General features: G+C 38.5%; 13 protein-coding genes and 1 long non-coding RNA gene across 19 annotated transcripts; 6 read left to right on the forward strand and 8 right to left on the reverse strand.

Annotated features, from left to right (window-relative positions):
• Window positions 1–534: 534 nt before the first annotated feature.
• On the reverse strand, window positions 535–4,807 carry psma2a (proteasome 20S subunit alpha 2a). The gene is made up of 8 exons (XM_044358379.1): window positions 4,702–4,807; window positions 4,082–4,158; window positions 3,208–3,340; window positions 2,639–2,761; window positions 2,451–2,532; window positions 2,204–2,277; window positions 1,647–1,704; window positions 535–1,540 (listed from the first exon to the last, which is right to left on the reverse strand). The coding sequence occupies exons 1-8, from the start codon at window positions 4,740–4,742 to the stop codon at window positions 1,424–1,426; spliced, it is 705 nt and encodes a 234-aa protein (XP_044214314.1). The 5' UTR covers window positions 4,743–4,807; the 3' UTR covers window positions 535–1,423.
• A 1,051-nt stretch (window positions 4,808–5,858) lies between these two features.
• mrpl32 (mitochondrial ribosomal protein L32) lies at window positions 5,859–8,142 on the forward strand. The gene is made up of 3 exons (XM_044359035.1): window positions 5,859–6,064; window positions 6,308–6,510; window positions 7,396–8,142. The coding sequence occupies exons 1-3, from the start codon at window positions 5,962–5,964 to the stop codon at window positions 7,645–7,647; spliced, it is 558 nt and encodes a 185-aa protein (XP_044214970.1). The 5' UTR covers window positions 5,859–5,961; the 3' UTR covers window positions 7,648–8,142.
• A 2,209-nt stretch (window positions 8,143–10,351) lies between these two features.
• On the forward strand, window positions 10,352–11,453 carry zmp:0000000930. Its single transcript, XM_044358315.1, has 2 exons — window positions 10,352–10,694; window positions 10,921–11,453. The coding sequence occupies exons 1-2, from the start codon at window positions 10,561–10,563 to the stop codon at window positions 11,261–11,263; spliced, it is 477 nt and encodes a 158-aa protein (XP_044214250.1). The 5' UTR covers window positions 10,352–10,560; the 3' UTR covers window positions 11,264–11,453.
• Window positions 11,454–12,092: 639 nt separating this feature from the next.
• Window positions 12,093–16,142, reverse strand: ccdc127a (coiled-coil domain containing 127a). Its single transcript, XM_044358314.1, has 4 exons — window positions 15,972–16,142; window positions 15,231–15,368; window positions 13,865–14,109; window positions 12,093–13,746 (listed from the first exon to the last, which is right to left on the reverse strand). Exons 2-4 carry the CDS (start codon window positions 15,358–15,360, stop codon window positions 13,300–13,302), a joined length of 822 nt encoding a protein of 273 aa, XP_044214249.1. The 5' UTR covers window positions 15,361–15,368; window positions 15,972–16,142; the 3' UTR covers window positions 12,093–13,299.
• Window positions 16,143–16,275: 133 nt separating this feature from the next.
• On the forward strand, window positions 16,276–26,442 carry sdha (succinate dehydrogenase complex, subunit A, flavoprotein (Fp)). Its single transcript, XM_044358313.1, has 15 exons — window positions 16,276–16,381; window positions 17,240–17,323; window positions 17,597–17,758; window positions 17,957–18,100; window positions 18,717–18,881; window positions 19,018–19,166; window positions 19,321–19,445; window positions 21,105–21,273; window positions 21,455–21,650; window positions 21,765–21,936; window positions 24,176–24,294; window positions 24,457–24,568; window positions 24,704–24,834; window positions 25,093–25,206; window positions 25,335–26,442. The coding sequence occupies exons 1-15, from the start codon at window positions 16,319–16,321 to the stop codon at window positions 25,419–25,421; spliced, it is 1,992 nt and encodes a 663-aa protein (XP_044214248.1). The 5' UTR covers window positions 16,276–16,318; the 3' UTR covers window positions 25,422–26,442.
• Window positions 26,443–28,811: 2,369 nt separating this feature from the next.
• Window positions 28,812–48,353, reverse strand: LOC122987638 (proline-rich transmembrane protein 1-like). 3 transcript variants are annotated; one of them, XM_044359624.1, is made up of 4 exons: window positions 48,250–48,353; window positions 47,979–48,147; window positions 46,874–47,101; window positions 28,812–30,080 (listed from the first exon to the last, which is right to left on the reverse strand). In XM_044359624.1, exons 2-4 carry the CDS (start codon window positions 48,123–48,125, stop codon window positions 29,928–29,930), a joined length of 528 nt encoding a protein of 175 aa, XP_044215559.1. In that variant the 5' UTR covers window positions 48,126–48,147; window positions 48,250–48,353; the 3' UTR covers window positions 28,812–29,927. The 3 variants fall into 3 exon arrangements, with proteins under 3 accessions (XP_044215559.1, XP_044215560.1, XP_044215558.1); XM_044359625.1 differs by having other exon boundaries at window positions 47,979–48,152; window positions 48,250–48,344; XM_044359623.1 differs by having other exon boundaries at window positions 47,979–48,330.
• Window positions 48,354–49,630: 1,277 nt separating this feature from the next.
• LOC122987350 lies at window positions 49,631–54,829 on the forward strand. Its single transcript, XR_006404482.1, has 3 exons — window positions 49,631–50,391; window positions 52,705–53,116; window positions 53,190–54,829. It is a non-coding gene; the product is annotated as an uncharacterized LOC122987350 (long non-coding RNA).
• An 834-nt stretch (window positions 54,830–55,663) lies between these two features.
• Window positions 55,664–69,098, reverse strand: LOC122987349 (phospholemman-like). Its single transcript, XM_044359182.1, has 8 exons — window positions 68,969–69,098; window positions 60,981–61,036; window positions 60,083–60,115; window positions 59,748–59,771; window positions 59,363–59,437; window positions 59,199–59,235; window positions 58,944–58,987; window positions 55,664–56,452 (listed from the first exon to the last, which is right to left on the reverse strand). The coding sequence occupies exons 2-8, from the start codon at window positions 61,012–61,014 to the stop codon at window positions 56,433–56,435; spliced, it is 267 nt and encodes an 88-aa protein (XP_044215117.1). The 5' UTR covers window positions 61,015–61,036; window positions 68,969–69,098; the 3' UTR covers window positions 55,664–56,432.
• A 9,094-nt stretch (window positions 69,099–78,192) lies between these two features.
• LOC122987871 lies at window positions 78,193–83,373 on the reverse strand. The gene is made up of 6 exons (XM_044359910.1): window positions 83,244–83,373; window positions 82,415–82,562; window positions 81,434–81,669; window positions 80,243–80,390; window positions 79,429–79,551; window positions 78,193–79,247 (listed from the first exon to the last, which is right to left on the reverse strand). The coding sequence occupies exons 2-6, from the start codon at window positions 82,512–82,514 to the stop codon at window positions 79,186–79,188; spliced, it is 669 nt and encodes a 222-aa protein (XP_044215845.1). The 5' UTR covers window positions 82,515–82,562; window positions 83,244–83,373; the 3' UTR covers window positions 78,193–79,185.
• Window positions 83,374–85,251: 1,878 nt separating this feature from the next.
• LOC122987682 (B-cell receptor CD22-like) lies at window positions 85,252–90,440 on the forward strand. Of its 2 annotated transcripts, XM_044359687.1 has the most exons (8): window positions 85,252–85,481; window positions 86,405–86,746; window positions 86,852–87,073; window positions 87,750–88,037; window positions 88,176–88,463; window positions 89,586–89,667; window positions 89,782–89,815; window positions 89,904–90,440. In XM_044359687.1, exons 1-8 carry the CDS (start codon window positions 85,439–85,441, stop codon window positions 89,985–89,987), a joined length of 1,383 nt encoding a protein of 460 aa, XP_044215622.1. In that variant the 5' UTR covers window positions 85,252–85,438; the 3' UTR covers window positions 89,988–90,440. The 2 variants fall into 2 exon arrangements, with proteins under 2 accessions (XP_044215622.1, XP_044215623.1); XM_044359688.1 differs by lacking the exon at window positions 88,176–88,463.
• Window positions 90,441–91,051: 611 nt separating this feature from the next.
• On the reverse strand, window positions 91,052–99,232 carry LOC122987685 (B-cell receptor CD22-like). Of its 2 annotated transcripts, XM_044359690.1 has the most exons (9): window positions 99,150–99,232; window positions 98,637–98,852; window positions 97,923–98,047; window positions 97,588–97,685; window positions 97,261–97,463; window positions 94,457–94,720; window positions 93,754–94,062; window positions 93,184–93,286; window positions 91,052–92,466 (listed from the first exon to the last, which is right to left on the reverse strand). In XM_044359690.1, the coding sequence occupies exons 2-9, from the start codon at window positions 98,689–98,691 to the stop codon at window positions 92,403–92,405; spliced, it is 1,221 nt and encodes a 406-aa protein (XP_044215625.1). In that variant the 5' UTR covers window positions 98,692–98,852; window positions 99,150–99,232; the 3' UTR covers window positions 91,052–92,402. The 2 variants fall into 2 exon arrangements, with proteins under 2 accessions (XP_044215625.1, XP_044215626.1); XM_044359691.1 differs by lacking the exon at window positions 99,150–99,232 and having other exon boundaries at window positions 98,637–98,959.
• A 43-nt stretch (window positions 99,233–99,275) lies between these two features.
• On the forward strand, window positions 99,276–116,730 carry hpn (hepsin). The gene is made up of 13 exons (XM_044359689.1): window positions 99,276–99,667; window positions 100,979–101,123; window positions 109,343–109,450; window positions 109,660–109,701; window positions 110,095–110,224; window positions 110,307–110,426; window positions 110,623–110,663; window positions 112,794–112,959; window positions 113,276–113,466; window positions 114,618–114,713; window positions 114,995–115,137; window positions 115,428–115,592; window positions 116,044–116,730. The coding sequence occupies exons 2-13, from the start codon at window positions 101,087–101,089 to the stop codon at window positions 116,086–116,088; spliced, it is 1,284 nt and encodes a 427-aa protein (XP_044215624.1). The 5' UTR covers window positions 99,276–99,667; window positions 100,979–101,086; the 3' UTR covers window positions 116,089–116,730.
• Window positions 116,731–117,775: 1,045 nt separating this feature from the next.
• On the reverse strand, window positions 117,776–123,528 carry LOC122987681 (B-cell receptor CD22-like). The gene is made up of 11 exons (XM_044359686.1): window positions 123,372–123,528; window positions 123,193–123,248; window positions 122,643–122,963; window positions 122,298–122,540; window positions 121,358–121,636; window positions 120,265–120,549; window positions 119,934–120,012; window positions 119,312–119,342; window positions 118,807–118,965; window positions 118,595–118,701; window positions 117,776–118,229 (listed from the first exon to the last, which is right to left on the reverse strand). Exons 2-11 carry the CDS (start codon window positions 123,233–123,235, stop codon window positions 118,169–118,171), a joined length of 1,608 nt encoding a protein of 535 aa, XP_044215621.1. The 5' UTR covers window positions 123,236–123,248; window positions 123,372–123,528; the 3' UTR covers window positions 117,776–118,168.
• A 1,776-nt stretch (window positions 123,529–125,304) lies between these two features.
• On the reverse strand, window positions 125,305–138,105 carry si:dkey-33i11.1 (sialoadhesin). 2 transcript variants are annotated; one of them, XM_044359376.1, is made up of 19 exons: window positions 137,954–138,105; window positions 137,784–137,849; window positions 136,799–136,897; window positions 136,106–136,217; window positions 135,874–136,019; window positions 135,626–135,746; window positions 135,374–135,510; window positions 134,664–134,786; window positions 132,839–132,985; window positions 131,723–131,828; window positions 131,332–131,495; window positions 130,990–131,139; window positions 130,688–130,819; window positions 128,403–128,484; window positions 128,164–128,212; window positions 127,818–127,904; window positions 127,570–127,703; window positions 126,940–127,064; window positions 125,305–126,420 (listed from the first exon to the last, which is right to left on the reverse strand). In XM_044359376.1, exons 2-18 carry the CDS (start codon window positions 137,830–137,832, stop codon window positions 126,962–126,964), a joined length of 1,941 nt encoding a protein of 646 aa, XP_044215311.1. In that variant the 5' UTR covers window positions 137,833–137,849; window positions 137,954–138,105; the 3' UTR covers window positions 125,305–126,420; window positions 126,940–126,961. The 2 variants fall into 2 exon arrangements, with proteins under 2 accessions (XP_044215311.1, XP_044215310.1); XM_044359375.1 differs by having other exon boundaries at window positions 137,784–138,105.
• Between the last annotated feature and the right edge of the window lie 3,067 nt (window positions 138,106–141,172).

Below are 141,172 nucleotides of genomic sequence, written 5' to 3' on the forward strand. Positions count from 1 at the left end.
ATCCAAATTCTTAAGAAAAAAGCCAAACTTTTCAGACTGTCCATATCAAACAATACATTTTTTCAGTATCTGAATGTACAAACAAAAACGCTGTTTAAACCTATAACCACTTTAGTCCTTACAAGGTATTTACCATTTTATTTTATTTTATTTTATTACAACTACAATTAATCCCCCTTACAATATTGCGATTGTAGACTCAAGTTGTGTAAAGAAAGTGCTATAAAATTGTTTCAATAAAGCGGTCTAAAAAAAATAGACCCGTTGGCTAAATTATAAATGTAGCATAATCATATTAGTATTATTTTCATAGTTGCAGAGATGCACCAGATGTGGATGGTCAGTGCTGTTGTGATTATTTGCTGTCTTAGTACTTTTTTATTATTCATAACATGGGCGTAGGGATACATGTAAAATTCGGAAAGGTGTCCCGGTTGATGTACACAGACCATGACGTAGCCGCTGACAGCATGTTGACATGTTACATGTTTTAACGGTACAATGGCTTTAAATTTAAGACTCACACACACAACATGAACTCACTGTCTTTTATTTGAATAACTGACAGATACCAGAAGAGAAAATACAAACTCTAGAATTGTTTCTAGCCTGAAAAAAAAGTACATTTTGTAAAACTGCTGTACAGGCAACCAGATTCCTTAAGTAAAATCTCAAGCTTTCTACTGGATCCTCCCTTCTTGCTGCTTTTGTTTATCCCCCTTTCTAGTGTGTTTGAAGAGTGCTGATGAAGTGCAGTCAGGAGCTTTGAGGGGAAACAAGTTCAGTATGAACAAATCACCCACATAAGGATCTGTCTGGCCTGACTAGTTATTTCAATTTTTTGGCCCTTTGTCACACTCAGCAATGGTTACAAGTGATCAGATTTTAATAAATGCATAAAGCAGTGCTTGTTTTGTAGAAAAATTGCATTGCTGCTGGAACATTAATGAGAAATAAGAAAATTGAAGGATTCAGTGGAAGACTTGAGATTTCACTCATCAGAGCCCACATTCCTTCTCATACGCACAGTAGCCAACTGCCACATTTCACAGTACGAATACACGTTTTTGACAAAGCCAATTCGTTATGTGACAACTTATCACTGATGGGAGTCAAGTGAATGCATTTGTGAGTGGCAGCCAAGTTAGTTGCACACACACAAAGGCTGTCACCTTCAGTAAATATGCACCAGTCTGTCTAATCCTGCTAGCTCACATTAATAATCCTGGTTATAGTGAAGTTATGCGCATACTCCATGTTCTCAGGGCAGAAACTTTGCAGACATAACACAATAATGTCAAACTCTTTATGAATGATTCTGTGGTATATTAAAAAAGATGTGTCATGCAACTGTTGGCTACTGCGCTGTCATGTCTCCGTCTTGAAATGTGGCCAGAGAGACCCGTCACCAGGCAGGGGGTGTTCACGCAATCGCTGCCAGGTAGTCTTTCACCTCGGCTGGGGTGAGTCTTTTGAAGCCGGCTTCGTTGCAGATCCCCACCTCAATGTTCTCCTCTGTCATCTGACCCTCGAAACTCTCCTGAAACACAAAGATCGGAGAGTGTCAATGACTGATAAAAGGAGAGACATTGCTACACTGAAGAAAGACTTTAATGCTTCAGGTATTGTTATAACAAACAATATACCTTCAGAGTCAAGATGGCTGTGTGGATGGCATCTTCCAATTCCAGATCGTTGTTATACCTGGAGAATGAAAATAAAGTGGTCATCTACCAATTTTAAAAAGTTTCACCGTACTCTTCAGGTTTATTTGTAGCACAAACTGGGGCTTCAATTGTATCTGCGCTGACATCATACTGTTTATAATTTTCTTTTGTTGTTTTGCAGTTTAGTAACCAGTGACACAAACGATTTCTATTCCTTCAGATTTTGCTCAAAAAGGCATGACAATGCTAAAAAATGCCTCAAACTGAACCACAAGTTTAAATGGATTATATCTCTAAATTGTACCACAATAAACTGTCTTTTTACACCTGTATTTATCAACTTTGATCATTGAGTCATAGTAAACACACAGAGCCCTTGCTCTGTGAGATGAATATAACTGAACTGTAATATATATACACAATGTACAGCAACTACCGAGCTCAGCCCATCAAAATTCACATATATACACATTTACTGCACACATCATTTTATTCTATTCATTACAAAGAAAATGCCTTTTACTGTAAACATGTACCTTTTTTCAAGGAATGTTTTTCCATTTACGTAGTTCTTTCCCATGGCTGTGGCTTTCCATGCAAAATAAGCACCCTGCCAGTCAGAAACAGAAGACAAAAAGTCAGGAACAAGTTATGCTTCAGGCATATACAGTATTATCAAGAGTATAGTCTTTACATTGAATTACCGCAAACTGAGAATATGACTGGAATATGTGTCAGATTCAGATATGACATGCAAATATGAAAATGAACAACAGAACATACAGAGGGGTCTGACTGGAACAAGTAGGGGTGGTCTTCATCCCATCCAGCTATCAGCAACGACACCCCGAATGGACGCACTCCACTGGAGGAGAAAACAACACAGCTCAAATCAATAAACTGCTAGCTGAATACATCTGGTGATATGTCTATAAGCAGCGTGCATTTAATTGTCTTTTTTATATACCCACCCAGACTGTGTGTACTCCTGCATTACAGAGGCCACTCTCTGGACGAGCTGGCCTGTGGGGATTGGCTCCTGGTAAACCAGGAAGTACTGCTGTGCCAACTTCCGAGCTCGTCGGACCAAAACCCTGCAAGGAAAGACCTCGTTAATTTTTCTGTGTATGTGAGGATCAGTGGTCATACAAAACACATTAATACTGTGTGTGCACATTGAGACGGCCAAAGCTTAGCTGCAACACTGAAAGGAAAAATACCACCCGAGGGAAAACACTTTACACCAAAGTATGTGTTTTCCCATATTAATGTTTTTTTTTCAGCAGGTGACTGAAGCCATTGACTATCTGGAAGGCAGGTAATCAATCTAAAAACTTTATAGAACGCTTTGGAAAATGGTTGACAGTAATGTAGAATACATGACATTTCTTGAGAGTTTAAAACCTTCCAGTATAGCCATGCAAACAGGCTGGTGAGGATTAGAATATTGTTGCATCAAGCGGCCGCAGAACAAAACACAGCCCATTTTCACCAACTGCTACTGACACTCTGATTCTTTCAAACCACAAAGAATCCCCACCTGTAGTCTGGCCCCATGCCGCTGTACACCATGCCTATGTGTTTAGTGATGGGCTCCACTTTATGAACGCTCTGCTCATCATACAGAATGGACTTCTGTTTCTTCTCTGTCGCCAGGACCACTCCATTAGAAGCTGAAAATCAAAGAGAGCATCACAGTTAGTGTCTTTACAGGTCAACCATAACAATTAGTGCTGCACCAGCATCTATTAGCTCAACCCAATGATTAGACTTTTCTGCAGGTGGAAAGATAGAACTTATATTACTTTTATGCACTTTATTAAATTTACCTAACCAATTTTAGTTCTATTTTTGTAAAGGTTAAACTCTCCAAACTGTAATCTCAAACCAGCTTCATCTAGGCTTTGTCGACCATGGCATTTACAGATGCTGGTGAGTACTTAAGTTACTGCACCGAGGTCTATTAGCTCAACCCACTGATTTTACTTTTATGCAGTCAGAAAAGCAAAACTTGTATTACTTTTATATAGTTTATCAAAAAAAAATGTTTAGCTCTCTTTTTGTTCAGGTTAGACTCTCCAAGCTGTGCACCCCTGCCACATTTAACCTACAGTCAAATGTCCTCTGCATTTGACATTTTGCACATTCACGTCAAAAAAAATTATTCTGAAGGGAGCAATAATATACCAGTAACAGCTCTACATCCAATTTGAGTCTGTTTAAACACACCCAATAATAATAACGACTGTTACTTTGTATTACACATCTTGTAGCATCTTTTGATAACAACCAGACTTCAAATTCCTGTAGTTTAGTGTCCCACTTAGTTGAAGCTTTTCTTGACTATGGTGCAATAACCCTCAAAGAAAGGCTCATGGCCCACTTTTGGTCCAAACATTTCGGTGACTCCATACCTTTGATGCCGACTGAAGGTGCTCCAGCTGCTACCGCTGCCAGGGCATATTCAATCTGGACCAGTTTACCTGAAGGGCTGCAGATACAAAAACAAGATGCTGCATTATTATTATGCTGCGAGGCGGAGGAGAAATACACGAACACAAAAAGCTGAAATAACAACTACTGCAGTTGCAAAGCCAGACTGATAGTGTAACAACAATTGACGACGAAACTGAAAGCAAAAGCTAAAACAACTGACTCATCTGAGCTAGCTAACTTTCGCTCGTCTCGAGAGATTTTGCAAGTAAAGCTGACCTGTTTCGGTCTGTTCAACAACTCGCTCACAAATACAATCATTAATCACGTTTTCTTTATCATGGATAACAGCAACAAATGGTTACTTGACTGTTTCATTTGAAAACATGTTAGCCAGCGTGCTAACAGTTCACGTTAACGTTAGCCGATTCATTACCCGGCAATGACAGTGCATCGACTACAACGGCTCCAAAAACCTTATTTTCTCACTAAAATAGAAAACCGTGCGTTCATTTTATCAAGCCGTTGTCAAACAACAACCAATATAGCCAGCAAACGTGGATGCCTTTTTCAATTTTATGGCTTTTTTGACAAAGTTTACCTAAATGTGGTGAGGGAGAAACTGTAGCCTCGTTCCGCCATCTTCTTCTTCTTCTTCTGCTCTGTGTTGATTAGCGGCTCGCGAATCGATTTCAAACTGAACACCGCCGCCCATAAACCTGCATGTGAACTGCATCCTGGTGTCACCAGGCTACGTTATAAACCCGATAATATTATTTAAATTTAATTCATATTCATATATATATATTAATTAATTCATTAATTCATTAATTCATTCATAGATAGATAGATAGATAGATAGATAGATAGATAGATAGATAGATAGATAGATAGATAGATAGGTGACCTGTCAGTTCAAAACACTAATCAACTAATCAACTGCTTTTAATGTGTGACTAATGTTGTGTTAAGTGCTACCCTACGGCCAGAGACTGAAATAAACCAATAAAAGGTTAAACCATTCCGTCTGATTTATCATTTCTGTGTCTTAAAATAAAATGACACATATTCAAGGTAATTTTGCTAATAAATAATTATAATCTGGATTAAGGAAAGACTCTGTTAATGATTATTATTCAGCATAATCAATACACCAGTATGTTAGACAATGACAGTAATGCTGTGGTACAATGAAAGAGATAAAAGAGATATTATAAATTGCTGCGCTCTTTTTATGTGTCTACTATCAATTTTGAAATGAAAAAAATAGAACAAGTTTTTTTTTCTAAAGGTTCACATTTGTTCTTTGTCTACTAACACATTCTTAAAAACTATATTAACATCCTACACACAATTTAAGATAGAAATTAATATATCCCAGTTGAATTTCACAGCACAATCAAGCAAGATCTTAAAAACATATGGGTGATAATATAGTTATAGTTTATATAAGTTATAGACAGTTCTACATTCATAAATAGTTCTATAGTTATTGACAGTTATAGTCATAGACAATTTGTATAGTTATAGATAGTTGTATGGCTATAAATAGTTTCTATAGAACTATAGAAACTGTGTATAACTTTATAGGCAGTTTCTATAGTTCAGAGCAAGCCTATCTATAGAAAAATAACTTGGTTTGTTTTGGAGAATTGACTTGAGACGTGTGAGTATGACACTAAAGTGCAGTTGGAGATATTGACCACTAGATGGGAATAAAATGCTCAAATCCGTCTTGTCCTGCAACAATTAAACAGACGAAGAACTGCAGTTTCTTGTCGGTGTTTAATGACGTATTGTATCCCGATGACCGTGAGCTGTTTGACATGTTAGAAGGAGCGAAAACGTGCTGACAACAAAAATGATGAATTTATCGGCGTTAGTGCACAGCCTCAGATGCTCTTTGATCCACATTGAAAGCAGACTGCTGCAGGCGGCGGGACTAACATTAGACAGACAGCTGGGTGAGTAGACTGTCTGGAGCTTAGGGTTAGTTAGCTACTGCTAACCATGCTATCAGGACACACACACATATCTACGTTTACTTTCACCAAAGTTTTAACTCTCAGTACCTGTTATCAGCAGCTTTATCTTCTCCTATTCGTCTTTCTATATTTGCCTCCTATGTTCCGGTCACGCTGGACTTGGTGAGTTGTTTTTCACCGGAGTGGTGATAAAAGGTAACAGTGTTTCTCTGCTGTGTGCAGCTCCAGCGCTGGCAGTGAACGGCCCCAGTCTGCTGCCTCAGCTTCAGCCTGAGGTCGAGGAGGAGCTGGAGGAGCAGCAGAGTCTGGAGCAGCCTCCTGGCATCCTGGACGGTATCCTGTGGATGGCAGTACCTAAGAAGAGACGCACCATAGAGGTTAACCGAACCAGGAGGAGAGCTGACGCCAAACTCCTAACAGTCAAGGTACACTGAATAGAAACACTCCTGGATCCTCTTAAATGGGAATTTCACATCAAAACACAGCTATAAGAATGTTTGTCTTACTTAGACTTCCTCTCTATCTGTACTGATAGGTTGGAAGTGATTTGCAAATATTTGGAGAGGTCAGCTGTATGTCAACTCACTTCATAGACCTTATTTTATTTCATGTTTGTATGCGAGGGGACAAGTATATAACATGAATTAAAGCCACATACCACAGCATTTATAGCCCAAGTTAGTTTGCAATGCCTGTCCTTAGATGGGGACGTGACAGTAAAATACATATGAAACTGCACAAGACTCAACATACATTTACATACATTAAAGCACAAACCTCAATAACAGAGTACACACAAAGCAGCACAAAACACAAAGATACCATAAAAGTTTCATAAAACAGCAAGCACCAGATCACTTGTGAGTACATGACTGATCCCTCCCTCGCTGTGTATATTGCCTGTATATCTCAGCACACAAGGAAAGAATTGCTAACAACAAACCTCTGAGAATTGCCAATGAAATTGTGCATGCAATTCAATATAGTCAATGATATTTTTTTAGTGTAAAACCCCTCAATAAGACATCATTATCTCACCATGTTAAGTTTCAATACGACCTTCTGTACTAAACCAGTCACTATGTGCTAATATAACACTTGCTGACTCGTGTAGAGACGTGTGTTTATCATGAGGTGCAAAATGTGTAAATGTTAACATCTTTAGTAGAGGGTGTCTGATATTAGCTCGTCACATATATGTGAGTGTTTGTGCATATATTGGCCAAAGATATGTTTTAGGTAATACAGCAACAGTGTCTCCGTGACATTATTTGACCCACAGTCTGCATCCTCTGTCTCTTCTCTCTCAGAATAACATTGAGCCGTGTCCAGAGTGTGGCCATCTGAAGCAGAAACACATCCTGTGTGGCTTCTGTTACGCTAAGGTGTGCAGGGAGACTTCTCTGATTCGCCAGCAGATTAAAGCAATGGAAGGCGGTCCACTGAGGGCGCCGGCTACAGAGACTGTCGTCCTGTACGAAGGCGAGACACCTAGTCAGCAGGACAAAGACAAGAGGATAGTGGAGAGATCCAGGAAGCGGCCTGCCTGGTTCAGCCAGTGATGCTGAGTTATTACAGCTGTACGTAGATGCGTACCTTCAGTTTGATGCAGGTCTGGTCAGATACACACAGATTCTCTATGTGATATACTCAGCAGCATATTCTGCCTGATCTGTTGTTCAGTAAATATGAGATGTTGATCCATCAGTTGTTTTTTCTACAAACAAAATCCATAAAGTGATCTGTTTTTTCATGTTAGATCAGCACTGATACCGGGAGCCTTGATAAATGAATATCAGACATAAACACAGTTATGGAAGGAAACACTGCTGCAGGTCAGGACAGCTTGACTTATCTCTGAATATCCTGAACTATATCATTAATGTGCGGGTAAAAAAAATCCTCAAAAAACAACATATTAGTTTTTTTTTTTTTGGTCATTGTTTCCACTGATTCTTACTGAATGCAAAGAATGTCAGATTTTCAACAGAAAGAAATGTACTGTATCTTATTTTATGTTTGACAATAAATCTATTATTTGAAAATGAAAAATCATATTTATCGACTTTGTTCATCTTTTTTTAAAGGGACCTTCCTGTTACACTTGTTAAATAATTCATTTTTTATACACATTTCTTTAACTTCTGAGGCAGACTACTGCTTATAATTTATGACACAGTTAAAAAAAAAAAGCTTTTCCATCACAGGAACTTAACAACGTGGAGCTCAGCACTCTAAACATATTGGAACTTGAAGGGCTAGTGCAGGTGGCTGGATCTGCGTTGCTTTTCCCTTGTATTTTACAAACCAGGAAGGATCGGATGTCTAAGTTAGACACTGCAAATTGAAATTTCTATCAAGAGACATATAGGACGATGATAATGAGAAAAACACAGTCAGTAAAACAATACAATAAAATAAAGTAAAAGAGTTCTAAATGTGTTCAAAAATGTCATTATAATGGTTGCGCATATGCTGTTTTTGTTTTGAGGAAATTTTAGAGAGTCATAAAATCATAAAGGAAAACAGAGAAAAAAGGTAATCTTTTCAACATCTGTGAATAAAAACTGTTCCCATTATAACCATGACAATAACATCAGTTTTGGGGTCTTTGCATTTAAAATATGTTATAACATTTTAAATATGAAGTTGAAATGTGTGTAATTTGGCTTAAATATTACAGTTGAGTTGAAGTTTTTCATGAGTGATTAATTTTCTTCACTACAAAAAGTAGAGTTAATATCAATATCAGCAAAACATGAAACAACAACGTTTGTGAGGCCTAATAAAAGCAAATGTAATGTTTTTATGACGTGCCTGCAGTCTTCATGGCATCTCAAGCATCCATTTAATACTTTTATTGACCGTCCAGTCCAATGATCTAAAAGGGTCTTATTTTACGTGGCTGAAGGACATTTGCTATTAAAAATCATGGCCTACAGGAGGATTAAGAGTTTTTTAGCATCTTCAAAATCACAAATGTATTTGTGTAAACATTAATATAAATATTAGTATCAATAAAACTGGAATGGAATAGCCGCTTCATTAAACATGATTGGATGCTTGTTGTGAGAGTACGATCATGGTGCCACGACAATATTTATTGGGCAGGATTCAGAGCCAAGTTGAAGTCATGTAATATTGGCTCTTGTATTGCTGGAACAGGCTGCTTTTGCTGGGGTGAATCCAACATACCTTCCACTGCCTCAGTCACACCATCGTACACCCTCTGATTCAGTTTCACCCTCACAGTTCGATGAAACCGGATGTTGCCAACATGCCTGTGACACGTCAGAGTTATCGGGGTGTCAAGTGATACTAATCTTTTTCTTTTTATTCTAATCTTTCTTCAACTGTCATATATATTCTCAGTGTAAATCCAGCAAAGTTTGTGACTTGCCTCCCAAACTTCCTTCACATGTATCCATCATAGCTGAAATTGAAACATAATGGAAATACATGTCTAGAACTGAAGACTTTGATTGTGAGCTCTGACTGTCCATCCCTTTGTTCCTCCACATCAGCACAGAGGTGCACTAAAACTACATGTTATACAGTTGTAAGCAGTGGTGAAGGTGGCAGAGGAATTCTCTTAATATCCATTTATAATCCAATGTGTGAACCCTGGCTCCAAACATTCCACATTGTCTCCAAGAAATCTGATTTGTTGAGCTTGAAAGGGGCCACTTTTAAAGTAAAATATAGTCACAAACACTACTGTTGCAGTCTAAAACATGGTTTTGCCCAAGGAGCTGATGTGGCTTTAGATTAATGAGTTGTATCATTGCTGTCAGTCAGTGATCTAATTGCCTTCAGCTGTTTCCTTCCTGTGATATGTGCTCAACGTGAGAGACATCTGAGGAGTGGAAGGATAATTTCTCTGACCTGATGGGATGAGCCTCTCATTAAACAGATTAGTCATTTCATATTTCCGTCAACACATACATGCTTTTATAGTCTGAATATAAACACACAGGTGCACTATTATAAAAGGACTCTGGGGTGGTTACAATCGTAATAATGCACTTCCCTTTAATCTCCAAGCTCACCTCACAACACAAAGGGGTTCAACAGATAAAATTGACGAGGATTCAGATTCATCTTCATCTGGTGGGCTCGTTTCCTGGAAAGAACTCAAGCCTGCAATGTTTTTCAAATGAAAACCAAACCTCCAGGATGCCTGATGTGGAGACATTCAGTGCATTCACCACGATGTGATGCAGAAGAGTAAAAATAGAAACAAGGCCCGATATTTAAGAAGCTTCCCAACACATGCAAATCTCAGGCTACTTGATACACACATTCAAAGACACAATATTTTCGTATAGCTTGTTGTTTTCAGTATCTTTCCCTTGAGTTTGATGCATTACTCGAGCGTGTAGGTCACAGGTGAGAGAAGTTTGTCTTAGCATCCGAACACACGCCTAACGTAACCTTTCTACACACACATACACACTCACACACAAAGACACAACATGCACTGTGTGAGCAGAGGGGGTTGCTACCTTGTGAACTCCTACTGTGATCTTCAGGAGGAAAACGAGTGGAAGAAAGAGAGCTACCAAGCATGTTGGCTGAGCCTGGTGCTTGAAACAAGACCACAATACAGGTATGTTGTTCTCATTTGAAATCTATTGTATTTTCTACTGTAAATACTTTGCATCAATATATTATATTTTGACTTAGGGTTGAAACTTTCAGACCTGATTCTAATCATAATAAGCTATTTGAAAGATTTTATGAGATATATGAAGATCACAACACCTAAACTCTAAATTTAGTGTAAAAGAGACTGGATCAAAAATCGTTTATCTGCTGTATGTTCTGTGTTCCAGGCTGACACTATCAGAGACAGACAACCTTCGCAAAGAGAGTTACAAACAGGAACAGGTGGTCCACTTCATGGTTGAGAGGAGTCCCAGCCAGATACTGAGGCTGGGCAGCAACATCAGAGCCACAACAGAGTACCAACTACCCAAAACCAGTTTTGAGAGCTTGCGACAACAAGGAAAGGGCCCCGTTATATTCGGGAAGAGGAATGACAGAGTGCATGTGGATAAAGTGAGAGTGACTGGCGTAACTCAGAACCTCACCAAGCCAGTCAGAATGAACTTCAGACCTTCGAGTCTGATGTCATCGCCAAGGGAAACCTCTCATCGGGTGCAGAGGAGAGAGTGAGGCAAGGAACTGGAAGTGTTTTAAAACTGCAGTTTGGAAAATGTAATGACACAGCATTTGGTCTTGTGGTTTACATATTTGAAAATTACAATGTCCTTATTAAGTCACTTACCTTTTACACAAAAATCCTAAGAATCTTCTGGATATCTTACCTTTTAAATAACTTGGTATTTTTAGACTGAAGAGACTTAAATTATTATTAAAAAATAGTGTTGACAAATGTTAGGAGAGCTTCACTGGAAATTCTTTAACATTAAACTACCAAGTAATTACATTACAAAATTGTTGAATATTATTGAAAAGACTTAAAAACACTATAATATGTCTTAAGTGTATTGCATTGTAGATATGAACACATTCTGGCACTGACACTTTAAGATTGTTGTAAACTATGTTCCAGGAGGAAATGATTTTGTCGTTGTCAATCATTTCCACACCTCACAAAGCTTCAAGAAACAATGTCTCAACTTAATTTTTCCTAGTTTTACATGGCAGTTTAGCTAAATAGTAAAATTGTCCTGTTAAGAGAAAATACAACAAATGACTTGATGCACATGTGCTGTGTTACAGTTGAGACTATAGATGAGTGTTATGTTATCCTGTTGCATACTGTTTTTTTAAGTGTATTCATTATGAGATTCCACATAGCTGTTTTCAGTAGAGAAAACTGGATACCAGTGGATACCAGTGGCAGCAACCTCATGTGGTAAGACAACAACATTGTAAAGGGATCGTCAGTGAGCATATACACTAATATTAAATAAATATAAATATCACATGTAGCAGTACTTTCGAGACTCTGGAGGAGAAAATACCAACAGCCCAGAAATTAAGTTCTTGAACCAGAATTTATTAGGAGGATTGAGTGGATTAGAGTGGTTAGTGTGAGTTTATGGCATTATATCCAGCACATATTCACCAAGATATAGTCACAACAAAAACATTAACAGTGCAGAGAGGCTTGATAACCTTGTAAAATGCATCAGGCTCGAAGGTCTTGTTGCGAGCTCTCCTTTCATTAACAGTGTGAACTGTGCTGTTTGACTATTTTTGTTGCAGTAATGTGATAAGATGTTGCAGCAGTGAGCACAACTTTGTGCTCTTTTCCCTTATTCAGATTCACATGCAGCAGATTCCAGTTTCCCTGATAGTTACACATACTAGAAATGTAAAACCAGTGATGAGAGACAGACACACATTTCATTTTTGGTTACACATTAGACTGTAAAGAGAGACGTCACAGATGCAGGAAACACAAAGTTATGGACAGAGGTGTAGATAGGTTCCACTGTTATCATCAAAAATATCCCCAGCAATAATTCATAAACATATTCATGCCAACTACATTCCACAGAAATCAAAGACATAAATGACTTTTCCATCAAAACAGAGAGAAAAATATTCCTGATAATGTTTTCAATTAATGGTTGTTTTTCTTTAACGCTGTATTTTTCATTTGAGTGTTGTAAATTATAGAATTGTGGTTATTCTAAACGCAGCAAGAGATGTGTATGAACACATCACAGTGGGGACATTTATTGGGAGCGTTCAATTCATATCTGAGATAAAGAAACTAAAATTAGCACAGGTCCAGACACACAGTCATCTAACACTAATTCATGGCACTCAGAATGTGAGTTAAATTGACACAAATGTTCCAACGAAAAAATTCAAGGGTTTAAATGGATTTTTTTTTTTTTTTATTAAACATCAATTGTGTATCCAATATGGATATCACCTGAGTGATGCCAGTGCATTTTTTATCACATATTCATTTAAAGCTAATGAGTCTTAATTGGGTCTAAACCTGAAAAAATCTCCCCTCTTTGCAAAACTTTGAGATCAGGGATGGAACTTTTAGCCTTTGAACATAATGTTGTTCAGATTATCTCTTGTGTGTTTACATAACATACCTATAATGTAGCATATAAAGATAATGCACAGACTGAAAAAGAAACATGCATTTTCCATTCCTGATCCACACAGTTTCAACATTCTTCAAAGTCAAATGAAAAAACACCTCTCTTCATCTTTTGTCATTCTCTGGGAGACTGGGTTATCCCTCCTAGAACGGCTTCCTCAGCTCTCTTGTGTTTCTGCACGGTGACCTGCAGCTGCCAGTACTTGAGGTACACCCACATGAGACTTCCATTCTTCCTCTTGTCCATGTTTAGCAGGTCCGCACAATGCCTATCTCTCTTAAAAATGTCCTTTAGATCTGACTCTAGATCTAGTTCTGCCCCGATTGGTTCTTTGACGACCTTAAGCAGTATGTTCTTCTCCATCTCCAGCCGCTGATCTCGAGGTTGGATGAGGGAGCAGAAGGCATTCTGTCGCTCCACAAGCTGATCTTCTAGCTCCCTCAGAGTGGCGGTGGCTCGCCGGTACCAGTTGTTCTCTCGTTCCAGAGCGCGATGCAGCACAGCCCCCGCAGCTCCGGACTTCACCAGCCTTTGCTTCTCTTCCTCCAAAGTCTCACGCTCCTTGTAAGAGAGAAGACAGAGTTTAGGTTTATGGAGGAGAGGCTACAGACTAGAAGGGGAACCTGCACAGTAGCACAAATGGAGGGCCAATCAAAGTGGGAGCAAGAGAAAACTTTACCCTTTGTAACTGTTTCCGTTCTTCCATCAGCTGCTGGCTCTGTGAGATCAGGGCCTGCTTGTAGCCTTTTACCCTCTGTCTCTCTTTCTCCAGCTCCAGCTCCAGTTTAGCAGCTGCCCTGTGTCTCTCTGTCAGAGTCTCCCGGTACCGCGCCTCCATCTCACTTTTTATTGTGGTCACATCTTTGTCGTACTGGGCTTTGACCCTCTGGATCTCCCTCTGAGACTCCCTGGTCCAGATCCAACCTGAAGGGGCAATGAATGATAAGACAGGAGAGGGGAGATATTTAAAGCTGGAGAGCAGGACTTTTGTCGCCCCCTTCTGGCAGTGAGAGTAAGGGGGGGGGGCACTCAGCTGTGATTGCCTGACAAAGGCATGCAGCACGCTCTCATGCATACCCTGAATAACAGGCACACAGAGAGGGCACGTGAAAACAGATATGTTTTGACAGTCCACTGGGATTTGTCCCAAAGCAGTATGCCGGATAGCCAGTACACCACTGACCGTAACCTACTGTTGTTTACATGACAATGGCAGCACCTAAAAATAAAAAGAGAGGCAGAAGTCTCAAATCTTGTGTGTTTACTCTGGTCTCAATCAGTGGATGAGATGGTAAACTTTTCGTGATGTTACATTTTCCCCTTGGTTTGGTTTCTTTTCAAAATTCAAGCGAACCAAAATGCATCAATAAAAGCCACGTGAGAATGTTCACTTCACTCATTGGTTAGATGTGTTTGGGGCAGAAGTGAGGTAAGATAAGATCTGTTTTTTAAAGGATTATTTATCGGATATTTTTTGCCTTTAGTTGATAGTTCAGAAATGTAGAGACGCTAAACTTGGTGCATTTGTACTCACTCAGTTAAAACTACTTTTTAGTCTGCAATTAATTAAGTTCTGACTGACAAATCATCCAATTAAGCTAAGTGAGAGCATAGTTAAATTGACAGATATTTTAAAAAAAACCTTTAAAAATGTTGAAATATTTATTATTGTTAGCCATATTGCACTACAGGTGTTATTTAATCCTTGTTCATCAGGAATGTGTTATTTCAGATGTTGGAACATTTCTACCCATCTCATTTGGCATTTGGCATGAACAGAGACAGACAGTGAAGAAGTACATTGTATGGATATACTAGACTGCTGATTCCCCAGCGAGAAAGATACTAGTATTGCAAATTAAAATAAAAACACCATCACAGAGGTAAAGTGTGAAATTGAATCTCACACAAACTCAGTCTGCTTTGCACATAATAACTACTCATTAACTGTACATTTAATAACCAAACGTTGAAACTGTTATTCCCCTCTGTCTGTTACCTCATCCTCAAACACATTTCCAGACACACCTCCTTGTGTAACTTACGAAATGCAGCCAATCCCAGCATAGGGACCAGCAGGGCATAGTTCCATTGGTTCCCATCACCAGCCCCCGCGCCCCTTCCTCTGGGGTCTGGTTGAATGTTCCACCTGGGGGGGTCATTCAAGTTGTTCATGGGGGCTGCTGTCTCACACATACAGACACACACAGACACACACATGGGAGAGCAAAAACATTAGTGACAACTGACTCCCTTAAATGCACATTTTGGTAATTGAAGTTGCAGTGTCTTTTCATTCATTCTCACACTGCTGCGGTAGTTACCACCAGGGGTTTATTAGCAGAAGTTACTGTGTGTGGCTTCGTTATAAACACAACCACGTGATTGTGAACTTAATGGCGAAGTCTCTTGTTTTCAATACACAAAGAAAGCGCAGGTATCCATTTCAAAGTCACTAACAAGCTATTTGAAAAGAAAAACATTCAAGTGTCTGGGCAGTATGTGTGGGATTTAGACAAAGTGTTGCGAATAAATAGTACACGTGCAAGCTATTTAACAATATATCTTTTTTGCATTTATCAAATCACTGACGTGACTTGAAGGTTTGACAGCCCAGCTAATCACAGAGCAACCTATGAGCTAACATGCTAGCTGACGTTTGAGCTTGCTGGCTAGTGCTCGCTAGAGTATTTCATATAAACATAACACGGGGTATAACAGCTTCTTGAGTCCGACTACAAGTCATGTGTATGTGTGTCTATAAGAAATATGGTGCTGTATCTCACCTTGAATGAAAAGTCTAGGTCACTTATACATTTGTTCCTGCTTACCCCAAGATTATACAATTTTACGTGTTGGTAGTCCATCTTGCCCGAGCGAGGGTGTCTAATGGGAATTCACTTATACATTAGACTCATTTGTTGTTAAATTTAGCATCTGTGCGTGTATGCTTGATTTTAAGGTGAATAAATAAGTAGACTATTCTGTTGAAAACACGTTAATAAATGTTTTCAAAGCTTTGCCATTACATGTAACATATATGACACCCCCGTTTCCGGAAGGTGGTTCGGTCCAGTGCAACAGAATATCTGACCCTCCGCCGTGTCTCAGAAACGGTCCTTCAACTGACAACATGGCGAGTGTTCAGGCTGCCTCCCGACTCCTCTCTAAGAGGATATTTTCCAGGACGAAAGCAGTGAGTACGAACAATTGAATCGGAGATCTATTGTATGTGTCTATATGCTCGATCCATACGTGCTTATTGTCTGTTTTAACACAGAGAAGACACATCCCTACTGCACTCTCCCTAGCTTTCGTAACCGTCAGATTCTGACTTGCGTAACGATAACCTATGTTATGTAGCTTCAATGTGACACTGTGAGAAAACGGTACTTTTTGAATAGAATAAACCGTCATATGTAGCTATACCATTTCTATTTGTCTCACATTATACACAGATACTAATGTTTTCAGTAAACTGTCGTTTTAAGTGAGATATTTCAGCGTGTGCACACAAGTTACTTCAGTTGTCCTTGTGGGAAACAGTCTTATTGTTAGCTGCTGTGTGTTAGCAGTAAGTTATGTTAGAGGATGCAATACGAATGTATTTAAAGTCAACTATGGGCTGAAGTACTTTCATTATGATGCCACAGATGATTAAAAATGGTTAAATAATGCTATTAAAATATTTTTTGGGTTATGAACGCTTTATTATGGACTGTTATGGAAATGCATTTAGGCATATAAAGTAAAACTGCCTTCAATATGTGAATAAATATAGCAGTATTTAATGCTTATATAGTATGTTTTCTGTAAGCAGGCATCAATATATTTTATATGATTCTGATTATTATAATATAATTATATATTTATATATGCTACTAAGTGTATTGCTGCAAAACCAAGTTTCGTTGTGTTAACATACATGACAATGAAGTATCTATCTATCTAACTATCTATCTTTACATTTTATGTCAGCTACTTGAATAATGGTGAAGCTTTTGTTTGATTTCCCTTCTGATTTAAAATAAAAAAATGCTTTCTTTTTTGCCAGGTCTCTGCTGTTGCAGTTCAAGGTTCGAGGAACTTCCACTTCTCCATCTATGGCAAGAAGAAAAGTGCCAAAATATCAGATGATGTGAGTTAGGTTTGCAGTTTCACTTAGATCAGTGTTGAATAGGGTGATTATTATGTACATAGGTAGTAATGTGAGTCTGTATGCACTGGTTTTGCTCACTGAAGCATCTGGTGTCAATATGATAGTTACTGACTTAAATAATAGACAATTATGGTCAGGAACTATGCATACTCAGAGTGCTCCCTGACTATAGTGAGTGATTCAGTTCCCACTATGTGCAAACTGCTCATAATCAGAAGTTTAACAGTAGCTTGTTTTCCTCGTTCTCTTCAGATCTCTACTCAGTACCCAGTTGTTGATCATGAGTTTGATGCTGTGGTGGTCGGAGCTGGAGGAGCGGGACTCAGGGCTGCCTTTGGCCTGTCGGAGGCTGGCTTCAACACTGCCTGTGTCACCAAGCTCTTCCCCACCAGGTCTCACACTGTCGCTGCACAGGTATGACAACACATTCTAGATGTTTCTTGATGTTTTTTCTGCAGATTTACATCAATCTCAAATCCAGCATTCAAAAGCCTGGGATTTTACAAACACTCAATACAGATTTGTCATGCAAGTCAAAGCTCTCAAGTAAACATAAATTGCAGTAATGCTCTTCAGTTTTATTGAATTGATGAATATTAATGTGGTTCACAGGGTGGGATCAATGCAGCCCTGGGGAACATGGAGGAGGACGACTGGAGGTGGCATTTCTATGACACAGTGAAGGGATCTGATTGGCTGGGAGACCAGGATGCTATCCACTACATGACAGAACAGGCTCCCGCAGCTGTAGTGGAGGTAAGATCTTATGCACATACACATCCTGTGGTGTGTAGATGGCGATTCCTAGCTGTTTGTCACTAAAAATAATCCAGAGAACATAAGACACAGCTAAAAAACATACAAATAACAAAAACTATAAAGACTATAATCTCTATCGGCATAAATCAACACTGTTTTTAACTAGTCAGCCAATTGCAATAACATGCAAACTAGTGTGTATTCATGAAGTTTTACTTACACTCAAATTTATAAAAATGGAAACTAATTGAAAATCTGATATTAAGATGCATTGGTGACTGAAAATTTTAATACATTTGAAAAACATGGTTAAAAGGGGATGCTGTATAATAATAAACAAGGTAAAATGTTAAAATAAAGTATCAATATAAACATAAGTTTCCCAAAGGCCAACAATGGACTTCCATGCTCCTTCAGTCTTTGTGTTAGAGAGGATTGGCAGGTGGTTAGGTTAGGTTTTTGTTTTTTTTTAGTTGATTTTCTCAAAAATATTCTTTTGAGCGAATAAAGTTTTCTTTTTGAGACACACCATTGAAAAGGCCCATCCTATATAATATTACAAGACACAAAAAACAACAGTTCACAAACTCCTGCTTCTGTTTCTCTTTGCCAGCTGGAGAACTTCGGCATGCCGTTCAGCCGCACTGAGGATGGGAAGATCTACCAGAGAGCCTTTGGAGGTCAGAGTCTTAAGTATGGAAAAGGAGGCCAGGCTCACCGTTGCTGCTGTGTAGCAGACAGGACTGGACACTCACTACTGCATACACTTTATGGACGGGTAAGTTCACAAACTTTTCTCCCTCCCGTCTGCATTAAGAATGTAATCTTTCTGTGGGGTACAGTTTAACCGCGTGGCGCCATAAACCTACACTGTGTGTTACATGTATCGGTCTGCCCTTCTGTTTTCTGTTCAGTCGCTGCGATATGACACTAGTTACTTTGTGGAGTACTTTGCCCTGGATCTCCTGATGGAAGATGGCGAGTGTAAAGGAGTGATTGCTCTCTGCATGGAGGACGGATCTATTCACCGCTTCAGAGCCCAGAACACTGTCATCGCTACTGGGTAGGCAACACTCACTGTTTGCAAAAACAGAAAACATAAATACTCAGTCTTAATTTAAAGTTCTACCTAGTTAACTACCATAGCTTGACTGTTCATATGAGGGACAAACTATCTTCAGCTGTGCATTTGTAACCAAAAATGTCTTTGTTTCCAGGGGTTACGGACGAGCCTATTTCAGCTGCACCTCTGCTCACACTAGTACTGGAGATGGAAATGCAATGGTGACCAGAGCTGGCCTGCCCTGCCAGGATTTGGAGTTTGTACAGTTCCATCCCACTGGTGAGGAAGAGACACATATTAACTTATTAAACCATAGTCATAAAATAGTTCTACTACTAAAGTGTTAAAGCAGAAGAGAGTCACTTGAAAGCTCGACAGCAGCTACGTATATGCTTGAAAGACATGTCTATTGTAGTCTGTTAATTTATTACTCAGCCATAATTGGTGTGATAAGACACTCATAAATTGTGCAATCTCTCCTTCATTCTCAGTCTATTTGTTCTTATGTCTAATGTTCACTGGAATTCCCCTTTGTATTTTAAATTTATCACAAAAAAATTAAGGGTTAAGATATTGAGAGATGTAAGTACTAATTATCTGTAATGTTAAACTTAGACAACTTGCTGCTTAAGTGTCTAACCTTTTTAGGATTGTGCTGCTCATTGAGGGAGAGATAATGAAAAAAGATTATTTAAGAACATTTAATTAATTTCCTTTTGTCCCATTTACTATAGGGGGCAGTAATGCATCTGGTTTATTTACACTCAAAAGACTTAAAAGTTAGCAAACGTGTTTTGTCAAACACATATTTCAGCTCCCTATTTCTGTAACACTGTTTACCCAATCGATAAAATTCATACATTTGTAGTTCCAGATCTTTAAAGGTTAGCAGGTTTGTGAGTCTTCAGGGTGTTTACATTGAGCTCCGGTAACAGACCTCACTTACATAAAGACAAGTGGTCATCTTTATTTTTGTTCCTGCTGGATATTTGACACCAGACTCTTTAGTTGGGTAAGTAGCAGCCCAGTGATGTGAACCTATGGGAGTTCACTAAAGACTGAGGTCAATGAGTTGGAGTACAGATTTTCCTCTCCCTTTTTTACACGATGCATCAACTTTGCAATTTAAGTGTCTGCTTGCATAAATGCAGAACATCTTAATATAAACTATTGAACTATTTCAGCGACCCATAAAAGCCTTTGAGCGTGTCAGAGTAATTATAGACTTTCTCATTGACCAGCTGAGAAGACGGACTGCTTTGTGTCAGCTCACAACACGGAAAATAACATCTGGCCAATGAGAGCAGTAAACCGTATAAAATAATCTTTTTAAGTGTTGAACATAATAGAACAATATAAAACAAAAGCTTACAAAGGCTGATGGCTGTGTGTAACACATTATTCTGGTACTAGAGAGGAGGAGTTTTTGGAGTAAAATTACAGTGTAAATAGACTTATTGCTGCTCAGTTAATAAAGCACCATATCATTTTTTAATTGATACAGTATTGTGTCAGAACACCAAAGCTCTGAGGATTTTATGTTCACAACGTTAACTGTATGCTTCATTTATGGGAATGTTAACATCTACTACATTAATCATTCTTTGACATCATAGGAATCCTATAAAGTACTGTAATTGCAGTAACTGCTATTTGATAGTTTACTACTAGTTGATTTGTACCAGAGCAGTTTAGATGTCAAGTGTAAGTTACCATAGTAACCCAGGAAGGGTTGAGGAAGGATGTACCCCACTTAAAATGTAGTTATTATTGTGAGGATTAAGCTCAAAGTTATCTTACTAAAACACAAGTATTCATATCTATCTGGTGTCACTGTGTGCTGTATTTGCATTCATAAATAATAAACTGTGAACTGTATCTCTTGCATTCAGCAAAATGCGAGTAGGACAAACCTTTTTAACTCGTGAATCCTTACAGGGATCTACGGAGCTGGCTGCCTGATCACAGAGGGTTGCCGTGGTGAGGGAGGGATCCTGATCAACAGTGAGGGAGAGAGATTCATGGAGCGCTATGCACCCAACGCTAAGGACCTGGCCTCCAGAGACGTGGTGTCCCGCTCCATGACCATAGAGATTAGAGAGGGCAGGTACGTACAAAGTGTGTGTGTGTGTGTGTGTGTGTGAGAGGTGTAACTGGGTGCATCCAGAAGTGTAATCATTCTCACACTTAATTTATCACTCTCTTTTTATGCCTTTGGTCTGGAAAAGACTACAGAGTAAGGTTTTGCTGTTGCTTATCGGTATTCTGTCTTGTCTTTATTCCTTCAGGGGTGTTGGTCCAGAGAAGGACCACGTGTACCTGCAGCTCCACCACCTGCCTCCTCAGCAGCTGGCCACAAGGCTGCCTGGTATCTCAGAGACAGCTATGATCTTTGCTGGAGTCGATGTAACTAAAGAGCCCATCCCTGTCCTGCCCACTGTCCATTATAACATGGGTGGAGTACCCACAAACTTCAAGGGGCAGGTAGGTCATTTGTGCACACATGTTCCCTCCTCACTCACTAGTACTTAATTGTGAACATTCCTCTAGCAAAATGTCATGTGTTTAATCAACACACTTTTTCATTATTCCCATCAGGTGATCACTCACACCAATGGACAGGACAAGGTGGTTCCTGGACTGTACGCCTGCGGTGAGGCAGCCTGTGCCAGCGTTCACGGTGCTAACCGGCTTGGCGCCAACTCCCTGCTGGACCTGGTAGTCTTTGGCAGAGCTTGCGCCCTCACCATTGCCGAGGAGCACAAACCTGGTGAGGACCTCTGTGCATGAGTTGTTTAAGAATGCAGATGTTCTGTGTAGCAAGTATTCCTACAATGGGAAATTAACAATAAGCACTTGTCAAGTTAATAGGGGCACCACCTCCATATCCTCCAATCAGAAATGCAATTAAGGGTCAAGAGCATCAGCTCTGAGACAGAAGCATGGTAAACGGTTTTCCTACTGTTTCTGTGGTGATGAAGGCTTGATGATGGGATGGGCAAACTTCCCAGAAAGCGTTGAGCAAGGCGAAGCAGACTCACTCTGATCCTCGTATTACCAGAGTGACAGCTAGATGAGAGCCGTTGCAGTAGGTTCAGTGAAACAGTTTCTCAGGAGGATGAATCCAATCTCAGACTAGGATTCTTCCAACCCTATCTTTCTACTAGGGGTGGAGCTGAATCTGAATACAGTATTGGGAAAAGCACAAATAGAGGGTATTTACAAATATTTATTTTGTACAAATGTATTAAAAATTATTTGTTTTTGGAAGGAAAAAAACATGTCAAATAACAATGTGCAGGTCGGGACTTGTAGCGTTGCGAGGTTACCTCACTGTCTCAGTCTCTCTCCTCTGCTCCGCTCTGTCTGTCTCTGTGTCATGGATGTATAAATAGCTGCAGGTCTGTGTGGCAGAGCTGAGCTTTGGCTGAGTGCTCAGCGCAGTCGTCCGTGGTCTGGGAGATTGGGGTTCGAGACCTAGTGTGGGAACACTACTTTACAGAATAGTTTATTGGAGAACACTTATTTTAACACTTCAATATGCTAAAATTAGAAGTGTAATAAAAACAAAAACAGGATTGTTACGTCTGTTTCCACTTCTGTTTGAATACAAATAATTTTGCTGCTTCAACAAATACAAACACTGGGTTCTCTGCTCATCACCACTTTCTATATAGAGTTTCGCTCTGGTAATGGCCATCAACAATAGCATATTTCATATCATTTCATTATAAATTTTATTTAATTTAGTTTAGACAGAAAGAGGTTAAGAAGCGTGTGCTCAATTGTGAAAAATAATTAATATGTGAGGTGAAAGCAGCAAGTTCCCCAAATGAGCCAAATACACTCTGACAAACAAACTTCCAAACTAACTGTCAGGAGGGAAACAACAAATAAGTAAAATAACATCACTAAATCTCCATCTGGAAGCAGGTACAACAACAGACAGGAGTCCTGGTTTGAACTAATATCACAGAAAGGGGGCAGGAATCGAGAATACTGTAGTTCCCCCCCTGCCCCAGCATGCACTGCGCAGGCTGACCTGCAGTGATGACACTTTATATTTTTTTCATATCTGTGACATATTCTATAGATACAGATATTGAATATACACGCTTTCAAACTGGATATTCACTCGTTCTGTCATCAATGTAACATCCTGAAAGCAATGGGGAAACACTTTGAAATTTCAATACTGATGAACCAAATAAACAGAATGAAATCATAACCTTCTTTTCTCATCTGTAGTTAAGACTATGTGACAGTGGAACACATCTAAGGTCTGCATAATATCCTGGCACTCAAACCATAGCTAAAAACTTAGGTGGCCGACCAATTTTGAAACTTCATCACTCGCTCACTCGCAGATAACTGCGGTTATAGGGCTGGTCCATGGCTGGTCCAGCCAAAAGGAGAGGAGGCGAGGGAGTGACTCACAGGAATGTGGCTTCTCCTAATATTTATGACTTAAGAGATAATGAGCCAGCAGAAGAAGGGAGGATCGTTCATTAACGTTGGTGCAGTCTGTATCTGAAAAGAAAAACAGTCATTAATTCTAACTGTCCATTTCCACCGGTGGCTGGTGGAGGAAGGCGCAGGCTGGGTTTTTTTTCTGTTCCAGGTCTACCCTGGTGTTTATATGCCTTGAGGTCAGAGGTCATTGTTTGTGTTTGTGTGTGTGTGTGATCCTGTATCCACACAGACAGACTGTTAGGCCAAGAGAGATCATAATGTTTCTTAAAGAATTCAACTTTTCCTGTTCCTGTTTCCTGTTCCTGAGTTCATTCACCTACATCTGTTTACTTTGCATTTGACAGAAATGTCTGCATTAAGTTATGTAGATGTAGAGGAAAAAAAACACTCTTCTGTTTTTAATATCAAATAAGACGACTACTCTGTCAGAATCTTAATACTCTTAAGGTTTCCCTACTTTCTTCTGTGACATCAGTGCTCCAGTATACATTGTCTGATTGGCCTAATGTGACATTGTTGTTGTGACTTCTCTTCAGGAGAGAAACTGTCCCCTCTGAAGTCCAGTGCAGGAGAGGAGTCTGTGGCCAACCTGGATAAGCTGAGGTTTGCCAACGGAAGCCTGCGAACCTCTGAGATCAGGCTCAACATGCAGAAGGTACACACACAGATGAGATCTGTTTAAAAACAAAGAAACAAAAAAAGCCCCTCACATTGTGTGCAGTAAAATGTATTGATTGTAATGGGGTGGTTCCTTCAGCAAGTCCCTCAGAAATGTATGTAAACAAACACACCGTATATCACCCGTCTCTCCATCCAGAACATGCAGTCCCACGCTGCAGTGTTCCGTACCGGCGCAGTTCTGAAGGAGGGATGCGAGAGGATGGACGCCATTTACCAGACCTTGGATGACATCAAGACCTTCGACAGAGGTACTGCACCACTTTGCGAGCCAGTTTCTCTCAGTTTCGACTTCTGCCTCTCTAGTAGCATTCTGTGACGTGCTGTATGTTAGTAAGCTTTATAGATTAACATGAAGTCTCTCTTTCTCTCTCCTCCTCCTTCAGGCATTGTGTGGAACACAGACCTGGTGGAAACTTTGGAGCTGCAGAATCTGATGCTGAACGCTGTCCAAACTATCCACGCAGCTGAGCAGAGAAAGGAGAGCAGAGGAGCCCACGCCAGAGAGGACTTTAAGGTCTGAGTTACCATACTTTTACATTTCATATGTGTTTGGTACTACACTATTCTTTTTTCCTGTTTTTTCATCATTCTGTCAATGCCTGTGTTTTGTTTTTATGTTCTGTTTTTCTGTACCCGACTTATATCACCCCTCTTTTCATCTTTTCTTTTCTAAACAGACTTTGTATTCCTCTTTTATATCTGTGGACATGTATAACTGCTCACACTTGATTTCGGCCTGTCTCTCCTCTGACGTGATATAATTATATTCCAGGACCGTATCGATGAGTATGACTACTCTAAGCCCATTCAAGGTCAGGAGAAGAAGCCCTTCGAACAGCACTGGAGGAAGCACACTTTGTCCTACGTTGACCCCAAGACTGGAAAGGTACACTCCCCTTTCAGTTTGTCACAACGCTTAAAGCAGGATAAGCTGCTCTAGTGAACAGTGATAACTTTAAATGTCAGTGTTGTCAGTAATGTCTGACGTATCTTTTTGCTTTTGTCCAATCACAGGTGACTTTGGAGTACCGTCCTGTTATTGACAGCTCTCTGGACGAGCAGGACTGTGCCCACGTCCCTCCTGCCATCCGGTCTTACTAAGAGGCTCTCCTCTCCTTTCCTCTCCTCTCCTCTCCTCTCCTCTCTTCTCTTCTCCTCTCCAATTGTATCCATTTAGAATAGTTAAATACAAAACTATCTAGTCTTCAACTTCAAGCCCTTCGTGTCACCTTCCTGCTCCTTTCCTTCATGTGTGTTTTTTGCCTTGATTTAATCTGTTTCGCAGCAGATGGTTCTTGAGCTGGTTTTGTATATATCATAAGGCACTCAAGATGCGTGGGTGACTGAGTAATTTGAAGCATCAAAGTGAAGAAGAGGGGGGAAAAAAATGTGTGCACCACCTGAGCTTGGCTTTGTCGTGATGAGACCATAATCTCATTTCCTAGTTTTGCATTGCTTTGAATGTGTCTCCTTTGGCTTTCTGAAGGGAAGAGATAGCGGAAATTATTGTAATTTGAAATGCACACGTTACCATCAAGCCACAGAGGGATGTTTTAGGACTGTAAATATTGCATAAATGTACAATAAACATGGTGAATTATACTGTATGTACTTGTTAAAGTATGAGGTAGTTTTTTCTCACTCACTATGGCCTTGGATAGTATAAACTTCTTGTGATATGTGTGTGGTCCAAAGCCATTATAAAGACTGAATCAAGCTTAAGCTCTATAGTTCTTCACTCTTTAACTGTTAACAAAATGAAGCAGCTTGAGGTTATTCAGCCATGTGAAGCTGTCTGAGTGGTTGAAACAATGGCTTCTTTATAACGTCTAGGTGTTGCTGTAGCTTTAACGGAACACTTGAGGATGAATTCCAGTGTGGGTCAGTGAAGCACTCAAAGCTATTAGATTTATTGGGGCTTTTTAGGTTGCTGATAAAAGTCTTTCCAGAAATGATGAATTATTCCGAGCACCAACATCAGTGCCGGCTCTAAGTGCTTCAAGAGCAGCTGCGATACGAGTGGTTTCCATTAAAACAAAGCCGTGTGTGATGTGGAATTGATGGGAAATCGCCACAGGCTGGAATTTACCACGTGTTCGGCAACTCCGGAAATGACAAACTATGACTAACAAAAGACTTAGGCCTACTTGGTGTTGTCACTTGAAGTATTTAACATATTCAAATGCCATGCTTCTTGTACCGAATCGCTTAAAGGGTTAATTTATTTTGCCTGAGATCAATTTCTTTTGGTTTTGCCATTTGTACTTATTTTCATATGTTCAATAAAGTGTAGACTATGCATAGAAGCAAAAGCTGTTGTTTTTTCTTTGTTTAACTAACAGGCTGTAGACACAATGAAAACTAAATATTTGAGTGCAGTGAAAGTGCTACAATTATTATTATTTTTTGTTTTTGTTTTAAGGCTGCAGTCTAGTAGAATTGCAACTTTCATTGTGTGTAAAACTATTTATTTACCACTAGGTGGCAGCAGAAGTACAGTGATGACCCAGAGGTGCCTCAGCAGTATAATAATTGTGTGGCTGTACAGTATGTACTAAGCCATAACTGTCCTGCTGCTCACTTGTACTAGTTGCTGTTGACCACACAGCAATGTCACAGTTTTACTACTTGTGACAGAGAGCAGTAATGTGGGGGTTGGTGCAGTTCTAGTATGGAGTCACAGCCATGCTCTGAACTGTTTTACTATATTGGAAATTTGGCGGAGGAAGTCAATAATTACTAAACAAACACTGAAGTAACCTGATCCCATTTCATATCCTGAACAGCTGTACAAGCCAAATCCCAGAAAGGTCAGAGCTAGCAGGGATGGTGGCAGTTGGCAGTGGCACCCTCCCTTTTAGCACCAATGAAAACGGTTGTTGGGGGGGGGGGGGGGGGATAAAGGAAAAAACAATACTCAGCTTACCTTTATGCCACTCCCTGTGTTGAATCTATTATCTACCTGTATCAGATAGTTTCTGTAACATGCTCAACATATTTCTTTTTGTAAACTTCTGATCCTTATGTGGAAACTTTTGCTTGCTTGGCACCTGGTTAGTCCGGTTCGGGCGAGGCTGATAAATAATTATGTCTATTTGCTATCACATGGTTGGATTAAATCCAAGAAACTCATTACTCATACTTACAGCTACCATGGTTTGATATTGACATTTTGCAATAGTAAGTTTTACTGTCATTTTTATTCTTCCATTCTTAATCCAATGGCCATAAATGTGTCAACCCAGTGCAACCATAACACCTTGTTGTAAACAGTGTATTATCTGACACGGGTTCGTCTCTGGACCATTTAAGGTTAAAAAAAATTTATTAAAAAAGTTATTAATGGCTCCAGGGCAAACCACTGCAGACAAATGAATTAAAATCATGTCCACAGCAGAGAACATATCATGACATTTATAGCCTTTATTTGCAATGCTTGTTCCCCACATAGGCTTTAGAAAATAAATACAGTGTAATAAAAACACACAGGCAGTTATATGAACACAACATAAATAGAAATCACTGAAGTAAATTTACCATTAAACTAGATAAAATACAAAGGAAAGCCACCTGATTACCCATGACTACACCTGCTTCTGCTTGAAAACCTGTCATTAAAATCAACAACAAAAACATACAACCAGCAGTTAATAAGGGGATAATGTGTAACAGGGATAAATGAGGCATCAGTTTGGGTCAATGTGGTCAGTGTTGTAGTGGGTGACTATTGCGATGGATGATGTGGCTTCAGGGAAGCATGCAGAGAATGAAGAGGAAACACTGTGGAGGACTGGGACGTATTATATAAAAGAACAGAAAAAAAAAAGAGGTAGAGATGCCAGTTTTTTGTCTTCCAAAATCACGCAGGACAACCAACCGAGAACCAAACAAAGTAGGCAAGAAGACCTGAGCAGTATGTGTGTCAGTGATCAAATTACATGTCAGCCTTTATATAGTGAAAACCCAGAGGAGAGACAGATACAATAGGAATGGAATGCATGCCAGATAGAGGGGCAGGTTTGAAATAACAAAATGATAAGAAGGAGGAGCAAAAGATGTCCTGGGGTAGGAGGAGAAAAAAGGATGTAAAAGAGAAGGAGAAGGGATGGAGCGGCATGAAGAGGAAGTGAGAGTGGGGCTGGGAGAGCACGGGACTGAGACAAAATATTTATTGAAATAGACCTGGGACAGTCACAGTAACTCCTAATGACTCCTGAAGAGTTCCTGTTCCTGTTAAAACCACAGTGAGGTTTTAACAGGATGTTGGAAAATCAGTGACGTAACAACATGTTATGAAAGTGAAGTGAAATCCTGATACACTCGCAGGTCCTGTGGTCTTCAGAATATTGCACATCAGCAGTTGTTGCTACACTGCTTGTAACCAACCTTTGTTCTCATGTATCAGGACAAACCTTGTTAGGCCCTGAGCTGGCACTGGTCTGATGAAAGTCATATCAAAATACCAAACAGCACAAGTGGTTTTTCATTTAATATACTTTGATTTTATTTATAAAGAAATTTGGTATACAGTAAAATCTTCCTTTTTCAGCTTTGGTAAAGTAAAGAACATACAGACATTGCATGACAAACAACACCCAGGCTAGTGATACATGACACGCTACAGCTCTCAAAATTCCTGAGCTCGAGCCACTGATTGAGCAACTGGCTGCCATATTGGCTCCACTGCTGATTTTATGAGAAGCTGTGCATTCCTGTTCTGCTGGAATAAAGAAGAGGACTTTGGTGCTCAGCTACAACTCAGAGATGATAAGTGTGCACTCTCAGGTCAGATACACTTTGATGGCAAATGGGCTCACTTTTGGTTTTTAACTTGTTTAGCACAAACTTCACAAAGCCACATCTCTTTTTCTGCGAGTATCTTTGTAGTAACATATTAGTTTTTTTTATGTAATTCAATGTTAGAGTACTTTTAAGAGGGTTAGCTGGTGTTAGTGCATATTTACAGCCAACAAATCTGTTGAAAGGGCAGCAATATTTTGCCCATGCTACAAGCAGATAAATCTCTTCTGGTTGCAGAACTGAATAAAACTTTGTATGGATAATCATTTTCTATGTTAACATGAAAAGTTGAATAATACTTTGAAATTTTTAACAACACTTGTAGTCTGCGTGAGTAGTACAACAAGAATGAACAGAGGTTGAACAATGGATAACTTTTAAGGCATCAAAATTATTTATAAAAATTGTGTTAATTTTCAGATGTGTGATTACAAACAATGCTGATGAATATATGAATCTTTGGGAAAGTGGTAACTCTCTACAGTGTTGAAGAGTAATGGATTTACATGTAATGAGCTTCTGTCTCTTTACAATAAATGGCTACTGAACTCTATCAGTTGTTGATAGAGTTGTTGATCCACCTACATTACTGAATTTGAGTAATCTGTTGTACAGGTGGTCAACAGCTAAAATGACCTAATTCACCTAATGAAATATCAGTAACTTTTCTAAAGGTCGGGTGACTACAGGGTTACAAATTTCCAATAAAAACCATCTTGATGACCAATAATGTTCCTAATTTGGTCTGATATCTGATGTGGAATGAAAACGATGGACTAAGAATACAGGAAACATGTCGAAACAGATTTAGTTAATCAAAGACACAACAACCACCATGTAGATGATGATGAGGATGATGCCACCGATGCCGAGTCCCAGGGCCACGTGGTTCAGCGTTTTGGCCGTCCTGCTGCTCCGCTCTGCCCCCATCTGGTCCCCCATGTGGTTGGCTTCCCGTGCCTGAAATCACATTTTTAATATTAAAACTATTTATCTTTGAAGTTATCTTTTTTAATCTGATGTTAGAATGCTGTACTGAATCGGTGATAACCTGAAAATGTGCACCACATTATCAAACTTACAGTAAAACATGTGATCCAATATAAAAAATATTGATTATAGCAGCTTTAAATATAATTAGGTCGATGTTTATTCTTATCCTGAATTATCCTGTTTTTTTTAGTAAAATTTGTAACATTTGAGTAGGAGTGTTCATTACCAGTATGTTATTATTGGCACATGACAGAGAAACGTATGATAACGTAACAGTGACTTGATTTTCAAGTTTTACTACAGCTGCCCAGAAATGATAGTTGGCTTCAGTTAGTACTTTCCACCAATGACCTCATCACAGTGTCATGCTTGTGCAGTTCTTTATCAACAGAAACAGAAATAAATGTCAATGAGAACACCTGGATCACCTGTATCAGAAAAATACTGGCTTACAGAGAGCGAGTGTGAGGGTGAACTACCACTACCAAACTGTGGCTGTTATATGCAATCCTGTTGTTAACAACTGAAGAAGAACTGCAAGTAATCAGTGCTGGTTAGATGTTCCTGTGGGTGAATCTGTCAGATTTACAAAGCAGGTTTTAATTCCACTATTTAAATACCCTTTAGTGTGTACATGGTGGAAAAAAAGAAAGATTAAATACAGGTGTTCTTTAGATAAACATGAAACATTTGATGACAGAGAGTGTATCTCAATGCTGAGAAGAATTTTCTCATAAGATAAGGCGGAAAATGATAAAGGTAGTTACACTCGTCATTGAATTTTATTGAAACATAATACGCTGTCTGAGTCGAGCAGCAGGCCTGTAGTCTATTTTGAGAGAATACTCGGTACCCTGCGCCTTTAACAAGAGTCCAGCCCACAGACTTAATTAAATCAAACTCCCATACCCCTATTACATCTCTGTGTGTATCTCATTGTGTATTGAGTGCATGTATACGACTGAATGTGTGTATGTGTGTGTGTGTGTGTGTGTTTTGTAGGTGTCGTGAGAAGGCTCTGTCTGCTGTAGTGAGGCTGCTCATGATTACCAGCAGCTGTCTGGCTCGCGTTCAGCCACGGTTGTGTAGCGCTCCAAACACTGAGGCGCTGTCCTCATGGCCATGCATGATTTATACAATACAGAAAAACACTGTAACCCACTGCTGCACCTTCAAATCTGACTAGTAGAAATTTGACTGTAGGTGTTTTGACCTGCACTCACTAAGTTGCGATATCACATATTAAAAGTTAACTGTTTGATGTATAAGCAAGACTCACAAACACAATTGCTCATTTTCTTTTTTTTTTTCTTCTTATTCTTACTTTTTTCACTTCAGAAATATGAACACTCAAGCAACTAAAATATGTCACAAGGTGACTGGATAACATCCTCACAACATGCTCTGTTCTCATCCATCTTAAATACACGGTTGCTTTCAGTACATCAAAAATCTTGACATAATTTGTGCTGTTTCAATGTGATTAGACAGCTCAGTCATTTCAATTTGTGAAAACAAGAAAGATTCGTTTGACTAGTTGTTGTTGTTGTAGTTCTTTGAGCTTTTGAAACAAGGACTGATAATATGTAAGTTTTACTGGAGCTTTTTTAAGATTAGGTTATTAATTGTAACATATGTAACTACATGTTATTAAAGGTACCTAAAGATGAAAAAATATGTTTTATATATGTGGTCAATGCCTTGATTTTACCCCAGTAAATCACTCCTAATAACTATAATTACAGATAATACAACATCAATCATATTCATAATAATTTAGTAACAACAACTTCTTAAGTAGATTAATTAGATGCAATTTCCCTAAATTTTCCCCCCCATTTTTATATTGTTTCAGTCTCATAATATTTAGTCAGTGATGGAGTTTTTCACCAATGGCATTACAGCTGTAAACAATGCTGTTAATGTTGTTAAAATGGAAATTTGTTTTTAAGGCAAGTTATCATTAGGATCATGATCATGTTACAATTCGATGCAGAAAAACATATCCACAATTAAAAGCCACAAAGACAAGTTCATCAGTGGTCTCTGACCCTCCCCCAGTGCTCACAGGTCAGCTGCTGCCCAGCAGCTGGAACTGGTATTCAGCACCTCATTAAAGGTCTTTTCAACAGTGCCAGTGCTCGTGGTAAATGACAGTCAAACCATCATGTGTGTTGTACATCATTGCTGCGTACAGAATGAATTAACAGTATACAATGGGATTGTGGAAATCCCCCAAACTGTCCTGATAAACTGTCTACACTTAAAACTCTTATTAGTTTCACATTCCTACATTTCACAATGAATGTATGACTAGAATTACACAAGAAGGCAGGGACATTTCTGTGGGCAACTATTAAACTTTTACTGTCATTTAACTATATTTTAACATAGAATAATAAAAAAACACATGTGAAACAATCTCTGGTGAGTGTCTTTAGACACTTACAACTATAATTGTTTCATAGTTGAATTTCAGATGGTAAAAATATCTTAAACAAGTGCCGACACATGGTACAAATAGTAGTTTAGTTTGGTGATCTGTCTTTTTGTGATTTGTAAATTGTTTTAACATTAACAGTGTATTTATGCAGAAAAAAAAACTTCATGAAGGGCTGTCAATTAATATGGCCTTTACGTGCAGAGAAAACGACCCTTTGAGCTAAAGAATCCTTTGAAAACTTATTTGTTTTAGAAATATATTCATATAAAATGTTAGAAAGGTACAAATCACAACATGTTATTCAAATTACAAATATTACATCCATATTATAGAGAAAACAAAGCAGAGGACACACAACCAACTGAAATAGTTCACACCTGCTGTGAATCCTATAAGCGGTGCACACCGTCTTCAATCAGAGGCTCTTCTCAATAAGTGAAAGTGAGTTTACAACCATCGATAAACCCATCTGTACCGTCAGTCCCACTCAGTGATCTCTCTATTTCTCACACATATGAGTGCGTATGTGTGGTCTTTATTTTCTCTACTACAACAAACCAGCTGATACTTGATATCAGTCAGCAACACCCAGCACAGCTCTGCTGGGTGGTTCAACACATTTTTTTTTTCAGTAAATACACTAATGTGTGATAATGCGTCACACATGTTTATTGTCGATGAAATTCAATGCATGATGGCAGATCACAGAATTATCACAATGTCTGTAAGCTCAAAATTTCACTCCTTTTTATTTATATAGTCCAAAGTCATTCTTGTAAGAATAATGCATTTTCTGACATGTCTCAATGTAAAAGTTTTACACTACAATATGTGGGAATGAAGTGGTGCTGTTTTATACAATAAAAAGTGAAGTCTCGGCTCGGGTGAATTTAAAAGCTTCTTCAGAATTGTTGCTTTAATGCATCTTCATATCCTGCTGACCAATTTATCCTTAAATTAAATTACACAGACTCATACACCGGTGCTTAAATTATATTTGAAGCTTTCGCCAATTGGCTCAGTTCCCTGCTGTTGCCCGATTGGCTGCCTGTCTTGTTTGTCCTCTGCTGCAGTATTGTCTGCCTGCACTATCTGTGTGAGTGGGCCTGTCTAGTTGTCAGTGGGTCTGTCTGTGGCTCTTCTTCCTCCGCATTAGAGCAGTCTGAGTCATTGTGAAGAACAATGATGAGGAAAAAGCAGGGGCTGATACATGTGAGAAAGTACCGGGGAGCAGAACTAGATACAGCTGATGAAAGAGAGGAAGGAACAGATATTAAAAGCCTGCAGGGCCTTTCTCACACACTCAGGCACAATGAGACAGAGTCATGATAGCTGTTGAGGTAAAAAAAAAAAAAAAAAAAAGTTTTTGCCTGTGCCACTCTGTCATTCCTCCCAAACATTCAGTATCACTTTGACCCTTTGGTGGAACATTTCTCCACACCTCCCCCACCACTAACCTTCACTCCCACAGTTTAACTCTCCTGAGCTTTCGTCTGATTGGCTGATGGCAAGGTCAACAGGGGAAATGCATTCCACTCTGTGACACTGCTCTCTGCACCGCTGTTTAACACATATGTACTTGTTTCCATACTAAACACAGCTACATACAGATGCAGGAACACAGGTTCTGTGTCCTGCAGCTACTTTTTAGGTAAGCAGAGCTCATGTGCCTGCTGATGCTTGTACAGGTTAAGCAGGCGTAGCCTTGAAGCCACAGGCTATTTCAGAGATGCCTGCCTTCTCAAAGTGAGCTCTGTGTGATTTTCAGCTTCAAAGGTCCACTGGGTAGGTCTTAAAAAAATACCCCACCCATCTGGGATTTATTATAGTCTGGCTTTCTGGTGTGAGACCCACAAGAAGGCACAAGCCTTTGCCTGGTGCTTACCCTGAGAAAAGAAAAGCTACATGTTGTTATCGGCATGGATGAGAGACTAGGCATATGTAAACAGTGGTGCCATGAGAGGCCAGGTGTCATTAATTTATAACTAGGATGAGTTGATAACTCTTATCTTAAAGCTGCACTAATCAATATGTTTTTTTATTAACAATGGATTCACTTGCAGTGACAAACCCTTAATTTAATTAAATTGAATTATCATCCAACTCTACAGTTCCCCTCACCTCTGTGGAGCTTTTTAACGTCCTTCAGCTCATTGTCTTGTTTTTAAATCAGCTGTACGTTATCTACCCAGCAACCAACAACAGACAGTCAAAGTTAGCAACTAGCTGGGGAACAGAGTGCTACATTTAGCAGTTAAAAGAGCTGCCAAAACAGAGTTAAAAGGAGATTGAACAGTCCAATATTAGGTCCACATCTCCAAATGGATGCTAATGCTGTTGTATGTTGGCTGGATGTGTACATAGGAAACTGTTTGCTAACACGTTAGCTATACAATCTAGGGCTGTACCCGACTCAGAATTTATCAGATTTGGCTGTTCAATATGAAGATTTGACTTTTCGTTCCTTTTTTTTCTCCATGTATTTCTATTTAAATCAAGCTCTCATAGCCTATTTTATAATTTCACTTTGAACGTTTAAAACAATGTGTAAATCAATAAACAGTTTAAAATAAATTTATGGCATTGCTCGCTATGAAATAACTGATCTTTTCTTCAACAGAATACTTCTTTATTTCTCTTTTAACATAAAAACTAATAAATAAATCTAAACAAGAATAAAATAACAAATGAAATTATTTAAAGAACCAGTGTGTAGGATTTAGTGGCATCTAGTGGTGAGGTTGCAGATTGCAACCAACTGAATACCCTTCCCCTCCCCTTCTAAGCGTGTAGGAGAACCTATGGTGGCCGTAAAACTCGCAAAAAATGTGAAAGGCCCTCTCTAGAGTCACTGTTTGGTTTGTCCGTTCTGGGCTACTGTAGAAACATGGCGGCGCAACATGATGGGCTCCATGGAAGAGGATCTGCTCTCTATGTAGATATGAAGAGCTCATTCTAAGGTAACAGAAACACAAATATTCTTATTTTTAGGTGATTATACACTAATTAAAACATTAGTATTATATTACATTTCAGCCAAGTCTGTTCCGCTAGATGCCACTAAATCCTGCACACTGCACCTTTAAGACTGGAGCTATTTTTAGATGAAAATATTAACAGTAGGCCTGAAAATTTTAAATAAATTCACAGCACTGTCTGCTTTGAAATAAATTCTTGTCTTCAACAGCATAGGTTTATTAGGTTACTGTATTTCTCTTTAAACATCAAATAAATAAATCTTAAGTACAAATGAATACATAAACAAATTAAACACTTGCATTTTAAGATGTGAATGTGGGGGGAAAAAAGAATCGAATTGAAGAATCTCAGTGGACTGAGGGGTCACCGACAGTTAATGCAAGTTTAAAAAACAAGAATGTAAATTGCTGGTAAATTCTAGTCTGACATCTGCTGCTGCCAAAACATGTTTTTTCAATTCTAATAAATCAGTGATTCAATCAATTATTTAAGATAAGCTGATGATTTTCAGTTGTTGAACACGGTTTCTGGCTATAAAAGTTAACAATAAAAAGAAATGAAGAGTTGTTTTCACATCTGTAGTATCTCAACACAGTGACCTCAAAGTTAAACACTTCCAGTTAAGACCTATGATTATGGCTCTTACAGTAAATGTTGAGTGATAGTCACTGGCAGTGGTTCAGGTTACATAACTTGCACGGTTAAAAGTCAATCTGAAGCTACATTTGGAAATTACAGTTTGTAGGAGTTTTTCCCAAGCGAAATGCTCATATGAAGAGCTGCAGGTGCTTATTTCTCAAACCTCCAACACACATAATGAAGGAAATGAATCCGGTTGCAGCCATATATTGAGTCAGGGAAAACCCCATTAAACAAATATTTACATTAACTGTGGTCACAGCTATGTGTTTAGTGCATATTTCACAATGCCTTCCACTGTAACACAGAATACATATGTTTACATTTGAAAAACATACTGGATGAACGGTAAATATTATTTGTCTGCAACTGAAACAGTTAGCCTTTGTAACATTTTACCTTAAGCTTGCTATGTTGTTGTATTGTATTTCAGTTTACACTTGCAGCACTCAGTGACCCTCACAGTCATCTTGACTGGCAAGCCACAGGTGTTTGCCTTCCTGTTGTTCTCAGCTCAGTGGTTTAACACATAAACCTCCAGTTAGAGGTTTATGTGTGTTAACCTCATGCTTAGCTGTAAAACCAAGTGATCTGCAAGCACTTCTTATGAGCAGATCACAAATGGTGTCAGCATCAGTTGTTGGAAATGACTGTTGCTTGCAAGTTGACTACAAATGAACTTCTCACATGTTCATTCATGAGTCACAAGAACACCGTTTATTGTGAGTAGTGTGTTAAGGAAGAGGAAATGGTCTCAGCATGCATGTTGCAAATATATTGAAATGACCCCATGTGCTGTAGCGAATTTATAGTTGCCCTTTGGATTACAATGTGGTGTTCCTGAATCATTTACAGAGTTTGAATGTGAGATGCATGCTTTATCAGACATTTTATTCTCAGAAATTAATTTGTCAATGTTACTGGAACAACGTCAGCCCCGAGCCTATAAACAGTGAGCATATTTTAAATGGAGGTAATATTTTGGGCAGTAGTAGCATAATCCTGCACTTGTTGATAATGAATGACATTACTGTTGCAGATGAGGGGCTCTCCAGAAGGACAGGAAGTATCAATCATGGCTTCAAACTGTAAGGGCCCCTGCCAGTTGTTTGGATGTTCATCCACTGTCAGTAAGAGCTAAGCTGTGAGGAAAAGATGATGGGAAACAAAGGACTGTTTGATGTCACAGAAGTGAGCAGTGGTTTGGCACAAGAGACGCAGAGCGCTGCTGTCTCATCCTGACAAAAGCGTTGCTTGTTTGGACACCCCAGCCGCTGCTAAGTCCGACATTCCAACTCTCCAAATCTCGTCCTGAAGAAAATTACCCTTATTTCCTTGACATTATCAAAGTCTTTAATAAGTGGAACACATTAGTGCAATTCATTCTTGTTCCATTGTCAAAATTTTGTTTTTCTCCACAGAAATGTGAACATGAAATCAACAGTCAATTTCCAAAAAGACTTGTCTAAGTGTTCACTTTCCTCTCTTGGCCATTGTGCTTGAAATGCCAGATAGAGAATGTTAAGTGAGACAGAGCCCAGCACCTAGTCCTATATCTCTCCACCGCTCCCCCTCTGCTTCTCTGTTATTTTCACTCTATCTTGTTTCCGTCTCTGCCTTCTGTTCAATTTGCCCTTGCGGCCATACTGTCAAGATGACGCAACAGCACACATCCAAAAGCTTTTTCCCTCCACATGTCCACTCCTTCTTCCCTCCCAATCTCCCTTTCTGGCTTGTCGCTCTCTTTCATTTCTTCTCCTCTCTTCTTTCCCCTGTATCTCCTCCTGGTTCATCCAGCTCCCTCATTGTGTAGCCACAATGGAGACACAATGGGCCTCATGCATGAATGTTTTCTTATTTTTCTCTTGTATTTGTTCTTGCACAAAGCAATAAGAGGAAAGAAAATCCTACATGGGATTAAACAAACTCTCTTAACTGCCTGAACTTGTTGTAAATCGCTTGTCTCAGCCTGATGAACGTCACCTGTTCATAAGGAGGTGTACATTTGTGAGATGTGATCATTAGCATAATCCATGCCCCTAAAATTGCCATATAAGGCTCCGTGTTCCTCTCCGTGTGTGGGCGAGTTTCATTCACAAAAAAGTTCCCAAAGAGTAAAAACGCTGCGTAGCTTCAAGTCCTGCTTGACCTTGCGCACATAACAAATTTAGGAGTGACAGTAGGACACCTGACACAATCGGAAAATATGAATCCAGACAACATGTCATCAGAGTAGCTCCACACTGTGACAGAAATAAAGAGTGAATGCTTTGACATGAAGTTAGATGCTAAAAAAATCTTTCTAAAGCACATCAGTCTGTGATGGGAGGCGGTCATGCGACAGTCACAGCGATATTAGAGGAGAGTATTATAGTCTACAAGTGATGTTACACTGTCAGCTGCAACATAACATGACAATGGACAGAGACCTACAGAGAGACATAGAGAGAAGTTTCCAACAACTGCTTAAATGTAGAAGTTGCTCTGCCAAAATATGGCCATAAAAATCATAGAATCTAAAAAACCTTTCAGTAAATTGGCAGCCACGATGATGAAAATATGGTAAACAGAATATAAATTCGGCATTGAGTTTGTTTTACTTATAAATGACATTTTCTGTTAATTTCGGTATCATATTTAAACTCCAAATTAATTCAGATTAGGGCATTATGATTGTAAATCAAACAAGTGTTTCTCCCATGTGAAATAAGGCAGAGATGATCTATTCATGACTTGTATGACAGGTCTGTACCGCTTATAAATTTTGTTCATACTTAAGAGAAAATTCTTCGTACGAGAAAATCGATGAATGCCACAAATGTTCTTGAATCACTCGTATGTGCATTTTAAGAACGAATCGGTTTATATGAGTGCTTCCTGCATGAGGCCCAGTGAATCATCCGCACCCAGCTATCTATACAACATAATTTTCTAGAAGACAGGAGGAGTTTCCTCTTCTACCTTCTGTTCCTTTCAAGGGAAGTCAAGATAGGGTCTTCATACTGCCAGACTAATTATATCCTCATGACCATGTGATCACTATTCAGACATTTCACTGGAATTGTTCAGCAAGACAGAACAGTCAGTGTTTGTGACGAGAGCTGCAGTGAAGAGAGAAATGTGAATATTACATACTGTAGTCAAGCACTGTTTTCCTGATTAACAACAAGCCCTGTAAAACAAATGTGTTTAGCAATTCCATTCAAATACACTGTTAATATTTTGCAGGAAGGAAGGAAGTAGATTATTTATTATCTGATAACAGAACACAATGGAGAAGTGAGTTTCATCTTTCCTGTCAGTTTGTCACTGCCATCCTTTGTAGGACACTTTCAGATCCTCTCTGTTCTTCTGTAACACTCATTTGGTCACGCACCTTGCACTCTTATATGAACAGCGTAAATCTCAGCGATGTGAATCCCCAAATCACCAGTTTTAGATAATCAATGATGCTATTATAGAAAAGACAGAAAACTCTAAATCAACCTCAGACTTAATGCTGTGTTGCTGTTTCTTGCAGGGAACTTCTAACATTCAGGTTGCAGCAGGTTGGTGGTTTTTTTTTTGCTCTTTACAGTGTTGTCTCACACTTCTTAGCTTGGCCCATATGCGTGTTTGAGTGGGGGTTGGCTCATTCACATTAGGAAATGTGACTGGGTGGCTTGTCTGTGTGCCAGATACATTAATGAGACAGAGGACATGGTGGAAAGACAGACAGAGATCTACAGAGGGGGCATAACAAAGCAAGACAGAGACAGATTTCAACATAAAACACAACAGAAACATGAAGTTTAGTGTCTAAAGTGGGTTGTAACATTGTTGACAGATGACTTCAACATTTCAGCACACTGGCTTTGGACTGCTGATTGCAGTCAGTGTGTATCGAAGAGAATATAAGATTCTCCCTTTTCCCAGGAAAAAAATTGGAAAAATTCCCATGAACGTGTGAATTTTAGCATGTGCATGATTGTGCACTTTTGTGTTCACATACTGACGACTATCGCATGTATATCATCATCACTACCGTGCAACTGTTGCAGTTAAATCCTTAAGTCCTACCTTGAAATGCTGTTATAATGGTAATAAGACAGGATCAACTTTTCAGCTGCAGCTGTGTCTTCCAGTTACTTTTCAAGCTAAAATGGCAACTTAAAGTTTGGCTGTGGGGCAAAATACTTCCTAGAATAATTATGAATGAAGCAAAGCATAAAATTTGTAAAAGGAAACTACGTAGGTGGTTCAACAAGTGGCTTATTCAACATGTAGGCCTTAATCCAGCATTGAGTGCACACATCAAGGTAGGGTACTTTTTTACTTTTTATTCTACTGTCACATAATCTAAAAAAATATGTTAAAATATGAGAGAATAACATTGGAAAATTCAAATAGATGACTGTTTTATGATTAATTTACTGCATTTACTTCATTTTCATATATAATTTTAAAATCATGATGAAAACGTCAACCCTGACATTGAGGTGGTCGATGTTTCAACACCATTGTTGAAAAATAAGCCCTTTTATATTGTCAGACATACAGTAGAGTATATGTTTCCATGACAACTACTATGATAATCTAAAGCTTTATTGACTCCTAACTTATCTTACAGCTCTTACCGTCTCCCTGCAGCCGCTATCTCCTCAGTGCTGAGATAAACACAATTTTTCAGTGTTAGTCTTATCTACTGAAACCTGGTCAGTGGAGTGTTAACACATCATGGAAAGTGCAATCTGTGCAATCAGCTGTGTACATAACAGCAAAGTTACATTATGTACACAGCTTTGACTTTTTGTTGTTTCTGTTCATGTCCCCAACTGCCAACTGCAAATCTAATTTATTTATCTCTATGACTTCTGCACTGTACATTGAATGAGTGAAACCATATGAAAGCAACAATTTTGAAATGTGATACAAATGTACTGCCAACATACTAATGGTCATCTTGTTAGCGCTGTGTTCAACATACAGTACATCTATTCTTCAGCTTCAAAGCGATGTGAACTAAGGAGGAACCAATTTATTCCAATATTTCACCGTCCTTTTCAATGAGTTTCCAAAATACCTCAGAGAAGGTGACTCCAGGACACATTTGAAAGTCTTCTGCTTCTCATTCATGCAGCTACAATCCCACAAAGAAATGAGGTTGTTTTTTGAGAAATAATAATTAGATCTGGGAAACTTTTCCATGTGCTTTAGTTTGCTGTTCCAATGAGGGTGGACACTGCAACGATCTTTGTCCTTTCATAAATTTTGAGTGTCATCATAAAATCTGAAGCAGGGAAAGTAACCGATGATAAAGGTGTGATTTATCACATGGACTATTTAGGAAAAGCAAGACGATGAGATGGTTTAGAGCAGGAGACAAATAAACAGGTCAGTCTGGGTAAGTTACTGCACAGAGACGTGCAGTAGCATGTAATAACTGGGACATGATTTTTGCTAAATTCAAAAGCTTGTGATCCACTTTAGTCTAGCAGGATGTGACTACAGGTTGAGTAACTGTTTATGAAGAAAAAAAACTAGCAAGATCAGGAAGAGAAGGGTATCCAGATTGTAAGTAAATACAACAACAAATCCAGTCATACTGGGGTTTTCCATGAGGCTTAACTCAAAGCTGAAAGTACACCAACAATTATGGCACATGCTTGATCTTGCCACGACTTCGTTTTATGCCCCAAAGGGTTAAACATCAGATTATTTTGTGAAAGTCCCACACTGAGCTCCAAAGGGACCTGATGACAACACCTGCGGATGATGTGATATTCATGGACCAGTGATTTGTGAGGAGAGTGAGAACATATTTTAATCCAGCACAGATGAGGTGCATGTTTTTTTTTAATGAAGAAAAGAGAAGTGCTTTTTTTTTTATCAAGGCCGCTCACAACTGTGCCTGTATTCAATGTTTTTCAGTGTAACCACATGATCATCAAAACCCCCTTTTTCATGCAAATGTAAAATATTGTCTAAACACAACAACTTTGCTGAAACAAAAGTCTAAAACTGTCATAAACATTTACAGGAACTACTGATTAAAGAACAAATAAATAAGATTACAAATCTGAAGCCCTACGTCTACTGGAATCTGTAGTCTTTATTTGAGAGGGATTTCATATATATGTCTCTCAGTTTTCTGCTGCCAGCCCAATACAATAGAGGCGAATGGAATTTAGTGTGTTGTGCTAACAGCGATGAAATACTATATTTTGAAAGTTAAACAGCAACAGAAGTTCCTGCCTCTGTTAGTTTGGATAATCCAAAGAAAATATCATATGTGCCATCTCTTTTGTAGAAAGTGCTTCCAATCTACCTATCCAGCCCTAGATTAGACTTTTCCACATATGCAGTATTTTATACTGTGTGCAATGGACAAAAGGGCAGTTTGATAACAGGGTCATATACACATAAGCACATCATCACTGTTCTATAGAAACACTGTGAGGACATGATTCACTGAAACATAATCTTCTAATGAGTAATTTCAAACCTTTGTAACAAATTCTTCTCAAAATGGTAACTCAAACTAGAATGGACAGAGTTAATACACATGTTGCTGAAATCAGCTAGATCTTTCCAGTAATCATGGTATCTCCTCCGTCCATCCAGGATTAATGTCCAAAAATGTGTTGAAAAATGTGTTTTGAAATCATATAAATAAGGCTGTCCTTATGACTTCAGATCTTGCCTTTGAATCACAAAATTCAGACTATGTCTCTAGTGTCTGTACAAGTGATCCAGTGATTGTTGTCTGTACATCCACAATGACAGTGCAAACAGGAACTGACTTTCTATGGCACAGGTTGTTCACCAATATGCAAACAAATCTGACTAACAATAACTGGAATCATTCAATTTTGGTTTATTACAGATATATCGATTTTTGTGTATAATTGGCCAGTTAGAATATAAAAAAGTCTAGAAATGCTAAACATCTTACCTAAGGTGGACGTAGTTTAAACACTGGCCCAGCAGTATAAACAAAGTGCAGTTTGTTGACACCAACTTATATAACTTTCTACGTGCTGAAGTTCATGTTTTTCAGTCACACATTGTTACCATTTTGTAGACGCAAAGTTGCTCCATGCAGTTACAATTTCTGGAAAAGGGCAGAAAAGACTATAATTCTTATATAATTTACTTTTTAATAAATTTAATCAGCTGAAGGGTGCTTACAGTGTAGATGTACCAACAGTTCAACAATAACAACGTAGCTGCAGCATTGTATAACATATTTATGTGGATTTATATGCACAATTATGCACAAATCATCTAGAATTTTCCTTTGGATGCAGTAGTACAGCCATGAAAAAGGGGTGCACTTGTCACTTTTTCGCATAGAAGTATTGTCTTTCTCAGTCCTGCAGTTTTGAGTATCATACTGTGCTGTTCTGATCTGTTCATTACTCTAAAAGCTTTGGAAGCAGAGGCCAAATAAGCTTGCAGGCTAAGTGATTGCTCCAAACTCTAAAGATGCAGAAAGGCACCAGTCAAATGATCCACTGGCCATGAATTAAGAATAGATGTCTTCTAATGGATTCTGTTGTGTACATATTAACCAAGGCCTGTTCAATAAAGACCTGGAGAAGACTGTGCTCTAATATACTGTAGGAAGTATGATCAGAAAACAAAGGCACAGAACAAACAGCTGTGTGAACAGTACGACTGTGGGACTCATTTCTGTGTGTCGCTTTCATAAGTCAAAGTAAATACTGGATGCTGAATGTGGACATTAACAAGCCTAACATTAACATCTGTTGCTATAGAGGCTATGCAACACTACATTGTGTTACCAACACACCCCTGATACACACACACACACACACACACACACACACACACACACACACACACACACACACAAACACAGACTAAACACAGTACATATGTATGTAGAGTGTATAAATGAGCATACAGGCTTCCAGGAAAATGTCATCTGACCTTGTTTCAAATTCAAAACAACATTAAATCATTACCGGTATTGTTTCTTCCAGTGTACCAGACATTAGCTATTTAAATATTCATCACTCCTCATGTGAGGAAACATGGCAAACCACATGAGAAAATTACCATATCAAGGCAATTTCATGGCACCTTTAAACTTAAAAAAAAAAGTCAACTTTCCATGCATAAGACACACCAAGACTCTTGGTAAATCTTGGTGGTACTTAAATGTTAAAAGGCCAAAAATATTTGGGCTTTAACTAGTTTTAGAAATGTGTAGGAAGTCACAAAACAGTTTTAAAGCCGACTGCATGGAAACCATCAACTACCTTCTCCAAAAAAAGTGTGTACTCTCCTTACGCCATACCACTGCTATGACTCACAGGTTAAAAACAAACTCATTAACTCTTTGAATGACCTCAAAGGCCAAAAACACATGACCACATATTAATTAACAAATCAATCTAAACTGAGGCAATGTATATTTTAACTACTTTGTCAGAAGTACAGGATCTACACTCCAGGTTATACTGATAAGTATACATAAATATAAATGACTGGTAAGGACCCTCTGAGCTGCTACAACATTCAGGAACACAGAGCCTCTTCACCATTTTCTGTTGACATTATCTTCCCTGTTCTGTCTGTCTCTCTCTCTCTCCTCTCTATGCTCCCATCCTCACAGACCTTGGCCCCTCCCAGCAACCTCAATCACTTCCCCAAACTTGGCTCTTGCACAACACATCACATGCACCCACCCTCACATAATCAAATTCTGCTGTTGCCTAAAAGGATGGATGTATGATAAGAGCTGGATACTTGACCAAAAATGGCGTCCATTCAGTCCAATAAGAACCGCTCAGCTGGTGCATTCCCCTCAATATGTTTCTAGCTTCCAGGTTTGCTTCCATGTCGTGCGGCCCACTGAATATGCGCAGTAATGTTTATCCTGCTGGCCCCGCCCACAAGTTCCCACTCGGCCCATAGACTTTACATTGTGATGACGTCACAGATTTTTTAAATCATTTTCTCGGCTGGAGTAAAGTTTTACAAATTTAAAACCTAAACAGATCAAAAATTCATAATAGAAAGTCATATTTAATCTTGTTTGCAGTTCAAGGTGTCCTGTCAACAGTTTTACAGACGTCTCTTTTACAATAGTGGTTTATGGGGAAAATGCTTTTTGGGCCACAGGAGGATTTCTTGCTGCAATACCGCAAGTGACCACTGGGAAAAAATGGCTGAAAGGCTGAGCGGCAGCACCCTATCAAGCTCTTATAATACATCCATGACTCAAAGTGGCAACCTCCATGACTGAAAAATGAAGCCAACACCAAAAACTGCAGTTCCTCGAACAGCCACTTGAGGCTGGCTCCAAAAGCGAGTCAATTCTCATAGACATTGCAATTTACAGCAGAAATAAACATGTTTACAGCCTGGTGCAAAAAAACTGTTTTGGTCCCTATAGCTAATTTCCCCTTTCATGACAACTGTACAGGGGGTGAATTTTTATATAACTCACCTGTTTAAATTTTATTAATGCTTAAAGTTATCCATAATTAAGGGCGTAGCCGCTTTGAGTGACAGGTGGGTGCCATCACAGGCAAGTCACCACAGTGACAACGTTGGTTAAATAACGTAACCATGGTGTAACCCCAGATTCACAGAGCATAGGCGTACCTGTAGCCGTTGCTATCTCAGTGTCTTTTCAGTTCATGAAAGTTAATAATAACATTTTGGTCGCCTGAAAAGGTCTAGTTCAGCATTTGGTTGAACTAAAAGACTCTAAGGAGTCGGATGTTTCGTTTTTCCACTAAGTTCATTTTGTTTTAATGGTTTTAAGCATGTTTTTCACTAGCTAAAATTAGCATTAGCATTATCACAGTTAACCATAGACTGTAAATGCACTCTGCTAACCAAGCCAACAGCTGGCATTAGGGTCATCTCCACCCTCTCATCTAAATATGGCCACTTCTGGCTCCAAAATCCAAGATAGTGACGGTCAAAATGAAAACTCAAGGCTTCAAGATGGGAGTCCACAAACCAATGGGTGATGTCACAGTGGCTACGTGCATTATTTTTTACAGTCTATAGTTGCCTCTTTTAATTATTTACAAATTAGTCTCATCATAGTTGAGCTCATTTCAAAAGCCAGAATAACAATGTACATATTTACTTTTGACTAGATCCTGAATCTTTAATAAGTGTTTACAAAAAGTAGAGTTTTCATTTTTCTCATCATCTGGTTTGCAGCTATAACACACTAGACAACAGTCATGGCAGAAGCCTCATCATTTGCTTATTCTGTATCTATCATTAGTCACTTATGACTACAGTATTGCATCCAGAATTATTAGGCATCTCTCCACCTCTGCAGTAACAGCTATTTTTCATGTCTTTCAATTTGAAAAATGACCTGACTTTTTGGATCAATGCTTATTTTTATTTGTAAGAGCTATTTATGTTATTATTTATGACAAGGTTGCTTTATTTTGATTTAGAAAATAATAAAAATCAATAAAAAAAAATTGTGATGCAGTCTATTTAGTTAAGTGTGATTGTTTTTTGTTTTTTTTACTAATCTATGAAATGTGTCCCGTGCAGCTGTAGTGATATAAAAATATAACACTGAGACTCTGTATTGGCACATGTTCAGGATTCAGTGATTTGCATCAGGTTTGGGGAAATTCTGTTCTGTGTAACCATGGCTGTGCACCAGGCCGTGAAGAATATACTATAAATACTAATAAATCTGACTCACGGAAATGGAATAGATGAGGGCAGCAATTCCAAGTGGCAGGCAGCAGCACAGCATGGTGAAGATGGAGTAGCACATGTAGTCATTGACAGGGTTAGCCAGCGGGCCTCGAGTCACGTACATTGTGGGCTGGACAGCGACGGTGGCCTGCTGTCCTGGGTACTGCTGACCCATGGGATACTGCTGTTGTCCATATCCTGCACCTCCATATTGTGGTGGGGATCCATAGCCCTGCAGGCCACACACACACACACACACACACACACACACACACACACACACACACACACACACACACAGTACTTCTCATTTAGAGGAAAACGAAACTTTCACCTGAAATTGGAAGTGAAATCTGAATCTGATTCCAGCTGAACAGAAATTTGGCCACAAATCCTGCTGATGAAATAATCAGATGTGGCAACTGTGAAACTGAATCGAACAGATTTTGGGCATTTAATGTTACAGCACTAATGTAACTGTTGTTCATTTAACCACCAAGGTACAAACAAAGGTTCTTGAGTTGCTGTGAATATTATTTTTGCTGGTATTTTCATTAACATTGAAAGACTAAAATAAAACAAAAAGTAGTGTACTAAAATTACATTTTAAGAAACCTTCCAAAACTAACATATTGCTGTGCTTTAAATATTATTACTGTGCAGTAAATATCATGATAATGGGCAGAAGAGAAAAATAGGGTTCTTAAAATGTTCTACAAACATAGTAGATTCAAATTGTTTAAAGCAGTGGTTCTCAGACTTTTTCATGTCATGTTTTTCATGTTTTCCTAAACTGTCCCACGGTTCCCATCGGATAAGATTCCTGCTTGTAGATGTTTTATTACAGAAAAGTATGAACCCCATGACCAAAATAGTCGTATATCCTATCATTGTGTTATTTATGGATGGAATTATAGCGAAAATAATGTTTCCCCTTTTTTGCCTGGGACCTCTTGGAACCCTCTCAAGAACCGAATTCCTGGGTGTCCGCGGACCCCACTTTGAAAACCACTGGTTTAAATAATTCTTTATTTCTGGCAAAGAGGAACTAATGTAATTAATCAATTAATGTAATTAATTAATTACATTAATTAATTAGAGTGGCTTACCTGCACCTGAGGCGGGTACCCCAGGCCGGGCTGAGGGTACCCGGTCTGCGGGTTGTCCTGGTAGGGCGGAGGGGGCGTCTGGCACATTGACGCCTTCTCGTCAGCCCATCCCGCCGGAGGAGCGCTCGCAGACTTGCCGGGGTCCATCCTGCAACAGTTTGCTCTCTATCTGTGCTTTCAGAAGAAAGAAAAATCGGCCCCCCTTTATTTCTTTCTTTCTCTCTCTCTCTCTCTGTCTCTCTCTCTTTTTTTTTTTAAATGTATTTCCTACCTTTCTGTTTTATGGTAAATTTCCAATACCGTCCTCTGTGTAGTATGTCCACTTGCACAAGGTGAACTGTCTCAATGCGGAGGCTATAACTTTTTTTTTGTCTCATTAGACAAGACAGGCATTTTAAAAAAAACACTTCCTGTCATGAGTTTCAAATGAAAAGCACTGTCGCACATGAGCCTGAGTTTCTGACTGGACTAATCAGCTGATTACAGATTGTATTGGGAGAAATTATTAATAACGGAGCATTGATTATATTTTGGCTAAATGTAACTATCACAGTTATTATTAAGAACATAATATACCAAATAATTTAAGTGTACAGTGTCTGTACACCGGCTGCCAGTTCAGTGATTTTAAGATCCTACTTATTACATTTCAAGCTCTTCATGGTACCAGATTACATCTCAGAGCTACTCTCCTCTTATCAGCCTGCACGCAGTTTGAGGTCCTCTGGCTGTGCCTAATGCAAGGCTGAGGACTAAAAGCAGAGTTTTTCTGTCAGCATCACTATTATAGAGCCAGAACAGAATCTCAGACTTGCAAATTCAGTATCTTCTTTAAAGTCGCTTTTGAAGACTCATTTTATCGTAAGGCTTTCTTATATTGTATATTTATTTATTATATTTATTATATTATATATTATATATATTTATTAAATATAGTCATTTGTTTTAATGATATATATGTGTTAGTGTGTGTGTATATATATATATATATATATATATATATATATATATATATATATATATACACTCTCCCCCCCTCTCTCTCTCCATATATAAATATATATATATATGGAGAGAGATTTTATTGTAAGGCTTTCTTATATTGTATATTTACTGATTTATTAAATATAGTCATTTGTTTTAATGATATATATGTGTTAGTGTGTGTGTATGTATGTATGTATGTATGTATGTATGTGTGTGTGTGTGTGTATATACACACACACACACACACACACACACACACACACATATATATACACGTACTATATATATATATATATATATATATATATATATATATATTATATTATATTATATTATATTATATTATATTATATTATATTATATTATATTATTATTATTTGTTTACCCTTGTAGGCAAATAGTTTGAGATGAGGTGTCACAAAGGCTGAAAGTCATGCATGCTGTATGTAAATTTACTATTGGGTTGGGAAATGTTTTACGTCACTTGGCTTTTACAGGACTCTGGACATTGTCCACACTATGACTGCTCTGTTCCAAGATTATTCCCATTACACAGGCCCTGTGCATGGGAACATACTGTATATGGGAACATGCTGTATGTGCGTTATGAGATTTCTTGTAAGGATATACCCCTTGAGAATAAACTAATTTAAAGGAGGTTCATGAAACACAGCAACAGACACTGGAGGATATAAAAATAAATATTAAATAAAAGCTCTTCTTCATCCTCAACCTCCCATTCAACTCTTCCCACACATACAATTTCACCAAAAACACCTAATAACTGTGAAATCTACAGAAAAGAAAAAAGTAAATCCAAACACATTTATGAGTAAACATGAATACTAAATATTTTTGGCTTTTATTTTTTAACGCGAATACATTTAACTCCCGGTGCTATTCTGGCTGTTGAATGCTAGCTTGACTCTGCCTTCTCATTACCATAAGCAATAAATCAAGAGGGAGGGGCCATGGGAGGCGAGGTTGGGCCTCTCGGAACATTTACTCGGACTACCATTTACTGCATTATATAAATAAATAACAACACAATCCTATTTATGCGTGTGGTTTAGAGTGACTCTTACATTCAACATTCATTTACAATCAGTCATTTCATACTCTTTTCTGCACACATCATGTTTTGCATTTGCTGCCTCTCTCTTTTCTCTCTTTCATACAGGGCACGAGGATTCACTGCATGGTTTGATGAGTGTGAAGATGTGAATCATGTGCTATATGGCCTTCACAGTGACCAAAATCTCAAGCCAGTTGAAGTCCTATGTGAGATTTTTAGGGCATCATGTTAGACAGCATTCTTCATCACCAATAGATCAACTCTTTGGGAAGAATGGGCTCCATCGCTCCAGAAGAGGTCAGAAACTTTCAATGGCAAGGAGCATCGAAGCTGTTCTGGAGATTCAAGGAGGTCCGGTACTCTTTTTCGTCTTTACCACCCATATGTTGTATACATAGATGCGATAAAACAGACACAGATATATAAGTGTCCACTAGATGGAGAGATAGCCTTTCTATAAAATGAAAATGGCTCTCAAGAAATGACTACACAAGAAATCTAACAGGAGACAGGTCTGTAAAGCTCAAACTAAAATCCCCTACACACCTTGCCTTATTCGACCTCCTCTTTCAGTACCGTCTGGGCGTGTACAGACATCTCCCTGCCTGTTAAACTGACGGACTGTGTGGCAAATAAACAAAACACCGCCAATTAAAACAGCTCAGTAAAACGGACTGGTATATTTTGTCGTGGTTGAATTTGAATGGTAAATACATTGTTCATTCTCTGCAAACACTGGAAAACTGTCAAAAGATGAATTTGTTTGGCCTCTGAATAGGTCTCTTACCCTGGCCTGTCTAAAGGCAATGGTTTATAACATGTTTATAATTTTGCCCCTCGTTTTATTTATCTCCTCTTATCTCAGCAACACTCGTCCTCAGAAAGGAGTGTCACGGCAGCATCTACACTACTTGCTGCATTAATCCACATACAGTCACACGGTTCAGTTGACGTTATGTCAAAGTCATACACCAGCAAGGTTGAATTAATTACAGTTGAATAAAAAAGAGGATTAGGACAGCACACCTAATAAACTGATTGAATTGCCACTCGGACGTTTCGGGCAAGATGCCCTTCCTCAGTGTGTATGATGGCAATCAACATAATCCATAACAGGTGGACATAGATATAGACGTCCATTACTGATACAACAGGTACATCCCGGCAGAGGGAGCTACACGTATGAGTCATCATAATACACGGAATAAATTCAATTCAATTCAATTCAATTTAATTCAAATAAAAAACGACTTATGTCCAATGCATAAATAGAAACCAAATCTCATGCATGTGGCACATCATAGAAAATTATATACAGATTAAAAAAAAAAAAAAATCAGGCAAATAAACTAAACATATAAGATGAAATAAAATAAAATAAAATAAACAAGATCCCTCAATCATATAGCAGATTCTTTACCTAATTGAATTAATTACAGTCAATCTAATGGAGTTTGGTAACATCGTGTAATCCCCACCATAACTGTGGCCAGGTATCAGCTTTTAACTGAAAACACCTGTGTGGAAAAGGTACCATGTGGAGTTTTCTTGAAAACAACCAAATGTTATGTTTATATTGAGTGTTGCTCAAAAATATGTAGAAATAATTTCCTTCCTAATGAATAATTTGCAAAGCTCATTTTAAAAGCTCAAGGAGCAAACCATCGTAAAGCTTATTTCAATTGTGGTTTCTTGAAAGGACCACAATAAAAATAAGCTTTTAGCTTAAGAGAAAGACAGCAAAGAGAAAGAGAAATGACTGGAAGTGGGGTTGTTGCTGGCACCTTAGATCCTTAGGCCACCAGGGTGACCCAGACCTCCATATTTTGACCTTCTATGGTTTTCATATTGTATAATCAACACTCTGTTCAGGATTTCTTTTTCACAGAACATATAAAAAATCTAGTTGAAGCTGTCTGATGTTTCCTCACCTCTGGTTTTGTCACAAAGCAGCACACTGAGGAGTCATGAAGTCTGCAGAAACTAAACACATTGATATGCAAGATGGCAGTCAGTGACTCATGATTTGTAACTCTTACAAAGACTCTTAACAGGATGTCGTGACCAACATATCAATAGCAATAACAAGTTTTTTCAACCCAACATGAACTGAATACTGATCAGTGATACCTTCATTCAATGAGCACATGGTGTGTGCAATGAAAAATATACTGTAATGTAAAACCATAAAATTCCTAAAGAAACGTGGATACATCAAAAGTTTTATTTCACATGAAGTTTCTCTGTGCCTCAAAAGGCTCATTTGTTACCTTTTCTGTCCATTTATTCGGAGTCAGGTTCATAAATCCTCTGATATCAGCTCATATCAGCATCAGTGTATATGTCGACTATGTCGAAGTAACAAGAAATTATTAGTACAGAAATGCCAAAGATATATTTGAGATTATTCAGAAATGGCGTTGCTGTAACACAGTTTGTCCACCAGAGAACAAATCTTATTTTTCAACTGTAAAATGGTGGCTTACAAACACATTTAATTAAAGTATAAAATAATTGCTATAGGTCAATATATCATCATCAGATTTTTGGATCTTAATATCAGTACCAAAAAACCCAGTATCATTTGGGCTCCTTGATTTCATGTTATATATGGCTGTTTCAAGCATCTGATTCCACCCTTCCTCTTTTTGGCTTGACTGGCAGAATCTGGTTCTGGGTGAGGTGCTGGCTGCTCAGCTGGTTCATCCTGGTTGATGGTTAAACACTTCTGGATGGCAGTGATGGCGGGAAGTCCATCAGCAGGAGTAACAGGATGAGGTGGAGGAGAACCACAGCAGAGTCTGGTTCTTTGTTGGGTTCTTGGTTCATAGTCTTGTCCTCCAGGACTGAAGGAGCTTAAGCTGGAGGCATCAGAGGAGGTGGGAGGAGCTGAGTGTCTTGGTCAGTCTGAGGCTGAAACAGCACACAGATCTCTCCCACTGTGACATCAGTGATCGTGTTCAGCACCTCTGCTGCAAAGCAGTTCAGCCTCTTCACCAGGACGTTGTCAGTGTAACTCTGTCTAACCTTCTCCTGGATAGACAGGACCACGACGTCTCTGATGGAGCGTGAGAAGGTGACCTGATGCAGCATGGTGTACAGACACCCGGTTCAGAACAGCCTGAGTAACTCCAACATTTTTTTTACAGAGCTGCTGCGACGGCATGTCGAAGGACGTGTTTGACGGAGGCAACCAGAAGCCCTGCAGGACTTTAGTAAACACCTCCATCACCACCTCCTGTGGACCGAGCAGTTTGGAGATGGGGACCTTGGCACATAATTAACCTGCCATACGCAGTCTGCTTTGTGCACTGTGTAGATGGAAACTCAGAAATGACAAAAACAATGCAGAGGGAGAGCAGGAATTTGGAGTCATTAGGGCCGCCCTAACAGGTTAGTCTGGCCATGCTGCTGTTTTGTCCACCTTGACTTGGGAGGTGAATGCTGAGAGACTTCCTGTAGTTTCACGTCTTATTTCAACAGGCTAAAGTAATACATACAATAAGTTGATAATGTCCTTTAAGTACCGTAGGTAAATATTAAACATCCACTCTATTTAATAGTCCAGTTGATTCCATCTAAAAGCCCACAAGGACATATGTTTGCATTGACACTTCAAAGTGAAAAAAAAAATGTATAAAACCAAACAGAAGGTGGCAGTGTTGGAAAGGCTAAAGCATATGTAGTGGATAACCTGTAATAGTGAAAAGCTGTCTGCCTCTCCCCCTCATTGTTTTTCCCTACTCTATCTGTAAAGCATCCAAACAGTCACATTATAGTGGAAGTCTGAAAGCTGGACTATATGAAACGGGTCCCTGAATGATGAGCTAAGAGAGTCTTTTAATTAACATGTATGAAAAGGCTGATCATGTTTTTTTTTTTTACAGTCTACAGACTTAAAAAGACACACAAAACAATTTATAAAGTGTGACAGCATTTATCTTAGTTTATTTATGAGTCATTTTTGACATACAAATCATTTTGTGGTTTGCACTGTCTTCAAAGTCAGCACATCTGAAGTTCCTCAAGCCTTCATAATAACCCATTTATAATCAGTTTTTCCTTCACATGACAATGACTATATATTATTAGATAGATTAGATATTTTATGGATGTAACTGTAGTTGGAGCACTCATAGAAATAAAATTAGGCAAGAAAGTTCTGAAGCAATGTTGCCAAAGTAGCTATATCGTTATTACAGCGGTGGCCTCAACTGCAATCTCACCTCTCAGTTCTTCTTTCTGACCATTCAGCAATATTTTGTGGCCTTCAGTTTCAGTTTATCCTGACCAAAGCTACCAAATGGTGATTCAATTCAACCTTACTGACTAACACAGGGTTTGCTAGTTCACTGAGACCCGAACTACAACAACTTGTAAACATCAATAGAGGTGACTGTGATAATCCTCAAATGTGAATATGGGAGACGACTAACTGCTTCATCAGTGTTTTTTGTATTTCTCTCTCAACGTTTGCTAAAGCTAAAAACAAACAACTTGTTCATCTTCAATGTAAAATTCAGTCAGTCAAGACTTTACAGAAGCAACGCTTTTCGAATGAACAAGCAGCCCAGGATATCTAAGGATATAAGCTTAATTTCTTGAAAACACTTAAAGTAGTGAGTAGTGAACAGCACTCAAAGACCTGCAGTCATGGACAATAGTGTACTTGTGACCCACTCTACTTCTGTTTAACTGTACTCCCTTTTTTAAGGTCATTTTATGTTTATGTACCTGTTTGTGCTGCCTGTTGATTGTTTGTTATAAAAACTTGTTCCCCTTGATCAATGAATAATATTGAGAATATGGACACAAACCTTTTTAAGTGAAGGTTGACACAGCCTCTTTTAAGCCTATCTTTGTCTTTTTTTCCCTTAAAAGTAAAGTACAGTTTTGAGGTACTTGTACTTTATGTGAGAAGCCTTTATCAATATTGATCACAATTCAGATGTAGTGTTTTGTTTTGTGGACTTCAGTCCATTTTTCTGCAATTCTACCAACAGTTAACATGATAATGTAAATGATAAAGATGCTAATAACACAGTACTCACCTCTTCCTTGTTGTCTCTTAAGCAAGGCAAAAGGCTAATGCAAGCCTACTACCTGCCTAATCCATCCAGAGCTGAATCCTGCATTATTTATATCCATCTTTACTAACTCTTCTTCTGTGGGCATATTGCCGCAGATCAGTGGATGAAACGACCGGCAGGAATTTGTATTAACTGTGCACATGTGTGTCCTCCATTGCGTTTAGAAGACCCACTCATTAAAGAAATACTACTCCACAGTGCTACAGGAGGACAAAAACTCTACACAGTACCTTTAACTGTGTTAACAGGGCCACAATTTCTGATTTTCTTAACATCAATATCTTTCTGTTTTTGTCTCATTTTGTTTTTGCAAATCCAATTTACAGCATACTGTGGTGGTGTTCAGATGTTGATAACTGCAGAGGGATGAATAAGTACTATCCCACTTATACTGCAGTGACTGGATAGTAGTCTGGAATATTGAATACAACTTTGAATTGAATACTACTATTAGTACTGCACTCATTCATTAGGGAAACATACACACATGCACATTACACACACACACACACACATATTTTTAAAGAAAGGTCCATTGTTCATAGTTGTTTTAATAGTTCTTTTATAGAAACATGACAGACTCGTTCTGTATCTCTGACCTGTGCAATCCACTACATTCCTCCATAAAGCTAAACATGAGAATTAAAAGATTATCATGAATTATCAACACCGCTCTAAATATATGACTATTTGTATTTGATGTATCTGACATGAAAGCAGGGACAGTGGATTAGGTTGGTCACAATAAAAGCAACTAATATCTACATCAATGTTTATCTTACACATACAATACAGACAACAGAAGTAGTGTGAGACATTGACACCACCTACAATATGTGGACACTTAAGGAATTTTTTTGGTAATAGGTTTGTGTTACAGTTGTTTGAAGTCGCCTTCAGTTCAATCAAAATCTAGGAACACAAATACAATTCAACAATGAATGACAAAACATTTCATTTCTGTTACAGTGGGATTTCTCAAAAGTTGAAGAACTGTTTCAACTTCTAAACAACAAAAAGGTTCAATTGATTGAAATGAAAGTGACAAAAATTGTGTGTACAAGTGTGTGTATGTCCGAGTGTGTGTGTGTAGAGGAGCAGGCCGCAGATCAGTAGCTCAATCATCAGGCAGAAAACATCACAACTCACAACAGGTACACAGCAAACTACTTCCTGTTGCTTTCTGTAACGATAAAACAAAAGCCTCTCGTTGGGTGTTACAAATCGACGTGCGGCTGCCCTCTTCTGCCCCTGTGATCTGTCGGTTGCAGGTTCGGGAAGTCATTGTGTTCTGGGTGACGTCTAGCAATCACAAGCGCGACCTGTGGACAAACACACAGACAGTGAGCTTCTAAATTCAAATGGTTAATTTGAATTTGTGATGAGTAACATGATACCATACAAAAAGCATCATGTGACAGTCCTGAAACTGGAGATGAGTGAAGCCTCTATTGAAGTATTTATTACATTTTTTATACTGGTCTTTCACTGAGATATTATAACCTGGAATTCACAGTCATCAAACTCCTAAAACCCTGAGAAATGAGGTAAATACTGTGTGTTAGAATCTCTGCATGCAAGGTTTTCCTTATGCGAGTGAGATGGAGAAGAAACACACTGCCACTCATGCTCAGATAATGAGCAGTGGAAAGACAGAGTGAGTGAGTGCAGTAAATCCCTGTAGGCCCCTGCTGAGTTGGTTATATACTGTAAACACACACACACACACACACACACACACACACACACACACACACACACACACACACACACACACACACACTGTGTTTTTCCATATGGGCCACTAATGTATTTTTATCTACACCAGGGCTGCTAAAATCTAACTAGCTTGTAGCTTGCTTTTCCAGCAGCATCTGACATCATCTGTGTCATCAGAGGTTTCCTCAGCTTGAGACTTTCATAACAGAAAGTTTGTGTTATAATCTGGGGGTGAAAGAAGTGGGTGTCTGAGCTCATCCATGTTAGCTGTTTTACTGTAGTACATACAGTAGCTATAGGTCCTCCATCATGCATCTACAAGTTCCTGGAGCAGAAACAACACAGCCCTCTAGTGGTTGACTTTTCTGCGTTTTTAATCACTTGAACCTCAAAAATCTGAAAAAAACGGTCTTCCCCATGATACAAGACAAACACTTTATGGTAGATCATATCACACATATATTCAGTCTGCTTGTTTCAGTATGTCATTTCAGCTGTATCATGCTTATTTTGTGTGTAAATATGATCAAGCGGCTGCGTCACTGTATAAAAAAGGAGTATGGTTGCCTCACACCGCCCTTCTTCTCCCTTCATCTTTCTCTGTATGCCAGACACCCTCAGTGCCACCACCTGTTGAACAGCGCGGTCCATGGCATTTCAGCCCAGCACTGTGTGTGCTGTCCATACTGTGTTAGTGTGTGTGTGACATGAGGCTGTTTACAGTGAAACAGATGGACAGAGTAAATATAACTTTAGACCTTGGCAGAAGGTCAAGTGTGTGATGAAATCTTGAATGTTTCAGAGGGAAAGAAGCTACATATGTCGACATACATATATGTACAACAGTTTGATGTAGAAGAAACTAAAGTCTCTGGTCAAGTCTCCGTTATCTTACTAGAAAGCATTTCTTCTGGGCTCGGGAAGCAGAGACTGTAATCAGTTTTAATGCTCATTAGTCCACACTTAATTATTTATTGATAAAACTGATTTTATTTCCAGATCATTTTGTAATAATATCTCAGAGCTAACATCACTGTAACCAAATGAGATTGCAGGGAATTACTGTCTTATTACACAAAGGGTTGGATGTCTGTATAAAGCGTGAATATTCACTGTGAATGCTAAGCATTCTGTATGTTACATTTGAGTGTACGCTCTGCTTCCTGCGTCCAGAATAAAAGCTTTCTAGTAAGACAATGGAGACTTGACCAGAGGGTTTCATTTCTTCTACATCAAGTACATATGTAGTTTTTTTTGTTTGGAAAGCAAAGAAATTACAGTAAAAGTGGGAATACCAGTATGAATTACTCATCAGTTTCACACTGATGAGTAATTAATATTCATTCAGCTGTTCTGGTCGTCAACACAGTCTTGGCTGTTGAGGGTGGATTTAAAGGCCCCATTAAATGAAAAATACTTTTCCCCTGTTTTAATTCTGTGTCACTGTGTTAATTGTTAATTTACCTCTTGTTATATACCAAATATATGTCAAAAAATCAGTGTCAAGTGTTTGTTTTTATATCAAAATCCCTGTCTTTTCTCTTCCTGTATGATGACTCATCTTGAACTCAGGGGCATTTACAAAAATGAATCTACTAAAATATGACTTTGGGCAAGTAGCTTGCCACACCGGTCATATATAACCTCACTTCATCGTTTGTGGGTCGTTGCAGCTAACAGAACGATGAGGAGAGAGATAGGAAGAGATGCATGTTTGGATATCAGTGGGCAAAATCTTTGTTTTCATTTATAGAACTATGTGGCTGACGTCTAATAAATTCATCTCTCCTTCGTCCTCCTCCTGATCTAACAGCAGGTGAGGGAGATGTGCATGGAGCAAACAGTCCTCTGTAGCTCTGTTTCTCTCTGCAGCTCTGTATCACGCTAAACTCAAAGCTTTTAGGGGTCCAATCAAATGTAAAGGATTTGATTGAAATCCCTCTTGTAACTACACCGCTCAAATATTCCATTTCAATGGACAATACGTCACAGTACAGAAGCTAAAGATGCTCTAATTTCCGTTTCTCACACCCATGACAGTTAATAGGGGTTATGCTATAAATAGGTGTTTGCTGGTAGGTGAATATACACTACCTTGGTCATTGAGCATCTGCTGAGCATTGCTTCCTGTCCTCCTTCTGCAAAGAGAAGAGAAGAGAGTAGAGAGTAAGAGAAGAGAAAGCAGTAGACTTCTATGATTTCTATCTACAGTGACTTTGTTAACTAAAGCTTTGCCATCTTTGGAACTTGGTAAGCTTGTAATAAGTTCAACTTTTACAATATAATATTAAAAAATGTTTCTCTGCAACTACACAAAAGTGTTACATGTTTAACTGTATGGAGGATCACCTCTTGTCCTGGTTGAACTTGCACCTGCAGTGGCCACCTGGAGCAAGAGAAAAGAAGCATGGACTCTCTTTATGACATCTGAATGCATTTGAACATTGTTGGAGACTGTTTATGACAGGATTATGGATGTGTTGATATAGGTGTGTGCGTAATTTGCATCTTACTGAACAGGATGGTGATGCCAATGAGACAGAGGACAGCAGCTAGAATCAGGCCTCCAACACGCAGTCTGTGGTAGTCTGCACAAACAGATCATGGTTTCCATTAGAGAATTAACAAAAAAACAAGTTTAATATAAAAAAGTCAAGTCAATGTCACCACAGTCAAGAAACATATGAGCAAATTACCCAGTAATACATGATAAAAAACAAGATAAGAAGCAGTAAACAATTATCACACAATACAGATCTACATGTAAAAGATGATGTGTATATTTTATTCTTGTAAACTTAACAGCCATGAAATGTCAAGTACTGTCGATGATTATCTTCCTACTTCCCTTAATTTATAAATAATAATGATAATAATTAGGTAAAAACAATGAATTACCAAAGGTAAATGGGTCATCTTCAGCTGCAGGAACAGAAATGAAATAGGTCAGTTAAAAGCTGGTATGAACCGCAGATAAATGCAGAGTAACATCTACATATCAAACAATGACATAATAAAGTCAACAGTACAAAGTGAGAGAAGCACACACAATGGCCTAGTTTGATTTTCTCACTAATGATTGACATGCCTGACCATCAGGTCACTACGTTTCAACTTAAAACAAACATTACTCTCAATTATATGATAAAAAATTTTCAATGAAATCTAATCAAAACCTTAAAACTCAAACTGATTGATTGGAAGGAATTTGTGAAAGTGAGAAGTGTCCTTACAGTTCTGCCCTTCTGCAAATACCAGGGAGACAACTGCAGAAAGAGAGACAAACATTACACACATACACACACACACACGCAGTGAAACATAGCTTGATGTGTCTCATTTAGTAATTTAGGCTTCATGAAGGTTGGATAGAAAATGAAAGTATAGAGAATGTACAAATAGTATAGATTCACACGGTCTAAACGCTGTCAAAATAAAAAAATAATAATTTTAATTAACATTAACTTCATATTGTAGTAGCTTCTGATACTTATATCTTACTGGTACTTTTGAGAAAAGACAGGTGCCATGTCTGATATGAAGAACGGTCATATAAAACTGTGAGTGTCAGTGAATAAAGTACCTCTTAAAAACCTCTTCAATCTTTGCTGTGTTTATTGGAAAACCAGATCTGTTTAAAAGTGTTACATAAACCTCTGTCTGTTTCATCTTACTTCCTCCTCATCCCCTTGTCTTTTTTTTTTTTTTACAAGACCTGAAGCTAGCCCTCACCTTTTCAACACTGTTACTGTAGAGACACTTCACCTAAAGGGGAATTTACTTTCCTAACAACAGTATATCACTATGGGACACATAATCACATCAGACAGTTTAGAGTTTAGAGAGCAGGGACAACCACTCATCCACCCTTCTGCCTTTTCTCTCCTGTCTGACATGTTATTTAGTGTCACAAAAATGTAAATGGTTGAGCAATATGCTGATGGAAGACAAGACTTCAAGCAGAATTTCCTCAGTAAGTGGGAAGTGGAGGGGGGTGGGGTGGGGAGTGGATAGGTCATGAGAACTTAATCACGAAACATAACGACAGTGTTCGAGTGATGACAAACTGAATGACTAAATAGAAACTTGTGACAAAATTTAATGAAATTAGATTCAGTGGGTTTTACTCACGTGTCATCAACACCAAAGCACAGATCTTTGACATCTTCAAGCTTGAGGCTGTTTACCTGAGGAGATAACAGACAGTGATATCAACTACAAAATCATCAAGAGTTAAGACGGTAATTAGACTGATGTGCACTAATTATTTTTCACTGCATACTTAGTTGCCATAGCCACATTCAATAATTAAGATAAAACCTGTGTAACCTAAATATCTGCAGCTTTATGTTTGACTTATGCATGCATGCAGAATGAAAACATTAACTAACTGTGCTGCGTTGACTGGCCATTTGAAGAAGGCTCTAGTTGTGTTAACATGGAGTAAATGACATTATCTCCAGTCCCAATGGTACAAATAATCAAATTTTAAATCTGTGTGTATGTGAGCGCATTTTAGAAAGAAATTATGGTTCTCCAAACTGGCTCGTACAGGCCGACAGAGTCAACAGAGACCTGAAGCAACATTTAGCCTTTCTGTGTTTTCTGAGGGGCACTAAAAAGACTTCAGCACACAAAGACATACTCATCACTCCTACTGAGCACGCATCCGTTCTCTCTGAAGCACACAGACAAAGAGAGAAATCTGATTGAACTAAGATGGGAACAAAGTGGTCTCTCTCGCTCTCATTCGAACTCAGATGCACAGAAACTCGATCTGATCTTGATGGGTACAAAGTGCTGAGTAATGCATTACACTGCTGCCATGTAAAAGCCTTGTAATGTCTACCGCAGGCCAATTACATTAAAAATAATTTATGTACATCCCCATATACATGTAGTCACCTGCTGCAACCGTCAAGATTTATTTATTTTTATTTGCTTTGACTTGCTAACAAATAAAATCCATGAAAATATTATTAACACGGGCTCTCCCTTCCAGAGCTATTCTTGTCTGTAATGTCATTTTAATCTTATTTCTAGAGTACATTAGTGTATCGATGGTGAGCTTTGTGTTTCTTTTTGATGTGCTTTACCTTGTTGGAGATATTTTTATTTTCCAATTCCTGCTAATTATTAAGAACTGAAAAAGCTCTCTTATCTTAAAGAGTTCTCTCCTGACACTGAGAGCAGATTTACAATAATCACACTCATATCCTTAATGAACAAGTACATTTCCAGACAACCACAATTACATCCCACGCTTTGTCCGAGCTGTTCTGTGTCTAAAGTGTATTAACTGCCATGTTGAAGCAGCAGCAGCAGCAGAGGCAACATGCGTACTATGAGGAGACACACCTTCTATAACACAGCAGTGATTTTCCACTTACTTACACCGCTCAGAGCGCTCCACAGTGAAGAGCAAACACACCCAAGACCGTTTCAAACTGGCATTTATGCGCAGTCACATGTGAGCAAAAACACAACACATGCAGGCATGAAAATGCCCCATTTTGGATGACATCACATTCAAGTTGGGTTGACTGACTGTTTATCTGAGAGGTGATCTGAACATACCCTGCCCTGGACGCCTGCAGTATGGGAGTATCTAGGCAAATTAGTTTGCCTATTACAATTCTTCCTGAAGCTACAGCTTAGCCTGTGCTGTAGTATGATGTGTCAGCTCTCTCTGTTTTCTCAAACCTGCACTTTATGGCAACTTTTGGGAAACTGAAAACATTTTCTCCTCTTTTATCTCAACTTTTCTCCTGTTTGAGAAGAAGGGCAATAGTAATCAAAGGCTACATAAGTGAAAATATTGCTGTAGATTAAGCTGTAAAAATGTAACAATCTAATGCTGTAATGATGAAAGACAGTCTTTAAAGATGTTACAGTAAAGATTCAGCTTCTAGAGTTCAGTACCAGCTAACATTTTGTGTGTGAAAGGAATCTGATGGTGACCTTTGAGATTCAGGGATCACAATAAAGGAGGATGTAAGAAAATGTGTCTGCCTCCTCTGCTGCTGGTATTTGGAGTTTGGCAGAAAGGGAGAAAGAGAAGAGCAGGACGAGTGCTTCTCTCTCAGTGCCTCTCCACAGCAACCCAAGGCGAGGAAGGGGGAATGTAGAGGATGGGAAACAGGCCAACAACCACTAGAGGAGCATTTACCTCAGGAGAGAGGCACACAAAGAGTAGAGAGGATAGAGGAGAGGAAGAGGACAGAAACAGGAGCGAGGACAGGGACAGAGAAATGAAGACAAAGAGGGCAAACTAGAAAGGTGAGTGGAGGAGAGACAGAGAAGAGAGAGAAGAGTGAAGGGGGTGAGGAACAGAGAGCAGGAGAGTATAAGAGAGGTGGCGCCCCTCTGCTTTTATTTGAAGATCAGTTTCTAAAGCAAATATTAGTGTAAGGCGGAGTCAGGAGGTGAGTGCTGGAGGTGTGTATTCAAATCATTGTAAAAAGGACAAAGGCAAAGCACTGGTGGATAAGTACAGTTAAGTGTAAAGCTGAGTGGCCATAAAACATATATATATATATATCAACATATATTCCTCAGTACAGAAGAGAAAAGGAGCACTTTCACTCAGAAGCTCCACAACACAATAGTGCTGAAAAAAAAAAATTGTAGAAATGAATCAACATACATATGCTAACTCGAGCTTCTTTTATATATTAGGATTCAATTTAATATTTTTTGGTTTTGGAATATGGCATGGACAAAACTAGGACAGATTAATCATTTAACCAATAAAATACGATCTATAATCAAAAGAATGATAAATTGCAACCCTACAACACAATATTCAGTTCAGATCTGATTTTATTTGACCTCTATGTAGTTACAAGTTCAAGCTTTATATAGCTTTTACAAAGAAAACAAGAATCATCTTCAGTTGCACCACAAAGTTTGAGAGAACCGACACCAAAGGCTCTGTTATAAATATAAAAAAAGAACCTCTGAAGAGCCATATTTTGTTAAGGGTATTTTCTTGTCCCCTGGATACAAACTCCCTGTAGAGACACTTCTCCAGCTCCGCCTGGTCCAGGGATAAAGACTTTTCTGTCTGGCTCTGTCACGCTACTCGGCCTGTCTCCGACTGTCCCTTGTTTTTTTTTTTGTTTTGTTTTGTTTTTTGTTTCAGACTGTTTTTCCATATTCTTTGTCTCTTGCTCTTGTCTCTACACTCTCTGCTTTATTCCTTCATTTAGCGTCTTCTTTCTTTCTATATCTGATACTCCTTTCTACTTATCTGAAAAGCTTGAAGAATCGCCTGTTTGTTTGAACCCACTGTTTCACGCTGCTCTTCTGCTTTTGTCAGGCTTGTCTCCTCTCCAGTTCTCTCCAGCCTATCCTGCCATTACTTCCCTTTTCTACCACACGTCTACATGTCCTTGCTCCTTCACCCTTCCCTTCTCCTCTCCTTTTGTTAAGTCTTTTCCACTCATTTATCCCTTCCTTTGTACACTCCATGAAGCACAGTTCTAGGCTCTCTGCCCATCTCACGCTCATACACCATCATCTCCACTCTTCCACTCCTATACTCCACTAGTGAGGTTACAATCGCAGCTCTTAAATATACTTAAAGGACGGGTCCGTTTTTTTGTTGTTGAGGTTTTTATATCATTCTATAGCTTCCCTGTAGTGTAACACATGTATTCAAATCTGAAAATTCAAGTTTTGGTCAAAGTAGGTATGTTTTAGCATCAAAATGCTATTTTCCCATGTGCTTCTAAAAACATTTTCTCATGTGACTTGACGTAGGTTTCTGTTCAAACAGAAACACCCACTCAGCCGTTAGTCCTCTCGGGTGTCTGCTCTGCTGCTGGAGCAGCAGTGAACAGCAGTAGAAAAGCCTGGAGGAGAACGCAGATGGACTCGTCCTTTAATGACCCACCAACAACTACTATTACAAACAAACACATTGTCCAGTTTCCTGTGTGACTCAAATAAACCAGTTTCTTGTGTGCATGTAAACATACTGAAACTTTGGGCAAAAAACCCACCACACCACCCTCATTGCTTGGCTAGATATCACCAGAGGTGTGTGAGAAAATATGTGGAAAGCTTGTGGAGTATCCAAAGCAGAAAAGGTTTTTATATTTTTTAGAGATTATATTCTCTAAAAAAAAGCCTCTGGCCCAAAGTGGCCAACCAATATCACAATTCTTCCACTAGCAGAGAAAAAATCACTGTAGATGGTGACAATGTAAGTGGACAAAAAATGTTTCAATTGATCTGCAATCCTGAATGTGAAACTGCTTCTCTCAGTCACTTCAACCAACAAACACACACACACACACACACACAGGGTCACACAAAGAGTCCAGACATACCGAGAAAGAGTACCAGTTGGCTTTAAATGTGAGACAAGTATTTACTCCTATGTGTCTAAGTTAGGTGACAACACACACTGACATATCTACACGCACATACACACACAAACCCACACACTCAGTACCTTTGAACCACTGACATTTGTCATTTTAACTTGTTGCAGTAGGAAGTAAAGCATCCTACTACAACATCTGACTGTCACATGTCCGTCTATTCTTTAAATCCTGTTTAGTGACATATGAATCTGTAATATGAGGTATACATGTATATCAACAGCATGCACTATTCATCAAGTACTGTGCATCAATACATACATGTATATGTACTTACTGTACATCATAATGCTACTTTATCCCCCAAAACCTCCCAATAACTAGATTTTAGCTTTCTCTGTTTTGTGTGCATATGACAGTGTGCATTATGGGACGTGGTGTGCACAACATGTATCTGTGACTTGCCCTGTTTCTATTTTTCCAACACACCCCACAGCCACCCACTTGAAAGCTGGACACCGGTGTGTGTATGTGTGTGTGTGTGTGTGTGTGTGTGTGTGTGTTCCTGTACTGCACTACAAAGACAGCTGCCTATTCTCAGTGGCATGTTTTATTCTTAAATTAGCAGCCCTGGATTCCAGCGTTCAGCACATCCTTTATGAGACACACATGCGTGCACACAGGAAAGTCTGTGATGAAGAATGTGCTTTTACCTCAGCTGAGTCTGAGACACAGTTGAACTTATAACTTGTTCCTCCCTTCATTTCACCAGTCCACTCAGAAATGTGTCATATTACGACAAATGTGCGTGATGTTTCCGTATAATTGCGTGCCTGGAAATGTGATTGATGAAACACATGACCTCAGATGTACTCCTGAATTATTAAAAAAGCCGACTTCTTTGCCTCTGTGGCTGCCAAATGGCTGGGTGATAACAGCTAACAGCTTCTGACAAAAGAGTTTCAACTGATGCAGCTAAAGTGTTGAATTCATTAACAGTAAAAGTAAAAATAAGGAAGAGAGGCAGGAAGGAGGAAGCATGAGGCGGGGGGTGGGGGGGCAGCTCGGTGATGAAGAAAAGGAAAGAAAGCACAAACAAGATATCAACTTAGGAAATAAGAGTGACAAAGAGAAACAGAAGGAAGAATTCAAGCCTGAGGGAAAGAAAGAATAAGGCAGGAGGAGGAGGGAGTATATGGTTGGGAAAGAGAGGGAATGAGGAGGGACACAAAAAGACAGACGGAGAGTAAGAGGGAGTGGAGCATACTGGAGCCATGAGTCACACATGGTAACCACAAGGCTAGCAATAAGCAGCTAGCAACAGCCTTCATGTTCTTCACTCCGCAGTCACACAATATTCAGCAGAGTGAATGATGAAGTAGAGTTATCTCACCTTTCTTCAATAAATCTCTACTAATGTCGCACTAATGGACAAGTAACAGCTCTAACACAATTTGTAAAAGACATCTTTAGTATTATTACAGTTATAATATTGACATGAGCCGGTTAACGAATTACAAATGACCAGCTGTGTCTCTGCTGAGCTTCGTGGTCACACAGGGAATGCACTGAAGGTGAAGGTCACAGTCACAATATCGATGTCTACTTGTTGAGGTTTCTAAATTTGTGCTTGTGAGCCACCAAAGTGGTGCGAGGAAAGGTGAGGAGAAAGTGTGTCTCACCTCTTTCTCTCTGTCCCTTTCTCCTCTCAACGTCTCTCCACTGTTTCTCCTCACTCACTCTTGTTTTCTTTTTTTTTTTTTTCCAGATCTGTGGTCATGTGAGGAGAGGTGAGAACAGAGAGCTAAGTCTGTCTCACCTGAGAAAGGAAAGATAACTCTGTCTGTCGCCACCGTCGTTCACCCTCTCTCCATCTCTGCCTCTCACCCTGTAAACTCTGTCTGCCTCTTTTTTCTCTCTCTGAAAAATGGTGGTCACATGAGTGGAGTTAAGAAGGATTTAAATCAGTCAAAGGCAAAATAGATAGTTCACATCTAGACAGTTGTGGGTTGGATGTGTGACTGTATTGTTCTTTCTCTGTGCGAAGTCAGTCAGTGATGCTCTGCAGATGCAGAATAGATAGCATCTCCTTACCGCTACAACATGTGGCCTTGAACCCTACAGGGCTATTTTGTCATTTAAAAATAACTAAAATGAAAATATATCTCGCCCAGGAGTCAGCTCACAATGCAGGGAAACACGTCAGTCATTGCTGAAACAAATTCCCAGTATGTTCAAGCAATACAATATCCAGAAATACATTTGGCTATTTGAGGATCAATTCTGACCTCTTGATGTAACTCAAAACTGAAGTCAAATCTGGTCGTCACCAAGAAAACATGCTTTTATTTGTGTGTTTAGGGCAGAAATGTTAGAAATCCATATTTGTGCCAACAAACTTATATCAAGCACCTGCTCAGGTTCCTGTATTTATACATTATTAACAGATTGATAATGTTAATAAAGCCAGCAATAAATACTTGTTAACAGTTCAAGTATTTATATCCTTTTCTAATCAGTCAGTTGCTGAAGGCATTTTGCCAAATGTGATACGTTAATGTGCTTGAATAAATATCATAGAACTCATGTAGAAATCTCCCTTTCATTAGTGCTGAGACAATTAAATTGATTCATGATTGATAGATAACAATGTGATAAATTTTGATTAATTGTTTAAGTGCAACAACTTGCAAACTCTTGCAGGTTGCAACTCCTCAAATCTGAATTACTTCTTTCCAGTTATTATAAATTCAATATCTTTCAGTGGTTTGATTGTTGAAATCAGAAGATTGAAAACATTTTATTATGTAGATAATCAACTCATTAATCCAACAAATAATGAATATCCCACAGTCCTCACTTCCATACAGTTCTCTATTATACGGCAGAATTTGACAGCTCCTGTATCTGTCCTTGTCTGAATGTGTCCTTGGGCCACATAGTAGCAAACTGTTATCACCACTGCCCTTATCAGCTGGCCTTTTCTCTCTCTCTCTCTCTCTCTCTCTCACACACACACACATACACACATACACACACACAAGCAAGCAGCATGTCATCATTAAAGCCTCGCAGCAGGAGATATTCACTGGTTGAAATAAACTGAGTGAGATAAAGTTAACTGGTGAGTTTGGATGTTTCTGCCCGTGACGTGTCGCCTCGGTTATCTAATTAAAAAGTATTTAAGAAGCGTGATATCAAACGCATGTATAACGGCAACGTCATCCGGATTTATTGAGTCAGTTTTCCTCTTATCTGGATCAAATGTACAAACAGACACAGTGAAACCTTTTTGTCAGTCAGTGTACTTTAAGGTTTAAGTCTATTGTGTACTTTTTAAAATTCAGTCGACATGAACAGCGTGACTAAAGCGCGTGGCCCGTAGGCGCGTGCTGGCCGGTGGGTAAAGAAATGTTAGCAAACAACATTATAAGCTTTCATGTCTTAAATTGTACCTTTAAAAAAAATCAATAATATACTTCTCTCTCGAAAATTTAACGTTTATAGGCTTAATTTGCGCCTTTTTGAGTTTCTAAGCAACTGAATGAACCAGATAATAAATAATGAATAAAAGATTTAACAGTTTTCCTTCGCAAGCATAAGGCACGAGCTCGTTTTATCTTTAAAAGATCTTAACGTCAGCTAAACTGTACTTCATGCCTAAAAAGATGCGCACGAGCATATAATGAAAACTTAAACCTCATAACAAAATTTCTAAACTGAAGAAAAACACTTGTTGAGGAAACAGTCTTCTGTGAAATATAAGTCATCTCTTTGTCCAACACTTACCTCTCACACGTTATGTTCAGTAGCGGCAAAAATGAGGAACTTTCTCCCAGGCAGCCAACACCCTTCACTGCTGAGACTCGCAACAGGTTGGCTTGGTTTAAGAAAAAGGGGGCTGAGTTTAAAATGCTGGACTTTAGACGGTAAGTCCTGACCCGGGATCGGTTTCTGCTCTCTATCTGTCAGCTGAAGAGCTGATGAATGGAGCCGAGCGGGGCGTGGAGGCTGATCCAGGACCAGGACTGAGAGCCGGGAGGAGGAGGAGTGCTGCTTTAATCTTTGCTTGTCGAGAACGAAAATGCGGGAAGTTGTTCTATTGAGCTGATAAACTCCACGCGGGGATATTTGCTATTGCAAGCTATCATAATATTAGCCTGAAAACACAATGATATAATAATACAACACATATATTGATGGTAACTGAAACTCTAACTGGCTTTTTTAGTCAAGGAAACTAGTCATTTTGGGTAATTGAGTAAAAAAAATAAATAAATAAAAAGAGGATGGTTTTAAATAGTGAAATTTATTTTGAATTTGATGTGCACACCAATGGTTTCTAACATTGTTTTTTTTTCTAATTGTGCCAATATTGAAATGGTTGTCCACAGGTATAATCTAATTCTACAATTTATTATGCAGTAAAACATCCAATAAACAGCAGGCGATAATGACAAAACATCACATCGTGTTCCAATTGAAGCACCTTTTCAGTAGTAAATATATGCAATATTATTGTGGTGATGACAAAACTGAGCAGCAGATGTCAGACAGACCGAATACGTGCAGTTCCATATGTGTTTACAGGGATAAACATCTTTGTGAATATAAATCACAGATCTTGGTTTAACAAGAAAAACATAAAGGGGGCTTGATTTACTTTCTCTCAGGCATGACACGTCCATCTAGGGAGCTGCTTTAGTATTTCAGCAGCATTTAAGTTTTTTTTTTTTTTTCAAATGAATGGTGTTTCTTTGCACGGGTCTGTACAGGTACAATCATCTGATCATAAACCCCCCCCCTACCAACCCAGTCTCTCCACCCCTTGCCTGTCTGCTCTTCTTCCTGGCTGAAACCGGTTTGTCATGAACGCTATCAGATTTCACTGTTGTCATCTTCCACTTTTCTACAGGGGAAGGTCGGGGAGGAGGGCAGGGTGGCAGGAAGGGAGACCGAGAAAGAGAGATAGACAATGAGAGGGAGCGAGTCACATGTTCAAATTTAGATTATTCACATATTCTGGATTGTGCGGAGGTCAAAAGGAAAAAAAAATCTTACCTGCCCTTCCCGGAGCACTTGTTATCTGTAAAGGAAAACCAGGATGTGTTACACACTTCACTACACAACCAAGTCTTCATTACTTCTCTGGTTATTGTACTGACATACAGTATCTCTGTGATTTTCTCTGTGATAAAGACATTATCCACACAAAAATGTTTACTTATGATCGTGTGGTCAACAAGGTGTGTCGTCATGTGTTTTTTTTCCCGACAGGTTTACCACACTGGCATATTTCTATGTGTGGTTGTAGCACTTACAGAGTAAAACACTGAGTCCTCCAGCCACCAACAAGCAGGCGCAGATCAGACCTCCGATTCGTAGCCTTTCATAGTCTGTTAGATAATAATGTCAGAGGTTAAAGAGATCCCAGTGCACTTTAGAAACTAACATTTCAACTCCAAAGCAAATGGAAGTATCAACAAACATTTGATTCATGCTTTATCTAAAAAAAACTGCACAACAGATAGTTTTGCAATAATCACATTTACAGTGGCTGCTTTTGTCATCTGGCATGTGAAATTTGCAAATCAACAACAATCCAACTGAATATGTAATATTCTGCACTAATCTCACTATTATCCATACAAATAACTGAGATGATAGAATGGTGTATTGTAGATTAGGAGATAAAAGTGTCTGTACTTACTGTAAACAAAGGGATCTGCAGACCAAACACAAGAGCAAAAGGAGAAATAAGAAAGGGGAAAAGAAAAATTAGGGACAATCTTCCAAAAATCACAACAAGGTGGCAAATTCAACACATTAGCCCATGTTTCTGGGTTACATTGGGTCTGTTTAAAGCATCTATTTTGGGATGAGACAAACAAACATGAGACACTGAGACCTTTGCTGACCCTGTGCTACATAAGGCAAACTATTATTTAAGATGGTGGATTTATCAGGCCTTTGTTACAGACACACAAAGAAGTTGATGTGCCAAGTTTCTACACAAACCAGTTTCTCAAGAAACTCAACAGTCTCAGCACACGATTAGGCGAAAGCAGAGTTCTTTGGCCTTACTTGCTTCCGTTTCCATGAAAAGGGTGAACAGCACTGGAAGAAAGATGATTGAAATGTTAATTTTGTTGAATGGGGGTTGTCTCAAATACACACAGTCAGTTCTTGCCAGGCTACAGTATGTGTCACTACATAGTCAGCATTTTTTAAGATGATACAAAAGATGGTTCATTTTTCTTTTGAAAACAAGTTTGTTTTATGCTCTTGGATATTTGTGCGTGGTCATGGAAAGTTTTTTGCACAAGTGGACTGTTGCATGCTTGTAAAAAAGAGTGAGAACATTTTGCTATATTTTGCAGGTACAGTTAAAGAGTTTAGAAGTACGTGTGATGGTTATGCATGGCAGTAATGTAAACTCAGTCTACCTTTATGTGTCATTATCTTATATATTAGAAATTCACCTTACATATACAAGGCTTACATGAAACAATATCTCTATCAGGAGCCAATAGGTGAAATAAAAGTGGGAAAAAATGTGGGAAAATGTACACATATATGTTCCCTAAATTTGAAATATTTTAAACAGTTTAAATTGTATTAGTGGTCGGTGGTATACTGTTTTGTTAATATTGTCATATTTTGTAACTAACAACTAAGAGAAAAGAGGATGATCAATGACCTTGAGACCAAAGTTATGAAAATATTTTACTGGTCCTTGAAGTAGATGATTAAAAAAAGAAAAAAAAGAAAAAAGAACTTTGTTTTTTTGAAACTTTGTTTCTACAAGACACTGATGATGAAATGATGTATGAATCTCTTTTTATTTACCTGCCATCACAGCCACAAGGTTGAGATGTCCCATCTTCAACACAGCTAAGAGACACAAAGACAGACAAATATCAAGAAAGAAAACATGAGTGTGAGAGAGAAAAGAACGAGTAAGAGAGACTTTTTTCCCCCCATGACTTTTCCCTTATTTCTCATACACACATTCACACACACAACACTTCTCCGTCTCCTTAGGAGGAATGTCCTTGTGGTGTGAGAGGTCAGTGTCTCGTCAGCAGGGATGCATTCAGCGTGTTTGGAGAGTAAACAGCGGATCATTTTTTGTCCAGGGGTGAAACTCAGCAGGTCACCAGACAACTTTCCTTCAACCTCTCAAACTGCCTTCATCACTTTGGGCTAAACACTGTCATGTGCTTTACAGTAATTACAGATATTTTCTAAGCCCACAGTTTTCTTTCTTCCTCAATGACTGGTAACATCCATATGGAAAGAAAACAAGTTCCATATAAATGCATTATAAAATAGGCATTTTTTTGATACTGAGATGGAATAGTCATAAAATGTTACAATACAATACAATAAATTTATGTACCAAATGTACTAAAGCTTTATTTACCAATCTCATTGTTTTTATATGATCATTATAATATTAGTTGACTTATTCTATTGCCCTCTACATGTACAATAGCAAACGTCATTAGCAAAAATATGCTTTTTCAAGCATTTAGAATATAATGTATCTCTATGAGAGAAGTGCTTTTTAGCAACCTCCCTGTCACCTCTAACTGACCTTGGACACTCCCAACATGGAGTGGGAAATTTACAGCATTTTGAAAATATAGTGCCTGTCCTCAAACTATTAGCCCTGCCTATTATTTAACCCATGCATAGCAGACACATAGTAAAATTACCAATATTTGTCTGAGAATCAGATTAAATGCTGGTTTGATGCATTCTTTTCTGCATATATCTACTGTATGTTCTGCATTTAACGTCTTGCAGATATATTCAGTGTGCGCCAGCTTTTCAAGAAATGGACGTTAAATAAAAACAAAGATAATAAAGAGACTTCTTTTCATGTATTTATTTTGTCACTTATCTTCCATCATGGCCTCTGTCAGAGGGTTACTGCAGCTATCAGTTAGTGTGACATTAGTCAAGGTCAAACAGGCCTTTGTCTTTCAAATCCCATGTCTTAAAACGCCTCCCACTTCTCACATGACAGAACAGCAACAGACAGAATAGATGTTCTGCCTTTTAGATACAAGTGATTTACAAAATGATCACCGCCGTGCTAGACTTATTAAATGTTTTAAATCATCATCCAACAAAAGTTTGAATTAAAAGATAGCAAAACTATGCTTTTGTTTAGAAATTAGAACATGCAGCATTATTGGGCCTGTCTTACATCAACCAAATGCTACAATTTATACATGACCGATACAAATGGAGTAAAAATGTACAAGATGTGCGAGATTCCTTAATCATCTGCAAGTCTTCAACTTTAATTCATCATCACAAGCATATTTTCTATTCAATTTGTCTCTCCAAATCAAGCAAAGCATTTTAAAAGCGAATCCTTTTAGTAAATTCCTCAGATGATCACACACATTTCTACCCGTCCTTGATAAAACATTCTGGCCTCACACTAAAACCTTCCACATTATTAACAAGAAACAAGAATCACAAGCCTGACATCCAATTTATGTCACAAAAAAAGCTGAACTTGACCCCGACTCCCATCCTGCTTTGCTCCATCATACCTGTGCTTACCTGAGCTGACGGGTTCAAGAAGAAGAAGAGTGTATGTGAATGTTCTGAGACACTGCCCGGTTGAAAGTGTGTCTTTTCTATTTTACCTGAACAAGTAGCACCTGCTCCTCCTCTTTGTTTGGGGTATAAACCTTTGGGTGTGCACCTGTCCAGTGTGAATGTGACATAGATGCAGGGGTGACTCTTTTATGCACGTAGAGTATCGGGAACTGCTGGCAGTGTTATTCCATAAACATCAGCGTGTGTGTGTGTGTGTGTGTGCAATAGCGTGAAAGCCCTTCAATACTGTGAACTGCTGTAAAGATGAAACATTTTACATACATTTAAACATTACTACACACTTAATCTCACAGTCAGACACAGGTTCTTCTTTTATAATATTTAATCTGTTTTGCTGTGATTGAACAGCAAATAAACACTAAAATAGCTAATAGTGATAGTCAATGAAGCCGTTACACTGTGTTTAAACAACATATCAAAATAGCAAAATCAGAGTCATGTATTGTCTTTGTTGCTCTGTTGTTACTCTCTGCAAGGCCAAAGGGGATATCGGTCATGAAAAATATGCAGAAGAGGAAAAACTAAGAAATGATAAGATGAAATTTTGAAGGTTAAAAGTCCTGAAGTGGCCAAAACTACACAGCTACAAGAAAATTAACTCCCTCATTTGTTGTTTTTGGTCATTTTCAAAGTGTATTTTTTTAAATGTGAGAAAGTGTGTGCTGTATGGTAGATTATTTTCCTCCTTTTCGTCTTTTTTCTTTCTCTTGCTCTCTACTGATTTCATTTTTCTCCGTCTGTTCTCTGCGGGTCTGTCAGGTATCCAGGTGTCCCCCAGCGCTCCTGTCTCCCTAGAATAGATTGCACTGTGTTGGTCTGATGGTTGACAGACATTTTCCTTTAACTACACAAGGGCAGGAGGGTGACTTTTTACTGATGCTTACTTATCAGGATTCATTCAAACTCACAACTTTACATGAGAGGGGCTGTTTCAGAATTGTGCTCACGCTCACGTCAACTAAATTTAATCACCACGTAGCTTTGTTTGCAGACTGTACGGTAAGTAAAGGCGAGGTTCCATACATCCCATATGTAGATTTGTTGACCCAATGCAATGCAAATGTACAGAAATATGAGTGCATGTGTGTGTCACAGTGATGATCTGTGACTATTTATACATTTTCCTGTTAAACTCTGACAAAGCTGAGGCATGTATCAGCCTCTCAACATACTGTGAGGCCAGAGGAGATAGAGAATGGCAGAGACAAAGAGACATAGTTCAAGGTATGTGTGGTGGTGGTGGCGGTGGTGGGTGTGAAAGTGATAATACAATGATTTGACAGCAGACAGAGTGGTAATTGGTGACGAAAAAGAGACGAGAGAAGATATGATGGCTGTAGATTTACAGTGGCTTAGTCACAGCCCTTAAAGTTTTCCATATTATTCTACATTAAGGGCTTATTTTAAGAGATTACTTAATGGATTTTTATGACTATGTTCGGAGGTTTTCTCAAATGTATTAACACCTACATGCATAAATACTTTAAACTGATTTTGAATCCATTTTAGATTAAGTCTAAAACACACAATGTGGACAGTGAAGGGCCCTGTAGCCACAGGAGTTGTTTATGTGTGTTTAAATAAAGGTCAGTTTGTTCCATGTCAGTGGCATGTCACCGATATTATGATGTAAAACCATCTGATTAAAACCTTTCCTCAGCAGCACATCATCTAATCTCTGCTACTGATCAATCATATTAATGACAACTTTATTGTGCACAGTACATCATATACATCATGTTTATGAAGTTAGCCTGGGTTTATATTGTTCATTTTTGTGACAATTTTCACATCAAGAGCCACACCTGCTGAAAGCTCACTCTAAACCTGGTGTGTACTTTAAAAAACTTGAAACTGCTAAATTTATGCCAGCTGTACTCTAATCAAATTAAAATAACAGCTGTTAGAGATGTGAAAGATGTGAAAGTTCAACAATCAAAAGTGACACAAAAGCTACTGTAAAATACGATTAAACAATTCCAGCTTTATATAAAAAAAATCAAAGATCACATTTTTGCAACAAGGTGACAAAAGCCTTTAACATGCTTCTTTTGGATTCTTTGATAGTTTTCAGGTGAAGTGTGAACTCCAGAACTAAATGAACACAATAGCAACCCTGTCACCTGCATGTTCTGCAAGATCATGAGTAACTGTACTTAACAGGCTGAACAACACAAAAATAGAGGTTAGTTTTAAGGCAGTTGTGAAACCTATCATCTGTTCTACCATTTACCAGACTCAATATTTGTTAAAACTTGTAATTCTTTAACTTTAATTGTAATACTTTAACCTCTGTTTCCTCAGGTATTGATAGGTGTCACAAGTTAAACTGATTCTTTGTCAGTTAAAGGTCATCTTGAGAAAACACTCTGAACAATGTAGGTTATCGGTGGACACACACACACACACACACACACACACACACACACGCACACACACGTTCACATTTTTCAACACATCCTCTGTTATGGTGGTATGGTGGAGGATGTTTGTCCATAAACAGCAGAACTAAAGGCCTAAGAACAGTTTAGCTTACATAGTGGGTGAAATCCAGTGAGGCAGCCGATAAGAGAGCTTCAACAAGATCTGGAAATATCTTACAGAAGGATGTGAAACAGACAGGAATTTTTACTGCAATACCTGCCTGCTTGCTAGGTCATTTCTAAGCTATGAAATTAAGGATCAAAGGAGAGAAGATGGGACCTGGCTGACCGCTAAATACACCACATTCTCATCTGATCTCTTGTCATTCACACAACAAGTCTAGCCCAACATACCAACATATGCCCGTCAGTATTAGACTTTCTAATCAGTTGTACAGAATCTGAAGAAACCAGACACCAGAATATGACAGAAATCTATCACAGAGTGAACCGAGGTGTTGCTGAGCAGCTGTGTCAACAATTGCTCCATACTACCTCTGTTGTATCAACTAATAGACAAGGGAGAATTCTCTCCTGCTGATTGGACTGTGTGTGTGTGTGCATGTGCGTGTGTGTGTGTGTGTGTGTGTATGTGTATCTCTTGTTGGCTGTCCGTGCTGCTCACAACAGGTGTCACAACACACAGTCAGTGAAATGAAGACCACAATGGAAGGAAGTCAAATACCAGTTGTTTAGTGCTTAATTAATTGAAACTATCTCAGTCTCTGTAAAGTAGAGATAACAATATGGTAACAATAACATTAAAACAGTAGGTTGAAGTGTATGTTACACTGAAAAATGGACAAATTAGCAAGGCTTTTGATTGGAAATGGTATGTGTTAGATCATTTTGAAACAATGACTAATGTTTAAAAAAGTAATTTACTCCCTCTTATATGTGAATTATATATGCTGGAGTACTTGCAGTTGCTAATAACTTAACTCCATTCGCTGTTGTTACTTTGTGTCATATTCCATAAGTAATACAACATACATACAGAAGGATAAAGGACAGCGACACAAAAAAACTATGGAGGTCTTGGCCCTGACACAAGCAGACGTGGAAGGTGCTTACCATCGGAGGGAAACAAGAGACATACCAATGTTGTGATCAGGTGGTCACAAGTGCACCACAGCTCCACATGTGTCTCTTTACTCTGGTAGCCACTCTGTGCTTTTCACATGCTCGTGCACATTACAGTAATTGCAACCAGTCTTCATACCAAGTCACAATGGAAAATAACCATTTTGTGACCCTGTGCAGAAACAGCGTCAGTGCAAATCATCATGCAGCAGTGTAATGTTGATAATAATGTGGAGGACTCTCATAAAGATGAGGAGGAAACAGAAATAAACAACCAAATGCTTAATTAAAGCATAATTATGTTCATATTTGAAATGCCAACTGCCAGATAACAAATTGTCAGACAGCAGTCGTATGCTGCTGGGCTGGTAAAAAGGAAGGGCAGCTACTGTAGAGTGGGAATGTTTCCAAGTCTGTATACTAAAACAATTTCTTCTTTAACCAATCTTTTGTTGTCAAGGGGACTGCAAATCTAAATTGTGTGCATGGTGTGTAGAAAATTCTGCATTTGCCTACATGTAGACACAATATCTGTCAGTGCAGGTATACTGTACAGTGAAGGGTCATATTGGGATTAACTTGCTGAGTTTTCATGGGCCTAAACTCAACAAAAACATGCAAAACATTGGAAGTAGTTACAGTATGACTGCATGATATTCTGATGATGGCATACATTGCACCTTTCCCTCTGGTGTAACGTCCAATCATCTAAGATTCCTCAGTCTGTTTCCGAACAGCACACCCAAAGTAAGATTCAGGCACATGAGAGGTGTAAGTGAATCCTTTTTAAGAGCACTAAGGTCATCTTTTCACGTCATTTAACTTTTATTTAATCATAGACCACAAACTTAGAGCAAGCTCTGATTTCTGGTGTACCTCACATATTGTACAGGGTCAACTGACAGCAAGAAAGTGAGAACAAACAAGAAATGAGAGCATATTACAGTAATGCAATTATAAAATACCCAGAGAAATTAAAAGGCAGAATGAAGATAAACAATAAACATCAACAACAGCAGAAAAACACAAAATTATCCCTGAGATTATCTTTGTTAACTTTTGAACAATTTTAATTAGCCTTTATGCAAAGACAGTGACTGATTAACCACAAAAGCATTAGGACATTATTTTTTAACATTGCAAATATATAAAAACACTGATGAGAAGATTAACACATCTAATTTACTTCATTGACTAAATCCCAAATAAAGGAATAGCGATTTCAACATGTTCTGATGGAAAAAGAGATTGATTTTTTTTTTTTAACTTGTTTGTTATTTACATTTCTAGAGTGACTATACCAGCTTGTTATAAGTTGGGTGAGTGCTGCCCTCAAGTGGATAAATTTGGAACTGCAGCTGACAATTGTATCTCCAAATCCTTGCTCTTCAAAACTAAATACAGTCTGACTGCTGCTTCCTACACACATGTTGAATTGTTTTTAGCCATCACAGAACGGGAAATTAACATATGACTTTAGTATGTAAAGTCAGTGCATATTGACTTGCACTAACCTTCCAGAAGTGGGAAAAGGAAATCATATTTTGTACATTGTTTGAAGTGCTCAGTGCTATAGCATGCACTGTTAGGGTGTGAATAATGTACCCAAGGTCCAAATTATTGAGGCCAGAACAAAGAACTGAAGCTATAAGGGATCAGACTGGATCTGGCCTCAAGATATTTCAGACATCATCTCCAGACCTGGATTCAATCCAGCTTTCACCTCACTTAGATTGATCAAAGGATTAAAAATAGAAATAGTGGGTTCCTGTTTCTATCCTCTGCTGGTCTGATGGCTAATGGAGTCCAGTTCTGGTTATGTAACAAAATAACATCTTCATTATCTCTTCCTTGGCTTCAAGTTTCCTTTTCGTCCTTTGTTACTATTGTAGTCATATCATCTTCTGTTTCTTTTCCCCCTGTAGGCACAAAGACATCACATTTTACTTGATTTTCAATCTACTGTCAGTCTCTTCACTTGGATTTACATTTTTTTACACCAGAATACGCGTTCTTTAATTCTACAGTATGGTTCCTGAAAGTTAATTCACTGGCTACATCTCAGGGTGTGAAGGTATTTGAATTTAAGCCACTACTTACTGAAGCATCTCTGGAGGGTGTCAGATCTCAGCAGCATGGTGTACAATAAACCAAACACCAACAGGATGCCAAAGAAGGCCCCAATGGTGCAGCCAATGAGAATGGCATAGCTGGTGCCGTTATCTACAAGTGAAGAAAACATGATGCAGGTTAGGGTTAGTTAGAAAAAAGGGAACACTGATCAAATTTAAATTACAGAAATATAGCAAAAAGAAAACACTGGGAAAACTTTTAAAAAACCAACTAAAATCTGTGAAATATATTTGTACAAAGGAGCATTTAGCACAGAAATTTTGGTAGAGAATGACTAATTGGAGTTTATACCAAATCTAATCCAAGTCAGAAACTATAACTTCCTCTCTGAGACCACTGCTGCGTATTAACCTGTGATTATGAGTTGCTTTTAATTACAGGATTTTCCTTGATTAGTCAGAAGCATAAGTCAGAAGTGTCTGCATGACTGAAAGCTTTAAGACAGACTACCAACGAGCATGTAGATAAAACAATTAAAGGAATGCAGATTGTTTAAAAATGTATTTTTCCTGTAAACAAAATACTGAAGAAATAATAATTGAATTGATGCTCAGATGATGAATGAATTAAACTGGACACTTGAGTCAGAGAGAAAGTGGTGGTATGTGGTGTTTCCTCTGTGTGATAATAGTGATTATTATGTTTTTCAGCTGAGGACAATGATAAGCAGTCTACACTTAAGCTTCAATTCCCCTGGTTTTGTGCATTTAAGGTTCATTAGAAATCCAACAAAGAGATTAGCAAGTATTATTTAATATGAATGACATAGAAGAGTATTCACCATAAACATGTAGGACGGCAGTAGATGCATCAGGATTGTTTAACTGCTGACATACAACTCTTGTGCCATTGTCAGAAAAAGAGGTTCCCTTGAGGGTCCACACAGCCAATGACTGTTCTTCCTTCATATCGCAACTTCCATAGAGAGCCTGAGGAGAGAGACAGAGAAGGGAATGAAGAGAGGAAGAAGAAAGGACGTGGGCAAAAGAATAAGAGATTAAAAAGAAAATAAATATGGAAAATGGAAAAACGAACAGTGTTTCACAGGAAGACATTAAATGTGATTAAATGAGGGGTGGAGCGTCACTGCAGCAGCCGCTGGAATAAAAGGTGGTCAAAGTGCCACTGAAGGCATTAACATCCAGTTGAACAACAGGTTCACAATGTGCAAATGTATGATAATGATCTAAATACTTAATACTTATACTTAACTAAATTATAATTTAACTTCAAGTTATAATCCATAAGACTTCAGTTTGGGTTGATATGGCAGCACCTGGTAGCATGGGCCAGTGTGTTTGAATATTTCTATTCAAAATGACCAATGGGTAGCAAACATACTGAATTTCTGCATCTTGTGAAATGCATGTGTGCAGTCTTTTATCTTGTATATTCAGTACATGTATGCAATGTTTCTGTGGATCCCTTATGTGCTATTTGAATCCTGTGCGATAAAGCTGGATCTCGCCACTAACAATGAAAACTACCAGTAACAAAATGCCAATAGATTCAATGGCTATTAAAAATGGCTGGAAAAATACATTAAATTATCAACAATACTAACATCACAAATGAGGTTTAATGTAAATAAAAACCTTAAGGGATATTTTGTTACTGCTGCACTGGTCCTACAGTGATACCTTGTTTATCTTGAAAAGCTTAATCCCAGCTAGGCCTTCTTGGACTCACTGTTTCTTCTTCTCCTTGAACGAAACCACAAACCAAGTTAGATTCCCAAAATGTGGTTCAACTATGCTGTAGTTGTTGTTGGCTCTTGTGTAATGCGATTCAGGATAGTCCAATATTTGACTCTTATGTGCAGGCTTAACTTGGCAGAAAATGTTAAATAATGTTAATCATTTCTGACATTTTCATATTACCTCCTCAGCTTTGTGTCTGTGTGTGTGAGTTACTGAGCAGGAGAGGAGGGTAAAGTAAGAGTAAATACAGAAGCAGGCAGTCACCACCTCACCTGGGGGATATCCTCCATGTGGCCATGAGGGCAGGTGAGGCTGTAGTTGCCATGACTCCCGTAGAAGGTGAATGTGAGGTTTGGAGATGCTTTAGGAACTCCACAGCGAAACACGGCAGGTTCTCCCACAGCCACAGTGATGTCAGCTGGGCGTGTGCGGTAACTGAGAGCTGCAGGGTTTACTGCTGAAGTGGTGGTGGAACTGACAGGAGGGATGGCATTGGTGGCATTTTGAGCTGGAAGAGGGATTAAGTGTGATTTAGTGTTTCAACACTGAACAAATTTACAGATAATTAAAGCATAGTTATTACTGTAAAAAACATCACTTTCAAATGGTTAAAAATTGAGCTTATTATAAAAGAAAAATGTCAACAAAAGTCTGTTTTATAGGTCAGATTCATTACCCCTCATATACACACATACTAAATGTGGTGGAGTTTGTGCTAAAAAAATGCTTTTTAACCCTTTACATTGTTTACTCAGAGTATTATTGAGTTCTTGTTATTATATGCAAAAAAATATTCATCCATCCTTGTTGTGTGCTGGCAATCAGACACTAAATGTCACCAGAGACTTTAGCATCTAATATGTGACCTCAAGCAAAGTCCCTCCACTGCCCTCATAAACAATGGAATATTCTAATAACTGGAAAACTGGGTTTACTTGGTGCATTTCTGTGGGAAGGTGGAAAGATTTATAAGAGGAACGAGGAAGTGCAATACAAAAATTCTCCATTGACTGAAGTTGCACCGAAAGTCTTCCAAAGGAAAAAACATTGACCCCGGCTGGGGTGAGAGCTTCCTGTATGCTGCAGTGTTCAGTTTTGTTTTTTAATCATTTCCTGCTATGACTTCTTTATTCATTCATAGCCACATACAGATATTTTCATTTTGGAGATGTGTTGTTTGTAATGTGAGCATGCACTGGAAACTTTAAGCACAACATATATAAATCTTATATTATGAAATCATGGTTAGTTACCTGAGGAGGGTGTGGTGATTTGGAGAAGAGCCAGCAGCAACAAGCAGATATGAGAAACCTTCACCTTCTTCCTCAGGTTTCCTTTCTTCCTCTTCTCCATTTTTTCTCTCTTCTGTGTATCTCTTATTCCATAAGTTTTCTTTATAATCTGTTCAGGTTTGGACAAAATAACTTTTCATACAACAATATAGGATTACAACACATATAGGTTATGACTCTCTATGTCATATGTGCTCTTGTTTCAGTTTGAAGCACACAGAATGTAAGTTGTTGATGAGCAACTACTGTATAAGACAAACATAGCGCTGTCAAAGTAGCATTCACACTAACATGTTTTTTAGATACAGATAAAAAGCTACTTCATACGAAAAAATTGCTACTATTTTAGGTTATACCCAACTGTGCAGAAAAAAGGCCTATATTTCATCACATTGTCAGCTGGGTGGGAATATTTGGTCTGAGTAATATATCAGACATGTTTCCAAAAAGATGTTATTAACTATTTTTCTGAGAATGCCTCTACACTTTTAACTTTCTGATTCAAACCTTTAGTGTTATGAGCTATGAATCCTGAATAATGTTCACTTTTACTGATTGTTACATTTCAAACTCGTTGGATCCAACAGCCATGTTACCGAGAGACACGAAGCACAACAATCTTGTATTTTCTCCCTCTATATGAAACAGCTTTTTATATGTTTTTGGTCCAATAATCATTCATCTTACTAATGTTACAATGCCATTTACACAGTCAACATGCTCCTGAGAAAAATGCAAAAAATAAAGAAAAAAGAACAACTAACTTGAAATGTAAAAAAAAGACACAAACCACAAAATGAACTGGGCAGGTCTGCAGGCAGCTTCCTTATTTGTGATGATTGTGCTCCTTTTAAAATAAGCTTTATGGTAGTCTTACATACATCTGGACTGTCAATGTCTCCACACACATTCTGACTCTCTCTATAGCTCTCGATCTGCCTCACCTCATCCTCCCTCTCTAACCAGGTGAGGAGTTAAAAACAAAAAGACACCTGAGGGAACCCGGACATCTTCCAGATTTACAAGACAGATTTCTGTAAATGAGAAACAAACAGGTTGAGCAGGCCCGGCCGGCCAGAACCAATAATAGCCACTAGGGGAATGTCAGCTTATCATGCAACACTTTTCTGTTGCCCCATTTACTTTCAAAGACACACACACACACACACACACACACACACACACACACACACACACACACACACACACACACACACACACACACACACACACACACACACTGTTATCCCTCCCTCACTTAGGCTTGCTTCTTTATGAAGGACAAGCAGGTTGGCCTGTGGCCATCGCAGTGGAAACTACTTCTGCCATCACTCCTTCAACACATACTTGCACTTGTTCTTATTTTGATGATGCCTGATGCAATAGATTGCATTATGTCGTTAGTGGTTAGATATCAAGGAAGATTACATTCAGTAACAGTTGAAAGTTTTAAGAAACCACAAACTGAGTACAAAAACCTAAGATTAAATATTACAAATGCTATATTACAGGGTGTGAAAGTGTTGGACTATTTGTTGGCTGGGAGCAATCACTTTCTAGAGTTTCACTTTGGCCTCACACTTTGTTTTTAATGGATTAAAAAAATGAGATAACATATTAATTAGTGCACTTTAGAGGTGGCAGGAAAGGCCATGTTTGGGCAGAGCCAGGCTAGCTGTTTCCCCCTGTTTCCAGTTTGTATGCTAAGCTAAGCTACGCCTTGTATTGAATGGATAGACACTGAGAGTTGTTTCTTCTCATCTAACTATCAGCAAGAAAACAAATAAGTGTCACATTTCCTTCCTTGGCCCTGTTTGTTTTTGTTCTTTTTCCTTTGCCCATTCTACCTCTGTCCCTGCCTTCAGCCCCACACTCTCCTCCCTCGGTTTTGCCATTCTCCACCTGTCCACCAGATGAACTTGGTCTTTCTTGTCCTTTCTTGGATTTCAATTATTAAAGCCCCTTTTTCGTACCCACACCCTTAACAAATAAGTATATTTTCCAAAAAGTCAAACTGTTCCTTTAAAGCTACTTTGAGTGCCAGGTAGACTGACTTAGTAAAGCAAAGACTTACACACAAGTCTGCAGGATGTTGAACGTTATCTTTTTACCTTTCATTTTGATGGAGGAAGAAGAAAGGTCAAGAAAACTGAGAAAAAAAGCAATGATGCATTGCGAAAAGTGCAGAGTTGATGAATAGATTAAGTGTTGACCGCAAGTTCCCAGTTTCACAACATTTTTTTCTTCTCCTTTTTTTTTTTTAACAGCAAAGATACAAAACAAAAAATAAATACAGCTCTTATCCTGTGTGTCTGAGTTAATCCTGCATCTGAGTTTCTTGGTATGGGCCTAGCTATGCCAAATATGTCAATTTATCTCTTTTTTCCCTCTTATAAAACACATGTTCGATGACTCTGGCTTGCTGTAGTACATAAATGTATCCAATCAAATGTGATTTGTGGAGAGCAGCAGACCGTAATATAGAAAAACTCTTAACTTTTTACAGCTTTGTGTCAGATCTATGTGGATATCACTTGTAATAAACATTCTTTTCATTTGAAGAGGGGCATGGTTCTGGTCTAATTTATTCATTTTGCTGCCATACTCCACCTCCTGGTCCAAAAAAAAATTGCCTTCAAGAATTTACAAAGCAGTGAGTCAGCAATGTGCTCCTGGATACTTAGCGTGTACTGCATCACCTGTCATGTGTTGTGTAGTGACTTGTTTCCCCTCATATCACAAGTACTTTGCATATCTGTGTGCGTGTGCTTTTTTCTAAAACTTTCCAACTCTCTGAGTGCCTGACTTTGCTGAGAAGAAGCCGGGAAGCGGTGGGGGCACCCTCACACTTCTGCTTTTCAGTTCTTCAGTTACTTTATAAGTAATGTGTCTATAGTTTTACACTAATCTCAGTGCTCTGCTGTCTGTAGACTGAATAGTAATGAGCTGTGTCCGGTGTCATCATCTTATAGGTTGATTTTAATAATGATGGAAAGTTGGATTCTGATTAGTCTGCTTGTAATTCCAGGTAAGGAAAGACATTTTTTCTTAATAATGTTACTTTAATGAAACTATGTGTGGATGAATGTGCAGGGTGGTTTGGTTAGCCGGCAAGCTGCCCCGGATATAGAGTTTCAGTACTGTGCAGTGTAGTTTCTGTGTTTACTTTCATTCTGACTCAGAAGCAAACTTTTGGAGCCAATCATGTAAAAATCATATTTATCTGGAAAGATGTAAGGCTCAGCAGTCTTTGTAACAGAGCTGGAGAGGGCAAAATTAGGAAGATACATCGAGCCACAATGGCCACATTTATGGGAAATACATGAGGTTGAAATAAACTGCAATTTTCCTTCAAGTCTTCAAGTGTAGTGAAGTCAGGACATTTGGATACAGCCTCTGAATGGAGGAGCTCGTTGTGACCTGCAGGCAGCACTCAGGATTGAAAACTCCTTTGTTTCAGCAATTTTTAAAAAAATCATATTTTGATGTAGAGGTGGGAATGTCCAATAATGATATATTCTAAATCTAAAGAAAATAAAGTTGGGTAGGCCTTTAAGGGAATAATGGTCAGATGTCTTTTTTGTTAAAGCTGCAAATACAAAATTATCTAACTGTTACAAAGTGGCTCTAATTAAAATTTTAAATTAACAATGGATCACATGACTTCTTGTATGTGATAGTGAGGATTACCCTAGTCTATGGAGCATTTTAGCATCTTTCAGCTTATTGTTTTGGTTTTATGGCTTGCAACTTTATCATTTTGCTCACCCCCACTGCTCTCATATACTTTTAGACCTCCCCTCTCCAACTTCTGAAAACAAACATTTGGCCTCTAATTATTTTAAATCACATCCTAAAGTTATTGCTGTTTATTTCAATATCCTGGAAGAAGTTTTTTTTTTAAAGTCTGCATGTAAATCAATAAAACTAATAAAACACATCTGTCTGCAGGAACTGTAAGTGCTTGGTCAGTGACTTTTGAAACCCGAACTTCATGTGTTTTGAAAGGATCATCAGTGGAGTTCAGGTGCTCATACAACTACACAGTTGGGGAAACTGTTAGAAAGACTGTGTGGTCCAAGGGGGGATTCAAAAATGGCACATGGAAACGGACTGAGCTCTCAAACCTTACTTCATATGAAGGTCGTGTTCAATATCTTGGTGACCAGCTGCATGACTGTAGCCTGGCAATTCATGACCTGCAGGATAATGACACTGGATATTACTACTTCAGGTTTGATACGGACACATATGGATGGCGAAGTAGGAAATCAGTCTATCTGTCTGTCACAGGTAAAATTCTCCCACATTGAGTGTTACTCTGCTGAATTCAAATTTGGGTATTTTCAGCTGTTCTGAATATTATACTCTTTGTTTCTTGAACTGATTGATGCCCAGAGCTGAGTGCCAGAGTGATCCCAAACACTGTGAGAGCCGGAGACAATGTGATTCTTGAATGTGGGACATCCTGCCAACTTCCCACCACAGTCTGGTTCAAAGATGGACATCCAGTAGCCAAACCAGAGTTCCAGGCCCAGGCAGAGGACTCTGGGAAATATTCATGTGCTGTCAAAGGACAGGAGTCTGTGCAATCAGACCCTGTGGCTCTGGATGTTCAGAGTAAGTAGAGTAAATAAGTTGACTATGAACAATGAATTTTGCAAGCTGTACTTAAAAATGATACTTTAATGGTTGCATTTGGATTTGGAGTTTGATTGAAACTCATTTTCTTACTGAGGCTTAAAAATGAGATAAAGTAAAAACAAAGTATATTTTTGACTTGCTTTGGCTGAAATGGTCGGATCATCAATGTACTACTTTCAGTAAGTATGAAAGTAAGTATGAAATCTTGTACAATCCTAATAATCGTTTGATGCCACTGATCTACAGGTGGCTCTAATGTGCAGTGTAACGCAGCACTACACTAGAGAACGCAGAAAGAAGAAGACTGTAAGCTAGAAAACATGGAAGTAAACAATGCAGGACTTAAAATACTTTAAAAAATAGTTTTGCAAATGTTTTATGAAGAAGGAAATTAATTCAATACCTTTGTTAGATCACACAATGAGTTTTGATGAATAACTGTTGTTTGGTTACAAAACTCTACAGGGCACCTTTAAAGTTTATTCCAGGGCCCTGTGACATCACTGTTGGGTGTTACAAGTTCAAGAGATTTGAAACAACCAAACAAATTTCAACCAAAAAGGGTTTTGGCAGATGTTAAGTTACTTGTGCAAAAAATGCAGACCATAAGTGACTTTATATTAACTGTACTGGTGTCATGTTTTTTATACAGGTCCTCCATTGAATGTTTCTGTTGAGGTGAGTCATTCTGGACAGGTGGCACTAGGCAGCAGTGTGAATCTGACATGCAGCAGTGCATCTAACCCAGCAGCAGACAGCTACACCTGGTACAAGAGGACAGATTCTTCCAGCTCGCAGCTGCTCCAGGTGGGCACAGGACAGGTGCTTTCTCTTCCCTCTTTGGAGGCGTCCCAAACTGGACTCTATCTCTGCCAGGTCAGGAACCGCCTGGGGAAGAACAACTCAACTGAAGTGCTGCTGACACTGCACTCATCAAACAGTAAGTATGCAGGCTGCGAGATTATTGATACACAAAGCAGTTATGATCTATTCAGGTATTGTATTTATTAATTATTACTAACCTACCCACAAGATAATAATTAATATTAACTGTACTGGTGTCGTGTTTTTTATACAGGTCCTCCATTGAATGTTTCTGTTGAGGTGAGTCATTCTGGACAGGTGTCACTAGGCAGCAGTGTGAATCTGACATGCAGCAGTGCATCTAACCCAGCAGCAGACAGCTACACCTGGTACAAGAGGACAGATTCTTCCAGCTCGCAGCTGTTCCAGGTGGGCACAGGACAGGTGCTTTCTCTTCCCTCTTTGGAGGCGTCCCAAACTGGACTCTATCTCTGCCAGGTCAGGAACCGCCTGGGGAAGAACAACTCAACTGAAGTGCTGCTGACACTGCACTCATCAAACAGTAAGTATGCAGGCTGCGAGATTATTGATACACAAAGCACTTATGATCTATTCAAGTATTGTATTTATTAATTATTATTAACCTACCCACAAGATAATAATTAATCCAACATAATTTTCATTATTTTTTTAAAATAAGGGTCACACAATACTTGACCCTGATTGGTTGATTATTCTTTCTCACTTAACCCTCCTATTGTGTTCAGGTCAAATTTGACCCATTTTCAAGTTTCGATGTGTGAAACATTTAATTCTTTTTGATCAAAACAAGGCTTCATTTTATCCTCTGCGATGGCCTACTGAATACAATAAAATACATTTTGATCATTTTTATTGTTTCTTTAATGCCTATAAGAAAAAAGTTATGTCTGTTGTGTTATGGGTCAAATTTGACCCAGTAGTAATTATGGGTTGTTTATACAGAGAAATACATAGTAAATGTTGCCAAACCATCATGAATAACAAAAATTACAACAAATCAAAAATAATAATGATGAAATCCTATAAAAATAGATAGATATATAAAAACTAGTGGTACGCAGCAAATATGGATCCCACGCACACACACCCCACTCTTTCCTATTTGCCTTTCTGTTCATCATAAGCAATAAAATAGATCAATTGTTCCCATTTTAAACTAAAAACAATTTGTGCATTGTAAGTTAAATGTGGTCTAAGGTACATAAAATATCAAAGTAAGTATATATATATTTAGTTATGGATGAATAATTTTTTTCAGTGCTTGTTAATGAATTCAATCACGGGTCAAATTTGACCCGCGAACACTAAAGGTGTAAACCCTTTTTGAAACACATTAGGAGGGTTAAGGTAAAGTTGCTAAGCAGAAGTTTTCCAATGGGGTTTGCAAGTTCAAACATTGAAAACTAGCTAGATTGGAAGGATTTTTATAATGTTAAGTTAAAATTAAAATTTTATTCATCACATATGTAACCATGCAGTCCAATAGTCTCTGTTGAAATGGACTGATTCTATAAAATAGGACTAAATGTTTATGATGTCTTCAATATTTCTAACCATATATGTTTGTTAAAAGAGGAAAATTTGAAATTCTGTTGTGGGTCTGAAGTTTATTTTCTCACACTTTTTCTCTCTCTACTAATAGTTCACCATCTCATCCTCCCTGTTGGTATTGGAGTCTTATCTGTTATTGTGCTGTTGCTTCCACTGGTCATTGTATGGGCTTGGTAAGTTGGTTATATACAGATTCACTTTATATCAGTTAATCATGGTTAATTTTATTATGAGTGTCATGAATGTTGATGAGTTCAGTGAACAATCTTGTCTTATTTCATGTAAAGGAGGCGTAAAAGTAAGTCTGCTGTGGACAAAGAGGTGAGGAGGACGACCCAGGCCTGTTTAAATTACCTCATTACAGTTTATTTAATTACAAAATGTCTCATATTGTGTCTTTACGTTTCAGGACGACAGCCCCGATTATGAAAACATCAGCAACATCTTGGTGGGTCAAAAAAACAAGGCTACACAGAAAGAAATGCCTGTTTAAAGAAACCAGAGACGCATGATGACATTTCATGATTACACTATGACTTGGTACATTGGCACGGGAATGTCTTTGATTTGTATTTATGTTGGAGGCTGGAGTTACAGTTGAACAACAAGTTTGCCTGCTTGAGAAATGTAGCTACACTTCTCCCTCACTCCTCCACCTGACAATGTAAATGCACAGTCCTTCTCAAGGCTCTCTGTAATGCTGAAGACAGAAGGATTAGGGACGGTATTATGTTATCAAGAGAACTGTAGCCTATGGCTGTTTTCTATTTCATCAGTCAAACACAGTTTTTCAAGTGTTACTGAGTTAAGCTTGTTTTGGGTATTGCCCCATTTGCTATTGCTGTAGCAATGGTCATAGTAGTAGTTACATAGTAGTAATAATGATATTATTATCATCAGTAATAGCTGTGCTTGAGTGAATATGCTTTGTATATTTAAGTCTAGATGCTTTTTTCAGAAAGGACCTTTACATGCATATTTTAAGCCAATATTTAATATTCATGCTCATATGATATACTGCTGCTGTGACCAGCCTCATTATGGTCAAAACAGGATATGCTGCCCCCTTGAGTTTAAAATACACATGTACATTTTCTTTTGGTAAACTTGTAATATTGTAATATTCAGTCTACCAACTTATTAATATTATTAATTTTTTTTAAACCTTAATGTTACCCATGTTTTTGAAGTTAAGATTTTGCTTTTATATTGTTTTCTGAATTACTGAACAGTATTTTAACTGTAACAGAAAAAGCAGAGTTTATAGTTTTCACTTCACACAATTAACTGGTGAAAAAAGATCAACATGTGCCTCATACAGATAGAGATGCCAGAATTTAGAATCATGTAATAGGAGTTAATAAACCAGTGATCACTATTCAATAATAGTATTATGTACCAGTAGTAACACCCGTTAACACATCTCACACCTGGCTGCTTAAAATGTTTTGCTGTGCAATAAACTCTTTACTTTGTTTCAAAGGAAAGTTTTCTTTTTAAAAGTTAAGTGTTGGAAAAATGGGACTGGAAAGAACAAAAAGCTTTTCATTCACTCTGAGATATTACACATTTTGTAATATACATATATACTGTACAGAAAATGTGAAGCTCTGTATATATGATGGAAGATGACATAAGTGACATTACAATATATGCACCATTGCTTTCATTAAAAACATTAGTTAAATGTTCAAAATGTAAATACAACTGATCACAGCAGCTTGAACTGATGTACACAGATGTGAAACTGCCTCTTTAAACAGCTGGGAAATATAGCACTGTACTTCCTCTGTTGCTTAATTATCATTTAAAAATAGAATATGTTTCCACAGTTATTCACACTTTAAACCATCAGACAAATGCAAAACTCTAAAAATAGACTCTCAAGATGAAAAGTCGATACCCAAGTACATTTTGTAAATGTGTGTCCTGTTGTTAAAGAGTCACTGTCCTCCTGGTTTTCATCCTCCTCCGGTTCTCCTCAGGGCTCTGGTCAGTATCTGTTGGTGCCTTATCATGCTGAAGAGTTTACTGAAAACCACACAAACGTGACCTAGTCCTGACTGCCTAACGCATTTAATTAGATCATTATGACTGTATTTTCCATCATTTTCATGCTCATCATCATCAGCACCACCAACAGGCTTCCAGTTACAGCTTCTTCAGTGTTCTGGACATTGTAGTACTTGGTGCACTCTGTGCCACAGTATGTTATTGGAAACAGTAAAAGTATCAGTTCTAACTATAACTGTGGATGTGGTTTTGAAATGTGATGAACTTTAGACGTTGTATTCAAATTCACATCTGTTACTGCAACCAACTAGAGCATAAAGAAAAACAGGTATACAAGTGGTAACAAAAGAAGTGTCTATTCTCTCAGTCATAATAAATATTTTTTTCTTGAAGATTGCTTGGTTAATACCTGGCAGTAGCATTTAGCTCATCCTACAGCACAATTGCATTTAAACAAGTTATCAGATAGTTCAGCACCAACAGAGTAAAGATGGTCCAACAAGTCTGTCTTTCTTTTCCATTCTGCTGATTTTAAAAGTAAGCAGTTAGTCAGGTGAGTTCATCGATGTTCAGCTCAGGGCCTTGAAATACGGGAAATAAACTTTCCAGTGTTGCATGCATGAACAGTAAGGTCTGTCACATGAGCTTGAGGTTTCCACAATCTGTGTGAATTTGTGTCAACAGTGACTTTTGGAAGTTGTTGTTCCTCTGTGTACATAATTTCATCAAGGGTTCATAACCACTAAAGAGTGACAGAAGTTATTGAAGAGAAAGAGCAAGGTTACTGAGTCAACTCATCTAGAGTTACTTAAATATAATAAAAAGTCTCTTATGCTTTTAGTGGTTGTAAGGTGTTGTGGATAAGACTTTGTACAGAATAGGTCCTGCTGGATCTTTAAGGTCCTGTAGCAGTTGTCTCAGTGAGGACATATGACCGGTGTGTGGATGACTTCCGTCTCCTGAAAGGAACAAACAAATTATTGAATTAAAACATTTACTTTTAATTTTATAAGAATCTGAACTATAGTTCATAAATTATTTCATAATTTATCATTTGATTTAGATACTTCTTGAGGTTTTAAAAGGTTTATTTCACACCTTCTGCTCAGGAACTCCCTGTTGGATGTACTGTATGTTAGAAGAGGGAAATATTGTAATTACTGCTAATTCTATGTCGTGTGAGTTTTTCCAGGCATATCCAGCAATATGTATAGAAACCCGTTATTATTGCTGATGATAATAGTTGTCACTGACTGTCATGTATGCAAAACTGAAAGTAACCCAGACATTGATGACCTTTTAGCTAAAATTCATACTTAAGTTGGTATCATCTCAACCTTTAGTGACTTATTTTAGGTATGTAGTTGTTATTTGATTGCTGACATCTTCACTGGGTTATTGAAAAAGTCCAAGCAGCAATCAATGCATGCATATTGTTATGAATGAAGCATCAGGAGGTTTAAGATGTACAGATCACTTCTTGCTAGGCTGTATGTCACACTGGATTTTATTTACTACACACTTATGATGTTTATTACATGTACTAAAGCGAATGCTTTTAGGTCAAATTGTACTGTACAAACCTTGAGGATTTCTGATGATGAAAGATAATAAATATAACTGCAGATAAAAAACATAATAACACAGTCTGGTTGGAAGAGAAGCAAAGAACTCACCTTGACATGATAAAGGCAACTACAATTAAAATAGCCAGTAGGACACCGACGGTCACGACAATAACAACCGTTCTGCCTCCTGAAGTCTCTGATGGGGTTGTTGCTGCAGTGAACAGAACAGTGGTGAGATCCAGAGCTAACTACAGGTCACACAGTCTTAAGCAGTACTTTTCAATAATAGTTTTTGGACAAAGAACATCCTGGGGCTGAGTATGTACAACTGAAAAGCATTTATGAATGTTGGATTGGACTTTGTGTCAACACAGCTTGCAGGTGTGGACCTGGTTCATTTGTTTGCAGTCTTTTCCTTAGAAAATAATGTAATGCAACAAAAAGGGAGTTGATGTGTGTTTACTTATATTTCTTATATGATATTTTGCCTATTTTGTGTTTCCTCTGAATGACACATAAAGTAGGCAACAATTTGAACCAAATTGAGTGTATACAAATCCTTGTACACACTCAGAATCATAGCTAGAGTTTGGGATCATGTGCTGCAGGATTGTGGTGCAGACATGAATGTCGGTGAAACCTGCAAGATGCAGATGATATGAATCTTCATAAGCCTACCTCCTGAATCTCTGAGGCTTACAACGTAAGTCTGTGATCCGTGTCTGTTGCGTGCCACACAGCAGTGCTGCCTGTATCCATCAGTAGTGACGTTTACACTGCTGAGTGTTTGGCCTCTTCCTGTGTCAGCTAGGGTTTGTCTTCCCTGATGAAAGCTTTTGTCTGCTGTAGGGAGGCACGCTGCACCCTGGTACCATGTGTATGTGCGGACAAGAGGGTTAGCATCACTGCTGCAGGTCAGGGTCACAGGAAGACCCTCTTTCAGCTCTCCAGCAGTAAGGACTGAGACAACTGTGTCTCGAGGAGGGTCTAGACAAGAAAGAGGTCAAAGGTCATCTACCTCTGGCTTTCAAGTGTAAGTCATATTTGACTTTGTACATACACTGACTTCTTTCAAACACATTTTCAAACTGTACGGGGAAGTTTCTTCATCCACCCAAACAACTCTCAAGAAATTCTCTGTTGAAATTCTGCCCGCAGCCTGTTGCTACACAGAAAAAACTTTGCTTTTTTGAGTTTCATGTATGACAGAACAAATTGATAGGTGAACAAATTATTGTATGGACGAATGAATACATTACTTTGCAGATGGCTATGATCTAAAAGGGAGGTTTTGTAAGATTAGAAAATAAAGCAGTTGTAATCTTGAAGATGATGTTGTATGTCTTGGAGACAGCTTAAATCAGGCTCAATCATCACTTACATTGTACATCGATGTCCAGCATTGCTGACTTCTGTACTTTGTCTCCGGTCTGTATCTGGCAGTAGTAGCTGCCAGAGTCAGCAGACGTAACTTCACTCATTTTCCATGTCTGTCCAGTATATCTAAGGTCGGTGCTTGTGTTCTTGTACCATGTGAAACGGGTGTCTGGACCGGCCGCAGGGCTGCAGCAGCCCAGACGTAAGTCTACACCCTCAGTGATGTCACTGGAACGACTCGCTAACGCTGTGACTGTGCTGGAGGAGTCTGGAGAAAACAATGATTAGGAGATAAGGGAAGTAGAGTCAGTTGTTAGTAGATGCACAGGTAATGTAAGTGTAAGTAACCTGATACTTATAATACACTGGCTACACATTACGTAGAAGTACTGAGTCATAGTATAGTGATTTAGACTTCTAGTGTAGTAGTCCTACAGAGAAACAATTCAACACTGTCAAGAGTTCAGAAAAGTGAATGCATTTCCTCTCCAAATCTAAATACATAGGAGGTTAGATTACTACTTAATATATTTGAGTACATTTCATCATCAGCAAAAACAACCTGTTTGACTAAAAATACTGACATGCAGAACTTTGCTTACTTGTAAATGATCTTTCTGCACGAATGTCTCCAGATGTTTAATATTTTGTGGGCTGAAAACACCAACTGTATTTCACTGTCCCCAGATAATTTTGAAAGTTTTTTGTTGATTTCAATATTTTTCAATGTTTCATTTATTCAACGTACATGTACAGTTGTGCAGTATGTCCCAGACTTACTCTACATGATGGTTATGTATCGGTTATTTTCTATCCCACAAGGAATAAATTCAAGTGGAAAAAAATGTTAAATAGTTTTATTTATAAATTTCTGTGTTTCTCTTGTATATTTTTTTAAATAGTGAAATTGAAGGACACTGGATATAAAAATCTTAGTGCCCACCCTTTAAAAACCCACTATGTGTAACTTATCAAAACAAAGATGCCCTTCAGTTCCCCATATTCTCAGAAAACAATACTGACCCCTGTGTCCTCAGCCAGCCTCTGTATGGCAGCACTAAACCTGTGATACCAGTGATAACAAGACATCTAGTTGGACATAAAATAGTACATTTTGTCCCCCAGGTTAATCACAAGTCTCTTGTTTCATGCATTTTTGCAGGAATGGTTCAAAAATATTTTTTAATTTTGTTTAGCCCTCAACTAATTGATGTTTTAATCAATCAGCAGGTCTAAATAGCTAAACTAAACTCTTCATGGCCTAACCACAATATCATATTTAAACCTACAGCCTCTTTGCATTTATTGCTCAATGAAATCTCAAGAATATTCTAAGTGATACAAATTTAAGTGGATGATTACTCTCGACCTGTGCAGTTGTTGTCATGAAGAATGTGTGTCATGACAATTTGTACACAACTCTGGGTTGAAAACATTTCTGCTAAATACAAATACACAGCTGTGTGATAATTCATTTCTATTATACTGTACTTTACCCTTTTGGTTGTTTTGTTAGTCTTACATGTTACCAGTATGGCAACATTGCGAAAAACAAGAGAACAACAAGATGTGATTTCACACATGTTTCTCAATAATTATGTAAGAACATCTTTGTGATGGAACAACACCTCCACTTCCCATTTCCAACCACTTCACTCCTCACACACACAGAATGAGTCTTCCAGCTTGTTTTTCAACAGGCTGTAATCCCATGAATTGATCTAAATCCTCTTTTTCTCAGTTCAGCAGAGACAATTATCAGTTTGTCCTTACATGTTTGCTTGTGAGTGATTTGGATACGAACACCAATTTAGGTGAAAAATGAAACTGGTTCATGACTTTAAGCACCTGATTATTATATCAGGATATGATTATTATTATTTATGTGCAGTCAGTGGTCAGTTTCACTTCTACTTCTCATAAATAGCACAAACGGATGGTTACATAGAGGAAGTGGTTAATCCTTCATACGAAGTGCTAAAACATCAACACTTTTTGAAGTTAACAACAATTACTACAAACAGACAGATTGACCAAAAGACAGTGCACTAATGAATGATACACAAAGACAAACAAGAACAGTCACGGCATACTGTAGAGGAAGGACAAATAAGAAGACTTCTTCTGTCTTCTCTGGTTTGTCAGTGCAAACTGATTTGAGACTGAGAGTCTTTTATATAAGACATTAAAATGATGGTGAAGTAATTGGTGGATATCAAGGCACAATTCATAAAAACCAGCTCCCTACTGCAATCATTCTTCAACATTTAATTACTCTTCAGATTAGTGAAGACTCCCACCCATATGACAAGATACAACATTATTGTTGGCCCTTTAAAGACATCTTCCTCTTTTCTATTTCATTCTGTATCATCTTAGTGTTATTGCTGTGCTTACCATTGCCATTTTAAAACAGTGATGTTTTGTGTGGTCAAAAACTGCTGAAGTCTTAAAACTTTAAGATTTGTGGTCTGTCATGCTTGTTACATTTTCACTATGATGTGATGATATGATGTGGAACTACGGTGCAGCAGGACTGAAACTTGCTGGATGTTTGACATGTTTTGTATTTGCACTTAGTTTTATTACTGAACTCATTTAGCAGTTTAAAACTTAACATTTCTATTTTCTCAAGTACTTCAACTCAATAATTATGAATTATGAGAATGATAACTGTGATGGTAATGCTTCTTTTATTGGGGATAATTATGATAATAATGATGATATTGATTGTAGTGGTGTTGATTGTCATTATGATCAGTTGTGGTAGTATTAATAATAGTAAGTAAGTAATGATTATATCCCAACCTGCCACCAGGAGCTGTATGCCGCTCTGCTCTGGCATCTTCTGTGTTGGATGGTTGGTGATGAGGTAAAACACGTAGGTTCCACTGTCCGACTGTCTCAGATCAGAAATCCTTAGAGAACAGTTCTTTGTTCCTGGTTCCAGGTACTGCACCCTGCTCTGGTAAGATGGATCTGGGAAGATACCATCACTGTGGAACACATATCTGACACGGACAGACAGACACACTTAGATATGTTGTTATGTTTGTCTCAGCTCTGTGCTGAGAGTTCTTTGTTATAATCAGCAGGTCTGGTCTTGTGTATGTTTCTGTGTGTTTTAAACAATACCTTGGTGTGATACAGCGGCTCTCTTCGAGACACCACATCACAGACGAAACTTTGTACTGTTGTCCTTCTTCAGCTCCTCCACTCTCGAGCCTATTTGCCTAATAGAGGTAATGAAGTATCATAAAATATCAGTTGCTATGTTCATAGTAATCCAAGATCTTGATGCAAGCATAAAATAGTTACTTTAATTCAGTTACTCCTCATCAACATCCAACAGCTGCATGTTTCCATTCATTCTGATCACAGATTTTAGACTTTGCAGAAAAAGTCTACTGGTTAGAGACAAGCTGCAGGATATACTGCAAGCGCTAACAATGCCTTCTTTATTGAATTACCTCAGTAGAGAGCTGTCCCTCTCCTCTGGGGTAGTCATAGGAACAAGGGAGAACCACAGAGGAGCCAATCACAGCACAGATAGGTCCAGAAGGGAGATTAACTGACCAATCACTTGCAAGAATACCTGAAGGGCAGAGGACGTGTGTTTATGATAAAGGACAATTATTACATTATAACAATTTAGTTAGAGTAAAATAAGAAAAAAATCTAAGTTGTACTGAGGAAATGCATTTAAAACTTTGATTTAAAAAATAATTAGTAACAATAATTAAAAAATATATATAATTCTGTGATATTATAGTTATTTCAAAATTATGCTCTACATGTTACAGCTTATTTGGACATTACACTTTCTTTTTTTTCTCAAGAGTGAGAAAGTTACAACTCAACAGATGTATTCATAATGATCTGCAGGCCCTTTATGGTGCAAAGCAAACACACAAACATGTTTCATAGTAAGTCAAAGTGTCAGATATTAAAATGTTTGTTGCAGGCAGCTCCTTATGAAGCCCAACTGTTGCCCCAGAAATTGCAAAGATTTTTATGCCAACTGCAACATCACATGACAGTCATTGAAGAGTGTGTACATCTGTGTACATCTGCCAGTATCTGATCAGTTTATCAGATTCAGAATACTGTATGTTTTTCCATACAGTGCACATATCATCATGAAGGCAGCAGGTAGCCTACTGTACCTTCATACAGGATCTTACCTTTCAGGGAGAGTGTGAGCAGCAGCCAGCAGCTCTGTGCCATGTCTCCACTCATCTCCTGTTTGTTTGGTCTTCCTCCCTCACCTCCTGTTCACCTTTGGCTTCACCTTTTTCTCTCCTCACCCTGGATGCTCCTGTCTACCAGAGCTGCCCTCAGTGACTTGTGTGCTTCTCTTTCTCCAGATTTATAGGTCAGATTGTCCAACTTCCCCTTTTCTGCCAATAAGGAACTGAAGTTGATGACTAGGCTTTCATGTCAGCAAAGGGGACTTACAACACACACACGCAAACACACATATATATAGTAGATATTTGTTTGTATAAGCTGTGTGTTTGTATGTGTGTATGTGGGGTACAGTACGCGTGTGTGCTGACTCCAATATGACGCATCAATCTCAGCACATTACACTTTCTGACAGCATACTGTCCGCACCAATACATTAACTGACATCATTAAATCAATTTCATTCCCCTTCAGGATACAGTTACATGCCTGTAGGACAGTGTGTTCACCTGTGGCAGGTGTGCAGGGTCAGACAGTCCTGTGAGTGCTCTCGTGTCCCGTCTGTCCAATCAGAGACGTAACTCGACGTCAGCCGTGCCCCTCTCTTCTGCGCAGCAGACCGCTTACAGGACGTACACACACACACACACACACACGCACACACACACAGCGAGAAACTTGGGATAAACTTTCACAGACTTTGTCCCAGATTTGTCCAGTTTTCCAAATGTTTCTCTCTTTTTTATTAGAAGCGGGCGCCGGAGGTTTTGGTTGATAGGAAAGGCTAAAAAACTGAAATCTTTGGCTACCTTTTTTCCACTTTTTCCTCGGGGTCAGTAACCTGTGAAGGGAACAAAAAAAGGGATTTACTGAAAAACTGGGATTTATCTGTTCTGTCGTCTACACAGTATTGTCGTCTAACATCGAGACAGAAGACAGTTTTTCCTTTTTTATGTACCAGTGGACCTAAAAAAGAAGACATTTTTCCCCTGAAGGAGAAGGCCAGGACTCCACCTGCCGCAGACAGGTGAGTCACTGTATCAAACACCTGTTTTAGCTGTTAAGTTTTATGCTAAGTCTGAAAAGGCTTTTTTCAGTGAAATAAAAGAGGTAATTTAATTATTTCAACATAGTTTATCGTGCTGAAACTTTTAATGCCCTTTGGTCCGTTGAACCTGATCTCTGTCTCAAGACCTCTGGAGTCTAAAGGGCTTATAAGATGTAAATATCACAGCAACGATGAAATAGCCTATTATTCTCTGTATATTATACTGTATAGAGATAGAAGACAACACCTTTCTAAAATTACTAAACTGAAGATATAAGAAGGCTTTAAAATGGTCCCATATGACTTCATCTCTGCTGTTTACAGGACAGTGAATACATAACTGGTTTAACTTTTGCTGATGATTAATGAACCCAGCAGTCGGTCTACTGTGGTGTAATCAAGAGCTTGTTTACATGGAATCGAAATGCATTTGTAGCTCATTTATCATACAGAGTTAATTCACATAGGGACTTAATACATTTCTATTTTCAGTGTCAGTTTTCCAGTTTCCATCTCAGACATAATTAGTTACAATGACAGTTTAGTAGTAGACCAGACTATCTGGAAGGATGGACCCTTTATTGAGTGGGTCTTGAGTATGTATGTGTATTTATGTGTATGTTGCTGCTCCGAAACAAACATCTGATCAGGGCTGTAACTAACAGTTATTTTCATTATGATTAATCTGTCACTCATTTTCTCGATCAATCGATTATTCGTTTGATCTACAACATATCAGGAAACAGTGAAAAATACCCATCACAATATTCTGGAGCACAGTGTGGTGTCATTAATTGTATTGTTTTGTCCAATAAACAGCACAAAACCCAAAAATATTGTAAAACCAAGAAAAGCACACACATTCACATATAAGAATTTGGAGTTTTTGTCATTTTGGCTTTAAAAATGACCTAAATGATAAATGGATTATCAAAATAGTTGCCTAGTAATTTTCTTTTGATTGACTAATCGATTAATTGGCTAATCATTGCAGCTCTACATCTGATGGAACCTTTAGGGCATATCAAATAAGAATATAATATTATCCAAAAAAAGTAATATTACTTAGTAACAGTGTAATTATAAGTATAGTTAGCATCTTAGTAGCTATATTATGAAACATGATTCTACTAGTATGTGGTAAAAATAGTTAATCTCACTTTATATTATGTATTGTATTCATATTTGATATTATGTATCTGTCTGTGTATCTATCTTGGAAAAGTTTATTGAAAAAAAAGTTAATATAACACACAGTTTGGTGTATGACACTTGATATTATTTTAACAGGCAAACGGGACTGTTGAGGGCTTAAACCACCTGCCCCGAGGAATCAAGGAAAGAAGAAAGGAAGGAGATCGTTGTCCACAGTCGCCCTCTGCTTCCTACTCTGTACAGATGTATGCTGAGAAAGTTGTGACAGAGGGGAAGATGGGTGAGTGCACATATTGCATTTACCATCAAGCTTCCTCTCACTCTCACCACCCCTCCCTACACACAAACACACACACACACACACACACACACACACACACACACACACACACAGATTAAAATGCTGTGCTGGTCATCCTGCCTGTTTTTTGTATTTGGGACCAGACATCAGTCCACCTGACAGTTAACCATTAACCAGTGTGTTCAAAGCTGGCTGGTTTTGTCTCTGATGTTCTCTTGATTTATTTTTGAGGTTTGTCTTTCAGCCTGAAAATACATACATTCATAGATCATTTTATTTCGAAGTTTTAACCCAAATGTGATAGTGATTGTTTTACATCATCTCTCTGCCATTTGATTTGTTAAAGTTCAAAGGGCAGCAGGTAAAATTTTGTTCTCTGACACATTTTCTTGTTAAATCTATGTAGTAAGAGAGGAGACAGTAGTGTTCACCATCATACTGCTATAACTCACACAGCATTGCAACACTATATTTACAGCACGAAAAAACAAACAATTTTAAGTTCTCCTACTGTACCTTATTCTAGCAAACATACCTCCCATCAGCATCAGTGGGACGCTACATTTAAAAGGAAACCAGAAAATCCACCTCTGCCTCCCTGTTAGTTGGCATTAGCTGTAATGCAGTGTTGTGGTGTTGAAGTATTGGCCAAAGTTTACATATTTATGGCTCTTAATGAGTTTACTGCAAATTATATGGTGCTTTTATGGAAGTAAAGATAAGATTAATGTGTATTACTGTTGCTAGAAAGCACTCATGTCAGTGTGAACTGTAAAACTCTGTGTTGGTGACACATAAAGAAATATGCTGACCACTGACAAACTCCTGTAGTAAGTTAAGGGCTTGTTTCTACCTTTTGGAATGATGTTAAAACTTTTTTCTCCAGGATAAAATCTTTTAAAGGTGGTGACAACAAATTCAACTACCTCACTCTTAATTTGTTTTATCACATAAACTCACTAGATAAGAGTATGAGTACCTACCTTGTACTGGGGACAAACTGAGTGCCGGCACAAAGGAGAAGCTAGTTGTCTCTCATAAAGGGAAATTGTCTTCATCCGCAAATTAACATCATCTCCATATCCTCCATTGTTCTCGTCAAATAGGCTCTCTTGTTGATTTGGCACTTGTGCTTCTGTGTCTGAACATGGTCAGCTAGATGTTTGGTTTTGTAGTTTCTCTTGCGTGGCTGAAGGAAGTCCACCCCAGATGTAGTAAATCAGGCTGTCCGAGGTGTGTATAATTACAAGAGAAACAGAAACACTTACAGCATAGCAGAGGAGTGACGCATATGGTGTGGCTTACGTTGTATACAGTATGTCTGTGCTAAGATTGGGTGGGACATCACCTATTTTTAAAAACAAGCTTTGTTTACCTTCATTATGACATGCTTCTACATCATACAGGTGTGAACAAGCAGAGAAACACAACTGTGCATGCTCACACGCAAAATCTCTTGTCACATATCTTTTCAATCAAACTAGTATTTGCTGCACAGTATGATTGTGTTTATTTTTACCCTTTCACTATGGCAACCACTTAAAGTATGAGTCACAGCTATTGCTGTGTCTTCAACTGTGTGTATGTGAGGTCTCCTTGTTTTGCTACACTGTTATCTTTGCTTTAACCCACTCTTACCACACCTATGTTCAAGTCAGTCTACTCAGGAAGATAACAGTCTTCACTACATATTTTCAAAACCCTTTTTTTCTATTTAAATTGGAATGAATATATGTTGATTTAAACCCACCCCTGTTTTTAATGGACCAGATACATACAAAGTGTGAAAGCAGTTTTAGGATGTGTTTCCCAAAGTCCAAATGTCAAGAGGACAAAGAATAATAGATGCTGACTCTGCAATGAGATGTGGATTGGGTCAGGAGATTGAATAAACATCATCCTAACATAAAAACCAATATTTCCAAGGTCAAGAATGAACTTTTGTGCCTAACTTTGAGCTAAAATGGATAAGAAGTCCTAAAAGTGCAGTTGATGAAATTATAATAGATCACAGATCCAACTGCATGACAACTGAGTAAACTTTGTCTGCTGATGAAAACAGTATCTTATGATTAGAAGCTCTGGGAGGCTAGAAAGCAAACCTAAAGTGAAAATTGTTTTGTCAAATCAACCCAGTTCTCAAGGGTTCTCCACAGAGAAACAGACTTCTACCTCCAAAAAACACTGACCCCTGAGACAGCCTTTCTGTTTCACTTTGAGAAACCTTTTTGGGAGTTTTGTAGATCTATTATATCATATATTAGCCTAGAAGTTTAGTCTAGAAAGATCCTGCAGACAAAAGAAAAATACCTTATGTTGTTATGTGTATTTAATTTTAGATTAATTATAATTTAGTAGATAAAGTGGTGATGTGATGTGGACAACAGAAAGGAGGTGTTTTCTAAATACAGTCTGTGTTGTCCTACTTGGTTTGGTAAGTGCACTTACAGTTCGCATGTGCTACACAGCTGCATCTCCTCACCCACCACCGAGGTGCTTCAGTGTGAGCGTGTAAAGCGTGCAAAGTGAAGGGTATCCCATAACATACTAGAGAATGAGTAATGACACAGTAACCCTTTTCCACCCTGCTGACGCTTGCTGGTCACATGACTCATGGAGGAGAATAGAAATAACCCCAAAATAAAATGTATGTTCCACAGGAATGGTTCAAAGAAGTCACGGAAATGATGATTTATTATTATTCAGTGTTTAAACTGTCCAGTCATTCATGTAGTCTGTATTGTAAAATATTCCAGCTATACAACAACAGTTGCCTTATGATTATTTGTTGAAAATAAGTAGATCACATTAGTTTTGATCAAGTAATATGTTCAAATTGCAATATCCATACAGATTATTTGTTTTTATAACACAATAATCCTTTAATGGATTTCAGAGAGAAGATTATAATAGAAACAAATGGTGAAATGTGTTGGACTTACATAAATCAGATGACCTGATCCCACTAACATATCTCCCAGAACATCATCAACATTTAAATTGTGGGTCAATGCTTGAATATTTAATGCTTGTTAGATTTCTTCTATTGTAGGTGAAATCAACTATATCTGTTTTTTTTAAATGTTCTATATTATAATTGGTATTATATCTATACTAAAATCTCAGGTACTCCCCCAAACTGCAACCTAATCCACACCACACCATGCCACATTCATCAGCACTAAATACTAGTGATTGTAGAAGAACCATACCTCATAATAGAGCCACACACTGGAGGAGAAGGTGGTCTCGGATAGAAGTGGACACAATAGAGTGCTTGTTCTGTCCTGCAATGTGATTGGGGTATTTCCTGGAAACCACAATCAGTAAGAATGAACACGAGCCTGGAATGTACCCCTGATAGTATGTCCCGAGGCTGTCTGGCGTTCATTGATCAGATACCACATTCAGTTCTTTTTATTTCACAGTTCTACCTTTTTCTGTCTGCATTTGCTTTGTCTCTCTTTCATATTTCGGGCTCCATTGGTAATCACAATTTTACAACCCAAGGAACAGTAACACCATTATCATGCTGACTGGAAGTTTGAAGCCTGAGGAAGGGAAGGGAAAGAGAGGACAGGTACGAACTGGGAGGAGGAGAAATGAAGCACAAAGAGGTAGGGAGGTATAAGAAGAGAAATGTTAACAGGGGAGAGCCATGAAAAAGGTAAATGCTGTCAGTGAGAGGTTGTGGTGCAGAGGGAGGGAGCAGATGTGAGGAGATAGTAGAGAAGAACGTTAAGGTCACAGGAGTAGCAGGTCTACACAGCTATCAAGTTTCTCTGATTACAAAGTAGAAATGCAGCAACTGTGGGACCAAGCAGTGTCAGTGGTTCTGAACAACACTAGGTCCTTGTCAGTCCTGAGTCGTTTACTTCCACAGATCAGGAGACAGGCTCAGAAATATTCATCTGAGTGGAGAAAACTGACTGTGTGTAACTGTGCAGGGTCATTCTGGTTCTGCACCCGGTATGCAAGAACACCTAAAAATGCCTCCTATCTTACTGGTGTTGATGTTGTGTGTATAAGAGAGGCAACACACACCTCATATACATTTTCATTTTTATTGGCCCGATGTAGTCACAACTCCATGAAAATATGGCTGCAAATAACAATTATTTCATTATTGATTTAACTGTGATTATTTCTTTCAGTTCAGTGGTAGTAAGATGTAAATAACTTAGCAAAATATTACCATTAATTTTCTAAATGTGTTTTTTGTCAATTAACTACTCAACTAATTGTTTCAGTGCTACATTAAAAAAAACTTTTTTTAACAAAAATATATTTAATAAATATATATATTCTTAATTTAATTATTAAATGAAATACATTTAAATCTAAAATAAATTTAATTTATTTTAGTTTTAATTAATACTTCAAAGTTCTTGCCTCAGACAGTGAAAATGGTAGGAATATAAGACAGCATGGAACATGTTGGAGGGACACAGAGCCAGGAAGGAAACTGGGCATGTAGGATGTTTTCTCTGGCTTGGTAGCCGACGCTTATAGACTTACAGTATCTCTGTAAGCTGATGGATGGCAGCATTGTTACAGTCATGATTATCTGATGCAATGTAGTGAACAGCAAATCCACTTAAACAGAGCATGCTGCTCTTACTTTTCTACCATTAATAACAACAGAAACAATCGCCTATTATTTTTGATAAACAGAAACAGACATAATTATTTTCAAATGTATTAGGAATGAAAGACGAGTGAGTCTAACACGTGCCCACAAAAAAGTCTCAAGTGGTCTAGGTTCAACTCGTCACCCCGACAGGTCTTTGGCACGTCATAGCTGGAAAAACACAGCTGTAATTAATGACATTAATAATGGCTGCGTTCAGTTTAGGCGTTTCAGTTCCAGGGTCTTGCTATTGTGCATTGGTGTTCACTGTCATAGCTTAAATGTAGTAAAGACATCATTAATGTTATTAGTAACAGCTGTGATTTTCCTGCTATGACAAGTCAAATGTCTGCTGTGAAAAATACCTGTAACAATGACTTACACCCATGGATTCAGGGAAAAAATAATTCATTTTAAAGACCCTGCACAGCTGTGGTTCTGGTCTTTTTCACAGAGGACATTTTGACATGTCAAAGCAGGAACAGCACAGGTGTGAATAATGAAATGAATGATGGCTGAATTCTATATATCTGCTTCAGTTCCATGCATGCTGTCACACTGTCATGACTTATTCAGACACTTGAATAGAAAAGAGCCATTGTTAATGATATTAGTAACACCTGTGATTTTCCGATCTTTTAGGGTGAGAGCAAGGTTTTCCCTTCCTATCTAACTCAAAGGAGGGCCACCTTTGCATTACTGGCTGCCGCCTTTGTTGAAAATTCAAACGTGATGTTGACCGAACGAAGAAGGCGGAACTCAACTGTGAGGGATGTGTAGCACCTGGACAGTCTACAGTGCGCACACATGCTAGTTATCTTGTAATTCATCTTCAAAACAGGCAGCGGTTGCAAGCATCTTTTAATTTAATGACTAAATAATTACCTTTGCGAGATGAACGTGAAGTATATTGTGAACTTTCTACGCCATCACTCAGAGACTATCATTAGCGGAGTGGAGCAGCGATCAGCAGTAACAAACGAGATCAGTTGACCAACACACACTCCAGCAATAAACAACTTAAACCAACTCTGAAGTGCAGAAAATAACTCAGTACTCAGTCTGTTTCACCTCAAAAACTGCTCAGCATCTTGGACAGTGATGTCTTTCCCCGGAGCTAACGGTGCAGCACAGAGGCTGCTCTCTGCTGCTGGAGATAAAACTTTAATAACACAGCGGAGCACTCTGCCTCCCCCTCAGTTTGTTATTCTCATACAGGCAGGAGACTGTAAGATGCTTTCAGATTGATTGATTTATTAATTAGTGCAGTCAACTTTTTAAAATGAAAAGGCTGGTGACCATTTATCTTATCTGCCAGTTATGTTTCATATTGTATTAAGGACTAAGGACACCAGTGAATGGTTTGGCACACAATATACTGGAGCATGAGACTGAAAATTGTGGCCCCTTTTCTATTCATTGAATTAAGAATAGTTTCTGAATCGAATTGGCACCCAAGTATTGTAATAGTATCGATTGATTTGATTGATTTTTTTCACTTAAGTGCACAACATTCTAACAAACCATGTACACCACACCACTCACGTTCTCCAGCCTTTGCCACCTTTGTCTCAAAAAAATCCAGGGAAAACCCTGGGAGAGACAACTTATACAATCTTATTATGTGACGTCTTTCATGACCTCATATAATTCCCACCATACTGTAGCAACCAACCTCAAATTGGGCAGAAGCCTAATCAGCCATAATAACTGAAAACACCTGTGTGGGTGTGTAGAGCCTTTAATGGGAAATACTCAGCAATATAATCACTCTGGCTTGTTCCATATGAATGTCATATTTGTGTTTGGCAGGCACATTAAGTTTTTAGTCTTACAAAATAAAAACAACAATGACCCTCTCTCATTAAAACATTAGATAGCATGATGTAACTCATGAAGGCGGCATGACTCACAACTGACTCAGTCTGTCTGTGTCAAAATTTGGAACCCTAACCTCCTGCCTTTGTGTGCACTGTTGCTCTAACATTGATGGTGAAGATGATGATGACCCTGTGTGTTTGTGTAAAATGGTTGGTGGTCGGAAATGAAATGAGCTGAGCTGTGTTTAGTGATAAGGGTCGGGATGTGCTTGGCAGGCTGACAGCTCACATAAAAAGAGAATTTTTGTGAATTTATGTTCAGTGGTGTTAGCATATTTTTCTCCTCGTCTCATCTCATTTTCTCTCATAACTAATAAGACTAATTAGAGTTTTGTTCCATCGTAACAGTCCTAGTAAACCTTGTGAGTAAGCCAGCATGCACAATACCAGGCCCCTGGAGCTGGCACACCTGAAGGGAATTTAACCATTGTTAATGTTATTAGTTGCACCTGTGCTATTCCTGTTATATGTCAAGTTGTCTGTGGTGCAAAATGCATATTAACTTAAAGTTTTGGGTCAAGTTGACAAACTCTGCTCAGAGCAGATGATACACGGGACAGACGTGGTACTATATCCCAGTTTGAGAGTTTGTTCTGGCTTTGTGGAGAAATGCTAGACTTTAGACTATTGATCTAATCAGTGTCATTTGTACTTTTCAGTCTGTGCCAGGAAATGTGCTGTTATGCCCCTCACATTGGGACAATATGCTGACAGCAGTCACTTTCCTGATGTTTGTTGTAGGGTGGCTTAAGAGTCCAAAAAAGAGCCCAAATTAAATACTAGCAGTCTGAATGTTTGCCATGTATTATTTTGTCCAACATCTATGTGAATGAATAAATGTGAGGAAGAACACGGTTCACTTCAGTAATATTTACTCTTTTGATTTCATCATCTAAACCGTCTACTCTTCAGCCACTTCGCTGTGTTTGTTATGTAAGTAGTGCAGTGCCCGTTCAAAATATGCCTGTTCAGATCGAGCTGATTGCTTATTATTTCTCAAAAACCACATATACATTAAGTATCAATTGACAAATGTATCAATTAAAATCATAAGCGATTAATCAATTAAATGGTTTAAATCCAGACAGAAACTTAACCAGTGAGACTAATCTGAGGTTGAGCCGTAGAAGCAGTTCACAGCCTTCCATTGGTTGATTCTGCTGCCAATCAAACATGTCTGCACGCATTGGCTAGTTTTACTGCCTCCATCTCTGTTTTTTTCCCGTGTGTGCTCATTCTTCTCTCAGGCAGTTTAACTGAGCGGGGTGCGTAACTTTGTCCTGCTCAGCAAGTCAGAGCCCAGAAGCCCCGTCCCGCTGTGATGTGACAGTGTTTATATCAAACAGCCCCCACTGCACTCAGACACGGAGCTGAGCAGCTTGCTGTTTGCTTGTTTATTCAAAGTTTATGTGTTACGTGTTCAAATTGCACCAAATTTGACACTTGGGTCCCCAGCAAAACCCACTGAGTGTGAAGTTGATTGGATGAACGGTCTGAGAGATCTGCAAAGGACAAACAGACAGACAGACACACAGACACACAGACAAAGACTCCTTCCTTTATAGTTAGATGTTAAAAGCTGCTGTGTATGTGCACTGACATGTAGGCATGCTTTCATGTGTGTGTCTCTGTCTGTGTATACATACTGTCAAATGTGTGTAAGTACATTCATGTGTGTGTGTGTGCAGGGAGCAGGGGAATCTCACTGACCTGTGTGTTGACCCCGTGTCGGGTGATTGGAGTGTGCGTGATGCTGATGACCTTGGGAGGCATTGGAGCAGCAGTCTGGGCCGTAGGTCAGACCACATGTCAAACCACACACACACACACACACACATACACATAGATACACACACTTTTTGTCAAACATGCAGTATGAATATAATATATTGTTTCTGATATTTAAAGACTTTTCTATGTTCTTCAGTTGTCTTTGATAATTTGCATTCATACATTGTATTGTCCTCAATAAACGCCTGCTGTTTTTCTTATTACTCTTCTGTAGTTCAATATTGCACAATGGAAGAAGACACAGGACTCTATGATGGTGAGTTACAGAGGACAGAGTGATGGTTTCAAATGAACTGATTTCTAATAAATATTGTAATACCAAATGTGAAATGTCATATACTGCTAGGATAATATCTCTACAGTTTCATTTGCTGCATGAAAGCTGCAAATTGGGATTATAACAAGAAAAATGCTGCCTGAATGTGCATTACATATTTTACCGCCTGTACGAAAAGTAAAGGTTTGCAGAATATCAAGAATTATTAGTTTTGGTTTGATCCCTGTTTTTTTGTGTTTTTTTTTAAGATTTTCACAATTTTTGTTGCTACAGTTACTTAAATGAAAAAAATATCCAATGTTGCAGATGAGAAATTATCAGTGTAAAATAAAGGACTAAAAAGGACTAAAATCTTGATATTATCTTTTGCAGTCCAGGTAAATTCTGCTGACCAGCGTCTCAGAGTCTTTGACTCCACCCAGAGGCGGTGGCGTCAGGTGTGTTCCTCGTCAGCCAATGAGCTGCTAGCTAGCATCAGTTGTGAGGAAGTTGGCTTTGTCAGGTGAGATAGTTTTAGAATCCGATCACAATGTTTTCAGGCAGCATTGTACGATACAGAACTAACGTGTGTGTGTTTGTTGTAGTTTTGTGAATTACTCAATCACATCAGTGCCAGAGGCCAGTGGAGATGGTGGAGAGTTCTTCTGCGTCAGACAGGAAGAGCTCAGCTACGGCAAGAAAATCAAAGACTCGTTGTTCCCATGGTAACAAACACCTGTCTGTTTGATCCTTGAAGCAGTCTAACCTTTCACTACACTGTCCTCTCTGTCGCTCTTCCTGGCTTTTCTTTCGCTTGTCTACTCGGTTAACATAGAGAAAGACGAACAGTGACTTAAACTCAGTTTGGATGTTTTCTTTTCTCTGTCAGGCTGTTACTAACTCTGTTTGTCTTTGTTTCAGTGACTGTGAGAGCAGGGAGGTTCTCACACTGTTGTGCCAAGGTAAGACATGAGCCCGGATCTACGCTTATGCTGTCTGACACACTGGCACACTTTATACTCCACTACCTTACACAAACCTCTCATCTTTCACCACATTCAGGGCCTGTAATCCTCCTAAACTTTATTATTTGCGCTTCTTATTCTTTCTGTTTGAAATGTTCTTCATAGCCTGAAATCTGTCACCCCTTCTTTGGAAGGCTCTCAAGGATTTGGGTTATAGTAAAACTATAAAAACCAGGTCTGCTAGGCTCAGCTAAGAGGTGAACAGTAAAGTCACATCAGGCGAAACTGAAGTGGCTGACTATTTTACTACAGTAGCTAAAAATCTTGTAGCTTAACTCCCTGATCACTTGGATATATTCAATGAGGAGCAGAAACAGAGGCACTACTGGCAATTTGGCCATCAGACAAGATCCTTTTATTTTAGTAAAGTGAGTGACGGTAAGGTCCTGAAGAGACTTCAGGAACACAATACTAGTAAAGCTGCAGGTCTAGATAATATTCAAGCCAGGTTTCTTAGAGACGCTGCAGATATTATTGCTCCATCTGTTACACATATAATAAATATGTCAATAGAGCGAGTTCTCCCCCTCTATAGGAAGGGTAGTAAGATAGATGAGGAGAACTATTGACCAGTTTCTATTTTATGTGTAGTGTCAAAAATAGTGGAAAAAATAATTCATGAACAGATTGAGGAGTATATCCAAAACAATAATATTTTATTTCAGTTTCAGTCAGGATTTAGAGAATCTCACTCTACCAAATCCTGCCTGTTGTTTCTGACAGACAAAATCAGAAAGGAAATTGACTCAGGTAAACTGGTTATGTTAGACCTGTAAAAGGTGTTAGACACAGTAGATCATTGGATTTTAATTTACAAATTAAAACTTCTGGGTTTTAAGGCTATGGCCATTAGGTGGGTTAAATCCTATCTTGCTGATAGATATCAAAGGGTTGATGTCAATGGGACGTTATCCAGTCCAAAACCTATGACTTGTGGTGTCCCGCAGGGGAGTGTTTTAAGGCTGTTATTGTTTTTATTATGTATCAATGACCTTAATTCAGCCTGTTCTTGTGATATATTTTTATACACTGATGATGTTGCATTACTAATATCCCATAAATAAAAAGTAGTGGAAGATACCTTGAGCACAGAGATTCAAAAGGTTGCGAGGTGGCTCTCGGATAATAAACTTTCCCTTCATGTAGGAAAGACAGAGGTCATCCTCTTTGGGACACAAATTAAATTAAGAAATTCTTCTAATTTAATAGTTATAGGTGGTCAGACATCAATCTCTTCAGAATCTCCCGTAAATTTTCTGGATTATCTTTTATCAGGGGAAGACATGACTTTAAAAGCTCTGAACAAAAAAGTGTAATCGTTGGATATGCCATCCTTAAAAACTCTAGCTGGAGCATTGGTGCCACTTTGATTATGCTGCCACCTTTTGGTACAGTAGCTCCTCACAGTCTCTTAAAGTTAAATTACAGACTACACAAAATAAGTGAATGAGTTGTTTTACAGCCGTCCCCCATCATCGCACATCTCGATGCAGTTCATTTCAAAAAATTAAATCTTCTCCCTATGGATAAAAGGGTGGTGCAAATTAAAATGGGTATTTCCCAGAGGACTGTGTATAAATCTGCACCTCCCTACCTATCCAACCATTTTAATCTAGTAAAAAAACAACCACAAAACTAGAGGCAGTTGAACAAATATTATTCCTAAGAGATTTAAACCATAACATAACAAACATAACAAACAAATATAATAACATCAAACAAAATGCGTTTTTATACAGCTGCATGTCAATGGAACAAGCTGCCTATCTCACTCAAGCTAAACCCAGTTGAGAGGAGTTTTAAATCAGATCTCAAGAAATGGTTGTTAAATAACTTTTATATATACAAATGCTTGATGTTTTACTGTCTGTTTGGGTTTTTTAAGTTTAATGTCAATCCTGCTTGACACTTTCTTATTCAGTCTGCCATCTTGTACTGCAATAGAAGACCACAGTAGAAATAAGCCCTAGGGCTTTTTGGTGTATTTTAATCCTTGACAATTATAAAAATCTTATATGCTTTCCTTATATGCTTTCCTCTCTCTGTTGAACCTCTCCACCTCGACAGACTGCGGCAGGCGTAGTTTTGCAGCAGACCGCATAGTTGGTGGTGTGGATGCCAGGCAGGGTAGCTGGCCTTGGCAGGTCAGCTTGCAGTACGATGGAGTTCATCAGTGTGGAGGATCCATCATTTCAAACCGCTGGATTGTCTCTGCAGCTCACTGCTTTCCCGAGTAAGTGACTGAGCTGGATTTTATACATAAAGTTGACTTTTAAGACCATAATAGACAAATTTGATTATTTTATAGATTTCGTAATGTAGAAAATTTGTTGTTAATGTAAATTACTGTATATATTGTCATTGTTTACTCATACTGTTTGTCATCATCAGCAACTCTCATTATCAGACTGCTCTGGTCTAAATATGCCTGCTCCATCTGTGTTTAGGGTGGATATGTCTGTGAATTTTTAAAAGTGTTTGTGCTAAAACTGAAAAAGCCTCTAAAACTTGCAGAACATCATTGTTTATCACCTCTCTATATAAATTAGACGGTACCGGTTCGTTAATCGCTGGCGTGTGCTGCTGGGCTCCATCTACAATAAACCAGTCAACGCCAATGTGGCAGAGGTGAAAACCATTGTTTACCATAGCAGCTACCTGCCCTTTGTAGACGCTAACATTGATGACAACAGCAGGGACATTGCTGTTCTGGCTCTCACCCAACCTCTCACCTTCAATGGTAAGACACAGTGGCACAGACATGCATGCATATTAATCATCTACACACATGGTGTATTTGATCTCATGATGACAGTGATAAGGAAGAATAGCAAAGGAAAGGAGAGAGGCAGAGAGAGTCAGTCATCAAGGCCATCTGCCTACTGTTGGTTTTCTGTTTCCTAGATTAAAGTCAGCAGGACAAAAATCCTTTTTATCCAACATTAATAAATCAGGATTGACAGGATGTAACCACAGGTTCTGCTTGTCCCTGATGCTTTCTGTCTGTCTCTCAGGGCTTCCCAAGTGAATTATCCTCACTCTAATAATGAGAGGGATACAGTAATTCCTGTAAAAGTCATTTGTCATCCACTCTGATCTTACTGTAATCTGTTGATGCAAGGGGAAGGATGAGAGGAATTACAAGTGTGATTTATACCAGCATTTAAGGTTTGATTTTTCCACCATTTTTTTTTTTTTGCTCTATAGATACATTCTTTTCTTTAGTCAGGAGTAGAGTGAGAGTTTTTGTTCATATCTACAGTAAGTAACAGCTCATTAAACATTTTTAAATGTATTTAGTATTGTCGTTTATTTTGAGAGAATTACAAATTTACAGTATTTACACCATCTGTACTGACTAAGAAGAGAAAACAAGATAATTAGCACTGCTGAAATATGAATTAAGAGGAGCAAGGCAGTGTTTCTGAAATGTAAATGAGATTTGTTTTACAGTCACCTTTGAAAATGTGGTGATACTGTATAGTGTAGTTAGTGTTTATGTCGGGCAATGAGTTTTTAAATGTGGATTAATGAACATATAAAGTTCACAGATACTTTGCAGATACAATGCACTGTTTATTGTCAGTCATGTCTGACATCTTGTGTTTGGCATTTATAACTACAACCACAGCATGATGTTTATTTGAGAAAAAAAGTGATGTGAAGTGAAGTGTTTGAGTACTCTGTTTTATTATTGTTGTTAAACTTCCACTTGCAAAACAACATGTTTTCATAACCTGCAGCTGCTTTATCTTTCTGTACTTCCTTCTGTGCTTCAGTTTTTGTGGTGTGGATGATCAGCTGTTTGACTCTTGTTTACACTGACATGCAGGTGGTGGTGGTAACAAACATGTGTTTGCTTCATGCATATGTATATGTGCCTGTGTTTAGAATACATCCAGCCTATTTGCCTGCCAGTATATGGTCAAAGACTGATTGATGGACAGATTGGAACAGTAACCGGCTGGGGAAACGTAGGATACTATGGTGAGTCTACGTGTTATTACAGCTTTACAACACACTGCAGAAATGACCTTTGGATCACATTTTTGTACTCTTTGACTTCTTTGATTTAAAAAAAAATATTTATCTAGGCCGTCCACTTGTCGCTTTATAGCTGTTGTATTTTGTTGGTAATGAAGTCAATGTTCTCCTCATTACAACACACAACAGTACATACTGTAGTTTAACATAAAAGTGTAGAAAAGTGTGGTTCTACCTCAGTGCAGATAGGTGCTGTTAACTGTTTTGATGTTCCTCACTCTCAGGTCATCTAGCAGATGTTCTTCAGGAAGCGAACGTCCCCATCATCAGTGACGCTGTCTGTAATGCTCCTGATTACTATGACAACCAGATCACCACCAGTATGTTCTGTGCTGGTTATGAGAAAGGAGGCACTGATGCCTGCCAGGTCCGTGTGTATCTGTGTTTATGCAACAAATGTTTGTGTATATACAGTGTGTGGGCCAAAACAAACTCTTAAACTTGTGTGTGGGTTTCCAAATGAGGTACTGTATCATCTTGACATTTTCTTGAGTACGACTGTCCTCTTAAGTTAATCTGATTCCTACAGTATGTGTGTCCAATGCATTTACAACATGTTATTACATCCCTGTTAATTTTAGTTCTGAATATGCTCACCTAAAATGAGTAGTTTATGGTAATGTGTGTGTGATCTGCTATAATCCTGTGTGGTTTCAGGGAGACAGCGGTGGTCCTTTTGTGGCAGACGACTGCTTGTCTAAGAGCAGTCGGTATCGTTTGCTGGGGGTGGTGAGCTGGGGAACCGGTTGCGCCATGGCAAAGAAGCCTGGTGTCTATACCAGAGTGTCCCGATTTCTGCCCTGGATATCTACGGCCATGAGGGTGAGAGACCTGACGCTTTTTATTTTACTGTTTTTATTGTATTTTTTTGTATTCCTGTATTACTAGTATGTTATTGTGTGGTTATAAACCCTCTGTAAACCACTCGCCAATGTACGGACATTTCTAACACATTCAAATACAAGCAGTCTCTATTCATATGCAGGCTGTGAGGAATTCCTCCTTTGGACTACAGTCAAAAATACATTTTTTGTCTGTTCTTAGTAAGAAAAATATCTGGTGTATTAGCTGTAACGCTGTACAGTCAAAGCATTTGGCCTTTGGCAAAAGTTAAAAAAAAAGTAATACACAGCATGTAAAGTAGAATGATCAGTAAAGAATGAAACAGATTTCTGAAATTAATGTTACATACATACATGCTTCAAGATTGAAGTTTTAGCTATCTACATCTAAGATTTCTTCCTGTGATACTGCTTTCATCTTTCTCCTGCAGAACTATCACAACTCACCAGGGGTTCACAAAATGGCCCGGACATGAGATTCCTGCACTCAAGTTTCTATTTTTCCTACTCTTGGATGATAATAAGGACAGACCCTGTAGATGTCAACAGGGAGTGTTACGACAGGGGGGATGAAAGGCTGTGATGTCCCCCTCTTATCATGGTTCCAGATTCATCTTCTTGCCTAAAACCGTACTGAGGATTCACCCACTTCCTGTAAATGTTAAATGTATACCAATATCTTACTCCTTAATGGATAACCTGTCAGAGCATTAAATACAGAAGCTACACAGAGCTATTTAAGAGATGTCATGAGCACAGAGTTGAACAGTATGAAGTTAAATATTGATAAAAAAGAGTTGTGCAGTTGTGGCACTATTTATATCCATACAATTCAAAATGATTCAATACATTAACTGTCATTATAAATTATGAGTGACGTGAAATCACAACAGATTCTGAAGGTAAAAGACTCACCATGAAGAGGTTTTACAGGATCTTGTTCCACATGAGTCAGTTTCTTCAGTGTCAGACTTCCTGATACCAGAGCACAGAGCGAGCCTGAGAATGAGAGAAGCCTGCACTGTTGATTTGTAATAAACATGAGTCTTGTGCAACCTCAGCAGTTTTAGTATTTTTAGCTTATGCAAGACACACACACACACACACACACACACACACACACACACACACACACACACACACACACACACACAGACAATTATAGATCTAACATATCACTACTTTAATGTCACAAATATGGCAAATCTTGAGTCTTTGTTGAAAGATTACAACATATCAAACTTTTCACATAGTAGGTATCTTATTTTATAATTAAAGTCTAACTTGTGTGATATGTCATGTTTTTTATATGCAGTAGCTTGACTCTATGATGAATAATTATCCGTACAAGTTCTGTCTTTATCAAATCCTCACATCGTGTTTAAGATGAACTGGTGAAGATGATGCTCATATTCAAAATCAGTATTTTGTTGTTTTTTTGTAAATATAAGTCAATGTCTTGTTTATGTAGTATGTTTTTTATTTTAGATGTGTCATAGATGTCGAAATGATCTGAAGATCTTAATGCCAAAAGTGCAATAACAACGATAATCATGTTCTCAGAAAAGACTTTACCTGTAATTACCAAAGTTCACCTTAACTGAGTATGTATTCTCATCCATGAGCAAAGTGTAGTATTATATACTAGAAGTGCTGTTCCTCCTCATATTTAACATATACCACAAAAAATCATTTCAGCAGTATGTTAAGTTTTTGGATTGTTGCTTACTTGTATGGTTGCGATTAAAGAGGTTTCTATACTACTGTTTATTTCTTCTACAAGGCAATAACTTATACATAAAAGTGAAGAGTATTTTTTTATTGGATCCACACATGAAGAGAAAATTAGTCCATTCTGACAAATCAGACTCAAAAAATACTAAAAAAGCTGTATTATTTGTGTAAATGCAGTCACAAAGTCCCATACTGTTCAATAACAGTGAAATAATATGAATGTATGTACATTTATAACAATGTGTACTAGAAAAATAAATATTTTTACTGACTGTAGTGCTATATGTAAAATGTAAATTGTTACTTTTAGTATTGTATCGAAATAAAGCCTCAATTAAAAAGAAGTTCCATAGTGATTTTGTAATGATACTACATTTATTTTATACATTTGCAATATTTACTGTACAGACTGCAGTACAGAATAATTATACTGCAGTATACATTATCCAAAACAGAAACCTAATGTTTTATATCAATGCTGACATAGCACTACATCAAAACAGGATTTTACCTTCTGTGTCTCAAAAATATTCAAGGTAAAATATCTACATTGTGTTCAGTAAATATAACTGTACAAACTATCAAAAACTCTTGCAAAAACAATATAATAACACAATAATACAGTGAATAGCATAAATACTTTTTGAACTCTTTAACACTTTTTTCAAGATTATTGTACATGCACCAAGATTTCATTGTAACCCTCCCATCAAAATTGATCTTTGAACTTGTCATTACTAGACACCACATGACAAGATACAGCAACATATGTTTCTTGATGATAATTAAACTGCTCAAAGGAGTGAAAGGTTTCAATCAGACTCAGCTGGATTTAGCTATGGTAGCGTAGATCACAGAGTCATCGTTCTCTCCTGCTGTGGACCTGAGGAGAACATTAAAGTACAAATGAATATTAATCAAACTGCAGCTGTGCAGCTTCCTCTGTGATTCCTGCAATTCCCGTGACAATCCTAATGATGACTGGAGGATATTCAAATTATAACTTTATAAAAATGTTTGTCTACAAGCTGCACTTCTATCACTCTTTTCACACTTTATTTTAGATGGAAGTCAATGAGATGTTTCCTTTTTCCCTGTGAAGGTCAAAGGTTGTTCTTTTTTGATAATATATTATTTCATTACGGTTGCTTGAGATTGTAGAGTAATTGTGACTAAAGGCTACACATATGTACTTTATGTGTGACACTAGTGAGCCACATTATAGTGTTGTGATCAGGTTGAACCTACCAGGACTGCTGTGGGGCGTTGCTGTTCATGTGACGTGGAAGACTTGGGTTTCTGGGCTTGATGGTCACTGTTGAGTAGGTGACCTCGTCCTCACAAGAAGTGTTGCCCTGAGAGGAGATGAAAGAAGTCAGCTTATTCAGAATCTGCAGACATTTGATTGTTGTGAGTGGCATTATGTAATTTGAGTATTCATGTTTGTGCTCCACATTTACATCATGCTCATGGTTTGGGTTCCTGTGTGAAGGAGGAGTGAAGTCCTGAGCAGCTGGACCAGGTGGAGGAGATGACGGGAAAGTGTAAATGCTGTTAGATTGATCTTCAGTGGATGAAGAGTTGGAGCCTTTTCCACTACTCCTGACGTCAAACACAGCCTGGAGGGAACACAACAAAAGTCAAGAGGTTTTCTTTCACAGGTACTTGTAATTCCACTAGAATCTCAACGTTGGTGTTGTATTACTGCGCAAAATCAAATGAAGTTGAGGTCAGTAAGAAAAATGAATAATACAGAAAGTACCACAGAAAAAACAATACAAGATACTTCATATCTTTTAAAAACAGATCATTAAACATTTAAAGCTTTTTTTTTGGCTGTGCTGGACTATTGCTGAATGAAATTATGTTGTAGTTGTGAGTTTAAGCGGGAACTCAAACATTCCTTCAATCACTAACAGCTAATCAGAAGACATAAAATCAAATTCATGAGTTGGATGTACTCACTTTTTTCTTTGCATGGGTCTTTCGTTTCACCCTACCAAGATGACAAAAAATAGATTAATGAAAATATATGAGAAACATTACTGTCACTCCACTCAGAACAGAAATTTCCAATTTGTTGCTCAATCTTGTATTGTCACATTTTACAGTTACTGAATGAACACACTCTGTATTTTCACTAACCACAGCTTTCTTTCACTGTGTTAGAGGTGAGCATTACAAAACGATTAGTATGTGGAAAAAAATATAAGGAATAGTATGTTAAATGCTTAGTTACTAATGACAGTTTTCATATTTTTATTCATATTTGGTCCTCACAGTGCAAGTTACAGTAAAATAAATGGTGCAACTTCTGTTTTCAACATATAAATATAACTGAGCCACGTCATGTTTAAATATTGAGAAAGTGGGTAAAAGCAGCAATGGAATATAAACACGTGACACGTGAATTACATATGCAGCTATGACAACACTGGGCAAAACAGCTCAACAAAGTTACACAACATTTGCAAGAACATGCCTTGAGATGCAGAGAAACTTCAAAGATGCATGTATAAGTCAGCGGCTAACAGTAGTAATGATATGACTCAGTCAGTCACACTCACTCTCTTTGTCATGGACTTACCAGAACAAAAGAAGAATGATCACAAATGCTATAAAAAGAGCGACTCCAGTGCCAGACAAGATTTGGAACAACAGGCTACCTGAGGAGAAACACATAATACAGTTAGATTACTGTTGATGAGGTGGAAATATGTCATGTAAATAAACACATCTGCCATCTGGAAATATGTCATATAAATAAACATGTCTTCCTTTCTTTACTTCAAATAAATTTGAAACTGCTAAGATATAGCAGTAGTTGATAAAGATGAGTCACTTAATGCTTTTCTTTTGAGGATACAATTAACAATCTAACAATTTTATTTTTTTACAGTAACAGTAGTGACACAAACCTTTCTTCTTTTCCACTGTCAGCAGAACCTCGGTTGAGTTGGTTTCTCCCAGGCGGTTCCTGGCCTTGCAGAGGTAGAGTCCGGTGTGGGATGCCTCCACAGAGGGAAGAGACAGCACCTGTCCTGAGCCCACATGGAGCAGTTGGGAGCTGGAAGAATCTGTCCTCTGGTACCAGGTGTAGTTGTCTGCTGCTGGGTTAGCTGGACTGCTGCACACCAGATTCACACTGCTGCCCTCCACAACATTTGGTGAATCCACTGAAACTGTCACGTTCATTGGATGATCTGAAAAAAAGTGCAAACATCATGTCATGTTTAACAGTTTTATTCCAAAATAATCAAGAATAACACTTGTTCTTGCAATACTATCACTGAGGGACCCCTGGTTGAGAAGCAAAGGTAAATCTGAGGGGTTACATGAGGACTCAAGGGATAAATTAGATGATTGAAGGGATAAAACAGAAAAAAAAAAAATTCTATAATGCCCGTGTGTACATATTTCTTCCAGACTTTTCTCAGATTTTTGCCTTTTGCTAGTGAAATACTGCATTCTGTCTCTAAAAGTCCTTCAAATTAACCAATCTGGGACATGAAAATCACTCTTTGGTTAAACTAAACTCACATCTAAAGGCTACAACTTGTGATGAGGGGTCACAGTTTGACATTCCTTCATTTTAAGGCCTCACAAGCCAAAACGGTTGGAGATCACTGAATTATAGGGCTCATTAACCCACAATATTTAAATCATGCATTTAAGATATATCCGTCTTACAAATTGTAGCACTTCCTCCCCACTGAAACTTGTGCCCTGTCTGAATGTTTTGACACATCTTGAAAGCAGAAAACAGACAGGGTCAGTAGGAAGTCGACCGAAGCCACAGACTGAAGTAATATCAGGAAACACTACAGACAATTTGGTGCTCAGAGTTGACAAATAAACTGCACTGTATTTTTCCTGCTGTCATGGATGAATTTATGACAACTCTTGAATGCAGCAATCTTTTCTCTGAGCTGGTATTCAAAGCATAGTTTGAGTAACAAATTAACACACAGGCATACAAGACTTCTCAGTGCAACATCTCAGCACACTCACACTGGACTTCAAGGTTAATCTCGGTAGATTTAATAAATTCAACGCCCCTCCAGCTGATATTATTCCAGGCCTGACAGTAGTAGCGTCCACTGTGGCTGGGCTGGATGACAGCGATGGCGTGAGTCTGTCCTGAACTGACTAACTGTCCGTCTTTGTACAGGCTGTATCCACTCTGTGTCACAGGTGGGTTGGCATCACTGCTGCAGCTGAAAGTCACTGAGCTTCCTTCGATGACGTCTCCCGATGGACTCACTGACAATCTTACATTATTGGGAGCATCTGATGGAGAGAAGATTAGGACGTTTAGGTACAGAATTAGCTAATTAACTTTGATGATCAATACTAAATCATAATGAAAAGTGGAGTTTGGTACAAAAAGAAAAATAAGCTCTCATTAGAGAAAGTCACTGCGTGAAGAAAAATACAAAATGTCTACATGACACAGACCAAAAATGAATGTATTCTTAATGTATATTGTGTCTTTCTATTCAGTTCAGTTTAGATCTTTATTGTCCTATAAAAGGAAATTATTTTTGCATCAAGGCAATATGAAGATTGATTAAAAATGATCTTCCCCCCTATATCTAGAATAGTTAGATGAAAACTGGTCAGTTGTGGATTTCATTTAATAAATTGACTATATTCACAAAAGAGATGTAAACACAAGGGAGGAGACAAGTTTAATGGTAACTTTTAGGCCCACAGACACAGTAAATCTGCATCTTGTAACATAACAGTAGGCCTTTTTCATTGAAGACATTTTAACATGTCACTGTAGGAAAAGCACTGGTGTAAATAATAATATTAATGGCTCAGGATCCTGATATTGTGCATGCTGCCTCACTGTCACACTGTCATTTCACTGTTTGAGTAGAACAGATCAATGTCTGCTGGGAAAAAAGCCAAACAGTGGAGTGTTGAAATATTTTGTTGTACTCACATTGAACATTCAGAGCCACAGGGGCAGATGTGACCTTCTCCTGTCCTCGGACAGCGCAGTAGTACCGCCCAGCATCCTCTCTCCTGGCCCGGAAGGCTGGATTTGTTACTGGTTGTCCATCTCTGAACCAGACTGAATGAATGAATGAATGAATGAATGTCTGTGTGGGACAACCTGACACACAGGTCAGGCTGACATTATTTCCTTCTGTCACAGTGCTCGGCTCCACAACGGTGGTCAACTCTGATCCAGAAACAGATTCAGAAGCACATTAATTTTAATAAAATCATTTCAATTCATGAGAGATTAGATTTTTATTTCTATTTTGTTTTAGAAAATCTTTACCTTTAACAGACAATTGAGCATATGATCTGCTTTGCCATCTGTTGTATGATGTCTCAAAACGAAAATAGTACCGTCCTTCATCAGTGTGTTGCACATTTTTGATCTCCAGACTACAGTCACTAACGGAGTCACCTACATATCTAAAGTTTCTGGATAGACGGAACAGCATCCACGTGCCAGATACAGGCAGGGCTTTATACCAGTGAACTGATTTAACAACATGATGGGAAGGGTAGCTGTACTTGCACTTTATAACAACTGATGTCCCTTGTATAGCACATTGATTTTTGAAGGTCACCTTCCAGTTTTGACTCCAGACACCTTTGGTGAAAAATAAAATAGGTGTTTTATCAATATTATCAATCATTATTATTATCATTAATATCAGTTACAGAATGTTACTTGACTTGTAGCTCTTTGTCCATGAACATTTGGTAATAAAATGAATTAAAACTCAAATTAGACTGTATTAAATGTATGTATTTGTATGTCAGAGTTCTAGCAGAAACGTATTAAAGTAACATTGTTAAGAAAAAATGTGTTTCCTTACCTGGCATTACGACCAGAACAATCAGAATCCAACTTTCCATCATTATTAAAATCAGCCTGTAACATGATGACACAGGACACAGCTCATTACTGCTCAGTCGGCAGACAGCAGAGCACTGAGATTAATGTAAAACAAAAAATAGACATGTTGCTTATAAATGTTACTTTAATAATACTCACCAACTAAAGCAAGCTGACTTATTGCTTTGTAAATGCTTGAAGACAATTTTTGTGGACTGAAAAGCAGAAGTGGGAGGGTGTCCCCTTTCTGCTTCCTCTATGCAGTGATGCACTCAGAGAGTTGGAAAGCTTTAGAAAAAATGATCTGAGTCTGAACACACACACACACGTACACAAACACGCGTACCTGGGATATGAGGGGAAACAAGACTGGATCTGTCACACAACACATGACAGGCGATGCAGTATATGCTCAGTATCCAGCAGCACACAGCACAGAGAGTTTTCTGACAATTTTGGGGTTTGAGCTCTTTGGGGGCTGAAATATCCAAAAGATGACAGAGAGCGTATAAAATAAAGCTGTATGATAACTAAAAATAAACACACCCTCAAGACGAAATGACTGGATGTGATTGAGATTTTTGACAAGGACATTTTTTCTCTCAGTTTCATAAAAACCTAAGCAATGTGTTCTCTTTTTGGTATCCTGATTTAGATATTAGGCATTTGTCTTTGAACACTATTTCAAAAAATGATAACGGAAACATTTTGTTAACAGTCACACCTGCACATGTCTAGATACTGTTTGCTTTGCATCTTTGTCATTTGTGGGCAACATCTCAGACAAAGCTGGTCTCACAATGTCATCACAAACATCTTTGTCCACTGGGTGGTGTTACTGGACTGTGCATCAGAACGCAAATCAAATTACTGTATGCTGTCAATGTGTCAATGTGCCTGATTTATAAACACTACTTTTAAATAGATTATATGGTTTAATGAGAGACTTTCCTGTTTTCACATCTTTCTTTTTTTTTTTTACATCATGCATGATGTGTTGACCGATGATGACTTTCAGATACTTCCCTTTCCCCCTTTTTTTACACTGCATTTTGCACCGTTATACCACAGTACAGCACAATCTTGGTTGCTTTTAAACTTGGCTTGTGACTCACAGGGCTCTAAAAGCATCTGACATGACTGACAGAAGAGTTAACTCTTCACTCAGGTCTGCTGTATTTGTTCTAGTTTGTAACTATAGTTGACATCAGTGGCAGGTGATTGTTTGCGAGGGTGGAAGAGCAAATGAACCTTTACTTTTTCTTTCTCTCTCCTCTCTTCTGCTCCATGAACCTCCTCATCGCTTTCTGGTAGGAGATGAGTGATAATGAGTAAAAAGAGGAACAGAGAATCATCAGTCCAAGAAGATGATTAAGGAGATTTGATTTAATTTTCAAGTGGACAGATTTTACAATTATCTCGTATCTTTGAAGATTGATTTTCACCAGATGTCAAAAGATGATATGATTTTGTATGTTTTTGTCTTATAAGAATTTTCAGCGAATCCCATCACCAAATATTTCTAGTGCAGGTCCACATCAAGACAGGAAATGTCACGATTACATGATAGTGTCACATTTATTGCACCAAACATTTCCTCTGCAACATGTGGGTTAGAGAGATCATTTCAGAAATTTTTGAAAAAGTTTTAGTAATTTGTTTGGTGTTGATTGATGATGAGTCATTGTCTGGTTGTTTTTGTCAAGCAGAGACCTTTAGGCCAGTAGGTTTGCAACTTTAATGGCAGTTAGTATTATTTTGAATATGGAGCAGTAATATTTGATTTCCCCAAGTTTCGTAAGATCATGAAGGGTTGTCTGAGGTGATTGTAACATATACACAGTGCCCTCATGAGCTAATCAGTGTCATTGTGGAAGTTCTCAAATGTGTAATGAAATAGTGTAATTCACAGTCATGTGTAATCACAAAAGAGGAAATAGTCAATCAACATATAAAGAGATAAGTAGGTAGATTAAATAGATTTCTGTAGAAGTAAATTCTTTGCAATAGATTTATTTGCATTATAAAGATGTCAAAAAAATGTAACTATTAGTTGTAAATAAGAAAAACAGAAAAGAGAGGACAGAAAGAAAAAGGGAAGCAGTAGAAAGAGAACATTTTTGATTTAATATTCGAATTAGTAGTGTGCTATGGATTTAATACAGGAAAAAAAATGTCTTTATTGCAAACATATTAAAACATGTTAGCAACGCTTGCTAAATAGCCAAACATATACTGTCAGAACTTCTTGTCTTATTTTACATCCCCAGCATACCAACACCTTTAAGTCACCTTATCTGATGTGAAAGCTATTAAGTTAGTTTGGCATATGTTCGGTTGATTGAAAAATAATTTTTAAAATTAAATTCATCCAAATTACTTTACTGTATCTCTTTAACCTTTCTACTGATACTTTCTACCTTAATCTGTCAAAACTGGTGATTGTTTGTGAACTATAAAACTTGCAACAGGTATTCAAGATATGAGATGCTATTTTTTCAGCAGTTTAACAAACTACAACAACAAACTGGCATTATTGCTTACTCTACATAAAAATGAAAAGACTAATTTAATGGAGGCAAGCTATAACACACTAATGCTGCTGTATTAGCCATCAAAAAAAGCCCATTGACTATGTACTGCACAGTAGAAGACTGTTGAATACAGTGGGGAGATTGATATGTGTGAAATATTTCATATTCTGTATAGATGCCAAATAATGCTCTACATGTTTTCCCCACTAATATGTCTTTTAGTGTACTGTCATTTTTATGGGAGACAGTTAACTTTGAATACAAATGATCATCAGTATAGCAACAGTGTAACAACCCGTTGTATCATCTACACATACATAATTGGAAAGTAGGAGTCAAGTATCATCCAAAAAAGCAACAGTAGACATAATTTGTACAGCGGATAGAGATGCAAGCAAAATGACTATCAGTGCTGATGTTACTTTTTTCATTTTTTCTTTATATGACTTAATCAGACAGCAAACTGTAGTGAGATGCATAGAAAAAAGGGAAAGACATGCAAAACAGTTCAGCAGCAGGACCACATGTTGCCTTTACGGTCTGCTGATCCGTGGACAATCTATAACAACATGTCCAACCCAGAACAGCGTAAGGCATCTCCAGAGTTCACTCAGACTTGGGTCCTGTCCCACAATCCTGATAGGAGGATAGGAGCAAAGTGACTGATTCACATGCTGAAAATGAAAGAGGAACAGAGCAAAAATAGAAACAAATTACATTAAAATTTAATTTCAATTTCATTAGTTTTGTAAAAAACAAAAACAAAAAAAAAATCCATGGTGGTTGGATTTAATTTTACTTTGCTCCTTTATTACTTACTGGTTTCATTGTTGGACCACATTTGGTGCATACTGTAATCAAAATAAATTGGCTAATTCTAGGGATTCAACTTAATTTTTTCTCCTTTATTTTAAGGCATTTTAGCTTTCAGTTGCACATCTTTGTTCAGTTACTGTATGGATGCAGAGGTATCAGGCTACACTTAGAGAAAACCTTTCATCACCTCACAGTCAGTTTGTGAAATTTGAAAAATAGGAAAAACTGAGTGATTACGACATTCCTATGTGTGGCCTATGTACAGTACGTACTAGAGACCGATTCCAACAAAAGAATAGACAGCAACAACAAGACTAGACAGAGCTGTGCCTCAAAGGTTTGTAGAAGACAACAGTTAAAGCAGCAATGCGTCATACCTGAAGGGCTGTTTCCTCCAGGTCAGTGGCGAGGCTGGGGCAGTAAAGTGTAAACAACTTTGGAAGAATCCTTTGGTTTTTTATCACCACCCACTGGCAGGTTGTGGACCTGCACCTGGTCTGCACTAAATCAACATCAATGACAAACAGCAACTGCGTGAGTTCATCTTGACATCTGATTCAGATCAAATCACAAAGTCTTCATTTTGCTCCAGAAACATTTTTTTGTAAACATGTTCCATGTTCAAAACTTGGATGAGAGTTTTATCGTCCACTAGTAAACATGAGAACATGGTGGAAAACACAGAAGAAAGAGCGGAAAAGACAAGGAGTGGAAAGAGCTACGGGAAGAAAGAGACTCAAGAGAAGGTGACGACAAGAGAATAAAGAAGGAAGAAGGATGGAGACAGTAAGAAGACAATAGCTGTAAAATAAATTTGACTACATTGCTGCTGTTGTCAACAGCTCTGTAGGGAGACAGATGGTGTACATAAAGATAGACAATGAAAAGAGAGTTACAGAATGAAAAGGGAGGAGGGAGAGCGAAAGAAGGCAAATTAAACACAGCATGTGAACTACATGAGATGAGAAGATGACAGGAGAACGTGAGAGAGAGATAGAGGATGGTACCTGGACAACCTGGAGTAGTGGACAGTGATGTAGTTGGGGGCGGGACTGTGATTTTCAACTTCTGTGATTGGTGGAGCTTCCTTAAGAGGAACGATGGCTGGGTGGGAGCTGTCACTCAAGTCCTCAGGCTCTTCCTGCACATACACAAACACACACAGATACATTTTTAAAGAGACAGAATTTGTGACATGTCGTCAATCTTTTCTATAGTTATGCAGGTGTCTCAAATTGTGCACTGAGCTGCTTACTAGTATGTCGGACATCTTGACCTTTCTCACTGGGAAGGTCTGCTGGGCTGACTCATAGAACATGGTGTCAGCTGTCACTGACGGACGCTGGGGTCACACACAAACAAACAAACAAACACACACACACAGGCTTGTTTTTAGTAAACAGAGAATTATAATGGCACATCATAGAAAATACATTGACTTTATTGAGATGTTGCATGATTTAAAACCATGTTTTGTGCTTGTTTTGTCATTTGAACTGCTACAGTAGCTACAGGCAAAGCAAAAAAAAAAAAAGAAAAAAAAAGAAGAAGATGCTGAATCATTTTAGGATGAATGAGAAATAAAACAATAATTACTGTACCTTGTTGGCTACTTCTACTGACTCCATGTCCACTCTGTGCATGTTCTTACTGTGAAGGCACAGAGGGAATGAAAAAAAAGATGCTTAGCTCAACATCAAGCTATAATTGATACAGCATTCTTGTAAATTCCTTCTGAGAGCATGAAAAAAATTAAGGTTTAAAAAATGTAAAAAAAAATTATGTAGGAGAATACAAAAATAGCACATATTGCAGTATACAGCAATGTACTTCCTGTCACCTGATCATAATGGCCACAGTCAGAGTGATGAGCCCAGCAGACACGCCTACTGCTGATGCCAAGGCAATGACCTTTAGACGACCTGATGGAAATGATGGACGAGAGAAGACACAACATCAATAAAAATGGAAATATAGTGATTTAAAAAAGCAAAGTAGAAATAAAAATAGAAACAGAGAAAGAGATGAACGGACAAAGAGATGTGCATCATCTTGCAGGCATCTAGACTCATGTCTTGTGTTTCCAGTTCTGATTTCAAAATCTAACTTCACTTCTTCAGCTGTCTAGACTCAAATAGTAGTTTTCCACAACACCTCATCACCTCCTCTCTCATAGTGAGAGGGCTTTACATGACTCACCATGACTCATAGAAGAACAAAAATCATGAGATCATACACAACGAAGACCAGAACCCAGACCTCCTGCTGGGATAGTGACAAGGAGGTTTCATCACTCATCATTTCAAACATAGAGGGACCTATAAAAATATCTCTCCTCTAATCTCAGATGAGCACTTGAAACTTAATTTTTCTCATCATTGTCCGAGATAATCAGAAACATAGATGTAAAAAGGAGGCTAGGGTGTTTCTCTAGGTCAGTGACACCTCATCTCTTCTATAACACTTCTAAAAGTGACAGTGGCATGAATTATGACTCAAAAGCCATTTCACAACCCACTACAGTAAATGAGTGTCAGAGAACAGCTGTGAGCAGAGATGAACCACAATGGCTTCCAGACTGAGTGTGAATGTAACTCAGACACCTTCACAACTCATGAAAATCACCACATTAAAAATTCCATTGTAACCCATTTCTGCCTCAGAGGTTGCTATACAGCTGCAGCATAAAATCTCCTGTCAAAAAAATGTGCACTGTTAAAGTAGAAATCCATCACAGTTTCCCCATTAAGCACATTGCCGTGTTGTATTTGCGATGTAATCAAAATGTGTCAGGAGATGGTATTATTGATTGTTTGCTCACTGCCCCAGTGTTGCAGAGATGTCGCTGCTTGATGTTTCAGTGACATCTAGCTGATCTCTCTCTGACTTAAATAAACAACAGCAGGCTGATATTTATAGATCATCCCAACGTCTGTTATACACTCTGCAGATGCCAGTATGACCCTTATCCTCTGTCCAACAGTTTTCAGGTGCCCATGCAACAAAACTCCCTTCTGCTGGTCACAGTGTGTTTATAGGCACATAAAACTACTTGAAATAGCTTTACTTAATAATTGGCAATGCTTAGATAATAAGACAGATAATTCATCACATCATTACTTATCTATCATGCAAAGAAACACCAATTTCCTGCTGGTAGCAAAAGTAATTCAGCATAACGTCTTCATAAATGTTTTTATGTTTGCTGCATTTGTTGGTCTACCTAGTGTTGGGTAGCTCTTTCCAAGGAAAAAATGGCTAGGGTTCATGGAGTATATATTTTACATAACAGCACCAGTAGTAGATTGCTTGGAATTGACAGACAGTAGTTAAAATGAGCAGCAAGAGCCAGGATGGCTTTACACACATTTCTACATACCTACAAAGGGTATTAGGAGAAAATGCATAAAAAATATGTTAACTATCCATTAGGTTTGGTTGCCAAATGATGCCAAGGAAAACACCATAGCTAATGTTTATGGCTAAACATATCAAAATTCAGCAAGAGTCAGCCACGCAAGCTGCTAGCTGTACCTAGATACAGCGGTGCTCTGATCTACATGCTAACATGCTCATGTTTAGCAGGCAAAATGTTTACCATGTTTGCCATCTTAGTTACATTTGTTATCATGCTAACATTTGCTAATTAATGCCAAACTGAAAGTGCAGCTGAGGCCAACGGGAATGCCATTAGTTTTGCCGGAATTAGGTCATTAATAAAAGTATTGGACAAAGGCTATAAGTTTGATCTGATAGTGGTGCAGATGAAGGGGGGATCACCAAAATGTTTACAGTTCATCGTAAGGGGCACAAATCTGACCCATATTTCATGGCAATCCGTCCAAAACTTGTTGACAATTCAACTCAAAATGTCAATCTAATGGAGCTAGAGGAAGCCAAGCCAACACAATAATCAGTAGGATTCATCCTCAGGGGACCATGAATGTCTATACAAAATTTAATTTTGGGCCAAAGTTGTTGAGAGGCCGACATTGGCAGAATCTTCACTTTAATGAAGAACTTTTCTAACAAACAAAAAAGGCTCTCCCTCTATTTTACCAAAACAGACAGACAGACAAGAAGTCTGAAAAATAAAGAAGTGACCATGCATGAATCTTTATGTACCTCTGACTCGTACAGTGAGGACAGGAGAGCTGTGGACTCCGATTCGATTCCTGGCCTCACAGTAGTACTGACCGCTCTCTCCAGGACTGACCTCAGAGAACGTGAAGACAGGAATGGACCTGGTACCCCACGCTGCACGATGGAGCACAGAGAGGGAGGAGATCCACTTACTGTTTCAGATAGTGTTGGAGGATACAGACTGACAGACAGAGCGTCACACCTTCCTGACTACTGACATTTACCACAGGTTATAGAATATATAATGTTAACCTTTAGTGGAACCACATTTTTACAATGCTAACATTGAATAGAGCCCCCGTCCATAGCTAAGTGGTGCCATGTGAAGTTGTCTACTGCCGGGTTGGCCTGACTGCTGCACGTCAAGGTCAAAGGTCGGCCAGCATCCACCACACTGGAGGGACGAGCCAGAACTGAAGTGTTCTTGGGAGGGTCTGGAGTGAAAAGGAAACAAGAAGAAAGACCATTCTGTTTCTATGAAGGCTTTTTAAAAAATGTAAATTGTGTTCTGCAATTTCGGTGTAACAATAATTCAAATTAAATAAAGGGAAACTGGGGTACAGAGAAGGTGAGGGTTTGGAGAAACCATAGTTTGGGGGAGTTTGTAGGACCCACTACTTACTTACACAGCACAGTGAGTGTTGCGGTGCGTGAGGTTTGGTATCCTAGTCGGTTCCATGCTGTGCAGTAGTACTGACCAGCATGTTGAGCCTGCACTGATGGAAACGTCAGGTTCTGGATGGTTCCTTTAGACAACACCTGGTCACCTCGGATACGATACCAAGCATATCTGCAGGAGAGATGATGGTGCAAATGATGATGACGATGATAATGATGATGAAAATGATTCATAGGACTGTGAAATAACTCAAAGAGTTAAGAGAAAAGATAGTGAAAGACTGAGAGACAACAAAACACAGATGGGTAGATGGAATAAGAAGATAGTTAAAGATGATGATAATGACTTGTGCAATATTTATGATAATGATAACAATATTGGCTATAATATCCTCATACCTGCTGGTTGGAGGGTGGGCGTGGCTGACACAGCTGAGGTTTACATATGATCCTTCTCTGATGTCACCAGGGGGGCTCACCAGCACACGTGTGGTTTTTGGAGAGTCTAATCAGAGAGACAGTGACAGTGAGCCCATGATTAATGTAAGTAATCAAAAAATTGCCTATTTTACACTACTTTACACCTTTGATGTCATCAAAACCTTCTGAGAAAGATTATATAGATGGTTGGACACCAAAAATGTTATTTCTGATTTTCATTATGGTAATGTCAGCTTTGCTTTTTTTTAATGCAGCACAAACAATCAGAATATTTACGCAACAACATTGTGATAAATGTAGATATTTGATGGTTACTCTGATGTTTACAACCTTTGAAAATGATTTAAGACTTTATTTTAAATCTCTAAGAAAATTACAGTGTAAAAATGCCTTAAGATTGTGTGAACAGATGGAAGTATATATGTATTTCTTTATTTTACCTATTTATTTTTGTTTGTTGTATTTATTTTAGATTTTAGGTAACTGCTACTTGGATTTTCTTGTATGTTTTATACAGATGCAATGCCTGTATGTTGGTGTTAAAATGTTTGTGGGTTAATTAAAAAAGCCAGAAAGTCAGAAATTTTAAAAACCAGTTGTAATCTCAACTGGATGGAGACCAATGCTGGTAATTATACTATGAAGCCACTATGACAATGATTCCAACACTATTTTAAAGCAGGAAAATTCAATCTCCCATTGGATTCCAGCTACATTAAACCAGCTTTATGCTACACTTAACCTTTACAGCGTGAAAGTGAAAGTGTGAAAAATCAGCAGACAGGTGTCTCTGTAGTTCCCCTGAGTTTGTATCACTTCCTGATGAATCCATGTGACAGATTATTCCTATTATGACAATGGGTTAAAATAAGAGCTGTTGCCTAATCAGTTTGACCCAGAGTAACCTCTGACAGAGACACACACCAAAGAGACACTGAACCCAAAGGGAATTCACAGAGTTTATGCACTTAAATTCTGCTCTAAAATTATGTGCAAAAGCAGTTTTGAACTGTTTGAACTGTGCAAGTGTTTGAGACCCTGCCTGTGATATTACTGACAGATCAACAAACTCACATGTCACATTGAGTAGTAGTGGTTTGGAGCGGTCGGTTCCCAGTGAGTTGCGCGCTACACAGAAGTACTCTCCTCTGTCTGTGTATTTGAGGTGGGACAGGTGGAGTTGAGGCCTAAAACTGTCTGGGATGCTGCCACTCTCCATGTCTGGGGAGCAGACAAAGACACATGCAGGTTAGCACACATATGAATTTAAATGACCAACATAAACCAATCATTGTCTGTAAGAGACTGCGTGATCTACATGTTCCAAGCTCCTGTAACGTTCAAAACTGTTCATGGGTCTCTGAAGAAATCTGTATCTTAGTGCTTCAACAAATCATTTTAAGACTCTCACTTCACACAAAGAATGGATTGCGCCCGCTGATAGCACCGTGAATTGCGCAGCATTTGCACCCGCAATCTGCCCCCTTTTAAGGTCATATTCATAAAAGATTTTACGCTAATGACATGGCAGCGAAAACTAGTGCACTAAACGAGTGCACTTTTCCTTTGTTTTGCGTCTGTTTCCAGTGTTTCAGGCTTTTCTCCACATTTCAGCACACATATTGGTCCATAATGAAAACTGTAGAGATCACGAAACCCTCAAATTACGTGTCTTTAATTAGCAGAAGTGCGCACACACAGTTCTTCGCAATCACAAACCAACTTTCATGTATTTTTCTTCTTTTACCTCTCTAGTATTTCGCATCTATAACATAATCTACTGAAATGTCAGAATACAGCTATTAATGTGACTCAGGCAGGTCTGAAAAGTTTCAGATTAATGTCTGAATCTTACAATAATGTCGTGCAGGTGTCACTGAATGTATCTGAGATTTCGCAGAAACATCAGTACTCAAGTTCTGTTTGTTGTCCACAGCTGGCTGAGTGTCACAGCTGGCTCTGTGTCACAGCTGGCTGCAGCATCACACAGCAGCTGAAACGAGAGTGAGTGCGTCTCCAAACTGAGACTGAGAAAGAGGCCATGCGCATTTACGCACGCAGCACAGCAGCATCAGTAACTTCGTTATCACCGGATCAGTTAGGATCTGACGGTAATTAATGTTCTGTGTTCTGCTACACATCCACACAGGTTAGCTGTTACACACAGATTCCAGTTTTATATGGTGGAATTGTTTGTAATAAAGCAGCACTTACGGATGAATGCTGAGCTCCATCAGAGCTGTCAGGACATTTTTATTTTTTAAGTCCGAGATAAGCCTACTTCTCTATACCCACTTGATCCCCCCCAATGTCTGACTGATGGTTTCGCCCTTGATATCTCTCAATATCAATTCAATATCTTTCAAGCCCCACAAGCTTGAAGATCTGAAGAGAGAGAGAGAGAGAGAGAGAGAGAGAGAGAGAGAGAGAGAGAGAGAGAGAGAGAGAGAGAGCGCAGTTAACACCAACTATCTGGAGACACTACTAACTCCACCCTAACAGCATGTAGCAATTGGCAACTTTGTGAATTAGACTGTTTTTGCAACGAGGCTTATTTGCATAGAAAGGAGCTAATTGCCAAATGCGCTTAATGTATGAATATTACCTCATTTACATACGTGCAGATGGCACAGGCGCACCATGACGCGATTTGCTTGGCAGCGCAGTTTGCGGTGCATTTCACCCTCTGCAGGTACTTTGTGAATTACACGCTGTATTTTTGTCTCATTTTCACAGGTTTAGCGACCGCACAAGCCGCGAAATCCTTTTGTAGATTTGGCCCTATGTGTCACTGTCATCAAGCAGCAGCTCACATCTACGACACAGCGGCTGAATCTGTCCACTGAACAGTCAGTTCAGAGTCGTCGTGTTGGTAAACTGGTTGCGTGCTGTGTTGTACCTTTGAACCATGCAAAGCTTTCTACAGGCGGAGCCGCCTCACTGCTGCAGGTCAGAGTGACCGATCCCCCCTCTGACACCTCCCCCACAGGAAAGACTGATATGGAGGTGGAGCGAGGGCCGTCTGGAAAGGAAGAGAGAGAGTGGGAGGGAGAGAAAAGAAAGATATATAGTATGAGGAAGAAATAAAGACACAGAAAAATAGAGAGTGGAGTTATTAACGCTATGTTTAGATGTGTTAATAATGCAAAAAGCAAATCCAGTACACACTGTATCAAACTAATTTAAATAATTTGTCATTTCTGATATTTTCAGGCCTGTACTGTCTGTTCAGTTTTGCCAAGACATAATTCACAAACTAATTTCCTACTTAAACATTTCTAGTAATCAGAATTCAAAGCTTTAGCTACTGATGTTTTTGTGTTGTAATACAACATGTACATTAAACCTTCTTTGCAAATATCTGAATTTTGTAATCATACTTTATATTATTTTTCTCTGACATTTGGACAATTGCCCTGACCCATTTGGAAAAGCATGTGTGTTGTTAGGGTTTTATTTTCCAACAGTAAAGTACACCAGTGTAATATTTGTATCTTAGTATCCCAGACGCACCCTCCTGCAAGCATGTGGAGACAATAAAATATGAGCGAGCAGGTTTGGTGAAAAGTCTCTTTTGGTTGACTTGATTTATTGATTGAGATTACTCACGTCCCAGCGCCAGAGAAAGAGATGGTGACTGTACATTCTGTGGTGGGATTGGCCGACAGGTGTACTCTCCAACATGCTGTAGGTCAAAGCGGTTGATAATCATCCATTTCTCATAGGATCCAAGGTTTAGTCCGTTCCTGTGTGCAGAGCATCAAATCATACGTACAGTATTTTTTTTTAATTTTAGTTATACAAAAGGCTTAGAGCTACTGTTTTGGTAGCCAATAACACACTCATATTTCACTCACTCACCTGTACAGAGCAAGGCTTCTTCCTGGAGCAGCACATCCTCTGGCCTGGCAGCTTACAAACACTGTCTCTCCAAATCCAAACATGTTGGCTGGCCTGGCTGGATGCACCTGGACCTGGAGATCTGAAATACATACAGACATTCACACTTGCACAAAAACACTGACTGGGAGCAGCGCAGGACTTGATGGACCATATCACCTCATGTCAGCTCAGAGACATTAAAGTAGTTTTAGTTTGTGTGAACCTACCTGTTACATCAAGTGTGATGGTGTCAGGAGAGGTCCATCTCCCCAGTGGTTGGTCTGTCTCAAATCTGAAGTGGTACTGGCCTGCATCACTCAGTTTGACACCCCGAATTTGGACTGAACAGCTGGAATAGCTGCCCCCAATGTAGCTGCAACCCAGGATTCATTAATTATGTATTTACACATTATTTCACATTTATGTCTGCTTTAAAAAATCACTGTGTGTTTCTCCTACCGTGTGCGGCCGCGGTATGACAGGCTGATCTGGTTCGGGTCGGTGTGGTGGGTGAACTCCCTGCGTCCCTCTGCAGACACACGGAACCACATGACCCGCTTTACAGTGTGGCCTGTGAAGTTAAAGGAGAGAATGTCCAGTCAAATGCATGCAGAATGATAGTAACAAATGCAATGAATTGTAGTGATGATAATGGAAATCAATGATTAGGGATAGGGATTTGGTTGGCTTGGAGCTTGGATACATATTCCATTTTCAGCATTTGATATCTTCATTTATCATCATAAAGGTTTTGAAAATAAAAGGCTGGACATACAGTAATAAAAGGATGTCTAGTATTTAAAGGGGAACTTTTACACATCACATCTGTTTACAGGTCTTGGGGAGCACTACTGCATATGCTGAAGACCACAAGTTTGAAAAAGGAAAAAAATTGGGGTTTGGAGTACAGTGGTGTGAATCAAGTTGAGTTAAATTGTGGGTAATGTAGGCGCAATTCTTTGGACAAGGAAGAAGAATGCTTGCAATAAAAAAGACGACATTTCCAGTTCTTTCAATTATGATCGTTTCCACTGTTTCCACCATGAGTCTGCCAGTGTTTTAGGAGTGCAATGCTAAACCAGTGGAGCATTCTTTAACAGAAAATACAAAAATAAAAATGCAAAATAAAAGTTTTAGACATTGCTTTGATACCTGATGGGTAGTCATAACGGCAGGGCAGAGTGACAGTTGTTCCTGCCCACACACAGATCTCTCTTCTAGAAAATGACACACTCCACCTGCTCTGGATACCTGCACGAGACACATATATGTACAGTTGACTGGGCAGGAGCACAAAAAGTGTAGTATGGACACAACATCATAAACATTAAGAAGCATGCACACACACACAGTACATTTGAATATAGGCCTACACAAAAGTTAAAAAAAGACAAATACACACACACACACACACACAAATCCATGTAAATACCTGTTCTCTAAAACTGTTGTATCACCTAAAGCATAAAGGCCATACAAAACACACCAAGGAGATCAATGAAGAACATCTCTACACACATTTTCACACCAGCTCAGGTTTTCAAACAAATCAGCATAACCACAGACTGGCTGTTCACAAAATGCCTGACAAATAGGCTACTGAAAGTGTAGGGAACACATACTTGGAGACTGAAATAAGTGCGCATTTCTACAGCACACAAGGAAAAACTTTCCTTCAGTGTGACTCCTTGGAGAAAAACTTGTCAAACCGCAGTTCTGCTCACATTTAGTGACACATAAAATTGAAGCAGTGGGAATGAGCCTTGATGTGTAGCCGTGGTGTCATCCTGTGCTGCTAAACTGCCTGCCTGGGTGACTACCTTGCACAAAAGGCAATCAATACTTATAAATAAACTGAGTGTAAAGGCAAGGGCACCTGGCTGCAGAACCTTATGAGAATAATGGATCCTATAAGTCAGAATTTATTTTTTTTAAAAACTGTTCTCACTTGTTTTACAGTATGTGTATGCGAAACATTTTAGATACAGAAATCTGGAAAAAAATAGAAATATCTGACAATTAAAGCTCATCTCTTATCCCCTTATACTAATACAAAAATACTTTGTTGTCAATTTAGATTTGCACTTCATTATGAAAATATTTGAATTTCTGATGTATTTCAGTGTTTTTCTCCTACCTGGTAAAGCTGTAAGGATGGTGCCCAGAACTAACGCACCTGCCAACATCTCCGCTGACACAAGCTCTGTAATGTCACCGGAGAAGGAGACAAGCAGCAGGAGACAGAGAGGTGAACATAACATTTATCGGAATAAACACCATCTAGCTGATTAAATATAAAGCACTCACCCCTTAAAATATCTTCATTCACCTCAGCCAATCATACAGAATGAGACTTGTGTGATGTGTGCGACCCCAACGGTGATGGAGGTGATTTTTATAGCGATGAGAGTTGCACAGTGATCAGAATCAGGTGGTATGAGATGGGAGGAGGAGAGGACGGGGCAGAAGGAGGATGAAGAGGAAGAGGAAGTATGACTGTTTTTGTTTCAGCGACCTTCCTATCTTCCATCTTTTTTTTTTTTTTTAACTTACACTGTTTCTATTTTCACTTTTTTCCACTTCTCTGTCTGATCATCATAACTGTTTTAAAGGTCGATGATCTGATGACTCTGATTTCCTATTTAGTCTTACTGTGAAAATGTGACACCATGTGGTCATGTCTGTCTAGTTTATGTCTATCTATCCTGAAAATGACCAATGACCTAAATCTTAAAGAATGAAGCACTCCTGACCATTTATCTTGGAAAACGTCGGCCAACTTTCCGTGCTGTAATGTGTCACAGTTTCTCAAAGAAGCATTAATTAATCAGTTGTTTGCCCTTGAAGTTTATCAGAGAAGCAACTCAACTGTTCGGGAACAAAAGAAATCTTTAAACTTGCACGAATTTAATTTTTTGGCCTCTTGGGCGCAGCACAGCAAGCTATTAACACAACATTGTCATATTATCAGCTTATAAAGCTGTTGCGGTGAACAACAGCTACAGTTTCACACATCCAGCAGAAACAGAGCAACATTAGCATTCGTGTTTCTGGCCACCCAATGAATGTAAGTCCAATCTTCACTCTCCATTTAGCTCTGTTTTGGTCTATTTTCAGTCAACTTCTGAGGCAAATATCCAGCTCTTTAGCTGCTACATGCTCCACTATGCTCACCAGCTAGACACTAACACCGTTTGTCTGCTGTTTGGTGCTGAGCAGGTGGCGTAAAGTGGATTTATCAGATATTTTTGTTGAAGAGCTGGAAACGCTGATGATAGTGGTGAGACTGAACCAAAACAGTAAAGCTATGGTCTGTAAAAGCAAAACAATGAATTGAAAGATGCTAAAAAACCCCTGTCGAGCTGAGAAGGAGACAGGTATGGATTCATCTTTAGAAGGGGTGACCGATCCCACAAATTTGGTTCTGATTTGACACCAGGGCCAGAATCATTGATATAATACAGATGCTGTTGTTAAAAGCAGATTATGTATCATGTAGGAGAGCTATGACATTTATCATAATTTATGTGGTGAAAGCATACTTACTTACTTGTGAATGATCTGGCATTTCATTTTACTATTGTCTTGATAAGATGTGTGACAGTTTGTTAAATTACAAATGTTTATTGAGTGGATTCTCTGAGATGACCAGGTGACAACTACACACATATACTGTACAACAACAGCAGCAGCAGGGAAGCTAGTTTCAGTGCTCAAAACAAGACTTAGCATTGGCAGTGTCAATACTTTAGATATTGTTCCACCCACACCTAGCGACACCTTTTACATCACACATAGTTACTTGACTCATTGTTTATATAAACATATTGATTAGTGCCATTTTAACTAAATGTTCATCCAGATAAATAGATTTACAGAATGCAGTGTCCAAATTTGTGGCACTGAAAAAGCAAGTCGCTCTTCACTCTGACATTCTGATATTGTCACAACATTGGTCCAAACGTTGACCATCATGATTGACTGATTGTTAAAAAGACATGTATGGTTCATTTACGAAATGAAATCAGGTCTGTTGGCATACATTAATATACATAAGTCAAGCAGTCATAGACTCAACAGCCCAGATGTCCTCTCATCCACTTCTCTAATTGAGAATTGTTGGCACAGAAAACTACCCGCAACCAGACGTGGGGAGGTTCGAGACCTCTCAGTCAACTGTGTCCACTTAGCCTGATGAGTCTAAATGACTTTAACATCCTACCCTGCCACAACTTGGCCAATAGATGTCAGTTCAGCGTCACAACTTGGCCAATTGGCTCCTTACCCCAGCTTTGACCCAGGAGTAATGATGATGTACAGTTTAACATTTCAGTCAATCTCTATTCACAGGCATCCAAGTTGGAGAAAGATGAGGGGAGTTAACTTCGAGGTATTAGAGATGATATCTTGATCTAAATCTGGAAATGAATGCTGACGTTTTACTTATTAGCTGAATGATCAAAGATGATGGAGGGGGGTAATGTAAAGGATCAGTGCTAAAGTTAGGAAACATGGATACACTGTAGATCCGATTTATATCCTGCTACATTTTAGGATCCAGATGCCTACCTTTGGTTGGGCTCCATGTAATAACATTATGCAGTTTTAGTGGTTTTAATGAGTGTATGTTAATAGTTCATGCGTTCCTCATTTGGGTCCTAAAAAAACTGTATTTTGTACAAGACGTCTGCATTATGTTTAGTGGTAAAGCTGAGCTTGACTTTGAACTGCAACCCTAATAAGGAACAGAAATTCTATGGTTGGGAAAGTTACCTTCAAAATATAATCAAAATCCTCAGGATATGAGGTTAAATGAACAATATATTCCAGTTCACAGATTGCTAGGTTGGATTTTGGGTTAGGACCCAAAATGGGTCGCAGGCCCTCCTCTATGGGTCTCCATATGACAGGAACCCTCATATGATTTAATGATCCTGGATCCCAGGAAAAAAAAGTCATTTTGGTCCCAGGCTGAAAAGTTTTAAGAACCTACTGCATTTTTTTTCTCCTTCAAATACTGTCTGTATTATGTTGAGTAAGAAGAGTGGTGGGGTTTGAGCTTAACCTGTAACCACAGAATGACTTCAAAAGGATCACAGCACACTAATAGGTCAAAGCCTGATGTAATCTTAATCGAAAACAGACCCGACTAAACGAATGAAGAGAAACAGATGGATGGCGCTAGATTAAGTGTGACTGACCACAAACAGAGAGAGAAAGAGAGTGAGAGGAGGAATGAGAGAGTTTGAAGGGGAAGGTAGGGGGGAGAGGAAAAAAAAAAGACGCAAAAACATGATGAGGTAAGATTGCTAAGGAGGAAAGAAAGAAAAGAGCGAGCAAGAGAAAGACAGAAAGTTGAGAGTAAAAGGAGGAAGAAAGTGAGTAAAAGCAGGGGAAAGGTTTAAAGGAAGATAAGTGTTAGGTTTGTCAGAAGGGAGAGTAAGAGGAAGGGAAATGGAAACAAAAAAGTGTGAGATGGAGAGAAAGAGAGGGAGCAATCGACAAATGTATGACAGCGTATCCAAT

This window comes from Thunnus albacares, chromosome 8 (assembly GCF_914725855.1).
Source record: "Thunnus albacares chromosome 8, fThuAlb1.1, whole genome shotgun sequence".
Lineage (NCBI taxonomy): Eukaryota > Metazoa > Chordata > Actinopteri > Scombriformes > Scombridae > Thunnus > Thunnus albacares.

Excerpts from the sequence above, each read along its gene's own strand:
- psma2a (XM_044358379.1), bottom strand. The coding sequence starts at position 4,742 with ATGGCGGAACGAGGCTACAGTTTCTCCCTCACCACATTTAG. Across the intron at positions 4,159-4,701 it reads TTCTCCCTCACCACATTTAG|CCCTTCAGGTAAACTGGTCC; the intron begins GTAAACTTTGTC and ends TTGTATCTGCAG. Across the intron at positions 2,278-2,450 it reads TGTTCCAGTCAGACCCCTCT|GGTGCTTATTTTGCATGGAA; the intron begins GTATGTTCTGTT and ends TCTGACTGGCAG.
- mrpl32 (XM_044359035.1), top strand. The coding sequence starts at position 5,962 with ATGATGAATTTATCGGCGTTAGTGCACAGCCTCAGATGCTCTTTGATC. Across the intron at positions 6,065-6,307 it reads AACATTAGACAGACAGCTGG|CTCCAGCGCTGGCAGTGAAC; the intron begins GTGAGTAGACTG and ends TGCTGTGTGCAG. Across the intron at positions 6,511-7,395 it reads CCAAACTCCTAACAGTCAAG|AATAACATTGAGCCGTGTCC; the intron begins GTACACTGAATA and ends CTTCTCTCTCAG.
- zmp:0000000930 (XM_044358315.1), top strand. The coding sequence starts at position 10,561 with ATGCACTGTGTGAGCAGAGGGGGTTGCTACCTTGTGAACTCCTACTGT. Across the intron at positions 10,695-10,920 it reads GAAACAAGACCACAATACAG|GCTGACACTATCAGAGACAG; the intron begins GTATGTTGTTCT and ends TCTGTGTTCCAG.
- ccdc127a (XM_044358314.1), bottom strand. The coding sequence starts at position 15,360 with ATGAACAACTTGAATGACCCCCCCAGGTGGAACATTCAACCAGACCCC. Across the intron at positions 14,110-15,230 it reads GCTGGGATTGGCTGCATTTC|GTTGGATCTGGACCAGGGAG; the intron begins GTAAGTTACACA and ends TTGCCCCTTCAG. Across the intron at positions 13,747-13,864 it reads AACGGAAACAGTTACAAAGG|GAGCGTGAGACTTTGGAGGA; the intron begins GTAAAGTTTTCT and ends CTCTCTTACAAG.
- sdha (XM_044358313.1), top strand. The coding sequence starts at position 16,319 with ATGGCGAGTGTTCAGGCTGCCTCCCGACTCCTCTCTAAGAGGATATTT. Across the intron at positions 21,274-21,454 it reads ATAGAGATTAGAGAGGGCAG|GGGTGTTGGTCCAGAGAAGG; the intron begins GTACGTACAAAG and ends TTATTCCTTCAG. Across the intron at positions 21,651-21,764 it reads CCACAAACTTCAAGGGGCAG|GTGATCACTCACACCAATGG; the intron begins GTAGGTCATTTG and ends TATTCCCATCAG.
- LOC122987638 (XM_044359624.1), bottom strand. The coding sequence starts at position 48,125 with ATGGACCCCGGCAAGTCTGCGAGCGCTCCTCCGGCGGGATGGGCTGAC. Across the intron at positions 47,102-47,978 it reads GGTACCCGCCTCAGGTGCAG|GGCTATGGATCCCCACCACA; the intron begins GTAAGCCACTCT and ends TGTGGCCTGCAG. Across the intron at positions 30,081-46,873 it reads CCCTCATCTATTCCATTTCC|GCACGGGAAGCCAACCACAT; the intron begins GTGAGTCAGATT and ends ATGTGATTTCAG.
- LOC122987349 (XM_044359182.1), bottom strand. The coding sequence starts at position 61,014 with ATGTCAAAGATCTGTGCTTTGGTGTTGATGACAC. Across the intron at positions 60,116-60,980 it reads TGCTTTGGTGTTGATGACAC|TTGTCTCCCTGGTATTTGCA; the intron begins GTGAGTAAAACC and ends CTCTTTCTGCAG. Across the intron at positions 59,236-59,362 it reads TGGCATCACCATCCTGTTCA|GTGGCCACTGCAGGTGCAAG; the intron begins GTAAGATGCAAA and ends CTCTTGCTCCAG.
- LOC122987871 (XM_044359910.1), bottom strand. The coding sequence starts at position 82,514 with ATGGAGAAGAGGAAGAAAGGAAACCTGAGGAAGAAGGTGAAGGTTTCT. Across the intron at positions 81,670-82,414 it reads AATCACCACACCCTCCTCAG|CTCAAAATGCCACCAATGCC; the intron begins GTAACTAACCAT and ends TCCCTCTTCCAG. Across the intron at positions 80,391-81,433 it reads ACATGGAGGATATCCCCCAG|GCTCTCTATGGAAGTTGCGA; the intron begins GTGAGGTGGTGA and ends CTCTCTCCTCAG.
- LOC122987682 (XM_044359687.1), top strand. The coding sequence starts at position 85,439 with ATGATGGAAAGTTGGATTCTGATTAGTCTGCTTGTAATTCCAG. Across the intron at positions 87,074-87,749 it reads TGTGGCTCTGGATGTTCAGA|GTCCTCCATTGAATGTTTCT; the intron begins GTAAGTAGAGTA and ends TTTTTTATACAG. Across the intron at positions 88,464-89,585 it reads GACACTGCACTCATCAAACA|TTCACCATCTCATCCTCCCT; the intron begins GTAAGTATGCAG and ends CTCTACTAATAG.
- LOC122987685 (XM_044359690.1), bottom strand. The coding sequence starts at position 98,691 with ATGAGTGGAGACATGGCACAGAGCTGCTGGCTGCTGCTCACACTCTCC. Across the intron at positions 94,721-97,260 it reads CATACAGCTCCTGGTGGCAG|ACTCCTCCAGCACAGTCACA; the intron begins GTTGGGATATAA and ends TGTTTTCTCCAG. Across the intron at positions 92,467-93,183 it reads GTTGCCTTTATCATGTCAAG|GAGACGGAAGTCATCCACAC; the intron begins GTGAGTTCTTTG and ends TGTTCCTTTCAG.
- hpn (XM_044359689.1), top strand. The coding sequence starts at position 101,087 with ATGTATGCTGAGAAAGTTGTGACAGAGGGGAAGATGG. Across the intron at positions 113,467-114,617 it reads CCAACCTCTCACCTTCAATG|AATACATCCAGCCTATTTGC; the intron begins GTAAGACACAGT and ends GCCTGTGTTTAG. Across the intron at positions 114,714-114,994 it reads GGGAAACGTAGGATACTATG|GTCATCTAGCAGATGTTCTT; the intron begins GTGAGTCTACGT and ends CCTCACTCTCAG.
- LOC122987681 (XM_044359686.1), bottom strand. The coding sequence starts at position 123,235 with ATGATGGAAAGTTGGATTCTGATTGTTCTGGTCGTAATGCCAG. Across the intron at positions 118,966-119,311 it reads AGACCCATGCAAAGAAAAAA|GCTGTGTTTGACGTCAGGAG; the intron begins GTGAGTACATCC and ends TGTTCCCTCCAG. Across the intron at positions 118,702-118,806 it reads ACCCAAACCATGAGCATGAT|GGCAACACTTCTTGTGAGGA; the intron begins GTAAATGTGGAG and ends ATCTCCTCTCAG.
- si:dkey-33i11.1 (XM_044359375.1), bottom strand. The coding sequence starts at position 137,907 with ATGTTATGTTCACCTCTCTGTCTCCTGCTGCTTGTCTCCTTCTCCGGT. Across the intron at positions 136,020-136,105 it reads TCATACCGCGGCCGCACACG|CTACATTGGGGGCAGCTATT; the intron begins GTAGGAGAAACA and ends CCTGGGTTGCAG. Across the intron at positions 135,747-135,873 it reads CATCACACTTGATGTAACAG|ATCTCCAGGTCCAGGTGCAT; the intron begins GTAGGTTCACAC and ends TATGTATTTCAG.